Genomic DNA, 144,179 nt, shown 5'->3' on the forward strand with positions numbered 1-144,179 from the left:
GTTTGGATAAAGGTTTGTCTGCAAGTTCCTTGAAGGGACAAATGTCTGCTCTTTCTGTTTTATTTCACAGATAGAATGCTAAGCTTCCTGATATTCACTGTTTTGTGCAGGCTTTGGTCCGTATCAAGCCTGTCATTAAATCAATCTCTCCTCCTTGGAGTCTTAATTTGGTTTTGAAGGCTTTACAGGCTCCTCCTTTTGAGCCTATGCATTCTTTGGATTTTAAACTACTTTCTTGGAAAGTGTTGTTCCTTTTTTCTATCCCTTCTGCTAGAAGAGTTTCCGAATTATCTGCTCTTTCTTGTGAGTCTCCTTTTCTGATTTTCCATCAGGATAAGGCAGTTTTGCGGACTTCATTTACATTTTTACCTAAAGTTGTGAATTCTAACAACATTTATAGGGGAATTGTTGTTCCCTCTTTGTGTCCTAATCCTAAGAATTCGGAAGCAGTTTTTGGTAGAAAGGTTCTTCAGGCAGCTGTTTCAGTTTGATTCCTCTGCTTATGTTTTCATTTTTTTCTTTTCAATTATGAGAAAAACTTATTTTTTTGGATGTGAATTTAATTTTTTCAGCGGAAAATGGCTGTTTTTATTTTTAGCCCTCCCTCTTTATTAACTCTTCTGTGGAGTTCCACAACTTGGGTATTAATATCCCATACGTCACTAGCTCATGGACTCATGGATTGCCAATTACATGAAAGAAAATATAATTTATGTAAGAACTTACCTGATAAATTAATTTATTTCATATTGGCAAGAGTCCATGAGACCCAACGTTTTTATGGTGGTTATGTTTTTTTGTATAAAGCACAATTATATTTCCAATTCCTTTTTTTGATGCTCTTTACTCCTTTTTCTATCACCCCACTACTTGGATATTCATTAAACTGAATTGTGGGTGTGGTGAGGGGTGTATTTATAGGCATTTTGAGGTTTGGGAAACTTTGACCCTCCTGGTAGGATTGTATATCCCATACACCACTAGCTCATGGACTCTTGCCAATATGAAAGAAATTAATTTATCAGGCAAGTTCTTTTGGGCAAATGAGAGTAACAAAATTATTATAGAAATAACACAACTGCCAAGTACACAAAAACCCAAGTAATTGAAAAATGTTGTGCTGTCATACTTTGAAAGAGAGAGTCAATGTGAGTGAGGTTTCTTTTCTTTGAACCATATTAGAAATTGCACCTGCAAAAGATTACATTGGTCAAAAGTCTATCAGACATTTGTGCACAATGGTTGCCATAGTATGATGCCTCCATGGCTGAAAACACGCTCCACCGGAGCACTAGAAGCAGGCACTTTCAAGACCCTGATGGCCACTTTAAATAGTTCTGGAAGAGTCTTCATGTTCATAGCCCAGAACAAGAGATCATTCTGACCTTCAGATATGTCAAGGTAGGGACTTAGCTGAAGTGCTGGAGTGGTCCTAACATCCTTTCTTGCTTTCTTTTTTTTTTTTTTAATTTCTTTTTATTGAGAGACAACATGTGGAGACATCAGTCAACATTTCCAGGCAGTACCATGAAAGTTATATTCAGAAATACAGTAGAGATTCAATCTATACAGAGGTATCACTGTTCATGACATAACAGGAGTCCAGGAAATCATTATATAACAAATATCCAAGGCACATGTATCATTTTACATCCTACAAATGCAGCTTACGATTATATTGTCCACATATACTCAGCTCTCTCGTTTTAAATTTGAACAGTATCCCCAACTAACCCCCAACCCACCCCCCAACTGTCTAAACATTAACCAAATTAGAACATCACTACATTCTCATGTAGGAATATGTGTCGCGCTATAAGATTAATAAGGAGGGCCTTGGGGGCGTTAGCTATTATGAGTTTTGATGGGGCTTACAAAGTAGGGTCGGTATAAGGTTGCCAATTAGAAAGTAACTGATATTCTGGGTGATCAATCTTTGGGATATCCTATGCTGGTTGCTACAGGAGCCCTACTGTTAATAGACTTTCGATAGATCCAATAGATTGTTACCTGGGTCCACTGTCCTCCTGAGTTAAGTAAAAAGGTGTGTAAATAAATACCCATTTAATAGAAAAAGAGGGTCTCACGGTATGAGTAGAACAGAGATTCCTAGTCTGGAGGCTATGCAGGTTGAAGTGTAGCGCTAGTAAAAGCTGCTGATTTTAATGTAGTAGCAACGTGGATTTCTAAACTTATGTCTCTTACCTCTTCACAAAGTGAGTTTGAAGGAAAATGTACGGGTATAATCCAAGCAACTAATACAGTAAATGGTATGATGAAAATTAATATGCACATGCTTTTCAAATTAAAGTGAGGATTTTGCAGCATAAAATAAGCAGGTATTCTAATCCCCTTCCAACTTGATCAAAAGGTATATTGATTATAGTGACTATTGTTATAAAAATGACAAATGACAAAAACCCCAGCTATAATGCTGCACCAGAACTTCCAGCAAGGATATGTTAGACTGATAAAATGTGATTCTATTTCCGATATGCTGAAAAAGTAAAACAATGCTCTACAGTGAACTAGTTACCAGGGTCAATGTAAGCTTTAAGAAGTAAACATAAAACAGCTGTGTAGCAATATCCACGTGGAGGGCTATAAAAAAAACTATCTTAAAAGCTTAGGTAAAAGCATATGATCCTATCACTCATAGCCTAGGCATCTAGGAGTTAGATCAGTACACAAAGAGAACATAAGCTGATCAATAAGGTATAGGCAAAAACAGCATCATTACATGCAGACATACATTATTTGTGCATATGGCTTTGTGTCAGTATAAGCAATGCAGCAACTTAAATGCACAACTTATACTGTAGATGGCGTTATCTCTTGACTTCAAAGCGACATTAAAGCTTTCCAACAAGGCATACCCCTCCATTCCAACAGACCAGCACGTTGTTAATATGGGGCTAGAAACAATAAAGGTAGTTCCCATCATTACCCTGCCCACACTATGGACTTACCCAAGACTAGAGTTGATGGGGGTCTACACAATTTAGATAGATGTTGAAACAGTAATCTATTTCAGGGTGCAATTGTGGAAAGGCAATACAGTGCGTGCCAAGTCAAGTTGAGCAGAAAAAAAAAAAAAAAAACGTTTGAAATAACATGCTACATAGACAGTTAATATGCTCAATACTAAGTGAATACTTGGCTACGTTGAGGAACCAGTGACTCTCCAGTGTATGTCCTTAACCTAATAAATAAACAAACTAAAACGATATAAACAAAACAATAATAGAAACAGAACAGTAGTAAACACAAAAAGAAATATGTACTCTTAGGAGACAACTTTACTAGTAAAAGTCATTACCCGCTAACAAAGTAAAATAAGCGTTACGATAACCTCCACAGAGTCTCAGCGTACAATGTAACCTGGAAAGCATTGTGCTGTTTAACAAACTCGGCACAGGTTTTGAGGATTATTCAAGGAGCGCATTAGTTCAGTTACCAGAAGAGCCGGCTTAAATATGGTCTTTCCGTTATTAGCCTATACCCTCTTTGGCCGACGCTTCTGTTTCGTAGTACAAGACCGGCAACCCCTTTATCTGATGTACAGGATAGCCTGAGGGGAGCAGATCGCATGGCAGAAGCAACTGTGAGCACTGAGGAAAACACAGAGTTGCGTCTCCAATATGTGCAGGGGGCTCAGCTACGCTTTCAATGGGGAACTGCCGTGTGGTGGGCACTAAATGTAGCAGCGCATTAAGACAGCAGGTAAGTCCCAAGGCTAGCTCCGGAACATGCATAGGGGCAAAATCCTATAGATCAACTGTAAGTAGCATCTTAGCGCCTGGCTTCTCAATACCCAGGATTAGCATCTGGTTTTCTCGATGAGTGCTAGGACTGCAATTGTGCACAGCAGACGTTGTTAGAGGAAGCAAATCATCTTTCGCGTGAGAAGACCAAGATCTCTCTGCTGGAACTGAGAGAGGAACCGCCGGGTCGTCAGCTGCAGTGGGCCCATGCAGGTCCGTGATGGTTGAATTTTGCAGGTCTAGTACTGGGGAATAGGTTTGCGTGGTTACACAGTCACTTTTAGGAAGGCCAAACCTCCCATTTGCTTGAACTTCCGTCTGTAATTTTTCAAAGCTTAGAAGTAAGCGATCAAATGTAGGCAGAAAGAGCTTGAGTATCTGCGCAGTAACCTCCTTTTCTGCTTCCATTGCTCTGAAAGTCAGTGGGAAGGAGTCCAATATATACAAAGTCCCTCGTGGGTTCTGATTTTGTCAAGTGCCTTCCGGGGAAGAAGAGAGTAGATTACTTCTATCTGCCTGAGGCTCCCGGACAGCTTATCTGTCAAGGGAAATGCAGATGGCATAGAATGATGGCTATATAACATAAATTAGAGAGTAGCTTCTTCAAAGCAACACAAGCTCACAGCCATCTTCTAGAACCGCCCACCGGAACCCCTTTCTTGCTTTCTTACGATATATTGCAAACAGCCCCACCTCATCTTCAGGCTGTTGAACATCTCTCTTTTCATCCTCAAAACAAGAAGAAGCATATACATCATCAACAGCATCTTGCAAGATCACTTCTAGTCTCTGCTTAGATGTGATAATCTAAATATTTCTCCAGTAATGCAAGATCTTTCACAAGATTCTACACAGGCAAATTTTGCTATACTTTTTTAAGGACTGTATTTTGCATTTTTTTATGTGAAGAAGTTACAAACCCAGTGAAACAAATACAGCATCATATGAAAATTTGGTTACATGTTTGTTTGTTGTACTTTTGTATTTTATATTACTTTAAACTTCAGACTGAGAGCAGTATCTTTGTTTATCCCAGTTGCACTTTCCATGGACTGATCTGACTAGCTGACCTTGTGTGTAGATTGAATTCCTGGTGAGAAACAGTCAGTCACAGCATGTGTGTAAAGTGTTCACATAAGGGCCAGACTTTAACAAATAACCTTATATAGAGGCCTATTTATCAAGCAGTCAACCGCAAATACGCTGGAATTCCGCAGCGTAATTGTGGAGAGCTTGATTCCCCTTAGTTATCAAAGCCTACAGACCGTCAAAAGTTGAATTTTGTGACGTAACAAACGATCCGCCGGTTTCAGTCCGACACAGAACGATGCTTACGTCACTACAGATGTTCCGAATGCAAATTCGGCACTATCTGACTACTTTTGCTAGTTAACAAATTCCTAGCAGGTACCCCTAAACCGCCAGCCTCCCACATCGGCATAAACTAAATTAACCTATTAACCCCTAAACCTAACAACCCGCTAACTTTATATTAAATATTAACTCATCCCTATCTTATAATCAATTTAAACTTACCTTTAGATTTAAATTAAACTATATTAAACTATTATTTAACCTACCCTAACTATTATAATAAAATTACATAAAACTATATCAAATTAATAATTAATATAACCTAACTATTATAATAAAATTACATTAAACTATATTAAATAAATAATTAATCTAACCTAACTATTATAATAAAATTACATTAAACTATATTAAATTAATAATTAATATAACCTAACTATTATAATAACATTACATTAAACTATATTAAATTAATAATTAATCTAACCTAACTATTATAATAAAATTACATTAAACTATAATAAATTAATAATTAATCTAACCTAACTTTTATACTAAAATTACATTAAACTACAAATTAAACTATATTATATATATATATATATATATATATATATATATATATATATTGCAATCAGCCAATAGGATTGAGATCGCATTCTATTGGCTGATTGGAATAGCCAATAGGATGAAAGCTCAATCCTATTGGCTGATTGCAACTGGCTGATTTTTTAACCTTAATTCTGATTGGCTGATAGAATTCTATCAGCCAATCGGAATCTAAGGGACGCCATCTTGGATGACGTCATTTAAAGGAACCTTCATTCGTCGGTAGTCATCGGAAAGAAGAGGATGCTCCACGTCGGATGTCTTGAAGATGGAGCCGCTCCGCGCCGGATGAATGAAGATAGAAGATGCTGTCTGGATAAAGACTTCTGCAGGCTTGGATGAAGACTTCGGCCGCTTCGTTGAGGACTTCTCCCAGCTTCTTGGAGGATGGATGTCGGATCTTCAAAACTGTGTATAAATCTTCTGAGGTTAGTGTTAGGCTTTTTCAAGGGTTTATTGGGTGGGTTTTAGTTTTAGATTAAGACTTGGGCTGCAATAGAGCTAAATGCCCTTTTAAGGGCAATGCCCATCCAAATGCCCTTTTCAGGGCAATGGGGAGCTTAGGTTTTTTTTAGATAAGGTTTTTATTTGGGGGGTTGGTTGTGTGGGTGGTGGGTTTTACTGTTGGGGGGTATTTGTATTTTTTATTTACAGGTAAAAGAGCTGATTTCTTTGGGGCAATGCCCCGCAAAAGGCCCTTTTAAGGGCTATTTGTAGTTTATTGTAGGTTAGGGGTTTTTGTATTTTGGGGGGCTTTTTTATTTTCATAGGGCCCTTAGATTAGGTGTAATTAGTTTAAATCTTTGATAATTTCTTTTTTCTTTTTTGTAATACTGTTTATTTTTTTGTGTAATTTAGTGTTTGTTATTTTTTGTAACTTAGTTGTTAGTTTTTGGTAACTTAGTAATTTTTAAGTGTAGATTTAAATTATTTGAGTAGGGTTAGGTGTTTAAATATATAATATAGTTTATTTAATTTGTAGTTTAATGTAATTTTAGTATAAAAGTTAGGTTAGATTAATTTTTATTTTAATAAAAATAGTTAGGGTAGGTTAAATTTATTATAAGATAGGAATGAGTTAATATTTAATATAAAGTTAGCGGGTTGTTAGGTTTAGGGGTTAATAGTTTAATTTAGTTTATGGTGATGTGGGGTTAATACATTTATTTAGTTGCGGTGGGCTCCGGGAGCGTCAGGATAGGGTTTAATAACTTTATGTAGGTGGCGGCGGTATAGGAGGTGGCAGATTAGGGGTTACAGCCAATAGGATGTTTTCAACCTTAATTCCGATTGGCTAATAGAATTCTATCAGCCAATCGAAATCTAAGGGACGCCATCTTGGATGATGTCATTTAAAGGAACCTTCATTCCGAAGAAGACGTCGTAAGAAGAGGATGCTCCGTGTCGGATGTCTGGAAGATGGAGCTGCTCTGCACCGGATAGATGAAGATAGAAGATGCCGTCTGGGTGAAGACTTCTGCGGCCTTGGATGAAGACTTTGGCCGCTTGGATGAAGACGTCTGCCGGCTTCTTGGAGGATGGATGTCGGATCTTCAAAACTGTAAGTCAATCTTCAGAGGTTAGTGGTAGGATTTTTTAAGGGTTTATTGGGTGGGTTTTAGTTTTAGATTAGGGTTTGTGCTGCAATAGAGCTAAATGACCTTTTAAGGGCAATGCCCATCCAAATGCCCTTTTCAGGGCAATGGGGAGCTTAGGTTTTTTAGTTAGTTTTTTATTTGGGGGGTTGGTTGTGTGGGTGGTGGGTTTTACTGTTGGGGGGTATTTGTATTTTTTTTACAGGTAAAAGAGCTGATTTCTTTGGGACAATGCCCTGTAAAAGGCAATTTTAAGGGCTATTTGTAGTTTATTGTAGGTTAGGGTTTTTTTTATTTTGGGGGGGCTTTTTTATTTTCATAGGGACCTTAGATTAGGTGTAATTAGTTTAAATCTTTGATAATTTATTTTTTATTTTTTGTAACTTAGTGTTTATTTTTTTGTGTAACTTAGTGTTTGTTATTTTTTGTAACTTAGTTGTTAGTTTTTGATAACTTAGTAATTTTTTAGTGTAGATTTAAATTATTTGAGTAGGGTTAGGTGTTTAAATATACAGGGAGTGCAGAATTATTAGGCAAGTTGTATTTTTGAGGATTAATTTTATTATTGAACAACAACCATGTTCTCAATGAACCCAAAAAACTCATTAATATCAAAGCTGAATAGTTTTGGAAGTAGTTTTTAGTTTGTTTTTAGTTATAGTTATTTTAGGGGGATATCTGTGTGTGCAGGTGACTATTACTGTGCATAATTATTAGGCAACTTAACAAGAAACAAATATATACCCATTTCAATTATTTATTTTTACCAGTGAAACCAATATAACATCTCAACATTCACAAATATACATTTCTGACATTCAAAAACAAAACAAAAACAAATCAGTGACTAATATAGCCACCTTTCTTTGCAAGGACACTCAAAAGCCTGCCATCCATGGATTCTGTCAGTGTTTTGATCTGTTCACCATCAACATTGCGTGCAGCAGCAACCACAGCCTCCCAGACACTGTTCAGAGAGGTGTACTGTTTTCCCTCCTTGTAAATCTCACATTTGATGATGGACCACAGGTTCTCAATGTGGTTCAGATCAGGTGAACAAGGAGGCCATGTCATTAGATTTTCTTCTTTTATACCCTTTCTTGCCAGCCACGCTGTGGAGTACTTGGACGCGTGTGATGGAGCATTGTCCTGCATGAAAATCATGTTTTTCTTTAAGGATGCAGACTTCTTCCTGTACCACTGCTTGAAGAAGGTGTCTTCCAGAAACTGGCAGTAGGACTGGGAGTTGAGCTTGACTCCATCCTCAATCCGAAAAGGCCCCACAAGCTCATCTTTGATGATACCAGCCCAAACCAGTACTCCACCTCCACCTTGCTGGCGTCTGAGTCGGATTGGAGCTCTCTGCCCTTTACCAATCCAGCCACGGGCCCATCCATCTGGCCCATCAAGACTCACTCTCATTTCATCAGTCCATAAAACCTTAGAAAAATCAGTCTTGAGATATTTCTTGGCCCAGTCTTGACGTTTCAGCTTGTGTGTCTTGTTCATTGGTGGTCGTCTTTCAGCCTTTCTTACCTTGGCCATGTCTCTGAGTATTGCACACCTTGTGCTTTTGGGCACTCCAGTGATGTTGCAGCTCTGAAATATAGCCAAACTGGTGGCAAGTGGCATCTTGGCAGCTGCACGCTTGACTTTTCTCAGTTCATGGGCAGTTATTTTGCGCCTTGGTTTTTCCACACGCTTCTTGCGACCCTGTTGACTATTTTGAATGAAACGCTTGATTGTTCGATGATCACGCTTCAGAAGCTTTGCAATTTTAAGAGTGCTGCATCCCTCTGCAAGATATCTCACTATTTTTTACTTTTCTGAGCCTGTCAAGTCCTTCTTTTGACCCATTTTGCCAAAGGAAAGGAAGTTGCCTAATAATTATGCACACCTGATATAGGGTGTTGATGTCATTAGACCACACCCCTTCTCATTACAGAGATGCACATCACCTAATATGCTTAATTGGTAGTAGGCTTTCGAACCTATACAGCTTGGAGTAAGACAACATGCATAAAGAGGATGATGTGGTCAAAATACTCATTTGCCTAATAATTCTGCACTCCCTGTATAATATAGTTAATTTTATTTGTAGTTTAATGTAATTTTAGTATAAAAGTTAGGTTAGATTAATTTTTATTTTAATATAGTTTAATGTAATTTTAGTATAAAAGTTTAATATAGTTTAATGTATTTTTATTATAATAGTTAGGGTAGGTTAATTAATAGTATAATATAGTTTAATTTAATTTTAAAGGTAAGTTTAAATTTATTATAAGATAGGGATGAGTTAATATTTAATATAAAGTTAGCGGGTTGTTAGGTTTAGGGGTTAATATGTTAATTTAGTTTATGGCGATGTGGGGGGCTGGCGGTTTAGGGGTTAATAACTTTATGTAGTTGCGGTGGGCTCCAGGAGCGGCAGGATAGGGGTTAATAACTTTATGTAGAAGGCGGCAGATTAGGGGTTAATAAGTATAATACTGCAACAATGTAGCATGAAACACAGCACTCACTGCACAGCCAGGAACAGGCTCACCAAACCCAGCATCGATACAAACAAACCAAATTGTTCCAGCTGGTGCAAAAAAAGACTTTTATTGTGCAAACATTGATCCCTGTTTGCACAATAAAAGTCTTTTTTTGCACCAGCTGGAACAATTTGGTTTGTTAATAAGTATAATGTAGGTGGCGGAGGTATAGGGGGTGGCAGATTAGGGGTTAATAACATAATGTAGGTGGCGGTGGGCTCCGAGAGCGGAGGAATAGGGGTTAATAACTTTATTAGAGTGGCAGTGGGCTCTGGGAGCGGCGGTATAGGGGTTACACAGTGTAGTATAGTGTGGGTGTTTAGTGACAGTATACAAATAAAGCTGGGAAAAAGCCGAAGAGCAGCGAGATTGATGACTGTTAGTTAACAACAGTCCGCTGCTCATCGCCCCGTACTTGGTGCGCGGCTTTTTAACAGCTTTTTTGTTAAATATGGAGAACGTATTCAGGTCCGTGGCAGCGATGTTAGGTGATGTCAGGCGAGCGTATTGGTGCCGGCGAATGCAGCACAGTTAACGGCTTAATAAGTTGGCCTCATGGTCTCCAAGGGTAGACTTTTAACTCTTCCTTCTCGGGGGAAATCTTATTTGGTTCTGGTCTGAATGCCACTTTTTCCACAGTTACTGGTGCAAAATGAGTTTTTATACCTAATGACACAAAGTCTAGAAAAAAAGATAAACTAAATAGCTGTGATAACATAGACTCAAGTTAAGAGAAAGGTACAAATGTATATTATGAACCACAGCAATGGCTTCAATTAAAAAAAAAAGTGGTTTAGCACAAGAATATTAGTATTTGTCCTTTGTCTGCAAAATCAGATTTTTGTCTCACTAAAGTATGGGATGCAATGTAGGTTTACTATAAACCAAATGTGACTTAGCAGAACCATTGGAATCCATCCCAGATGTATCAGCCGGTATATTCTTGAATTTGCAATGAATACTACTGACTGTACCCCTCCCCCAAATCTTATATCCTGTTTTGCTTTGACCTTACTAGTTTATAGTTCTGCAGCGGTCATTTATCAGAAAGTTTATTAACTCGTCTTTACAGTCAAACATTAAACCTTACCTTTGGAAAGCTTGTGTAATTTATTTTTCTGAGAAAGAAGTAAGAAAGAGTTTAGCAAGCTGAAGTCTTAAAGGGACATTAAACTGTTCTCCATAAGAGGTTTATTTATGCCTAGTAAACAAAACTAAAACGTATTTTATTTTTTTAATAGGCGGGAAAAAAAATGTAAAATTACATGTAAAATTACAGAAAAAAATTAGCAAAGCTTATCCAAAATAAAAAATGTAAACCTAAACTAATACCCCTATAAAAAATCCCCCAAAAATAAAAAAAAAAACTAAATCTAATACTAAACTACTAATAGCCCTGAAACAGCTTTAGTAGGGCAATGCCCTAAGTTAAACAGCTCTTTTACCTAAACAAATTACCAATTACCCAATAACAGTAAAACCCCCCGCCCACCAAACCCCCCAAAATAAAAAAACCTAAACCACCCATTCCCCCTAAAGGGGCATTTGTATGGGCATTGCCCTTAAAAGGGCATTTAGCTCTTTTACTACCCTTAAAAGGGCAATCATGTCCTTTCCAGTCCAAAAAACCCTAACCTAAGAAAAAAAAGTCTAAAACTAAGCCCCGAATAGGTGCTCACCGTTCCTGAAGTCCAGCGGAGAAGGTCTTCTTCCAGGCGGCTCCATCATCTTTTATCTTCATCCGGAACAAAGGTGGAGCGGAGGTGTGGAGCTGTCTTCCCCAATGCGTGGATCCTCAGCGGCGGTCCTCAATGGCGGCGTTCCTCTGTGGCGTGGAGGCTCCTCTTTATTCAATGTCTGTCGTACACTGAAGATTGAATGCAAGGAAACGCATTCAATTTGGGGTACCTTGCATTCCTATTGGATGAAAATTTTTAATCAGCCAATAAGATTCCAGTAGCTCTCATCCTATTGGTTGATTTCAAAATTTCAGCCAATAGGAAAGCAAGGTACCCCAATAAATATGGGGTACCTTGCATTTAATCTTCAGTGAGCGGCAGACGATTGCATGAAGAAAAGCTCCACGCCGATTTGGACCACCGTCGCTCAAGACCGCCGCTGAGGATTTATGCATTGGCGAAGCCAGCTCCGCACCGCGCCAACTTTGCTCCGGATGAAGATAGAAGATGATAAAGCCACCTAGAAGAAGACCTTCTCCACAGGACTTCAGGAACGGTGAGTATCTATTGTTTGGTTAGATTTGGGGGGGGGGTATTTTTAAGATTAGGGATTTAATGGGCTTTTAAAAGAGCTGAATGCCCTTTTAAGGGCAATGCCCATACAAATGCCCCTTTAGGGGCAATGGGTAGTTTAGTTTTTTTAGTGTTAGGTTTTTTATTTTGGGGGGTTTGATGGGTGGGAGGTTTTTACTGTTAGGGGAGACTTAGTATTTTTAAAACGTAAAAAAGCTGTTTAACTTAGGGCAATGCCATACAAAAGGCCCTTTGAAGGGCTATTGGTAGTTTAGTTTAGATTAGGGGGTGTTTTATTTTGGGGGGATTTTTTATTTTCATAGGGATTAGGTTTAATTTTTGATAATTTGTTTATTTTTTATAATGTTAGATAAATGTTTTGTAATTTAATGTTAGGATTTTTTATTTTAATTTAGGGGGCGTTAGGTTAGGGGGCTTAGTAATTAAATTAGTTATTTGCATTGTGGGGGGTTGGCGGTTTAGGAGTTAATAGGTTCATTAGGTTTATTGCGATGTGAGGGGTTGGCGGTTTAGGGGTTAATATTGTAATTTATTTAGTTGGCGTTGTGAGGGGTTTGGCGGTGTAAGAGTAAGTAAGAGTAAGGTAGTTTCTGTTGTGGGAGTTTAGTGATTTAAGGGTTAGTTTTTATTGTTAATACTTAGTGCGGGCTGTTATGTTTATTTTTTTCTTAATACTTCAAGTGGGTGGTTAGTTTTGTTTTTTTAATACTTTGTGCGGGTGGTTCAATTTTTTTATTTCTTGCGGGCAGTTATGTGGTTTTTTTTTATTTCATGCGGGGGGTTGCGTGTTTTTTTTTTAAGGCTTTGTTTGCCTACGCTGCATTCAGGTGGATTCCCGAAAATGGCAGGGTGGTGAAATCAGGTGGATTATTTTGGCTGCTCATGCAACTGGCGACGAACTATAGATTTTACACATTTTTTCTTCATATCTATATTATACTAAATAATAAATTCAGAGGCAGGAGATTAACATGTAGAATTCTGAACTCTAACCTAGACTGTTTGATCAATGCATGAGCTTTTCTATATCTGCCCCTGGCAAAGGATTAGATCTGTGTTCCTTTACTGAAAAATAATGCAATTTTTCTAACAAAAGGACGTTTTAAAATGTATTTTGAATTCAGATATTCTGCAGAGAATAATTGCTGATATATTATGTATGACTATAGTATGCATTTATATACAAATTATATCCCTTTGTGTATATTTTGTACAAAAGAAGTTTAGTCTGAATGAGTAGATGGGTTGTCTTCAAGGAACTGCAAAATAATTTTCCCCTTATTGGGGCAGATTACGAGTGGAGCATTAACAGTTACGCGTGAGCGATAAGGGGTTTATTGCTGGTGTTTGCACTCGTAGGGTTTACTGCTCGTATTACAAGTTGGAAGTAATTGCAATCACTTGAGCGCAATCGCTATTTATGCTAGAATGATTACTGTGTCGCTCTGGTTCACTGTTTCGTGAAACAAAAGAAAGGATCATAAACACATAAAAAAATACATTACAAAGTACGCACTCATAATAACACCATCTAATTAAAAGTATTAAAAAAAATATTGCACACTAAAGTTTAAGGGCTCAAAGTTATGAGGTCTCAGTCTAAGGGCATTAACATTGAGATACATACATATACATGACTAGAAATGTATATCTATGTATGTATATATATATATATATATACGTGTATATATATATATATACAGTATATATATATATGTCAGTATGTGTGTGCATATGTATTTACAGACATATAAACACCGTGACAAAGATACTCCTCTCCTTGGAAATGTCCCGGGAACAGCTTTGACACACAGTCTTCAAAGCAGAGAAATACTGCAAACACACTGGATTAGATGCAAAAGCCTCGTCCTGTTTATTCATAGACAATTTGCAGGAATACACTTTTAACATGAACAAAAGAACAAAATAAATCCTTGCACAATAGTGCTTACTAAACAGAATAAAGTATCTCTAACTAAAGTTCTGTGACTTTTCCACACAACTGCAAAATTACATTTCTCCAACATAGGTGTGTCCGGTCCACGGCGTCATCCTTACTTGTGGGATATTCTCTTCCCCAACAGGAAATGGCAAAGAGCCCAGCAAAGCTGGTCACATGATCCCCCCTAGGCTCCGCCTTCCCCAGTCATTCTCTTTGCCGTTGTACAGGCAACATCTCCACGGAGATGGCTTAGAGTTTTTTGGTGTTTAAATGTAGTTTTATTGCTTCAATCAAGAGTTTGTTATTTTAAAATAGTGCTGGTATGTACTATTTACTCTGAAACAGAAAGGAGATGAAGATTTCTGTTTGTAAGAGGAAGATGATTTTAGCAACCGTTACTAAAATCGATGGCTGTTTCCACACAGGACTGTTGAGATGAAGTAACTTCAGTTGGGGGGAACAGTGTGCAGACTTTTACTGCTTGAAGTATGACACATTTCTAACAAGACTTGGTAATGCTGGAAGCTGTCATTTTCCCTATGGGATCCGGTAAGCCATTTTAATAACAATTTATAAAGGGCTTCACAAGGGCTTTAAAGACTGGTAGACATATTTCTGGGCTAAAACGTTTGTTTTATAAGCATGTTTAATGGTTTGTTACTCTGAGGAGTTGTTTTTATCGGGACCAGAGAAATTATGTAAGATGGACAAGTTCCTAGAGGTCCCGGTGCCCCCCGAAGCTTTTCCTATACCCAAGCGGGTGGCGGATATTGTAAACAAAGAATGGGAAAGGCCCGGCATACCTTTTGTCCCTCCCCCTATATTTAAGAAATTGTTTCCTATAGTCGACCCCAGAAAAGGACTTATGGCAGACAGTCCCTAAGGTCGAGGGGGCGGTCTCTACTTTAAACAAACGCACTACTATCCCTATAGAAGATAGTTGTGCTTTCAAAGATCCTATGGATAAAAAGTTAGAAGGTTTGCTTAAAAAGATGTTTGTTCAGCAAGGTTACCTTCTACAGCCAATTTCATGCATTGTTCCTGTTACTACAGCAGCGTGTTTCTGGTTTGATGAACTAGAAAAGTCGCTAGATAAAGATACCTCTTATGAGGAAATTATGGACAGAATTCGTGCTCTTAAATTGGCTAACTCTTTTACTCTAGACGCTACCCTGCAACTAGCTAGATTAGCGGCGAAAAATTCAGGGTTTGCTATTGTGGCGCGCAGAGCGCTTTGGCTAAAGTCTTGGTCAGCGGATGCGTCATCCAAGAACAAATTGCTTAATATTCCTTTCAAGGGGAAAACGCTGTTTGGCCCTGATTTGAAAGAGATTATTTCAGATATCACTGGGGGAAAGGGCCATGCCCTTCCTCAGGATAGGTCTTTCAAGGCTAAAAATAAACCTAATTTTCGTCCCTTTCGTAGAAACGGACCAGCCTCAAGTTCTACACCCTCTAAGCAAGAGGGTAATACGTCTCAAGCCAAGCCTGCCTGGAGGCCAATGCAAGGCTGGAACAAAGGAAAGCAGGCCAAGAAGCCTGCTACTGCTACAAAGACAGCATGAGATGTTGGCCCCCGATCCGGGACCGGATCTGGTGGGGGGCAGACTTTCTCTCTTCGCTCAGGCATGGGCAAGAGATGTTCTGGATCCTTGGGCCCTAGAAATAGTCTCCCAAGGTTATCTTCTGGAATTCAAGGAGCTACCCCCAAGGGGAAGGTTCCACAGGTCTCAATTGTCTTCAGACCACATAAAAAAACAGGCATTCTTACATTGTGTAGAAGACCTGTTAAAAATGGGAGTGATTCATCCCGTTCCATTAAAGGAACAAGGGATGGGATTCTACTCCAATCTGTTCATAGTTCCCAAAAAAGAGGGAACATTCAGACCAATCTTGGATCTCAAGATCTTAAACAAATTTCTCAGGGTTCCATCGTTCAAAATGGAAACCATTCGAACAATTCTTCCTACCATCCAGGAAGGTCAATTCATGACCACGGTGGATTTAAAGGATGCGTATCTACATATTCCTATCCACAAGGAACATCATCAGTTCCTAAGGTTCGCCTTTCTGGACAAACATTACCAGTTTGTGGCACTTCCATTCGGATTAGCCACTGCCCCAAGAATTTTCACAAAGGTACTAGGGTCCCTTCTAGCGGTGCTAAGACCGAGGGGCATTGCAGTAGTACCTTACTTGGACGACATTCTGATTCAAGCGTCGTCCCTGTCACAAGCAAAGGCTCATACGGACATTGTCCTAGCCTTTCTCAGATCTCACGGGTGGAAAGTGAACGTAGAGAAAAGTTCTCTATCTCCGTCAACAAGAGTCCCCTTCTTGGGAACAATAATAGACTCCTTAGAAATGAGGATTTTTCTGACAGAAGCCAGAAAATCAAAACTTCTAAACTCTTGTCAAGTACTTCATTCTGTTCTTCTTCCTTCCATAGCGCAGTGCATGGAAGTAATAGGTTTGATGGTGGCGGCAATGGACATAGTTCCTTTTGCGCGAATTCATCTAAGACCATTACAACTGTGCATGCTCAGACAGTGGAATGGGGATTATACAGACTTGTCTCCAATGATACAAGTAGATCAGAGGACCAGAGATTCACTCCGTTGGTGGCTGACCCTGGACAACCTGTCACAAGGGATGAGCTTGATTGGGTCATTGTCACGACCGACGCCAGTCTGGTGGGCTGGGGCGCGGTCTGGGAACCCCTGAAAGCTCAGGGTCTTTGGTCTCGGGAAGAATCTCTGCTACCGATAAACATTCTGGAACTGAGAGCGATATTCAATGCTCTCAAGGCTTGGCCTCAGCTAGCAAAGGCCAAATTCATAAGGTTTCAATCAGACAACATGACGACGGTTGCGTATATCAACCATCAGGGGGGAACAAGGAGTTCCCTGGCGATGGAAGAAGTGACCAAAATAATTCAATGGGCGAAGACTCACTCCTGCCACTTGTCTGCAATCCACATCCCAGGAGTGGACAATTGGGAAGCGGATTTTCTGAGTCGTCAGACATTTCATCCGGGGGAGTGGGAACTCCATCCGGAAATCTTTGCCCACATAACTCAATTATGGGGCATCCCAGACATGGATCTGATGGCGTCTCGCCAGAACTTCAAGGTTCCTTCCTACGGGTCCAGATCCAGGGATCCCAAGGCGGCTCTAGTGGATGCACTAGTAGCACCTTGGACCTTCAACCTAGCTTATGTGTTCCCACCGTTTCCTCTCATTCCCAGGCTGGTAGCCAGGATCAAACAGGAGAGGGTATCGGTGATCTTGATAGCTCCTGCGTGGCCACGCAGGACTTGGTATGCAGACCTGGTGAATATGTCATCGGCTCCACCATGGAAGCTACCTCTGAGACAGGACCTTCTTGTTCAAGGTCCGTTCGAACATCCGAATCTGGCCTCACTCCAACTGACTGCTTGGAGATTGAACGCTTGATTTTATCAAAGCGAGGGTTCTCAGATTCTGTCATTGATACTCTTGTTCAGGCTAGAAAGCCTGTAACTAGAAGAATCTACCATAAAATATGGAAAAGATATATCTGTTGGTGTGAATCTAAAGGATTCCCATGGGACAAGATAAAAATTCCTAGGATTCTATCCTTTCTTCAAGAAGGTTTGGAGAAAGGATTATCTGCAAGTTCTTTGAAGGGACAGATTTCTGCTTTATCTGTTTTACTTCACAAAAAGCTGGCGGCTGTGCCAGACGTTCAAGCTTTTGTTCAGGCTCTGGTTAGAATCAAGCCTGTTTACAAAAATTTGACTCCTCCCTGGAGTCTCAATCTAGTTCTTTCAGTTCTTCAGGGGATTCCGTTTGAACCCCTACATTCCGTTGATATAAAGTTATTATCTTGGAAAGTTTTGTTTTTGGTTGCAATTTCTTCTGCAAGAAGAGTTTCAGAGTTATCTGCTCTGCAGTGTTCTCCTCCATATCTGGTGTTCCATGCAGATAAGGTGGTTTTGCGTACTAAACCTGGTTTTCTTCCGAAAGTTGTTTCTAACAAAAATATTAACCAGGAGATAGTCGTGCCTTCTTTGTGTCCTAATCCAATTTCAAAGAAAGGAACGTTTGTTGCACAACTTGGATGTAGTTCGTGCTCTCAAATTTTACTTAGCAGCCACTAAGGATTTCAGACAAACATCTTCTTTGTTTGTTGTTTATTCTGGTAAAAGGAGAGGTCAAAAAGCAACTTCTACCTCTCTCTCTTTCTGGCTTAAAAGCATTATCCGATTGGCTTATGAGACTGCCGGACGGCAGCCTCCTGAAAGAATCACAGCTCACTCCACTAGGGCTGTGGCTTCCACATGGGCCTTCAAGAACGAGGCTTCTGTTGATCAGATATGTAAGGCAGCGACTTGGTCTTCACTGCACACTTTTACCAAATTCTACAAATTTGATACTTTTGCTTCATCTGAGGCTATTTTTGGGAGAAAGGTTTTGCAAGCCGTGGTGCCTTCCATCTAGGCGACCTGATTTGTTCCCTCCCATCATCCGTGTCCTAAAGCTTTGGTATTGGTTCCCACAAGTAAGGATGACGCCGTGGACCGGACACACCTATGTTGGAGAAAACAGAATTTATGCTTACCTGATAAATTACTTTCTCCAACGGTGTGTCCGGTCCACGGCCCGCCCTGGTTTTTAATCAGGTCTGATGATTTATTTTCTCTAACTACAGTCACCACGGTATCATATGATTTCTCCTATGCATATTCCTCCTTTACGTCGGTCGAATGACTGGGGAAGGCGGAGCCTAGGGGGGATCATGTGACCAGCTTTGCTGGGCTCTTTGCCATTTCCTGTTGGGGAAGAGAATATCCCACAAGTAAGGATGACGCCGTGGACCGGACACACCGTTGGAGAAAGTAATTTATCAGGTAAGCATAAATTCTGTTTTTCAAACCTCACAGGCCTAAACCCTCTAGACCAGGGGTCGCCAACCTTTCGGACCTCAGGGACCACTAAACTTACAATTTTGAATCCCGTGGACCACTAACATGATTTTTTTAGAAAGGTACAAACCTCTATAAAGTGTGTGTATATACATACTATATATATATATATATATATATATATATATATATATATATATATATATAGAAAAAGCAACAAGAAAGAGGCGCCAATGGTGCAGGTCAATGCAGATTTTTGGTATAACAAACATGTGCGAACACTAGGTACTCACAATATGAGAAGGCACTCAGTTGTGCCAGTGGACACAGGCTGGGTTTTAACAGCAATCCAGCTGGCTGAACTGGGAGGCAGCTCTCTATCAGCATCCAGTGGAAGGAAATCTAAAAAGTAAGAGCAGGAATAGAGGCGCCAATGGTGCAGGTAAATGGTGGTACAGGTATCACTAATAGCCCAGTGTACACAGGGTACTCACATTTATGGAAGGCACTCACTTGTACCTATAGAGACAGGCTGGCTAGCTGGATTGCTGCTAAAATCCAGCCTGTCTCTATAGGTACAAGTGAGTGCCTTCCATAAATGTGAGTACCCTGTGTACACTGGGCTATTAGTGATACCTGTACCACCATTTACCTGCACCATTGGCGCCTCTATTCCTGCTCTTACTTTTTATATATATATATAGGTATCCAAAACACCAGAACTCGCCCATAAAGGAAAACTGCCTGGGTGCAAATTTGTAGAAGATATGCAGCCAAAAGAAAATGCACTCTCAGGACTTTCATAAACAAGTTACTTTTATTTCTGTAACGTTTTCGGAGGTCTTGCCTCCTTCATCAGCATCTGATGAAGCTGATGAAGGAGGCAAGACCTCCGAAAACGTTACAGAAATAAAAGTAACTTGTTTATGAAAGTCCTGAGAGTGCATTTTCTTTTGGCTGCATATATATATATATATATATATATATATATATATATATATACACACACACATACTGTACATAACTAGTATAACCATAGCTAAGTTTACATTAGGTATATATTTACACATTTTTAAGAATTATTATTTGGAATTAAATAATTGAATGACAGAACTGAGAGAATACTTCCAGATGAAGGGTGAGTGCCAACTTTTGAGCTGGAAACAGAGAGGCAGAAAGTTGGAAAAAAAAGAATTATGTTTAATAGGACCACAAGACTTCCAAGTTACCTCCCCAGTTAGGAATTATTCAAAGCTACTTATGATCATGGACAGACATTAGAGTAATAAATTAAGTTTATATCAGAAAGCTCTCAATAAGGATGTGAGCTAATAACGACTGATGTTACTGGCAATTACTATAATTCCGGTGGGATATGGCTGAACTGCTTGATGGTAATTACTGGAAAGTTATTAGAATTAAAAATAATTAATATTTAATAAAAAAAAGAACATAGAGGAGAGGAAGACAAACCATGATGTAAGTCCATCTGAAGGAAATAGGAAAACTACTACAAAGAGACAGGTAAAGGGAAGAAAATAAATGAAATATAAGAGAATTTTTTTTAAGATTTTATTTTTTTATATACTTACTACAACATCTGCTGGCTTTAGAATGGAAGCATCTTCCTCTGAGCTCTGTGTTAAAAATTCAATCTAGCTTTGCAAGTTGCGCAGTACTACGCAACGTGCATAGGGAGATTGTAATTTAACTCCTCTGTTTTCACTGATGTCCAGCCAAGCACTGTAGAGAGTTGCGGCACGACGAGGTGACACCATCAGAGGAGATTAAGTCCTGCTTGATGGTGTCAAGGACCACTAACATCTTCTCGTAGACCACTGGTTGGCGACCGCTGCTCTAGACAGCAGCACATCTCCATATCTTCTGTCTTTCACATACAGGTTCCAACTAACAGCTTCAGCACACACTATTTAAAGGAATGGTAAACACTATTCTAACATCTTTTACTAACCATTAGTTTTTCACTGAATCATTTTCCATTCCTAGTTTTGTTAAATGGAGTCTATGTTATTAAGACAATATATAACTTACCCCTATGTTCGCCGCGATCCCCCGCCAGCCCCCCTCACAGCAATAAATAACTAGCTCTGACACGTCCAATGAAAATGCGTGTCTACAGGCTTGTTTGCCCACATCAATATGGGAGGCAATAGCGTTGCTGTTACATATGTTCATGCGCAAACTAAATTCCTTAGCCGAAGGTTATAAATAACAAGATTTTATTTATACACAATGCGAGTCCACGGTTTTTTTTGTGCATGCGTATACCGCTTAATCTAAATTGTGGGGCTACGCCAAAGTAAACATTGAATAATTTCCTGCACATCGATTCATTGTTTACTTGTAGCAGATACAGTAAGTATTGCAGAATTTCCCGTTTTATTGATATCCCACCAATTTTGAACCTATATAATTTTTTATTATCGTTAATAAATAAAAAAGAAATTTTAGTGATTATTGAAATATATATATATATAATTATGTTAATTTGAAAATAAAAGTCATTACATTTGGAACATTCACAGAATTGTCATAATACTAATAATTAATTCAACAGCGTTCTTGTGCGCTATCCATGAACAAAGTAAACAATGAATCTCGTGATTCAATGTTTACTTTGTTCATTGACAAATAGGAATTTGCGCATGCGCTCTTTAATAGCCATATCGGGAGCGCTCAGAGGCAGTGACATATACAGAAGGGGGACTGCTGCACACGTCACTGAGATGAAAACTGAATCTAACATGGGGCGGAGTTGGCTATGATAACTGAGAAAGATTAGAAGAGGGGAATAAAAGATAACATATATATATATAAATTATTGCCGGTAGCCTAGCACTCCTTCCACTCTTGTGCAGCCATAGCCTGGGTGTAGTCCTCAAAATAATGAATAAGTTAGCTATATAGATGAAGGGCACTCACAGGACTTGTAGTACAGGTAAAAGAATATGATCTTTATTTTCCAAAAGCAGTAATATATCAAACAATGTCGACGTTTCGGCCCATTCAAAGGCCTTCTTCAAGACAGATTTTTATCATCTTCAGTGCACGTAGCACAATGAAATTCAATAGGCTCCCAATGCCTAAAACGGAGTGCATTAGATTCCCTTACTAAAAATTACCCCAATCGTATGAGGTAAGTTTGCCGCATTGGAGGGTGTATCTGGTGATGGATTAATCCTGGATGATATATTCTGTGTTTTCGTCTGCCTCTTGGAGTAGAAGGAAATGTAGATCCTTCTGTACTGGTCTCTTCTGGAAACTTCCTATGCTTGTTGCCTCTTGGAGCTGTGCTTTGTTGTCTTGGTATGAACTTTATTGTCCGTATGTGTACCCAGAAAGACACCTCTTACTATGAAAAATAACTATACCTAAGAAAACAGTACACAGTCACTAAGTGTCAAAACATCTAATATACCTGTTATGTCTTCATATTAAACTATGCTCTGAATATATAGAGCTAGTAAGATAAATTCTAATCTGAAGATAATACCAGTAATTAGACATACAAACACCAAATAGCAAGTATAGAATATGATATGTAAAGACATGTCTATACATTAATATAGGTGCGTCTATCTTTAGATTATCCTAGCACCATTCTTTTCCTAATACACATATATGTATTATTATATATACACATGTTTGCCAAACAAGCTCTAATAAACACTACTGTGAAATAAGAATATATAAATGATAGATCTTAAGGGACTATATATAGAGACTGACAGATCCCTAAGAAACAATTACGGTAGAAATATATGAGCATCTACCTAAACATATCTATCAGCAATAATGAATATATAGTGTATTTCTAGTAATTTGATGCTTATAGTGAACTACATTCCCCAGAAAGCATCAGCACTACGGAAACGTTAAGTCACGTGATGGCGTTCACTCAATACGTCACACGCGCTGAGGAAAATAACATCTTAATACAGATTTCGATACAATACATACAAACAGAAACTTAGCCGCACACAGCAGATATATTTACACGTTTAGCGCTCATACATTTGTACATTGATCATAACAATACACTACAGTTCAGCAGCCTGACAACGTAACGTCAGGTCACATGCTTCAATAGAGCCTATCCTACACCGAGGGCGTGCCGCCACCCATTAGGTTTAAAAAGAGACACCTATGAAGCATAATCAAAACCCCTCTGAAGAAGGATATAAGGAAACCTTTGAAACGCGTCAGGGTATCATACTAAGTTACTTCATTGTTTTTTAACCTTTTGCTTTTACTGCCTGCTTTATGTGCATGCATTGTTTTAACATTTATAACAATACTAACTGCTCTTACTGCCTCAACTGTTAGATCGATAAACTCTAACATACTGGATAACATATGATTGCACCGCTTATACAACCTCTCCTAACCACTTTTCCTGCTGGCTTGACAAGTACAAACATACTGGATCTATCTGCATCTCAAACAGACTATCCTATTGCTTAAGCTACTAGCAGGACAGGCAAAATATATTGGAGAAGCAGTTTTTTTAATATCTAATCATATTGCCTAAACTATTTTACTTGTTGGCCTGACAAATCTTACATACTGGATTTTGACTCACTATATACCTGTGACTGACCTGGGATACAACATCTTGTGAATCTAATAAGAGATCACCTTTAACCCTCTGTGCTGTAAACATAGCTCATAATATTGAGGGTATAAAATGTGAGTGTAACATTTGTCTATTTTAAAGTTTTATTGAATAAAAACGGTATTACACTATCCTTGCTTTTTTGTCTTTCTGGGTACACATACGGACAAGAAAGTTCATACCAAGACAACGAAGCACAGCTCCAAGAGGCAACAAGCATAGTAAGTTTCCAGAAGAGACCAGTACAGAAGGATCTACATTTCCTTCTACTCCAAGAGGCAGACGAAAACACAGAATATATCATCCAGGATTAATCCATCACCAGATACACCCTCCAATGCGGCAAACTTACCTCATACGATTGAGGTAATTTTTGGTAAGGGCATCTAATGCACTCCTATTACACTTGGATTCACACCTCTACATTATAATTTAAGGACTTTATATATATATCTATTGTACCTTCCAGAGACTCATATCCATCTATATATATATATATTTAGGAAGATTTGTAAGCGCTGTTAACCCTCTGTATCATATTTTCTAATAATTAACCTGGACTTAGACTTCAGTTAATTATTTGTCCCTAATAGCTGACTTACTTGGTCTTCATATATCTGACTAGCTATTTCAGGAGTAACGCTTGTCTCCACTCAGATCTCTGAGTGGATACATTCTACTCACCTTCGTATATATATATATATATTTAATTTTAAAAAAATAGCGTTTCAACTTGCATTTATATATATGTTGCATTGCTGCATCGCACATAGCATTGACTTTACCATTCCTTTAACAGGAGTTAATTTACCTTAATTAGCTGCAGGTGAGAAAACCTTAGCTTGCAGGGAAAACCTGAACTGGATTCCTTACCCACAGTTCTCTGTCACAGCCAAACTGTGGAGTGGATTACCGGCCCATGATACACAATCAATAGTACATTTTCAATTCCATCAAGAACATTGTATAACTTGTGGAAAAATAGATTCCATTATACACTAGATTTTTCTTTGCATAAATGTTTTGTAGATGATCCATTTATATAGCCCATACAGGTTTTATAGTTTTGCTTATATTTTAATAACATTACTCTGATTTTCAGACTCCTAACCAAGCCCCAAAGTTTTAGGAGAATACTGATGTATACCTACTCTAGCTTGCTTCTGTTTGTGTAAAGGGTCTTTTTATATGTGGGGGAGGGGGGAGTGTCTGCTATTTCCCACTTGCAGTGAGTGTTCCCAGCTACCTTTTTAACAGAGCTAAACTGTGAGCTTCTAAGTAAGTTTTTAAACTGGATTTTTAGATCAGTATCTGTGCATATTATTCTATATAGTAGTGTCTATTACATGCAGGTATATGAAAATAGGTGTATACTGTCCCTTTAAGTTACAGGAAAATAGGGCAAAATAAATAATGAAATTATATTATAAAGTGGACTGAACTTAAAGGGATTTAAAAGTGCAAAAAGACAATACTCTAGTATGTTAGAACATTTTACTATTGCTTATATATAACTGTGTGTTTAAAACCTGCAAAGGGGATTAAACACATACGGCTAGATTTAGAGTTTTGACGTTAATGACCCGCGTAGCTAACGCTGTTTTTTTTTCCCCCGCACCTTTTAAATACCGCTGGTATTTAGAGTTCACAGAATGGCTGCGTTAGGCTCCAAAAAAGGAGCGTAGAGCATAATTTACCGCCACTGCAACTCTCAATACCAGCGGTGCTTACGGACGCGGCCAGCTTCAAAAACGTGCTCGTGCACGATTCCCCCATAGGAAACAATGGGGCAGTTTGAGCTGGAAAAAAAACTAACACCTGCAAAAAAGCAGCGTTCAGCTCCTAACGCAGCCCCATTGTTTCCTATGGGAAAACACTTCCTAAGTCTGCACCTAACACCCTAACATGTACCCCGAGTCTAAACACCCCTAACCTTACACTTATTAACTCCTAATCTGCCGCCCCCGCTATCGCTGACACCTGCATATTTTTTTAACCCCTAATCTGCCGCTCCGTACACCGCCGCAACCTACATTATACCTATGTACCCCTAATCTGCTGCCCCTAACACCGCTGACCCCTATATTATATTTATTAACCCCTAATCTGCCCTCCACAACGTCGCCGCCAGCTACCTACAATAATGAACCCCTAATCTGCCGACCGGACCTCACCGCTACTATAGTAAATGTATTAACCCCTAAAGCTAACTCTAACCCGAACCCTAACACCCCCCTAAATTAAATATAATTTAAATCTAACGAAATAAATGAACTCTTATTAAATACATTATTCCTATTTAAAGCTAAATACTTACCTGTAAAATAAACCCTAATATAGCTACAATATAAATAATAATTATATTGTAGCTATTTTATGATTAATATTTATTTTACAGGCAACTTTGTATTTATTTTAATCAGGTACAATAGCTATTAAATAGTTAATAACTATTTAATAGCTACCTAGTTAAAATAATTACAAAATTACCTGTAAAATAAATCCTAACCTAAGTTACAATTAAACCTAACACTACACTATCAATAAATTAATTAAATAAAATACCTACAATTATCTACAATTAAAACTAACACTACACTATCAATAAATTAATTACATAAAATACCTACAAATAAATACAATTAAATAAACTAAGTAAAATACAAAAAATAAAAAAATAATTTACAAACATAATAAAAATATTACAACAATTTTAAACTAATTACACCTACTCTAAGCCCCCTAATAAAAGAACAAAGCCCCCCAAAATAAAAAAAATGCCCTACCCTATTCTAAAATTAAAATTGAAAAGCTCTTTTACCTTATCAGCCCTTAAAAGGGCCTTTTGCGGGGCATGCCCCAAATAAATCAGCTCTTTTGCCTGTAAAAAAAAACACAATACCAACCCCCAACATTACAACCCACCACCCACATACCCCTAATCTAACCCAAACCCCCCTTAAATGGACCAGAGGGTCCCGAAGTCTTCATCCTATCCGGCAAGAAGAAGTCCAGAAGAGGCTCCAAAATCTTCATCCTATCCGGGCAGAAGAGGAGATCCGGACCGGCAAACATCTTCATCCAAGCGACATCTTCTATCTTCATCCATCCGACGACGAGCGGCTCCATCTTCAAGACCTCCGGCGCGGATCCATCCTCTTCTTCCGACGTCCTAACACAGAATGAAGGCTCCTTTAAGGGACGTCATCCAAGATGGTGTTCCTCGAATTCCGATTGGCTGATAGGATTCTATCAGCCAATCGGAATTAAGGTAGGAAAAATCTGATTGGCTGATGGAATCAGCCAATTAGATTCAAGTTCAATCCGATTGGCTGATCCAATCAGCCAATCAGATTGAGCTCGCATTCTATTGGCTGATCGGAACGGTGATACCCGGTGTGGTGAAGACAAGGTAGGAAGATATTCAGGGGCTTAGTGTTAGGTTTATTTAAGGGGGGTTTGGGTTAGATTAGGGGTATGTGGGTGGTGGGTTGTAATGTTGGGGGGTGGTATTGTGGGTTTTTTTTTACAGGCAAAAGAGCTGATTTCTTTGGGGCATGGCCCGCAAAAGGCCCTTTTAAGGGCTGGTAAGGTAAAAGAGCTTTTCAATTTTAATTTTAGAATAGGGTAGGGCATTTTTTTATTTTGGGGGGCTTTGTTATTTTATTAGGGGGCTTAGAGTAGGTGTAATTAGTTTAAAATTGTAATATTTTTATTATGTTTGTAAATAATTTTTTTATTTTTTGTAACTTAGCTTTTTTTATTTTTTGCACTTTAGTTAGTTTATTTAATTGTATTTATTTGCAGCTATTTGTAGGTAATTTATTTAATTAATTTAATGATAGTGTAGTGTTAGGTTTAATTGTAGATAATTGTAGGTAATTTATTTAATTAATTTATTGATAGTGTAGTGTTAGGTTTAATTGTAACTTAGGTTAGGATTTATTTTACAGGTAATTTGGTAATTATTTTAAATAGGTAGCTATTAAATAGTTATTAACTATTTAATAGCTATTGTACCTGGTTAAAATAAATACAAAGTTGCCCGTAAAATAAATATAAATCCTAAAATAGCTACAATGTAATTATTATTTATATTGTAGCTATATTAGGGTTTATTTTACAGGTAAGTATTTAGCTTTAAATAGGAATAATTTATTTAATAAGATTTATTTTATTTCGTTAGATTTAAATTATATTTAACTTAGGGGGGTGTTAGGGTTAGGGTTAGACTTAGCTTTAGGGGTTAATAAATTTAATAGAGTAGCGGTGAGGTCCGGTCGGCAGATTAGGGGTTAATACTTGAAGTTAGGTGTCGGTGATGTTAGGGAGGGCAGATTAGGGGTTAATACTATTTATTATAGGGTTATTGAGGCGGGAGTGAGGCGGATTAAGGGTTAATAACTTTATTATAGTAGCGGTGAGGTTCGGTCGGCAGATTAGGGGTTAATAATTGTAGGTAGGTAGCAGCGACGTTGGGGGGGGGGGCAGATTAGGGGTTAATAAATATAATATAGGGGTCGGCGGTGTTAGGGGCAGCAGATTAGGGGTACATAGGGATAATGTAGGTTGCGGCGGTGTGCGGTCGGCAGATTAGGGGTTAAATTTTTTATTAGAGTGGCGGCGGTGTGGGGGGGCCTCAGTTTAGGGGTACATAGGTAGTTTATGGGTGTTAGTGTACTTTAGAGCACAGTAGTTAAGAGCTTTATGAACCAGCGTTAGCCCAGAGCTTAACTCCTGGCTTTTTGCTGCGGCTGGAGTTTTGTCGTTAGATTTCTAACGCTCACTTCAGCCAAGACTCTAAATACCAGCGTTAGAAAGATCCCATTGAAAAGATAGGATACGCAAATGGCGTAGGGGGATCTGCGGTATGGAAAAGTCGCAGCTGCAAAGTGAGCGTTAGACCCTTTCCTGACTGACTCTAAATACCAGCGGTAGCCCAAAACCAGCGTTAGGAGCCCCTAACGCTGGTTTTGACGGCTAACGCCAAACTCTAAATCTAGGCGTAAGTTATAGTCCTCTCCAGAGCACCAATGAACAAAAGACATGTGTGTGTAGCTACCAAACACCAGTTGTCTCCCAGCAGTGTAGGATAGTTACATATTTACCAAAGGATAGCAAGACATCAACGTCAATTTGAAAATAGATGTGAATTTAAAAGTGTGTTAAAATGACATGCTCTATCTGAATCATCTCAAAGTGTTTGCTGTCCCTTTAAGATATGCTCACACATCCTGAGCCTAGTTATGTTCTCCTGGGAGTTTTAATAAAAGGAGTAAGACATTTTTTCTTTTTAATATTGTACACTCTATTACCCTTATGATGCTCACTGTAGTTTCTTAATGAACTAAACAAGTAATAAGAAACCAGAAGTTATACAGTGACCTGTGGAGGGTGTGTGTCTGTTTCATTCTTATTGTCTGTATATAAGTATTTACCCCAGAGCGCTCAGTTACAGCATCTACGTCTTCATCCATGACCTCTCAAGCTGGTACAGGGGTACATTGTACTTGACTTATCTATTTATGTGTTTGTTATATAATACTTATACCTGATATAGCTGAATGTTTAACCTGTCTGAAGTAGCACAGAATGCAATGGAAGCAAATCACACATCTCTTCATTTAGTTACCTATTAACATGTTGTAGATTGTACACTGGAAAGCTATACAGAGTAATATTTCTTTTTTCTAAAATATGTGGTCCTCTTCAAGACAGTGGCTTAGTTACTGTTTTGTCCTCAGGCATGCACTCTAAATCTCTTCCTGCTGACTTTCATCCTGGGTACTGGTGGCACCTTCCAGTATGGGCTACACATCTCCCTAATCAACTCCCCTGCAGAGGTAAGTGGCCAATCATGGAGGTTCTATGGGAGGGCTTGGGGTGCTAACTCTCAAAGGTGCAACCATGAATTTGAAGGAAGGACAAGGCGAGAGTTAACTCAGGAAAATGAGTATTTAAATATAAAAAAAAAAAAAAACAGAAAAAGTTGTTGAAAGTTAATTCGGCTTCAGATAAATGCAAAAAAAAAAATAATAATTCTGCTGTATTCTTTGCATTCATTTGAAAAGGCCAAATGAGTGGCCCCTTTAATGAATAGTGCATGTGATACAAAAATGTAATTCATCCATTCATGTGGTTAACATTGTTACTCTATAGGTGGGAATGTCTTTTCTGTAGTATGGGGAAGGCTTCAAATTTACAGTTTTACACTATTTATTTGTGATGTCCTTGTCAGTTGATTGATTCATTAGTCAGCCAATAAGTATGTGAGCTTCACTTATGTTCTTGACCAGCCCTGACCAAATTGAAAAAAAATAATAATAGTGTGCTGCTAGCTTGTAGCAGTAGCACTAGCTACTACTTTAAAGGGACAGTAAAGTCAAAATGAAACTTTTATTATTCAGATAAAGCATGCAAGTTTCAACAACTTACCATTTTGCTTCTATTATGAAATGTGCTTTGTTCTCTTGGTATTCTTTCTTGAAGACTAAACCTAGATAGGCAGATAGAAGCTTAAGTGCATGCATGTGTCAATAGCAGCCTATGGCAGCAGTGTTTGTAACTATGTATAACATTGCTATAAATAATGTTGCAAACTAGTTGAAAGCTAAACCTAGGTGGGCTCATATGCTAATGCCTCTCTTCTGAATGCATTTTGACATTTGTTTACCACTAGAGGGTGTTAGTTCATGTGTGCCATATAGATAACATTGTGGTCACACATGTGGAGTTACCTAGGAGCTAGCACTGATTGGCTAAAATGCAAGTCTGTCAAAAGAACTGAAATAAGGGGTGCGGTCTGCAGAGGCTTAGATACAAGGTAATCACAAAGGTAAAAAGTATATTAATATAACAGTGTTAGCTATGCAAAACTGGGGAATGGGTAATAAAGGGATTATCTATCTTTTTAAACAATAACAATTCTGGTGTAGACTGTCCCTTTAAATACACAAGTCTTATATCAAATTTTACAAGTTTTTTTTTCTTTCCATATACTGCCCAGGTTTAATTGAATGCTCAGTAGGATCTTATTCCCCAAAAAGTGTCAATATAACAAGATTGTGCAAAATTTGATAATGGAAGTAAATTTGGAAGTGTCTTAAAACTGCTGCTGTATCTGAATAACAAAAGTTTATTTTGACTTGAGTGCCCCTTTCACTATTTTATTTAAGCTAGTGCATGATTTGTTATTAAAAATATTATCGGGGGAAAGCTAGTCCCTTTTGCTCATTTTACTGAACACCCTGTCAATCTGGCTCTGTTTTTCACCTTCCTTGCTTGATGAGTAAGGGAGAATATGCTCCTTTGTGCAATGTATAAGCATGCTGTGCACACAGCTCAGAATTAATTGGTAACAGGTTTTGATTGTATACTTGAAATTTGCTGATATTTATTACCTGGGTCATTTTAAAATGGATGTTTATGTACTCATTTTGCATGTATTTATTTGCTTAATTATGGATTGCCATTGGCTTAAATGAATCACTGTGCAGTAAGTATAAAATGACAAAGAGAGAAGGTTCCCATACTGTTGAACTAATGAACAAAAGCAGCAGCACCACTTGAAATAATCTCCAAATTTATTGGAAGTGCAACAAAATTAAAACAGCAACGTTTCGGACACAATAGTCCTTAATCATGCATTAATTGTTACAGTAGTGGCAGATTTAAATAGCACTCTAAACCCCACCACCTCTGACATCACAGAGCAACTCCACCTCTAATATAGAAAAAACAAATGCACATTTAAAGTGACAGTACATAATATAAACACATAGGTAAAATTACCTCAAATCTGTATATTTCACATATTGTTTTATATAACCTTAAATGGATAATATATACAATTTCACAGAAAAGGGATAAATTCCATTCTTTATTCATCCCCATAGGTATCCTACTTTCTAGATGATGGATCCAAAAGGCCTCTCTGTTTGAGCCTTTTGTCTCTATCCCCCCCTTGTCTATCTACAGGTATATGCTTTATTATTTGGAATCTTAATTGACTCACTGAGTGTCTTGCTTCCTTAGAATGACAGGCTACTGGCAATTTATCATATCCATTCCTAATGTTAGATTTAAGTTCAACAATGCGGTCTCTGACCCTTCTCGTCGTCTCACCAACATAGAGTTTTGAACATGGACATTTAAGTATATAAATGGCATACTCAGTGTTACAGGTGAAAACCCCATTAATAGTAAATTTTTTCCCAGTACGGGGATGGAAAAAGTAAGAACTCCTTATTAAACTGTTGCAGTTGATACACCCTAACAGGGAAAGTAACCATTATTCTTAATACCTAGCCTGGTCTGTCTTTGTATCCTACTGGGGCCTACATCCGACTTTGAGACAGTTTGCAGGCTGCCATAGGGTTTTTTTTTTTAATTCTGTTATAAGAGGATTGCTCTGTTGCAAAATGCCCCAATGTTTGTTGATAATTTAAAAAAAAAAAATGTGCTTTCTTTGACTATTAAACTGAGAGACAAAGGCTATTCTGTCCCTATTCTCAGATTTTTTCTTTTGCATATTTGTAGCCAAAAGTGTAGACCTGGGAAATTTTAGCATTTGTTCCCTCTCCTTCTCTATCAGCTCCTCTGGATAGCCTCATGCAGGCCCATTTATCAAAGGGCTTGCGGACCTGATCCGACACGGCGGATCAGGTCCGCAAGACCTCGCTAAATGCGGAGAGCAATACGCTCTCCGCATTTAACATTGCACCAGCAGCTCACAAGAGCTGCTGGTGCAACGCCGCCCCCTGCTGACTCGCGGCCAATCGGCCGCCAGCAGGGAGCTGTCAATCAACCCGATCGTATTCGATCGGGTTGATGTCTGGCGATTCCTGTCCGCCTGTTCAGAGCAGGCGGACAGGGTTATGGAGCAGCGGTCTTTAGACCGCTGCTTCATAAGTTGTGTTTCTGGCGAGTCTGAAGACTCGCCAGAAACACGGCCCTTCAAGCTCCATACGGAGCTTGATAAATGGGCCTGTATGTCTAAAAAGCATAGCCATTTCTTCAGTATTTGTGACTATTTTACGCACCCTGATAAATTGACTTTTATGTAAAGACTTCTTTAAAGCTAAAGGGTGTGAACTCTCAAAATGTAGAAGATTATTCCTATCGACCTTTTTTCTATACAAATCAATTTCAAGATCATTATGGTCATTGTATACCCTGGTGTCCAAAAAATGAATGGAGCATTCACTATACTCCAAAGTGAAACTGATGCATTTAGTTGCACCATTAAGGGAAGATACAAAATCCAACAGGGTTCCAACGTCGCCCATCTATATACCAAACATATTGTCAATATAGCGCCACCATGTGGCACCACATTGAATAAATAATACATTTTCATAAACAAAATGTTCTTCAAAAGCATTCATGTATAAATTGGCATATGTACTTTGGAACCCATAGCAGTTCCCTGTAACTGCAAATAGAATTGGTCTTGAAAGAGAAAAAAATTACAGTGTAAAACCATTTCCAGCAGTTCAATAATAAATTAAATTTTTTGTAGATTGTACATTTTTGCCTCAGCCAATATGGCTTTCACTACCCCAACACCGCTAGCATAGGGAATGGAGGTATATAGACTGGAAACGTCTAAACTATATAGAATATATTTACCAGTGGGTAAAGCCAAATTTTGCAATTTATTTAGAAAGTCCCTAGTGTCTCTTATAAGAGTTTGATTTTTCCACAAAAGGTCTGAGGAGCATATCCAAATAAATTGCAATATTGGAAAGAATGGAACCCACCCCTGAGACAATAGGCCTACCAGGGGGTCTGTTCAGGTTCTTATGCACCTTTGGTAAAGTGTAGAAAATAGGGATTCTGAGATCAACAATAGTTAAACATTTATCAGTATCCTTTGAGATAATATCATATTTAATTGCTCTAGAGATGCAAGCTTGTATTTCTCTTTGTACTTTAAACAGAGGACTATTATCCATAGGTAAATATACCTCTCTGTCAGACAACTGTTGCTTAATTTCTTCAATATAATAGTCCCTGTTTAAAATAACAATAGCACCCCCCTTGTCAGCCTCCTTTAACAAGATCTCTTTATTTTTAACCAAGGAATCCACAGCTTCTTTATTTTGCTTAATGAAGTTGTTTATTATCGTTTTATTATAGGCATGTAAATCATGTCTCAATTTTTCAATATCCTGGGATACCAATTTAATGTACACATCAATGCTAGGGTCATACCTGGTTTGCAAAAATACACTTTTGTTTCTCAGACCTAAATTATTCAAAGATAAATTAACACCTTTAGCATTATCTGACTGATTAGTGTCCAAACTAATGCGCAACACTTCCGGTTGGAATCAAAGGAAGAATCGACGTCCGGGTAAAGATACAGATGGGTCAGCGTCTACCTCAGATTTTACGATGGGAGACTCAGAAAACGAGTTCGCCTTAGGAGAGGTGACAAACGCTACAAAAAGCAACGGAGCAGGAACAGCGGATCAGAAAAAGGAGGGCCGGCCCAAACGCATACCGAGGAAATGCTAGTGCTAAATATATCACATTATATACCGTCACCTGTAGAGACTGCCACAATTGAAAAAGGATTGTCCCTTTGTCCGGTAACCAACTGTGACTTTTTTCTCTTACAAGAATTATTTCAGTTTTTCAAGACAATTAAATTGAAATCATTTTTTTCTGAGGGTCCACAATATCCATGTAATACTAGTTTGGACACTAATCAGTCAGATAATGCTAAAGGTGTTAATTTATCTTTGAATAATTTAGGTCTGAGAAACAAAAGTGTATTTTTGCCAACCAGGTATGACCCTAGCATTGATGTGTACATTAAATTGGTATCCCAGATATTGAAAAATTGAGGCATGATTTACATGCCTATAAAAAAACGATAATAAACAACTTTAACCCCTTAATGACCGCAGCACTTTTCCATTTTCTGTCCGTTTGGGACCAAGGCTATTTTTACATTTTTGCGGTGTTTGTGTTTAGCTGTAATTTTCCTCTTACTCATTTACTGTACCCACACATATTATATACCGTTTTTCTCGCCATTAAATGGACTTTCAAAAGATACCATTATTTTCATCATATCTTATAATTTACTATAAAAAAATTATAAAATATGAGGAAAAATTGAAAAAAAAAACACTTTTTCTAACTTTGACCCCCAAAATCTGTTACACATCTACAACCACCAAAAAACACCTATGCTAAATAGTTTCTAAATTTTGTCGTGAGTTTAGAAATACCCAATGTTTACATCTTCTTTGCTTTTTTTGTAAGTTATAGGGCCATAAATACAAGTAGCACTTTGCTATTTGCAAACCACTTTTTTTTCAAAATTAGCGCTAGTTACATTAGAACACTAATATCTTTCAGGAATCCCTGAATATCCATTGACATGTATATATTTTTTTTTAGTAGACAACCCAAAGTATTGATCTAGGCCAATTTTGGTATATTTCATGCCACCATTTCACCGCCAAATGCGATCAAATAAAAAAAATCGTTCACTTTTTCACAATTTTTTCCACAAACTTTAGGTTTCTCACTGAAATTATTTACAAATAGTTTGTGCAATTATGGCACAAATGGTTGTAAATTCTTCTCTGTGATCCCCTTTGTTCAGAAATAGCAGACTTATATGGCTTTGGTGTTGCTTTTTGGTAATTAGAATGCCACTAAATGCCACTGCGCACCACACGTGTATTATGCCCAGCAGTGAAGGGGTTAATTAGGGAGCATGTAGGGAGCTTGTAGGGTTAATTTTAGCTTTAGTGTAGTGTAGTAGACAACCCCAAGTATTGATCTAGGCCCATTTTGGTATATTTCATGCCACCATTTCACCGCCAAATGCGATCAAATTAAAAAAAACTTTAAATTTTTCACAATTTTAGGTTTCTCACTGAAATCATTTACAAACAGCTTGTGCAGTTATGGCACAAATGGTTGTAAATGCTTCTCTGGGATCCCCTTTGTTCAGAAATAGCAGACATATATGGCTTTGGCGTTGCTTTTTGGTATTTAGAAGGCCGCTAAATGCCGCTGCGCATCACACGTGTATTATGGCTAGCAGTGAAGGGGTTAATTAGGTAGCTTGTAGGGAGCTTGCAGGGTTAATATTAGATTTAGTGTAGAGCTCAGCCTCCCACCTGAAACATCAGACCCCCTGATCCCTCCCAAACAGCTCTCTTCCCTCCCCCACCCCACAATTGTCCCCGCCATCTTAAGTACTGGCAGAAAGTCTGCCAGTACTAAAATAAAAGCTATATATTTTTTTTTTTAATGATTTTTTTAAGCATATTTACATATGCTGCTGTGTACTATCCCCCCTTAGCCCCCAACCTCACTGATCCCCCCCCCCCCAAACAGCTCTATCCCCTCCCACTCTAACTTATGGGCGCCATCTTGGGTACTGGCAGCTGTCTGCCAGTACCCAGTTTAGAAGAAAAAATTGTTTGTTTTTTTAATTTGTTGAAAGTTTCTGTAGTGTAGCTTCCCCACACACAAACCAACCCCCCCACCCCTCCACGATCGCTTTTTGTGCTTTTGCACAAACAAGATTAGGCAGGTTTTATGAAAAGATTTTCCGTAGTGTAGCGGTTCCCACCCGCTCCCGCCCCGTGCACGCGCCCGCCCGCCACCCTTCGTGCATGCGCGCGCCCGTGCGCGCCCCCGATCCCGCCCCCCGTGACGTCACGCGGCACACCGATGGCCGCCCACCCGCCTCCCAATTCGGCTCCCACCCACCAACGATACCGGCCATCGATGTCCGGTGCAGAGAGGGCCACAGAGTGGCTCTCTCTGCATCGGATGGCCATGTGAGGTTATTGCAGGATGCCTCCATATCGAGGCATCACTGCAATAACCGGAAAGCAGCTGGAAGCGAGCAGGATCGCTTCCAGCTGCTTTCCACACCGAGGACGTGCAGGGTGCGTCCTCAGGCGTTAACTGCCTTTTTTTTGAGGACGTACCCTGCACGTCCTTGGTCATTAAGGGGTTAATAAGCAAAATAAAGAAGCTGTGGATTCCTTGGTTAAAAATATAGAGATCTTGTTAAAGGAGGCTGACAAGGGGGGTGCTATTGTTATTTTAAACAGGGACTATTATATTGAAGAAATTAAGCAACAGTTGTCTGACAGAGAGGTATATTTACCTATAGATAGTAGTCCTCTGTTTAAAGTACAAAGAGAAATACAAGCTTGCATCTCTAGAGCAGTTACGTATGGTATTATCTCAAAGGATACTGCTATTTTTAACTATTGCTGATTCCAGAATCCCTATTTTCTACACTTTACCAAAAGTGCATAAGAACCTGAACAGACCCCCTGGTATTGTCTCAGGGGTGGGCTCCATTCTTTCCAGTATTGCATTTTATTTGGATAGGCTCCTCAGACCTTTTGTGGAAAAATCAAACTTATATTATAGACACTGGGGATTTTCTGAATAAATTGCAAAATTTGGTTTTACCCACTGGCAAAAATGTACAATCTACAAGAAATTGAATTTGTTATTGAACTGCTGGAAATTGTTTTACACTGTAATTTTTTTGTCTTTCAAAACTAATTCTATTTGCAGTTACAGGGAACTGCTATGGGTTCCAACATTGCCCCTACATATGCCAATTTATACATGAATGCTTTTGAAGAACATTTTGTTTATGAAAATGTATTATTTATTCAATGTGGTGCCACATGGTGGAGCTATATTGACAATATTTTGGTATATGGCTGGGCGACGTTGGAACCCTGTTGGATTTTGCATCTTCCCTTAATGGTGCAACTAAATGCATTAGTTTCACTTTGGAGCATAGTGAATGATCCATTAATTTCTTGGACACCAGGGTATACAAGGGTCATAATGATCTTGAAATTGATTTGTATAGAAAAAAGGTGGATAGGAATAATCTTCTACATTATGAGAGTTCACACCCTTTAGCTTTAAAGAAGTCTTTACATAAAAGTCAATTTATCAGGGTGCATAAAATAGTCACAAATACTGAAGAAATGGCTATGCTTTTTAGACATAGAGGCTATCCAGATGAGCTGATAGAGAAGGAGAGGGAACAAGTGCTAAAACTTCCCAGGTCTACACTTTTGGCTACAAATATGCAAAAGAAAAAATCTGAGAATAGGGACAGAATAGCCTTTGTCTCTCAGTTTAATAATCAAAGCCTAAAATGTTTGAAAATTATCAACAAACATTGGGGCATTTTGCAACAGAGCAATCCTCTTATAACATAATTTAAAAAAAAAAACCTATGGCAGCCTACAAAGTCTGAGGGATAAAATGACCAGGTCGGATGTAGGCCCCAGTGGGATACAAAGACAGACCAGTCTGGGTATTAAGACTTAAGGTTGCTTTCCCTGTTTAGGGTGTATCAACTGCAACAGTTTAATAAGGAGTTCTTACTTTTTCCATCCCCGTACTGGGGGAAAATGTACTGTTAATGGTTTTTTCACCTGTAACACTGAGTATGCCATTTATATCCTTAAATGTCCATGTTCAAAACTCTATGTTGGTGAGACAACGAGAAGGGTCAGAGACCGCATTGTTGAACATAAATCTAACATTAGGAATGGATATGAAAAATCACTAGTAGCTTGTCATGTTAAAGGGACATTAAACCCCAAAAAATTATTTAATGATTCTGGTAGAGAATACAATTTTAAACAACATTTCAATTTACTTCTATGATCTAAGTTGCTTCATTCTTTAGATAGCATTTGTTGAAGAAATAGCAATGCACATGGGTGAGCCAATCACATGAGGCATCTCTGTGCAGCCACCAATCAGTAGCTACTGAGCCTATCTAGATATGCTTTTCAGCAAAGTATCTCAAGAGAATGAAGTAAATAAGATAATAGAAGTAAATTAGAAAGTTGTTTAATATTGCATGCTCTTTCCAAATTGTGAAAGAAAAAAAATTGGGTTTCATTTCCCTTTAAAGAAGCAAGACACTCAGTGAGTCAATTAAGATTCCAAATAATAGAATAAAAATAATAAACAATCTGGATTTCGTTCCCATCACTCTACAGAGACAGCAATTGTCAAGGTTACCAATGACCTACTTACAGCAAAATCCAAAGGCCACTTCTCTCTGCTTATCCTCCTTGACCTGTCTGCAGCCTTTGACACTGTTGACCACCCTCTTCTGCTCCAAACCCTCCAATCCTTCGGCATCTGGGACACAGCTCTCCCGTGGTTCATTTAGTGTAGCCTTCTCTGGAGCATCCTCTGCCCCGTTACCACTTTCTGCTGGGGTACCTCAAGGCTCTGTCCTTGGTCATATGGAATTCTTAATGGTGCGCAAATTGCCCCTTGCACTATCACCTATCTGCTCCCAAAGACAGATATATAATGGAAAGATACAAGAAATATATAAATTGGTGAGAGTGCGCTAGCAGCAGCAGGGGATGTGTCACTGGTATAGGCAAATATATAAAATCAATAAAGCAAATAAGTGATAAAATACAAACACATTTATATCAATAAACACATAGGTAAAATCCTGAATTGGTTCGATTGTGCTAAACAGCAGCAGGGAATGTGTCACTGATATAGGCAAATGTTGTTTGAATATATTATGAAATCAATAAAGCAAATTTGTTATAAAATACAAACACATTTATTTCAATAAACACATAGGTAAAATCCTAATTTTATGACCGGTCTTAAATATTTAAGAACTTAAAGAGTAAAGGCAAGTATTTCAATAATTTAAAATGCTATTGCATAGAGTTAAAAGAAAATTGGGGATTTACATATACAACTTGTTTGCAAGTTTAGAAATATAGTGGTGCACCACTCTTTATGTTGCGGTAGTAGCTGAATAGCTGATATATCACCAATCCACCTTATTATTTTAATTACTTATATCTAGGATATTACATTACATCAAATATTGCCATTATATGAACAATTTATTACACTAGGAATATTTTTATTCAAATTTTACTTTAATATAATTTTCTGGCGCCTCTTATTGATATTTGCCTGCATCTAGGTTGCCAGCAGTTTATCTGTTATATCATAGAAAGTAGGATACCTATGGGGATGAATAAAGAATGGGATTTATCCCTATTTCTGTAAAATTGTATATACACTGTGTGCAGAATTATTAGGCAAATGAGTATTTTGACCACATCATCCTCTTTATGCATGTTGTCTTACTCCAAGCTGTATAGGCTCGAAAGCATACTACCAATTAAGCATATTAGGTGATGTGCATCTCTGTAATGAGAAGGGGTGTGGTCTAATGACATCAACACCCTATATCAGGTGTGCATAATTATTAGGCAACTTCCTTTCCTTTGGCAAAATGGGTCAAAAGAAGGACTTGACAGGCTCAGAAAAGTCAAAAATAGTGAGATATCTTGCAGAGGGATGCAGCACTCTTAAAATTGCAAAGCTTCTGAAGCGTGATCATCGAACAATCAAGCGTTTCATTCAAAATAGTCAACAGGGTCGCAAGAAGCGTGTGGAAAAACCAAGGCGCAAAATAACTGCCCATGAACTGAGAAAAGTCAAGCGTGCAGCTGCAAAGATGCCACTTGCCACCAGTTTGGCCATATTTCAGAGCTGCAACATCACTGGAGTGCTCAAAAGCACAAGGTGTGCAATACTCAGAGACATGGCCAAGGTAAGAAAGTCTGAAAGACGACCACCACTGAACAAAACACACAAGCTGAAACGTCAAGACTGGGCCAAGAAATATCTCAAGACTGATTTTTCTAAGGTTTTATGGACTGATGAAATGAGAGTGAGTCTTGATGGGCCAGATGGATGGGCCCGTGGCTGGATTGGTAAAGGGCAGAGAGCTCCAGTCCGACTCCCGCCAGCAAGGTGGAGGTGGAGTACTGGTTTGGGCTGGTATCATCAAAGATGAGCTTGTGGGGCCTTTTCGGGTTGAGGATGGAGTCAAGCTCAACTCCCAGTCCTACTGCCAGTTTCTGGAAGACACCTTCTTCAAGCAGTGGTACAGGAAGAAGCCTGCATCCTTCAAGAAAAACATGATTTTCATGCAGGACAATGCTCCATCACACGCGTCCAAGTACTCCACAGCGTGGCTGGCAAGAAAGGGTATAAAAGAAGAAAATCTAATTACATGGCCTCCTTGTTCACCTGATCTGAACCCCATTGAGAACCTGTGGTCCATCATCAAATGTGAGATTTACAAGGAGGGAAAACAGTACACCTCTCTGAACAGTGTCTGGGAGGCTGTGGTTGCTGCTGCACGCAATGTTGATGGTGAACAGATCAAAACACTGACAGAATCCATGGATGGCAGGCTTTTGAGTGTCCTTGCAAAGAAAGGTGGCTATATTGGTCACTGATTTGTTTTTGTTTTGTTTTTGAATGTCAGAGATGTATATTTGTGAATGTTGAGATGTTATATTGGTTTCACTAGTAAAAATAAATAATTGAAATAGGTATATATTTGTTTTTTGTTAAGTTGCCTAATACTTATGCACAGTAATAGTCACCTGCACACACAGATATCCCCCTAAAATAGCTATAACTAAAAACAAACTAAAAACTACTTCCAAAACTATTCAGCTTTGATATTAATGATTTTTTTGGGTTCATTGAGAACATGGTTGTTGTTCAATAATAAAATTAATCCTCAAAAAAACAACTTGCCTAATAATTCTGCACTCCCTGTATTATCCATTTAAGGTTATATAAAACAATATGTGAAATATACAAATTTGAGGTAATTTTACCTATGTGTTTATATTATGTACTGTCACTTTGAATGTGCATTTGTTTTTTCTATATTAGAGGTGGAGTTGCTCTGTGATGTCAGAAGGGGTGGGGTTTAGAGTGCTATTTAAGTCTGCCACAACTGTAACAATTTATGCATGATTAAGGACTATTGTGTCCGAAACGTTGCTGTTTTAATTTTGTTGCACTTCCAATAAATGTGGAGATTATTTCAAGTGGTGCTGCTGCTTGTGTTTTTCTATATATGTTATGGGTCTTTGGTATGAAGCCTGGCAGTAAGCACACTACACTGGTGCTGAATTATCTTGGATACTTGCAACTAATGAACAAATCAATTTATTTTTCTCACAGTATATTCAAAGGTTCATCAATACAACTTGGCACCATCGGTATGGTTCTTCCCTCCAGCCACACAGCATCAAGTTGTTCTGGTCCTTCATTGTATCTGTCTACAGCATTGGGGGCTTGCTGGGGTCCTTCATGGTTGGGTACCTATCTGTAAAGTTTGGAAGGTACAAATGCCCTGGCTGTGCAGTTATCATATTGTATGTTAATTCCATATCATGAGTGTACACCTGTGTTAGACCGTGTTTATATGTGCTATGTCTTATACTGTGTATATGTGTGATATGTCCTATACCATGTGTATATGTGTTATATGTCCTAAACTATGTGTATATGTTCTGTGTCTCACACCGTGTATATGTGTGGTATGTCCTATACCTTGTATATATGTGCTGTGTCTCATACCATGTATATATGTGCTATGTCTTATACTGTGTATATGTGTGATATGTCCTATACCATGTATATATGTGCTGTGTATCATACCATGTATATATGTGCTATGTCTTATACTGTGTATATGTGTGATATGTCCTATACCATGTATATATGTGCTGTGTATCATACCATGTATATATGTGCTATGTCTTATACTGTGTATATGTGTGATATTTCCTATACCATGTATACATGTGCTGTGTCTCATACCATGTATATATGTGCTATGTCTTATACCGTGTATATGTGTGATATGTCCTATACCATGTGTATATGTGCTTTGTCTCATACTGTGTATATGTTCTATGTCTGACTCTTCTTCCTTCTTGCAGGAAACGAACCCAGCTATATAATAATTTAGCCTCAATTCTGGGTGCTTCTTTGATAGGTCTCAGTTTGACTGCTGGATCATTTGAGATGATTATACTGGGGAGATTCCTCTATGGTTTTAATGCAGGTATGAGAGGCCTCAGATACTGGGGTATGGCTGCGTTAAACTACTTATGCAGAACAGGCCTTGTAATGAAATTTACAATTTACTTCTGTAAAACTGCCCATTGTACTGTTAGTCTTTGCTGCATGACAACAGTCACTTATAAATGCCTTGCCTTTTAGGGGTGAGTCTAAACCTCCACACTATGTATATTGGAGAGTGCGCCCCCCAGAGGCTACGTGGGATGATTACAGTAACAGTCTCCCTTTTTATTGCCCTTGGAAAGCTGATGGGATTTGTGGTTGGACTCAGGTATGTAATAATAATGGCTAGACAGACAATATCCTCCAAGTTTCTGCTTTTGATCATTTGTTATTGTGGTTTTTGTAGGTTGGGTTAGAGTGTCATTGGTAGCAAAATCCTTTTAATAGATAGGGCTAGATTACAAATGGCGCAATATTTAATGTATTTGCTCGCTTACAAACACCAGTGGAAATAATATTTAAACATGGGCAGGTTAGCGTGTGTATTACGAGTTGAAAGTAAAATGTTTGCGTGCAAGCGAAACCCAATGCGTGCTTACTTAAAAACCTCGGATATCGAGACCGCTTTAACTTCTCCCGCTATACTTTAATGAAGCCTCTCTTAAAAAATAAAAACTAACACTTAGTGCTTGCGTGCTAGCCCGACACAGCATAGGACCTACAGCACTAAACCCAACAGTAGTTATACATATTTTACATTCCAATATTCACATAAAAGAAAATGTTCTTTTTATTTTTAAATATATATTTCTATTTATATGAATTTTCTTGTGTAAAATATATATTTATATATCCATATGAATATATACAGGTATAGATATATACATACATATAAAAATACATAAATACACATATGTATATCCATACACACACATATATATATACTCACCGGCCACTTTATTAGGTACAATACCATAGATACATTTAAAAATAGTCTGGATAAATTTCTGTATATAAACAAAATTCATGGATATGATTGCTAGTATTAAATGGGTCACATTTTAATGGGGTTATTTAAGCTTAACTGGAGCTTTTTGTAAGTATTTTAGATTTGTATAGGTTGAACTCGATGGACTTCAGTCTTTTTTCAACCTTATCTACTATGTTACCTTGCTAGTACCGGGTTGGACCCCCTTTTGCTTTCAGAACTGCCTTAATTCTGTTCATGGCATAGTTTCAACTTAGCTGACAGGAGTGGCACCCGGTGTGGTCTTCTGCTGCTGTAGCCCACCTGAATCAAGGTTCGACGTGTTGTACATTCAGAGATAGTATTCTGCATACCTTGGTTGTAACAAGTGGTTTTTTGAATTACTGTTGCCTTTCTATCATCTCGAACCAGTTTGGCCATTCTCCTCTGACCTCTGACATCAACAAGGCATTTTCGTCCACACAACTGCAGCTCACTGGATACTTTCTCTTTTTTGGACCATACTCTGTAAACCCTAGAGATGGTTGTGCGTGAAAATCTCAGTAGATCAGCAGTTTTTTTAAATACTCAGACCAGCCCGTCTGGCACCAACAACCATGACACATTCAGGGTCACTTAAATCCCCTTTCTTCTATAGACAGAGCATACAATTTTAAGCAACTTTCCAATTTACTTAATATTTAGGAGACAATGGTTTAATAATGAAAAGCAGATGTTGTGGCAGATTTTAAAGGATATATGACAAGGGGCGAGGACTGAGAAGGGGTTAAAGACATGTATGTGTGTACATATGTATCTGTGAAGTGTTTTATGATAATGTTTCGTTTAAATAGTATAGCACAGATCTAATTGAAGAACTTCAGTACTTGAGCAATGCATCAGTTTAGCGCTTTAGCATTAGCCAAAATGAATTATACTACTCAACCCCATATAAGTATATTATGCGAGGGATTTAAGGTTTGTCATTTATGGCAATCCATTGTTTGTAAACAATGACTTGTCTTGATCCCTCCTCTTCTCTCCCTGGGCCTCATATTCAAAACTTTGCCAAACAAGCGAGATATTGTAAGAAGTCTAGTCGGGTACAAGGTCTAAAAAAAGTTTACAGATTTAAGTAACCTTACTCACATTAATGAGAGCTATGACTGAGGTATTAAGCAGTTGTTATTAATTAGATGTTTCTCCTGGCCTCAACCCTGATGGAACTTTGTTCACCTCAGATGTAAGCAGAGTATATATAGTGAAGTATTGTTTACATTTTAAAACCAGCACACGATGGTGAATGTTACTCACGTGCATGAGAGCTAATAACTGAGCTCTCAGGATAGAAGGTGTGTAAATATCATGCACTCCTTGGTAAGTGAAAGAACTCACAGATATATAAAGTTAGTGATGAATTTATTAAAACATTAAAAAATGTAAAAGTGCATAATGGATCAAACACAGGAATACATCACAGGACTGAGTACATTACTATTATCAAATCTACAGTGGAGTAGTTGACACCAACTCTCACTAGGCTTCCATCTACCAATATTGGATTCGATCAGCTGTGTACAAAAAAAGTCCTGCCTCCAGTGACGTCACCAATGCGTGCATCGTAAAGTCTCCGACGTACGTTTCACCAATACTTCAGCTTTTTCATCATCACTACTCCACCGTAGGTTTGATCATAGTAATGTTCTCAGTCCTGTGATGTACTCCTGTGTTTGATCTGTTATGTGCTTTTACATTTTTTTATGTTTTAATAAATTCCTCACTTACTTTATTCATCCGTGAGTCCTTTCACTTACTAGGGAGTGAATAATATTTACACACCTTCTATCCTGAGAGCTCAGTTATAGCTCTCATGCATGTGAGTAAAATGTCACCATTGTGTGCTGGTTTTAAAATTTAAACAATACTTCACTATATATACTCTGCTTACATTTGAGGTGAACAAAGTTCCATCAGTGCTGATGCCGGGAGTAACATCTAATTAACAACTGCTTAATACCTGAGAGCTCAGTCATAGCTTTCATTAATGTGAGTTTGGTGATTTTAAATTTCAGTAAAGCCATTATTTTACAGAAACATGCTATATTTTCCTTTTTTCTTTGAGGTCACATTGCACAGATTATACGTGTCAACATTTGCTACAATTTGGACTATATCCTTTCTTTTATATACACAGTTATACATTGTTGCACCTTTTATACTTTGTACTTTTTTGTTTTTTTTGTATCAATTATCACTGCAGGGTGAATATAACACTGTTTTATTCTGTATTTTTAAATATTGTAGGGTGTCTAGTTTCTACAAATTTATACTTTAGTGCAGCAGTTTTGGATTCGGTGAGGCTATTAAGCTTACAGTACCTGGAAACCTAGGCATATGAGCATACTGTATTTTTAATCTTATGACAGAAATGGTTATACTGATTTGTTATAATCAGAAATGATTGTTAATAAAACTACAATTTTTATTAAATTGCCCTCCATTTTCAGTACTAAATTCCAATTTATTGTTATTCTTGGTACCTTTATGAGGTATCACAAGGCCTGTTCTGTATGTTAAAAAGCAGTATATAATGTGTATGATTGCACTTAACACGAGAGAGGATAATTATATGAAACCAATACAGAGCAAAAATGACTAAATTGCCTCTGTCATATAAGCACGAAAATTGGGGAAAATTTTGCTCTTAAGGGGTTAATGTTACAGTGCTAATTCAGGTGTTTTTATTTAAATCAAATGTTACATATATTCATCTTTCAACAAGTCTAGGAGGGATTAAATGAAGTTAATAATGGATTTGTCATACACTTGCACGTTAATGTCAAGATTTTGTGAAACATTTAAATGTCTTAAAACATGAATATGATCAACATTCTAAGCTTTTAATTAATATTAATTAATTAATTAATTAATATTTCAGATCACTCTATCATAGGGCACCACTGATCTTGGTTGTCTAACTCCATGTTCTCATTACAAAACTCAACTGGAAAGTTGTTCTATTGTAAAATGGTTTATGTTTTGCCTACTTTGCTTATTGGCCTACCCCCTATTTTATACTTATTATTCTATAAAGACACCGTTTATATGCAAATTGATGATAAATAATACTACTAATATTGTATATCTGTTTTCCATTGTTGTTTTCTTAGATTATGAGGAACATACATTTGTTGTCTGCATTTCCACAGCTATAGAATTTATTGATGTTTGTGCTTCACATTACAGGGAGCTTTTGGGCTCAGAAGTCCTTTGGCCCTATCTTATGTCAGTCAGTTGTATTCCCGCTTTGATCCAATTGCTGGTGCTGCCCTTTTTCCCAGAATCTCCACGGTACCTCCTCATTGACAAGGGTGATAAAGATGGATGCCTGAAGGGTGAGAGGTGATGTCTTCAAAATAGTCACTGGGTAATGATAGCGCGGGTTGTGATGAGCAATAACGCTGGACCGCGCTAACATTAGTGCACATCTCTTTAGAAAAACCTACACTTTCAATGGAGATCTTGATCATGCTAAATAGCACTGGTAATACAAACTGAAAATTATAGTTTGCACTTGGACGAAACTCCGCTAGAATATTTGGCACGACTTGAGACCTGAAGTAAAGTTTAAGGGTTAAAACAATTTTTTTACAAAACACATCCACAACATATTAATATGAAGTATAACACTCATATTTACACTTTTTAATTAAAAATATTTTCAAATTGATAAAAAGGTTTTAAAAGGGTTAAAAGGCATATGGTATAGGGAAGGTGTTTGACTGGAAAGGGCTCCAATGTATATGTCTAAATATGTGTATATGTGTATGTATACATGTCTATATATATATGTGTTTATGTGCTTATATGTGTAAATATGTATGTGCACACACACATACATATACTGTTATATAGACATATATATATATATATATATATATATATATATATATATATATATATATATATATACATACTCTTTTGAGCCTTTCCCATTCAAATACATTGAAACATGCAAAATAATTTTTAATATGTTTTAAAGTGTTTTTATAGAAATACTTGAAACTCTTATGATCTTCACTTAGAAAAAAAAAATGTTTTTTTTCTTTCATACATGGAGAGTCCACGATCCATTACTCCTGGTAATTGCTCTTCCTGACCATTAGAAGGAGGCAAAGATTCCCAAACTCCAATATCCCTATAAAACCCCTCCCACCTCTATGGTAACTAGTCTTGAATTTGCCTCCGCTGGAGGTAGGTGAAGAATGATGGTGCTCCAGATATTTTGCTATGAGAAGGGTTATAAGACTGAGTGGAGGTCCATTTTACCCTCAGTGTGCTGCTGAGTGACAGAGGGATGTATTGGGAGTATTGGGTAGTGGCACAATTACACCTTATAAGATTTAGTCACAAGCCTGCCAAAGGTGTCGCAGGGACCTGTCCTTTGCCTCCTCCTGTTGGGTAATCAGTATACTCCTATTTCATATCCTCTGCTGATATGTTTTAGCACTGGTTAGGCTTTCTACTGGATCTCTGCTTATTTCCAATAGCTGGATGCCTATGGGTAAGTCCTTTTTTTTATATAAGCCTATTAGGCTATATTTTATTTATTATACAGTTATAGCCTGGGAACAGTTTACTTAACTTTTATTTGTAAATGTGGCTCCTTAAATTTGTTATATTTATCCCTTTAAATTTTTACGCGTCTTTTCCTTTTGTTTGTAGAATGCGTTGGAATTTTTCTGGTGTTTCTATTCACTGAGCATTAATGCATTATATAAGGTGATTGATATAGGGATTAGTCCCCACAAAACATGATAAAGCATATCACAAGAGTTATTATTATCACTTAATATTTGGGACAAAGTCCCTCACTGGGTAAAATTTGATTAATTAGTGTTTAAGTTTGAGCGCCCTCTACATTACACACACTTTTTTGATTTCTATTAGGAATTCTGAGGAGGTTCCTATAGAGAAGTTTACACTCCCCTAGTGCACCCCTATCCCAACCTTTTTCTAATCGGAATTACACACGTCAGGTTTGCGCGCTTTGGCTTTTGAGTCAACGCCTGTCGGCCTGATCGGGATAGCACATGTTGGCTGCTTGGGATAATGCACATCTGCTGTTTGGGATAGCACATGCCGATTTTTTGGCGCAATATTGTTCTTTTTTCCCTCGGCTTTTCGCCTACGTTTCATTTTGTAGAAACAATCATTAATATTAACACGCTGTGTAACTTCTACGCCTTCTAAATGCACATTATGTCTCTATACTATGTATCTATGTAATATGCTTTTCGATTGTACAAGCTGTATAACACCAATAAAATACAGTGTCTGAAATTTTGCTTAGGCAAATTCTTTCTCTGACCAGAATGTTGGTTAAATATATATTTATATACAACATGATACCCTAATAGGATGTTTTAGATATCATACATCTTTGAAGTATGATCTGACAGTTTCTTTTTGAAAAATATTTATGATCCCCTATAGTCTATGTATAACAATAATTGTTAATATTCCTCCTTAATTATGTTCCGTTTTCTTAATACGTCAGAATTGGCGTCTACTACAATTTAGGTAAGACAATGGAGTTGTATGTAAAAAACATATATTTTAATCTAAGGTCATTGGAGCTGTATAGTAGTGTGGTTCCAATTGGTTGAAATGTTATTGACACCTTGCTATCAGAACACTGATTTGTTGTGACTGCCTTAAACCTGATAAAGGGCCATTGACCTTGAAACGCGTAGTGTGTTCGAAAAAAGGCAGACGACTTTCTGTTCACAGAGTTCGTGTCACAGCCATGCCTGGATTTGAACCTGGGACTCCTGGTTCCCAGCCAGTTTTTCTTTTCCTGTGACACTAGAGGTATCTGTTTATGTTTGCAGCATTTTCGAGACCTGTTACCTGCAGTGGATTACTCTCTGGCTCCACCTGCTTGCCAGCTGCAGGTAGTTTTTTAATCAGCTCTGCTATAAAGGGCTGCTTCACTAACCATTTGGTGCCTTGACATTGTGATTGAATTCCTTTGTTGTTGCCTCTGTTCTGTTTCCTGAATTCCTGTTTTGTTGTTGGATCCTAGGCATCTGAACTCGGCTTGCTTATTGACCATTCTTCTGGATTCCCCTTTTTGATTTATGAAAGATTGGACTGCTTTCCTGGCTACTGACCCTTGGCTTGTATTCTGACAATTCTTTTGTATCCTGTATGCTTACTTGGCTACTGTGTCTATCACCATGCTGTGAGAACTGTAAACTTAACTGGCTGCTGAGTCTAAGCAACTGTACTGTGACATATGTTTATCCTGAAGGCAAGTACCTCTGCTGTGAGTACCTGTATACTTCCTTGGCTGTTGGTACTAAACTCCACTGCTGTAAGAACTGTATGTACATCTGCTTGCTGAGTCTAAGCAACTGTACTGGGACATTTGTATTCCTGAAACCAAGTTGCCTTACCGAGATATTGCCGTATGCTCGGCCCGTTCCTGAAACCAAGTTACCTTACCGAGATACTGGCATATGCTCGGCCCGTTCCTGAAACCAAGTTACCTTACCGAGATACTGGCGTATGCTCGGCCCGTTCCTGAAACCAAGTTACCTTACCGAGATACTGGCGTATGCTCGGCCCCTTCCTGAACCCAAGTTGCCTTCCCGAGATACTGGCGTATGCTCGGCCCCTTCCTGAACCCAAGTTGCCTTCCCGAGATACTGGCATATGCTCGGCCCCTTCCTGAACCCAAGTTGCCTTCCCGAGATACTGGCATATGCTCGGCCCCTTCCTGAACCCAAGTTGCCTTCCCGAGATACTGGCGTATGCTCGGCCCCTTCCTGAACCCAAGTTGCCTTCCCGAGATACTGGCGTATGCTCGGCCCCTTCCTGAACCCAAGTTGCCTTCCCGAGATACTGTCGTATGCTCGGCCCGTTCCTGAAACCAAGTTGCCTTACCGAGATACTGGTGTATGCTCGGCCCCTTCCTGAACCCAAGTTGCCTTCCCGAGATACTGGTGTATGCTCGGCCCGTTCCTGAAACCAAGTTGCCTTACCGAGATACTGTTGTATGCTCGGCCCGTTCCTGAAACCAAGTTGCCTTACCGAGATACTGGTGTATGCTCGGCCCGTTCCTGAAACCAAGTTGCCTAACCAAAGACTTTCGTTTGTTTATTATCAGTTTGGAATATAACCTTGATGTGCTTTACCTCTTGTTTTCCCCTTGCATTACCTTAGTAAAGTTTCTTTAAGTAAAGATCTTCTTTGTTCTGTGTTTCTATTCTGGTATACTGAGTCCTACTCGCCTCTTCACATCCTCTCAGCTAAACTCAGCCATCACCTTGCACATGCTCCAGACCCCTGAACCTACTCAGCCGAGCATGACAGTTCGCAGCAGAGTTTTTACAGAGGTACTTCATTACGGATGTTAGCAGCATTTTTAAGTGCAAGTATTATTTTGAACATGTTCTTATGACATTGTCTACTATTATGATTGATTTTATTTGAATTAAAAATTAATTTTAATACTTTTTACTAGGATTTGTGCTGCTGTCCTTTTTAAAATATAATGACTTTTTGTTGTTTTATTTAGGAAAGTAGCCACTCTCAAAGAGCCTCATTTTTAGTCTTATGTTTTTAGATATATTGAGAAATATTATATTTCTGTATTCTAACTAAAATAATTTAACCTAAAATTGTATTTACATTGTTATTTTTGGGGGTGCTCTTGTTAGATTATTCTTTGTTATTTCTACCTTGGCTAGATCTTCTATCATTCCTTTGTATAAAAGTCCTCCTATGGAAAGACTCCAGACAGGTTTTCTTTTTAAGCCAGCAGTGTCTGCTGATTTATCCATTTAGTTTGATTAGTCTTTCTGAGCAGTTTTCAGATGATTCTGCTATAAAGGATTTTCAAAATCTTCTGGTTTTGCTTAAATCTGAAAATGCTTTAATTTGTAATGCTATTATTATCATTATTAAAGGGACATAAAACACAATTATTTTTTTTTCATGACTCAGATAGAGCATACAATTTTAAACAACTTTCCAATTTATGTCTATCAAATTGTATTCGTTCTCTTGTTATCCTTTGTTGAAAAGCTGTGATGTAAGCTCACGTGTCCACAACACTATAAGGCAGCAGTTTTGCAACAATGTTATACATTAGCAGGAGCACTAGATGGCAGCACTTTAACCCCTTATCGACCAAGGACGTGTCGGGCACGTCCTCATTTAAGTGTCAGTTAATAACCAAGGATGTGCCTGACACGTCCTCTGGGGTTTTCAGACGCTTTCAGGGTATTGCAGTGACACCTCTATATTGAGGCATCACTGCAATACCCTTTTTTACCCACCGATGCAGAGAGGGCCACTCTGTGGCCCTCTGTGCATCGGCCATTGATGATGCCGATCGTTCGTGGTAGCAGCAGCAGGGAAGCGGGTGGGCGGCCCATCAGTGGTTTAGTTCCTATTAATGTCTGCTCCGAGTGCGCGCAATGCGTGGGGGTGCGGAGGATGCATGCTCGCGCGTTGCATTTACTTAGATGCACTTGACGGCATGAGAAGGAGTGAGTGGGAGGGGGGAATCCAATGTTGGGCAAGGTATCTGGGAGGGGGGTAGGGTATTGAAGGGGGGGCAGCTACACTACAGAAAGTTGGGGATTTTATTTATTTTAGAAAGGCATATTTTTTAACAAATTGGGTACTGGTAGACAGCTGCCAGTACCCAATATGGCGGCAACTAGGTAGAGGGGGGAGGGTTAGAGAGCTGTTTGGGGTGGGAATCAGGGAGGTTGGGGGCTAAGGGGGATCCAACACTGCAGTGTGTGTGTGTATGTATATATATATATATATATATATATATATATATATATATATATATATATATATATACACACACACATAAAATCTCTTATTTTAGTACTGGCAGACTTTCTGCCAGTACTTAAGATGGCGGTGACAATTGTGAGGTAGGGGAGGCTAGAGATCTGTTTGAGTGGGGTCAAGAAGGTTGGATCCCCAATATAATAGAGAGACGTCTCTAAATAATTATTTTATAGAAGTGTTTATATGGGAAATTTTAACCTTTATTAAAAACTTTTTAAAAATTTATACAGTGTGTTTAGAGAAAATAATTTCCTACACTTAATGCACCACTAATATTGATGCAATTATAGCAGATTAACACAAAACACCACCCCCTATGATCTTTAGCTTTTAGCGCCCTTACTATCCACACTTTTCTAAGTGAGCAGGGGGTAAGATGTGTCAGGTGGGAAGCTGATCTCTACACTAAAGCTAAAATTAACCCTACAAGCTACCTAATTAACCCCTTAACTGCTGGGCATAATAAAAGTGTGGAGCGCATCGCAATTTAGCGGCCTTCTAATTGCCAAAAACCAATGCCAAAGCCATATATGTCTACTATTTCTGAACAAAGGGGATCCCAGAGAAGCATTTACAACCATTTGTGTCATAATTGCACAAGCTGTTTGTAAAATTTTAATGAGAAAACTAAAGTTTGTGAAAAAGTGAACGATTTTTTTTTATTTGATTGCATTTGGTGGTGAAATGGTGGCATGAAATATACCAAAATGGGCCTAGATCAGTACTTTGGGTTGTCTACTACACTAAAGATAAAATTAACCCTATGAGATCCCTGATTAACCCCTTCACTGCTGGGCATAATACACGTTGTGATTAATGCACAGCAGCATTTAGCAGCCTTCTAATTACCAAAATGTAATGCCAAAGCCACATAAGTCTATTTCTGAACAAAGGGGATCCCAGAGAAGCATTTACAACCATTTGTACCATAATTGCAAAAGCTGTTTGTTAATAATTTCAGTGAGAAACCTAAAATTGTTAAAAAGTGAACCATTTTTTTAATTTGATTGCATTTGGCGGTCCAATTTAACTATCACTAATTTTGAAAAAAAAAAGTTTCAAATTAGCAAAGTGCTACTTGTACTTATTGCCCTATAACTTGCAAAGAGCATGTAAAAATTGGGTATTTATAAACTTAGGACAAAATTTAGAAACTATTTAGCATGGGTGTTTTATGTAACAGATTTTGGGGGTCAATGTTAGAAAATGTGTGTTTTCCATTTTTTCATCATATTTTATAAAAAAATGTTATAGTAAATTATAAGATATGATGAAAATAATGGTATCTTTAGAAAGTCCATTTAATGGCAAGGAAAAATGGTATATAATATGTGTGGGTACAGTAAATGAGTAAGAGGAAAATTACAGCTAAACACAGCAGAAATGTAAAAATAGCCCTGGTCCCAAACGGTCAACAAATGGAAAAGTGCTCTGGTCTCTAAGTGTCACTCTGCTCTCTGCTCTGCTGTGGCCATTGCCACTGAAATAGGCACTCCTCCTGTTGCTAGGGATACAGCAGTGTAATTGCAGCACGGTGATGACATAATCATCGCCCGCCCTGTCTTCGTTATGTAAAGGCCTCAGTCCCTCTCACCTGTGCCCAAGTATAGGTGCTTCTTCTTGTGCTCCTGGGTGCTGTATGCTGGATTGATTCACTGTTCCTGGACTCTTCCTGTTTGACTACTCTGCTTGCCTTAACCCCTGAATTGCTGGACTGTTTAACTGTTGATGAACTCTGCCTGTTTAATTACTCTGCTTGCCTTAACCCTAAAATAATGGATTGCCATTCTGTTGCCAAACTCTGCCTGCCTGACCATTCTATTTACCCTTGAACCGCCTTACCGCTGGATTCCCTACCTATTACCATCAGAGACTATCCTGTCTGTTTCAGTCCTTCAAGTGGTTTACCCTTGAACTGCCTAACCGCTGATTCCTACCTGCTGCCGCCAAAGACTACCCTGCATAGTGTGAGTACTGTTTACCTCATTTTGTGAACTTTCTCTGCTCTGGGATATTCCCTATCATTCCAGCTTGACACCGGGATAACAAGACTACTGATAGTGGAATATCCCACGAGCATTACACTAAGGGGTTAAAGTCCTGGTTTAGATTCTGTGACTGGAATGTATGTTTTTCTCCTTCAATTCAAGAAGTCTATGTATTTAAGGCTTCTAATTTTTGTTTCTTTCGTTTGAATAATGAATATAAATTTGCATCCTCCTCTCGGTAACAATGATCTTCTATCCCTGCATGGAAGTCAGGTTGAATTGGAACAGATCAAAGCAGTCCAATAATTATTTTCCTTCTTTCAAATCAGCATGAAGGTGTTGCCCCCAATTCAGTTATTCTGGTAGAGGGCAAGTAGTGCCTTTTTTCTAAGGAGGCTTGGTTTCAGTCTGTTCAATATGCCTGGTTACTGAATATAGTCTCTCAGGGTTACAGAATATGTTTCAAGACAAGGCCTCCCAGAGGTAGGGTTCTTTGTTCCAGGAATTCTGTCAAGGCAAGGGCCTTTTTTCTAAACTTCAAAAACACCTTAAATTTTGTAAATCTAAGCGTGCAGAAACAATCATTAATATTAACACACTGTGTAACTTCTACGCCTTCTAAATGCACATTATGTCTCTATACTATGTATCTATGTAATATGCTTTTTGATTGTACAAGCTGTATAACACCAATAAAATACAGTGTCTGAAATTTTGCTTAGGCAAATTCTTTCTCTGACCAGAATGTTGGTTAAATATATTTATATACAACATGATACCCTAATAGGATGTTTTAGATATCATACATCTTTGAAGTATGATCTGACAGGTTCTTTTTGAAAAATATTTATGATCCCATATAGTCTATGTATAACAATAATTGTTAATATTCCTCCGTAATTATGTTCCGTTTTCTTAATACGTCAGAATTGGCATCTACTACAATTTAGGTAAGACAATGGAGTTGTATGTAAAAAACATATATTTTAATCTAAGGTCATTGGAGCTGTATAGTAGTGTGGTTCCAATTGGTTGAAATGTTATTGACACCTTGCTATCAGAACACTGATTTGTTGTGACCGCCTTAAACCTGATAAAGGGCCATTGACCTTGAAACGCCGTGTGTTCGAAAAAAGGCAGACTATTTTCTGTTCACAGAGTTCGTGTCACAGCCATGCCTGGATTTGAACCTGGGACTCCTGGTTCCCAGCCAGTTTTTCTTTTCCTGTGCCACTAAAGGTATCTGTTTATGTTTGCAGCATTTTCGAGACCTGTTACCTGCAGTGGATTATTCTCTGGCTCCACCTGCTTGCCAGCTGCAGGTAGTTTTTTAATCGGCTCTGCTTTAAAGGGCTGCTTCACTAACCATTTGGTGCCTTGACATTGTGATTGAATTCCTTTGTTGTTGCCTCTGTTCTGTTTCCTGAATTCCTGTTTTGTTGTTGGATCCTAGGCTTCTGAACTCGGCTTGCTTATTGACCATTCTTCTGGATTCCCCTTTTTGCTTTATGAAAGATTGGACTGCTTTGCTGGCTACTGACCCTTGGCTTGTATTCTGACAATTCTTTTGTATCCTGTATGCTTACTTGGCTACTGTGTCTATCACCATGTTGTGAGAACTGTAAGCTTAACTGGCTGCTGAGTCTAAATAACTATACTGTGACATCTGTTTATCCTGAAGCCAAGTACCTCTGCTGTGAGTACCTGCATACTTCCTTGGCTGTTGGTACTAAACTCCACTGCTGTAAGAACTGTATGTACATCTGCTTGCTGAGTCTAAGCAACTATACTGGGACATTTGTATTCCTGAAACCAAGTTGCCTTACCAAGATATTGGCGTATGCTCGGCCCGTTCCTGAAACCAAGTTACCTTACCGAGATACTGGCATATGCTCGGCCCCTTCCTGAACACAAGTTGCCTTCCCGAGATACTGGCGTATGCTCGGCCCCTTCCTGAACCCAAGTTGCCTTCCCAAGATCCTGGCGTATGCTCGGCCCCTTCCTGAACCCAAGTTGCCTTCCCGAGATACTGGCGTATGCTCGGCCCCTTCCTGAACCCAAGTTGCCTTCCCGAGATACTGGCGTATGCTCGGCCCCTTCCTGAACCCAAGTTGCCTTCCCGAGATACTAGCGTATGCTCGGCCCCTTCCTGAACCCAAGTTGCCTTCCCGAGATACTGGCGTATGCTCGGCCCCTTCCTGAACCCAAGTTGCCTTCCCGAGATACTGGCGTATGCTCGGCCCATTCCTGAAACCAAGTTGCCTTCCCGAGATACTGTTGTATGCTCGGCCCGTTCCTGAAACCAAGTTGCCTAACCAAAGACTTTCGTTTGTTTATTATCAGTTTGGAATATAACCTTGATGTGCTTTACCTCTTGTTTTCACCTTGCATTACCTTAGTAAAGTTTCTTTAAGTAAAGATCTTCTTTGTTCTGTGTTTCTATTCTGCTATACTGAGTCCTACTCACCTCTTCACATCCTCTCAGCTAAACTCAGCCATCACCTTGCACATGCTCCAGACCCCTGAACCTACTCAGCCGAGCATGACAGTTCGCAGCAGAGTTTTTACAGAGGTACTTCATTACGGATGTTAGCAGCATTTTTAAGTGCAAGTATTATTTTGAACATGTTCTTATGACATTGTCTACTATTATGATTGATTTTATTTGAATTAAAAATTAATTTTAATACTTTTTACTAGGATTTGTGCTGCTGTCCTTTTTAAAATATAATGACTTTTTGTTGTTTTATTTAGGAAAGTAGCCACTCTCAAAGAGCCTCATTTTTAGTCTTATGTTTTTAGATATATTGAGAAATATTATATTTCTGTATTCTAACTAAAATAATTTAACCTAAAATTGTATTTACATTGTTTGTTTTTGGGGGTGCTCTTGTTAGATTATTCTTTGTTATTTCTACCTTGGCTAGATCTTCTATCATTCCTTTGTATAAAAGTCCTCCTATGGAAAGACTCCAGACAGGTTTTCTTTTTAAGCCAGCAGTGTCTGCTGATTTATCCATTTAGTTTGATTAGTCTTTCTGAGCAGTTTTCAGATGATTCTGCTATAAAGGATTTTCAAAATCTTCTGGTTTTGCTTAAATCTGAAAATGCTTTAATTTGTAATGCTATTTTTATCATTATTAAAGGGACATAAAACACAAATTTTTTTTTTCATGATTCAGATAGAGCATACAATTTTAAACAACTTTCCAATTTATGTCTATCAAATTGTATTCGTTCTCTTGTTATCCTTTGTTGAAAAGCTGTGATGTAAGCTCATGAGTGTGCACGTGTCCACAAAACTATAAGGCAGCAGTTTTGCAACAATGTTATACATTAGCAGGAGCACTAGATGGCAGCACTTTAACCCCTTATCGACCAAGGACGTGTCGGGCACGTCCTCATTTAAGTGTCGGTTAATAACCAAGGATGTGCCTGACACGTCCTCTGGGGGTTTCAGACGCTTTCAGGGTATTGCAGTGACACCTCGATATTGAGGCATCACTGCAATACCCTTTTTTACCCACCGATGCAGAGAGGGCCACTCTGTGGCCCTCTGTGCATCGGCCATTGATGATGCCGATTGTTGGTGGTAGCAGCAGCAGGGAAGCGGGTGGGCGGCCCATCAGTGGTTTAGTTCCTATTAATGTCTGCTCCGAGTGCGCGCGATGCGTGGGGGTGCGGAGGATGCATGCTCGCGCGTTGCATTTACTTAGATGCACTTGACGGCATGAGAAGGAGTGAGTGGGAGGGGGGAATCCAATGTTGGGCAAGGTATCTGGGAGGGGGGTAGAGTATTGAAGGGGGGGCAGCTACACTACAGAAAGTTGGGGATTTTATTTATTTATTTTAGAAAGGCATATTTTTTAACAAATTGGGTACTGGTAGACAGCTGCCAGTACCCAATATGGCGGCAACTAGGTAGAGGGGGGAGGGTTAGAGAGCTGTTTGGGGGGGGATCAGGGAGGTTGGGGGCTAAGGGGGATCCAACACTGCAGTGTGTATGTGTGTGTGTATATATACACACACATAAAATCTCTTATTTTAGTACTATCAGACTTTCTGCCAGTACTTAAGATGGCGGTGACAATTGTGAGGTAGGGGAGGCTAGAGATCTGTTTGAGTGGGGTCAAGAAGGTTGGATCCCCAATATAATAGAGAGACGTCTCTAAATAATTATTTTATAGAAGTGTCTATATGGGAAATTTTAACCTTTATTAAAAACTTTTTAAAAATGTATACAGTGTATTTAGAGAAAATAATTTCCTACACTTAATGCACCACTAATATTGATGCAATTATAGCAGATTAACACAAAACACCACCCCCTATGATCTTTAGCTTTTAGCGCCCTTACTATCCACACTTTTCTAAGGGAGCAGGGGGTAAGATGTGTCAGGTGGGAAGCTGATCTCTACACTAAAGCTAAAATTAACCCTACAAGCTACCTAATTAACCCCTTAACTGCTGGGCATAATACAAGTGTGGAGCGCATCGCAATTTAGCGGCCTTCTAATTGCCAAAAACCAATGCCAAAGCCATATATGTCTACTATTTCTGAACAAAGGGGATCCCAGAGAAGCATTTACAACCATTTGTGTCATAATTGCACAAGCTGTTTGTAAAATAATTTTAATGAGAAAACTAAAGTTTGTGAAAAAGTGAACAATTTTTTTTTATTTGATTGCATTTGGTGGTGAAATGGTGGCATGAAATATACCAAAATGGGCCTAGATCAGTACTTTGGGTTGTCTACTACACTAAAGATAAAATTAACCCTATGAGCTCCCTGATTAACCCCTTCACTGCTGGGCATAGTACATGTTTGGTGCACAGCAGCATTTAGCAGCCTTCTAATTACCAAAAAGTAATGCCAAAGCCACATAAGTCTATTTCTGAACAAAGGGGATCCCAGAGAAGCATTTACAACCATTTGTACCATAATTGCAAAAGCTGTTTGTTAATAATTTCAGTGAGAAACCTAAAATTGTTAAAAAGTGAACCATTTTTTTAATTTGATTGCATTTGGCGGTCCAATTTAACTATCACTAATTTTGAGAAAAAAAAAGTTTTGAATTAGCAAAGTGCTACTTGTACTTATTGCCCTATAACTTGCAAAGAGCATGTAAAAATTGGGTATTTATAAACTTAGGACAAAATTTAGAAACTATTTAGCATGGGTGTTTTATGTAATAGATTTTGGGGGTCAACATTAGAAAATGTGTTTTTTCCATTTTTTCATCATATTTTATAAAAAAATGTTATAGTAAATTATAAGATATGATGAAAATAATGGTATCTTTAGAAAGTCCATTTAATGGCAAGGAAAAATGGTATATAATATGTGTGGGTACAGTAAATGAGTAAGAGGAAAATTACAGCTAAACACAGCAGAAATGTAAAAATAGCCCTGGTCCCAAACGGTCAACAAATGGAAAAGTGCTCTGGTCTCTAAGTGTCACTCTGCTCTCTGCTCTGCTGTGGCCATTGCCACTGAAATAGGCACTCCTCCTGTTGCTAGGGATACAGCAGTGTAATTGCAGCACGGTGATGACATAATCATCGCCTGCCCTGTCTTCCCTATGTAAAGGCCTCAGTCCCTCTCACCTGTGCCCAAGTATAGGTGCTTCTTCTTGTGCTCCTGGGTGCTGTATGCTGGATTGATTCACTGTTCCTGGACTCTTCCTGTTTGACTACTCTGCTTGCCTTAACCCCTGAATTGCTGGACTGTTTAACTGTTGATGAACTCTGCCTGTTTAATTACTCTGCTTGCCTTAACCCTAAAATAATGGATTGCCATTCTGTTGCCGAACTCTGCCTGCCTGACCATTCTATTTATTTACCCTTGAACCGCCTTACCGCTGGATTCCCTACCTATTACCATCAGAGACTATCCTGTCTGTTTCAGTCCTTCAAGTGGTTTACCCTTGAACTGCCTAACCGCTGATTCCTACCTGCTGCCGCCAAAGACTACCCTGCATAGTGTGAGTACTGTTTACCTCATTTTGTGAACTTTCTCTGCTCTGGGATATTCCCTATCATTCCAGGTTGACACCGGGATAACAAGACTACTGATAGTCTGATAGTGGAATATCCCACGAGCATTACACTAAGGGGTTAAAGTCCTGGTCTGCTGATTTGGTTCTGGTTTAGATTCTGTAATTGTTTTCTGTGACTGGAATGTATGTTTTTCTCCTTCAATTCAAGAAGTCTATGTATTTAAGGCTTCTAATTTTTGTTCCTTTCGTTTGAATAATGAATATAAATTTGCATCCTCTCGGTAACAATGATCTTCTATCCCTGCATGGAAGTCAGGTTGAATTGGAACAGATCAAAGCAGTCCAATAATTTTCCTTCTTTCAAATCAGCATGAAGGTGTTGCCCCCAATTCAGTTATTCTGGTAGAGGGCAAGTAGTGCCTTTTTTCTAAGGAGGCTTGGTTTCAGTCTGTTCAATATGCCTGGTTACTGAATATAGTCTCTCAGGGTTACAGAATATGTTTCAAGACAAGGCCTCCCAGAGGTAGGGTTCTTTGTTCCAGGAATTCTGTCAAGGCAAGGGCCTTTTTTCTAAACTGGTATCCATGGGAGTGAGCGTTCCAGTTCCAATTTTGGAACAGGAGTTTAGGTTGCATTCAAACCTCTTCATTATTCCAAAAAGAAAGGGTTTTTCAGGCCAATTTTGGATCTTAGGGGTTCAATTTATTAGATGCCTGGCGGACATGATTCGCTGTAGCAATGCTTCCCCCTTGTGCAATGCTGCCCCCTGGTCACCGGCAGCCAATCGTCCGCTAGCAGGGGGTGTCAATCATCCAGATCAGATTGGATCGGGATGATTGCAGTCTGCCACCTAAAAGGTGGTGGAGAATTTAAGGAGCAGTGGTCTTACAACCACTGCTTCTTAACTTCTGTTTCTGGTGAGCTGGAAACTACAGGGGTAGATAGCAGCATCCGCTGCTTAGGAAATCTACCCCTAGGGCTCTGAACAAATTTCTCATAGTTTAGAAACTATTCAGACTATTCTGCCTCTTGTTCAACAAGATCAATTTATGTCTACAATAGATTTAAAGGATGCTTACCTTCATGTTCCTATTTTCAAGTATAATTTTGAGTTTCTAAAGTTTGCTTTCCTCAACAAATATTTTCAGTTTATTGCTCTTCTATTTGGTCTGGCTGCTGCTCTCAGAATGTTTTAACAGGTTATGGGTACCCTTTTGTCTGTGATCAGATTTCAGGGTATTGCATTGTTTTCTTACATAGACAATATCCTGGTTCAGGCCCCTGCTTTGCATTTAGCAGTATTTTTCTCTAACAGACTTTTGTTGTTTCTGCAAAAGCATGGTTGGAAAATCAATTTTCCTAAGAGTTCCCTTATTCCTCAGACCAGAGTTATTTTTCTAAATGTTCAGATAGATTCTGTCTCCATGAGATTTTCTCTGAGAGTCCAAAGAAGGTTGAAGCTGCTTGCTTAGAGGTTTTGTCTAAATTCCAAAACAAGACATTCACTGTTTTGGTGGCTGAATTCTCAACCTATATTTCAGGGAGTTTCCTTTGTTTTTCCTGTTTGGACTGTGATCTCAACAGATGGAAGTCTTGCAGGTTTGAGGGCAGTCTTGGGACACAGACAGCACAGAGGGTTTGATTTCTTCAGAAGGCAAGGTTACCAATAAATATTTTTGAACTTCTTTAGGGCTCTTCAGAGTTGGCCCCTGTTGAAAAGGGAATCCCATCTTCATTTTTAGACAGACAATGTAACAGCAGTGGCTTATATAATTTATCAGAAGGGAACTTGCAGTACATTAGCTATAAGAGTAGTATCCTGGATACTTTCTGGGGCAGAGAACAATTGTTGTCAGATCTCTGCAGTTCTTTTTCCAGGGGTGAGGAATTGCGAGTGTTCTCTTCATCAGGATAATTTTAACCAAATTGTGGATCTGTGGGGTATCCCAGAGATAAATCTGATGGCTTCTCAATTAAACAACAAGCTTCCCAGATTATTTGCAATGTCCAGGGATTATCAGGCAGGAGTTTGCTAATGCTCTGGCAGTTCCTTGGTCTTTTCAGCTTGCATATCTGTTTCCTCTTTCTGGTTCTTCTTCCAAGAGTGATTTCCAAGAAAAGCCTAGAGAAGTTGTCATTGACGTGTAAGTCAACAAAATGCAAAAGGCAACAAAGTATAATGTCTAAAAATACAATGTATACAGATACAGAGGATATAGGGAGACCAGTACAAAAAAGGTCAGTTCAATAAAGTGTACACTTATAGAAGAATGGAAAAAGACATGTCAAAATGGTGGTAATATAAAATAAAAATCCAGATAAAATATATATGTAAATAAGAGTCCAGAATATTTTATATATATATATATATATATATATATATGTGTGTGTGTGTCCAGAAAAAAATATATATAAATAATAATCCAGAAAAAATAAAATGTATCAGAGAGAGAGCTGGAAATAGATCTTAAATCCAAAGGCAAAAAGTGCAGTGTATGAAGGATCCTTGGAGATGTCCGTGAAGTACCTGTGGAAAGAACAAAGGTGCACAAAATCTGAGGGTCTGGCTGGCCTAAAATGGCAATAGGCTTACCGGATGGGCATTCAGGAAACTCGGGTTGCCAAGTCAAAGGAGTCAACGCGGTTTGGCCTTCAGTAAGGCCTTTATCAAGACAATACCAGTATATAAGAGTGTGGACATATTTAAAGGATATTTGAGCCTATCAGATGTGAGAGGTGTAATTGTTAAAACCGTCAAATTAGATTTCAAACCGCCAGAGATTACTTACTGCGTATGTCACTTCCGGTTCTGGGATTTCCAGTTTTTGCGTGTCACTATATAGCCCGAGTTTCCTGAGGTTATCTTCACAAATAGCATATCAGGGAAATGAGAATATACAGTCCTATATCTAAAAACAATATAGGGGAAACAATACAAAGTCAAGTATCATAATATGCTGCAAGCACAAGAGAGGCGCACTCTCTTGTGCTTGCAGTTTTCTCAGATCCATTACCATACAGTGGAGGAAAGGAGAGAGCAGCCGGATTATTGATTGCTCTCTGCATCAGCTGACTTAAAGTATACTTACAACAAGTCTTTAAGAACATTCACAGACCCACATTTACAGCTGACACTGCTCTCTGCATCAGGTAGTTAAAGGAAGATAGTCATCTTATTATATTTCATCCCAGCTTTCTAATAATGTGTATGTTGTAATATGTATTGGCTATTATTTGTATTCTGTATTTTAAATGCATACTGGAGCACATTGATGGACCATATATCTTGCTTGTTAAATGGTTTTATTTTCCTCAATGGATACCTCTCTTATCTTTTTAATTTGTGATCTTTCCCTGTGCTTTTTTGCCTGTATGACCCCTAGCACCCTCAAACTTTTTTTGCAGGCCAATCTAACACTAATTTATCTTTCCCCCCAGCTAACTTAAAGTATACTTACAACAAGTCTTTAAGAACATTCACAGACCCACATTTACAGCTGACACTGCTCTCTGCATCAGGTAGTTAAAGGAAGATAGTTACCCACCCCAGGTTCATTCCCCCATTTATAGATAGTCTCCCACACACCTTTCATTCTCCTAAACTGACAGCTGCAAACACTAATCAGCACATCCTTCCATTCACTTAACCCTTTAGAATACATACCCTCTCTCCCTAAAAATAGCTATATATCCCACATCAATAGTGTGTGAATATATATATATATATATATATATATATATATATATATATATATATATATATATATAATGTGTGTATGTATATATACATATATATTTCTTTTTTATATTGTACTATTTTTGATTTATTTTCACCTACACACCTCATAGCACTAACATGTATCAAAATATGACCATACTGATATTCGTGACAACCGTTTTCTCACTCCAAATTTGTTCACTTCATTGCCGCCATAATCACCCACCTCAAACTGGAAAACAAATTATCATACACCATGGCCTGCTCTGTTGCTGTAACTTATCTGCTGAGTGCTGGTGGAGAGTTATAAAAAATAGCCCTCCTACCCCCACCTCACAAAATTATAAAGTATGCCATTCACTATATAGCCAAACAAAAACTATGTCCAAATTCCTATTCCTATTCCTTATGCTACTTGCCCTTGCAAATGATGTAGAGTCTAACCCTGGTCCCCCAGAAAATTCCATTCCTAGCCTTCCAGCTAAAAAAGGCCTCTGTAATATACGCAGCTTATTTCCAAAAATCGATGCACTGCAAGCTTGGTGTTTACAATACAAGCCAAAAATCATTGTTATCTCTGAATCATGGCTAACTGCAAAAATACCTGACTCTGCCATTGCAATACATGGGTATACATGCCATAGAATTGACAGAGCAAAGAGAGGAGGCGGCATTGTAATTTATGTTGACAACTCCACAAAGTTCACCCCCATACAAAAATCTAGCTCTCCTGCCACCTTTGATTTCCTTTCTGGCAAAATTGAGATCCCGTGCAGTAAATCAATCATTGTTGCAGGAATCTACCGCCCACCAAGCTCCCCTGTGCATTCCATTTCGGACATAGCACAGCTCCTTAGTGAATCCATAACTCAAAACCCAAAAAGTGAAATTATGGTTTTGGGAGATTTTAACATCGATTGGCTGAATCCAAAAAATAACAGTTGTCGCTCGCTGTTTAAATCTTTGCAGCTAACGCAATTAATCTCCTCCCCAACTCGCATAAACATCAAAAGCCATAATCATACCCTGCTCGACTGGATTCTCTCCACTTCTCCCAACCGAATCCAGGAGGCAGGTGTTCTCCCTAACAATTTCAGTGACCACTGCTTAGTGTACTGTGTGCGCAAAATAAAGGCTACTAAATCCTCTCCCAAGGTTAAAATCACCAGGTCCTTCAAAAAATTTAATCTTCAATCATTTCTAAATGACATCAAGAACCTCCCCTGGCACAGATTAAACCTAATCCCAGATCTAGACTGCAGTTGAATTCTTTCAGTCTGAACTCCTACAAGTTTGGAATTTACATGCACCGCTGCGTAAGGTGAGAGTAAAAGGAGCACACTTAAATTGGATCACAGCTGACCTCATTCAAATGTACCAATTTCGAGACTCATTGTGGTCAAAGTTCAAGCATACTGGCTCTATGAATGATCACTGTGTATATAGACAATGGCGAAATATATGTACTAAACAAACAAAATTGGCTAAGGCGCAATATTTCTGTGAAAATCTGAACAATAATATATGTAACCCTAGAAAGTTTTGGAAACTCATAAATAACCTACAAAATCCACCAATCCACTCCCAACCCTCCACTGTCAATGTGGATAACCAAAACCTGCAACTCCCCTTAGAAGTAGCAAATGCCTTTAACAATTATTTTGTAGGATGCTCCACCACCCTGATTGACAAACTAATAAATGGCACACATCCTGAAGCTACAAATGTAGATCAGGCCCCACTAAAACAGCAAAGACCTAATATAGAAAAGTTCAATTTTAGACCTGTACCCTTCAATGTCATTAAGAAACACCTCGATAATCTAAAAATGAAAAACCAGTCAGGACCTGATCAAATCCCAGCAATGCTGTTGAAGCTCAGTGCGCCGGCAATTGCTAAGCCTGTCTCAACCCTAATTAATGAATCCTTGGTGTCTGGATACATACCCAAACTCTGGAAAACTGCAAGAGTAGTGCCTATTCATAAAAGTGGGGAGTTAACCTTGGTTTCTAACTATCGTCCTATATCATTGCTCCCTGTATTGTCAAAAATCTTAGAAAAATGCGTCCATACGCAATTATGCAAGTATTATCAACTTTCTAACTATCTGACCCCTGATCAATCAGGTTTTAGACCAAATCACTCCACTACAACTGCCCTCCTAAAAGTTTGCAACGACATCCAAACTGGCATGGAACAAGGAGACCTAACTGGAGCTATTTTCCTTGATTTTGCAAAGGCTTTTGACACAGTGGACCATGACCTACTACTTCTCAAACTAAAAAATTCTGGTATTGCTGATCGCCCGTTAACCTGGTTTAAATCATATGTATCGGATCGATCACAATATGTCTCTGTCTCTAACAGTGACTCCCTCCCTCTCCCAGTCACGTGTGGTGTTCCCCAAGGTTCCATTCTCAGCCCCCTACTATTCACAGTATTTATAAATGATTTGCCTAATGTCTGCAAATCCTCAACTGTACACATGTATGCAGACGACACGGTAATCTATGCAAACAAATCTGATCTGCTGCAGCTTGAAGCAGTGCTCCAAGACCAGTTCACAGAAGTAGAGAAGTGGATCTCGAAAAACAAACTCTTCCTAAACACTGACAAAACCTTCACAATGATCTTTGGAACGGGACCTAAAATACAAAAATTACAAAATTCCCATCTTCGCATCAAAACAAAATCCAATTGCACGCTGACCGCAGTCCACTCTTTTAAATACTTAGGTATGTTGTTAGACCCCAATCTATCTTTTGGACTCCACATAGAAAAACTTGCCTCTAAACTGTATCCAAAACTAGGTGCCCAGTACAGAAACAAATCTTGCCTCAGCCCTACAGTAAAGGAAAAGATTGTACAGCAAATGCTGATGCCTATCTTGGATTATTGGGACATAGTATATGCACCTGCTCCGCAAACTCACCTTAATAAACTAAATAAGTTATATAACTCGTTCTGCTGCTTTGTGCTACAATGCAACTACAGGACCCACCATTGTGACATGCTAAAAGAACTAAACTGGCTGTCGCTGGAATCCAGACGCACCCTCCATCTTTCTTGCCTTGTCTTTAAGAGCCTTTCTGGGAAGCTCCCACCCTACCTGAGCAGAATGCTCTCCCCTGATATTCCCACCTCCTATAACCTCCGATCCAATAACAGCACATTATTTAACTTGCCTCAATACAAAAAGAAAGCAGCTCGATCCTCCTTTTCCTACAGAGCGCCACAATTATGGAATGACCTCCCTCACACTTTAAAAACTTCCCCAAGCCTAAAATCCTTTAAGAGATCCCTCTATACATATCTTAAAACAGAATGCTCCTGTCATGGTTGATTAAATATTTCGTACCTGCTCTGTTAAATGTTTGCATATATTGTGTATTATTATTATTGTTTTTGTATTTTATTGTACCCTATTGTATCAATGCAATGTTTTGTGATCCCAGGACATACTTGAAAACGAGAGAAATCTCAATGTATCCTTCCTGGTAAAATATTTTATAAATAAATAAATAAATATGGGGACATCGTCTTTATTCCCTTCTATTTGTAGAAGATGCTCTCTTATACAGTCTTTTAATTGTCTACATGTTTGGCCCACATATTGGAGTCCACATCCACATTCGATTAAATAGATTATACCTTCATCTGTACAGAGTATCAGCTGATTGACTTTAAATGTTTCTTTTGAAATGAAATATTCAAAGGTATTTTTTTTAAGGTCGTGTTTGCACGACTTACATTTATGTCATGGGAAGAAGCCTTTGAGTGTATCACCTTGCACATTTCTTATTGTACCCATAGGGGTCTTCCTTATTGAACTGGGAGCCAGAATCATTTTAAAATTTTTGTTTTTCTATAAATGAAATGTGGTGTGGCACTCAAGTTTTCACCAATGATCTTATCTTCCTTTAAGATACTCCCAATGCTTCCTAATAATCCTTTCTATTTTATACTTATTTTGGCTGTATTCTGTGATGAAAGGTACACCTAGAACATCTTTAGTTATACTTTTATCTTTAGTTTTGTAAGTGAGTAAAGAGGTTCTATCCATTTTGTCTACTTCTGTGATGGTCTTCTCAATAGCAACCATATCGTATTTTGGAGGCGATCTTTAAGGATACGTGACTGTGCTAACCATTCATCATTATTAGAGTATTTTTTTCTAACTCTCATTAGCTGTGCTTTAGGAATGTTTTTAATCCAGTTGGCATGGTGACTGCTAGTTTGGTGAATGTAATTGTTACAGTCAACCTGTTTGAAGTAGGTAGATGTACTATTGTTTCCGTGTTTGGTATTTATATTCAGATCAAGGAAATTGATATCATTATAGCTGTTAAAATATGTACATTTTAGATTGACTGTGTTGTTATTCCTAACATTAAGGGTGTGTTCAAAATCTTCAACACTACCCTTCCATATCATCAAGATATCATCAATGTATCTGGTATAGAGGACCAAGTCCGCACTACCAGGGCATGAGTCCCAGAAGATAGACTCCTATGCCCATATATAAGTTGGCATAGTTTGGTGCGAACTTGGTCCCCATTGCAGTTCCACACAGTTGGTTGTAGAATTTACCTTCGAAGTTGAAATAATTATGTTTAAATATGTATTCTATCCCGCTGAGTATAAAGTCTTTTTGAGTTGGTGGCATATTAGGATCTTTATCTAAAAAATGATCCACTGCTGCTATACCTTCTGTATGAGGTATACAAGTATATAGCGATGTGACATCACAGGTGACCCATATGTGTCCTTTTTCCCATACAGTGTTATTCAAAATGTTTAATACTTCAGTGGAGTCTCTAAACATATTTCTGTTTGATTTTTTTGCCTGTTTGATTCATTTTAAGTAATTTTTATTAGGGTTGTGAATTTAATTTCCCAGTGGACTCGCTCCCCCTGTATGAAAGAAAACATAATTTATACTAACCTGATAAATTAAGTTATTTCATGGTGGTGAGAATCCATGAGAAGTCCATGAGAACCCACCATTATGTTTTTTAGGGTTAATTTTTTTCTTAGCACATCTTTTTTCCCTGCTCCTTTTATGGCTCTTATTACTTTTTCTTACCTCACTTTGCATGGCTATATGTTAGATTGAGGTATGTGTGAGGAGGAAGGCTTGTATAGGAATCTTTTGGTAATCTTTGTCTCCTCCTAGTGGTAGAGAAGAGTAATTCCCAGGAGTAATGGATCGTGTACTCTCACCACCATGAAAGAAATTAATTTATCAGGTAAGCATAAATTATGTTTTTATTCTATGGGAAGAACATAGGAATTTAAAGAATTCCTAGCAAAACTTTGACTTAAGAGCAGTTGATCTAGCACAGTGTCATGTTAGTGCGTAAGCAACAACTAATCATTTTTTTTGTAGCATGTCCCATAACAATCTATGGGGAGAGGGATTTATCGTGGTTGCTATATCGAAAGTCCTGAAGTTAGTGCGCCTGAGTCTTTTGCTTGTGCGACAACTTTTTTACTTTCAACTTGTAATACCTGCACTAATGCGGACATGCACATTTTTTACTTTAAGCGCAAGTTAGCTTGTGAGTGGAAAGAATTTTTGTGCGCCACTTGTAATCTGTCCCTATATCATTTGTATTCAGCTATGCAGAAACTATGGGGTCCGGGGGAGCACAAATATGAGCTGGACGGCATGCTAGCAGAGAAGAAGGTGATAGAAGGAGAACAGTCAAAAAGTGTGAAGGATCTTCTGAAGGATCGCTCTGTGCGCTGGCAGATGTTTACATTGGTGTTGGTCTGCGGGTTCATTCAACTCATCGGAATCAATGCAGTAAATCACCCTTCATTTTATTACACAAAGTCTCTGCTTTCAGAAACAGCAAATGTGTGATGAATTATTAGGGTATATAGTATCATACTTTCCGACAATTCTAATTTACACTTATTAAGTGCTGGTGCTTTAAATCTTGTATTTTGTCGCTCAGGTTCAACGTCTTCTTTGAATCTCTAACTGCTCCTTGCACAATTCTGTGTAAATGATTTAATCAAACCTGTAAAACTGTAACACTAGGAATTGTAGGTAAACTAGATTTTCTCCATTTTATATGAGAAAGTTCTGATACGCATGAGTAACTGTATTTTTCTTTCGTTAACAGGTGTACTTCTATGCATATGAGGTTTTCAAGAAAGCTGGAATTCCAACTGATCAAATCCCGTATATTTCACTGGGAATTGGTATCACTGAAATTCTCACAACCATGTTATGTGTGAGTAATTTGCACTTTACATTCATATTCTGTACCAAAGAAGCAACAGTTTGGGTGCAGAACAGTTATATGGCCTTTATTGTGCAATTAGGGAATGAAAAATGCAGCTATGTAGTTTTTGGAACTTTCATCAAATTAATTTAAATGTTTGATCTCACTGAAATCTACAAATGGATTTGACGCACCAGGCAAGTGAACCAGACATTTTTAGAATAGCCTGGATGTTATCATGTTAGATAAATAATCATTGTTTATGCCAGAGTTTACATTCTCATTGAAACAAGAAAAAGCAGGATTATTCTTGGATTTTTTTTTATAGAATAGCCTTTTTTATTTTTAATGGGCAGCAAAAGAGCTGAATGCCCTTTTAAGAGCAATGCCCATACAAATGCCCTTTTGAGGGCAATGGGTAGATTAGGTTTTCCTTTATTTTTATTTTGTGTGTTTGGGGGATGGAGGTTGTGTACTGTTAGGGGGTGATTGTTTTTCTTTTGTAGGAAAAGAGCTGATTTCTTTAGGGCAGTGCCCTACAAAAGGCCGTTTTAAGGGCCCTTGGTAGTTTATTATAGATTAGGGTTTTTTATTTTGGGGTGTTTTTTTTGTTGTTTTTTTAAACAGGGTATTAGAATAGGAATATTTTTTATTATTTTGGATAATTTCATTTTGTTATTTTTGTAATGGTAGTTTTTTATTTTTTGTAATTTTAGTGTTTTTTTTATTTTTTGTAATGTTAGGTTTTAGTGTAAGGCAGCTTAGGTTTTATTTCACAGGTAAGTTTGTATTTATTTTAACTAGGTAGTTAGTAAATAGTTAATAACTATTTAGTAACTAGTCTATCTAGTTAAATTAAATACAAACTTACCTGTGAAATAAAAATAAAACCTAAGCTAGCTACAATATAACTATTAGTTATATTGTAGCTAGCTTATGTTTTATTTCACAGGTAAGTATGTATTTAATTTTAAATAGGTATTATTTAGTTAATAATTGTAACTTTAATTTAGCTCTATTTTAATTATGTTAAAGTTAGGGGGTGTTAGGTTTAGGGTTAGGTTTAGGGGTTAATAATTTCATTTAGTTTTTTGGCTATGTGGGGGCTGGCGGTTTAGGGGTTAATAGGTTTATTTAGTGGTAGTGATGTGGGAGGCTAGAGGTTTAGGGGTTAATAACTTTATTTAGTGGTGGCGAAGTCGGGGAGCGCGGAATAGGGGTTAATATATTTATTATAGTGTGGGCGATGTTGGGGTGCGGAGGAATAGGGGTTAATAACTTTAGCATAGTGGCGACGATGTCGGGGAGCGGCGGAATAGGGGTTAATAAATGTTATTAGTGGCGGCGATGTCCGGAGTGGCAGATTAGGGGTTAATACGTTTAATATAGTGTTTGCGATGCAGGAGGGCCTCGGTTTAGGGGTCAATAGGTAGTTTATGGGTGTTAGTGTACTTTGTAACACTTTAGTTATGAGTTTTATGTAACAGTTTTGTTGCATAACACTCATATCTACTGCTCTCAGATGGCAGTACGGATCATGTCGTTATAGGGTGTAATGCAAGCTTTTTAGCCTCACCGCAAAACTCGTAATGGCAGCGCTATGAAAGTCCCTTGAAAAAATGTCATTTTTTCGAGTAGCGGGATTGACATTGCATTACAGGCTAAAAAGCTTGCGGTACAAATATACCGACAAGACTTGTAATGGCTGCGTTGCTGTTTTAATGCTGAAATTACCATGAAACATGAACGCACATCTCATAATCTATCTGATAATAAATAAGAATTTCTTCCTTAATACACTCTCACACCTTGGTGTTATAGCATAGGACTTTATATTATAGGCAGTAAGTTAGATGGGTCCTTTTAACACATGGGGTTCTATTTAGAAACACCCTAAACACTTCATTCAGGGTGATTGACAGGTACTGCCCTTGCACAACTGGTGGGACTATATTCCACTGTACATCTACAATACAAATAAATAGCTGTCATTAATTGTATTTGAAGCAATGATGAAATAGCTGACAGAGACTGCACTTTCCAAAAGTCAAAGTGATTAAACATGGTTGAGCTTCCCCTAGTCTCCCACCTCCTTATGCTAGGTTAAAAGTGGAGTGGACCAGCCTATATGGCATTTGAAGCCTGACTGCTGCTAACATCGATCATTAGTAATACTAGCAAGGGAGCGTGCATCTGGCATGTGCAGGCACAGTCACTTTTTTGTCACCTCTATCTATATAACTATAAAATTGAGCAAGATCAGGATATTATGGTGAAATCCCACAGGATCACATTAAAGAAAATTGTGGACTCAACACTAATGATGCAGATTGACTCACATATCAGCCAAGTCTAAACACTTTCTAAAACAAATTAACATCCTTTTTACTGCCTAACTCCACCCACTATTTGCCTTATTTTGAGGAGCCAATCTGGACTTTAGTCTACTAAGAACAAGGCTAGCCACAGTTATATTGTTAGCATAAAGTACATTATTTTGCTGTTATCAGGTAAAGCTAATCAGTGAGAGATATGAGGCAGGGTTAGCATTGATAAGTCAGCAGGGTGCATTTCATGTTCAGAGAATTAGAAATCCCTCAATTTTAAGAGCGAAATTACATAAAAAGGGGCAGCATAAATAATGAAAGTATATTGCAATGTTGTTCTTTACACAAATATTTTGTATAAAAATTTAAATGTTCAAAGAGCAGTTACTCTGGTGAGGTTTACATCATAAAACAGTTGTATCAAGGATAATTGATTAAAAGAGATCAGTCAACATACAGGCCCTTCAACCTTTCATGTAATCGCTAGACCCTAAAATTACGGCCAGAATACAAGTAGCGCACTATTTTTTTTTTCACTTGAGCGCTAACTGCCCTCAAAGAAAAAAATTAGCGCGCCCACACTATTACGTTTTATAAGTTGAAAGCAAAATTGTAGTGAAAGACTTGCTAACTTCAGGACTTTGGATATCACAACTGCGTTAATGCCTTTTCCCCATAGACTTCTATGGGGTGGGATGAAGAAATGTCTATTAGTTATCACTGCGCTACATCAACTGCGCTAAAGCCAAAGGGGTGTTAGGAATACTTTACATTCCTATGTTCTTCACATAGAAGAAAATGTTCTTTTCATTTTTAAACAGCTATATATTTATATATACAGTATATATATAGTACATATGAAAATATACAGATATATATTGGAGCCCTTTCCAATCAAATACTTTGCCATATACCATATCTTTTTTTTTTAACCCTTTCAAAACCTTTTTATCAATATTAAATTATTTTTTTTATTAAAAGGTGTGTATATATATGAGTTTACTATTTTATATTAATATTTGTTATGTGTTTTGTGAAAAAATATTATTGAACTCAAGTCACGCTAAATATTCTATAAAATATAAATTTTCGTCTTTCGGCCAAGCGCAATCAATAACTTTTAACTTGTAATATGAGTGTTCGCGATCCCCATTCTGACAGTGTGTCTTCTCTGTATAGGGGTCTCTTATTGATCGTGTGGGCAGGAAGATTCTTTTGTGGGTGAACTATGGACTAATTGCACTTACCCTGACACTGCTTACTGTCACCCTCTCTCTGCAGGTATGAGACCTTATAACCAACATATTGCTTGTACAGTACACACATTTCCATCTAATGGTTTTCACTTATGTTTTTAATACTCTGACTTTCCAAAGATATATATATATATATATATATATATATATATATATATATATATATTTCATGATAAAGCATACAATTTTAAATAAAGGTTTCCAATTTTCTTCTATGATCAAATTTGCTTAATTCTCGTGGTATTCTTTGTTGACGAGATAAGTAAAGAATAAAGGTTTAGGGTTTAATGAGCACTCTTTCCTAGTCTAAGTAGTAAGGAATTAAAAAATAACTTAATAATTAAATGTAAAAATGAGGAAACATCCTCTATATAATAGTGTAAACAATCACTGTGTACAGTGTGTAATTACAATAGCAAGTTACATGTGTGATATGAGGGTTCTCTGTCAGTAACAGAATGTTCTATACTGCAATATCACTGTGTTCAGCAAGGGTCAGTGTAAACAATCACTGTGTAATGACAATAATAAGTTACTTGTGTGATATGAGGGTACTCAGTCAGTAACAGAATGTTCTATACTGCAGTATTTCTGTGTGCAGCGAGGGTTAGTGTAAACAATCACTGTGTACAGTGTGTAATGAGAATTACAAGTTACATGTGTGATATGAGGGTACTCAGTCAGTAACAGAATGTTCTATACTGCAGTATTTCTGTGTGCAGCGAGGGTTAATGTAAACAATCGCTGTTTATACTGTGTAATGACAATAACAAGTTAAATGTGTGATATGGGGGTTCCCTGTCAGTAACAGAATGTTCTATACTGCAGTATTTCTGTGTACAGCGAGGGTTAGTGTAAACAATCACTGTGTACAGTGTGTAATGACAATAAGTTACATGTGTGATATGAGGGTTCTCTGTCAGCAACAGAATGTTCTATACTGCAGTTTTACTGTGTGCACTGCAATTGATTTCCTCCAATTGCAATGAAGTCCCAATACAGTACAGTACTACTAACCCGGATCTTACTGTTTCACTAGTGTTATACACTAATCCTGGCTGTCAGAGTCTGTTTACACACTATCGGTTAGATTTAGAGTTTTGTCGGTAACGACCCGCGTATCTAACGCTGGCTTTTTTCCCCCCGCACCTTTTAAATACAGCTGGTATTTAGAGTTCACAGAAGGGCTGCGTTAGGCTCCAAAAAGGGAGCGTATAGCATATTTACCGCCACTGCAACTCTCAATACCAGCGGTGCTTACAGACGCGGCCAGCTTCAAAAACGTGCTCGTGCACGATTCCCCCATAGGAAACAATGGGGCCATTTGAGCTGAAAAAAAACCTAACACCTGCAAAAAAGCAGCGTTCAGCTCCTAACGCAGCCCCATTGTTTTCTATGGGGAAACACTTCCTATGTCTGCACCTAACACCCTAACATGTACCCTGAGTCTAAACACCCCTAACCTTACACTTATTAACCCCTAATATGCCGCCCCCGCTATCGCTGACCCCTGCATATATTTTTTAACCCCTAATCTGCCGCTCCGTACACCGCCGCAATCTACATTATCCCTATGTACCCCTAATCTGCTGCCCCTAACACCGCCGACCCCTATATTATATTTATTAACTCCTAATCTGCCGCCTCCAACGTCGCCTCCACCTACCTACACTTATTAACCCCTAATCTGCCGACCGGACCTCACCGCTACTATAATAAAGTTATTAACCCCTAATCCGCCTCACTCCCGCCTCAATAACCCTATAATAAATAGTATTAACCCCTAATCTGCCCTCCCTAACATCGCCGACACCTAACTTCAAGTATTAACCCCTAATATGCCAACCGGACCTCACCGCTACTCTAATAAATTTATTAACCCCTAAAGCTAAGTCTAACCTTAACACTAACACCCCCCTAAGTTAAATATAATTTAAATCTAACGAAATAAATTAACTCTTATTAAATAAATTATTCCTATTTAAAGCTAAATACTTACCTGTAAAATAAACCCTAATATAGCTACAATATAAATTATAATTATATTGTAGCTATTTTAGGATTAATATTTATTTTACAGGCAACTTTGTATTTATTTTAACCAGGTACAATAGCTATTAAATAGTTCATAACTATTTAATAGTTACCTAGTTAAAATAATTACAAAATTACCTGTAAAATAAATCCTAACCTAAGTTACAATTAAACCTAACACTACACTATCAATAAATTAATTAAATAAAATACCTACAATTATCTACAATTAATCCTAACACTACACTATCAATAAATTAAATAAATACAAATACCTACAAATAAATACAATTAAATAAACTAACTAAAGTACAAAAAATAAAAAAGAACTAAGTTACAAAAAAATATTTACAAACATTAGAAAAATATTACAACAATTTTAAACTAATTACACCTACTCTAAGCCCCCTAATAAAATAAAGCCCCCCAAAATAAAAAAAATGCCCTACCCTATTCTAAAATAAATATTTTACAGCTCTTTTACCTTACCAGCCCTTAAAAGGGCCTTTTGCGGGGCATGCTCCAAAGAATTCTGCTCTTTTGCCTGTAAAAAAAAACATACAATACCCCCCCCAACATTACAACCCACCACCCACATACCCCTAATCTAACCCAAACCCCCCTTAAATAAACCTATCACTAACCCCCTGAAGATCTCCCTACCTTGTCTTCACCACACCGGGTTCACCGATCGGTCCACCGAAGTCTTGATCCAAGCCTCCGAAGTCTTGATCCAAGCCCAAGCGGGGGCTGAAGAGTTATTGTACCTGGTTAAAATAAATACAAAGTTGCCTGTAAAATAAATATTAATCCTAAAATAGCTACAATATAATTATAATTTATATTGTAGCTATATTAGGGTTTATTTTACAGGTAAGTATTTAGCTTTAAATAGGAATAATTTATTTAATAAGAGTTAATTTATTTCATTAGATTTAAATTATATTTAACTTAGGGGGGTGTTAGTGTTAAGGTTAGACTTAGCTTTAGGGGTTAATAAATTTATTAGAGTAGCGGTGAGGTCCGGTTGGCATATTAGGGGTTAATACTTGAAGTTAGGTGTCGGCGATGTTAGGGAGGGCAGATTAGGGGTTAATACTATTTATTATAGGGTTATTGAGGCGGGAGTGAGGCGGATTAGGGGTTAATACATTTATTATAGTGACGGTGAGGTCGGCAGATTAGGGATCAATAATTGTAGGTAGGTGGAGGCGACTTTGGGGGCGGCAGATTAGGGGTTAATAAATATAATATAAGGGTCGGCGGTGTTAGGGGCAGCAGATTAGGGGTTCATAGGGATAACGTAGGTTGCGGCGGTGTGCGGTCGGCAGATTAGAGGTTAAAAATTTTTAATAGAGTGGCGGGGATGTGGGGGGGTCCTCGGTTTAGGGGTACATAGGTAGTTTATGGGTGTTAGTGTACTTTAGAGCACAGTAGTTAAGAGCTTTATGAACCGGCGTTAGCCCAGAAAGCTCTTAACTCCTGACTTTTTTCTGCGGCTGGAGTCTTGTCGTTAGATTTCTAACGCTCACTTCAGCCAAGACTCTAAATACCAGCGTTAGAAAGATCCCATTGAAAAGATAGGATACGCAATTGGCGTAGGGGGATCTGCGGTATGGAAAAGTTGCGGCTGGAAAGTGAGCGTTAGACCCTTACCTACAAGACTCTAAATACCAGCGGTAGCCCAAAACCAACGTTAGGAGCCTCTAACGCTGGTTTTGACGGCTAACGCCAAACTCTAAATCTAGGCGTATGTCTTCTGTTATGTGATGACACAATCTGGCCACCAATCGTGATGCACAGAATCAGCACACGCCCACACCACAGCCACACACAGCGTAGATAGGCTGTATGCCGCATCATGATTGGTGAATAGCAGGCAATATGCCTGTACAGTATTTAAAAGGGTGGCATTTGGGGTTTCTACTTATTACTATTCACATTGAAAAAGGCCAAAACTAGTTTGTGTATTCTATTAGTGATATTGCATGTTTTTTCACCCCTGGCACCTGATGCCAACAACTGCAGCTATCGGCGAGGAAACAGGGGGGTGAATGCATGCGCTTTTTATCTCACTTGATTATTACTTTGGTTGGTGGGGTTTTATTTATTATATAGAGGTTGTTTCGTCATTTTTTACATTTAATTATTAAAAGTTATTTTTTAATTCCTTACTACTTAGACTAGGAAAGAGTGCTCATTAAACCCTAAACCTTTATTCTTTACTTATATTGTTAAATCCTTTATTTAGGGGTAGCACCGGACTGTTACGTTTAGCTCAGTCTTTTTTCCAGCTCCACTGGGTCCTAGTGCTAGTACCATTTTCATATTATTATGCTTTGTTGACGAGCATATCTAGGTAGGTAGAGCTCTATATGGCATATGGCACATATGCTGCCCTTTATTGCTCCTGACACATGCACACTCCAAGAGAACAATGTAAATTTGATAATGTAAAGTTTTCAAATTATAAATAAAAATGCACACAGTATTTGAAGCGTGACGTTTTGGTGTCCTTTTAATCTTTAGTTGCTACCTTCAAATCACCCATCTTCAACAATGTTAGCTCATATTTGCCTAATTTTTTACTACCTGAGCCAGGGATGCATGGAGTAGAGAGTTGCATCGCACTAGACAGACAGGGTTCATTTGCTTGTAATACAATTAATAATGGAGAGCATAGGAGTGGTAAGGTATTGTGCCACAGAACAACCCCTACAAATGTGCTATCCTCTAAATGCCGTTGGTTTAAAGCTAAATATGCCACTGCATCAGTTATACACAGCAAATTATTTATACAGTAAACCAGTATTTAGATTATTAGAGCTATTTTAAGAACTTGCTAAGAGCTTTCAGAAAAGCATCCAAATGGCTGCTGGTGTAAGTCCATTTGATTATTATTTTTATGTGAAGAGGATAATTTGGGGTCTGGAGAAGATTTTGATCTTCTTGGGAGTTGCTGGGTGTCATCAGTATCTTCAGAGAGCACAAAGGATTCTATGTCTGAGTTGGTTTGGGGCACATTGCTATAAATATTTACATTTCACTGTAATTAACTCAACATGTAGATAATGTAACAATAAACAAACATTCCACATATTATACCTAATAAGATTTGTATGTGAAGAACTCATGATTAACGTTTGTGTTTTGCAGGACTTGTACTCCTGGTTCCCATATGTCTCCTCGATGCTTATTTTCATCTTTACACTAAGTTTCGGTTTGGGACCTGGTTAGTATCACATAAAGCCAACTGTAAGTAAAAATATTACTGACAGCACTAAAGCCACAAGATGTTCCACGCCTTCTGGCAAAGGCTCAGACTAGAGGAATTATATGTCCCTCCTTAGACACCAGGGGTAATCATAAGGACTTGCAGAAGTCTGGTGATGTTTGATTGGAGCTAAGAATTTGCCTTTTTATGCTACTGTTGCACAACCCTTAGATATACCTCTGCTGGAGGGAGGTCTTTCAATTATTTGTTCAATATGATTGAATTTTACATTCTATAACAAATGTAACATTTTTAATAGGGTTCGTTTTAGATACTAAGGGCTAAATTACAAGTGGAGCGCTAAGTATCGGATGCACTCAAAGCGATATTAGTGTTCCACTTTTTAATACCAGCGCTCGCTAATGTGCGCTGGTATTACAAGTTAAGCGCAATGAGAATGCAACATCACGTTCGCATTGCTAGGATGCATTGTGCTCAAGAGAGCGTGCTTCCATAGGCTCGTGAGCATAGAGAAGCCATTTAGAACCTAAGCGCAGGGAAGGGGGTAAGTCGTGCAGCGATTGCAGCATTTTTTAATATATATGTTTATGCTTATATACATATATATTTATGTGTTAATATGTGTTTATACACATAGTAACACATAAATATATATGTATATAAGCATATACATATATATTTACTGGGAACACACAGTTCCCATAGACAGAAAACAGCACTGAGGAAGGGGTGGTGTACCCCGAAACATCACTTCTATAAAGTCCAGTGAGTGTGGATATTTTTGTTACATTATATAAATAAATAAATAAATAAATAGAGATAGAGGGATAAAGAGAGATACGCACACATAAAATGGTAAGAAATCATCACTATTCTGAAAGGAGTGATGGTGGTTGAGGGGGGCACACAGAGGGGTCACTCATTATACAGCTAGGGCAGGTGTCTCCCCTGATCTCCCGTAGAAGAGTATCAATACCATATTCATTTACTAAGCACAATCTATGTATGTAGCAGTCATTAACTACTACTTATAATAATAAAGTATATGAATGTGGAACCACGTCACTTCCAGATACGTGGTTCCTCAACTTCCTCTCAATCCGACGGGTTGAGCTTGCGCAACTCCCACAGCTCAAACATACTAGGAATTCCTAGCACGAATACCGTGCAGGCGCACATTGCACGTCAGATTTTGCAACTAGGTAACCCGTTGTAATGTGGAACTGCAGGGTGCACATGTTAAAGCTAACAGCTGATCTGACCTTCCATCACTGTTCACTATGGGACGTAGCCACTACAGAGAAAGCTTGCTGATTTAATTGAAGATGAGACACTTTACTTTACCTGTCTACCCCCTCTTTATCCTACTGACCTTAACCCCCTTTTTTCATTACCCTGCTTTCCTGAACTCATTTCTTCCTTACCCTGAACCCTTCTCTTTCTTACCCTGCCTGACAGGTAAAGTAAAGTGTCTCAACTTCAATTAAATCTGCAAGCCTTTTTTCTGTAGTGGCTGTGTCCCATAGAGAACAGTGATGGAAGGTCAGATCAGCTGTTAGCTTTAACATGCGCACTCAGCGGTTCCACATTCTGACGGCGGACCTAGTAGTAAAATCTGAAGGGCAATGTGTGCAACACTATATATACATACAGTATATTTATATACGCACATGTTGCTCGTGGAGGCTGCCATGTTTACAATAATGTAAAGGTTTATTGTGGACATAATCTCTAGTATTCCATGTGCCAGTCAGTCAGTGTATTCATTTTTGAATAGTGTTAATAAAATATAGTTTTATGTTGATAAATGTAGAATATCATATTTTCAGTTGGCACAGTTGTGCATTGCTATACATAAAACTATTAAAACGGCGTATGTAGTATTATGCATTATTTATTATCACGATTTGTGAAAGTGCTATTAAATTTACAACACTTCTTTATTTATTTATTTAAGTGTTGTAAATTTAATAATACTTTCACAAGTAAGGGAGCAAATAATAAACGTTCACATGTGCAAAGGGATCTACTGCACAATAATGGATTACACATATATAATTCATATTTGAGACGTTTCTATTTGCATGCAATATTTCTAATGCTTAAAAGGTATTAGAAATATTGCATGCAATTAGAAGTGTCTCTACTATGCAGATCCCTTTGCGCATGCCTACTATAGTCAATGCGTGGTGACGTGGGACGTTGCGATGGGAGCATTTTGTCAAAGCTCCCTAACTGGTGACTTATTTACAGTGCCACGTCATCACCACTGCCTAGGTGCCGGTGTTCTAAAGTTAGTTGTCTACCGCATAGGAATGTGACTACCGCGTCACTTCCGGTGACTTTAATCAGCTGCTGGAGGTTTGTGGCACTCACTGCTCATGCGCTAGAGGCCAAACCTCCTACAAACAGCTGTTTAAGGCAGAATAGCTGACAACTTACTTGAGAACATCGGTGTTGTAAAGTAAGTTGTGTACCGCGTAGGAATTGGCGCCTGATCGCTCTCTGTCCTCTCCATAACATAGATATTATTTTGCAATACTTTTGAAATAGTTTTTACTTGCTGTATTTATTTATTTTTTTGCCGTTCTATACCTTTATAGCAATATCGCAAATTAGTCAACGCTGTACTGTGCTGTATTTTTGTGTTTTCTGAATGATCATTTCCTAAAGCCTCCAATATAATCCTCAGTCGTTTTTACCTTGTTATGAATTATCTTCTTGCTTCCACCAATGTGTAATGGAGGCTTTAGGAAATGATCATTCAGAAAACACAAAAATACAGCACGGTACAGCATTTACTAATTTGAGATATGCTATAAAGGTATAGAACGGCGAAAAAGGAACTAAATACAGCAAGTAAAAACTATTTCAAAATGATTGCAAAATAAAATCTGTGTTATGGAGAGGACAGAGAGCGATCGGGCGGTAATTCTTACGCGGTAGACAACTTACTTTAAAACACCAGTGTTCTAAAGTAAGTTGTCAGCTATTCTGCCTTAAACAGCTGTTTGTAGGAGGTTGGGCCTCCAGTGAGCGCTGTTTATTGTGCCTTAAACATGCGCAGATAGCGCTACAACCCTCCAGCAGCTGACTACACGTCACCGGAAGTGACGCGGTAGTGAAATTCCAATGGTAGACATATTAATTTAAGACACCGGCGCTGGGGGTAAGCGCTGCTCAAACGCGGCCATCGTATGTTTGAGCTGCGGGAGTTACGCATGCGCAACCCGTCGTATCGAGAGGAACCACGTCTCCGGAAGTGACATGGTTCCAGATTCCGATGGGTTTGATGTTTCGACAGAACACCAGCCTCAGACTCTCACAGGACTGAAACAAAGATTCTGTAGGTGTACAATAGTGGCGCTTCTCCTTTCCAGGGCTTTTATACAGGAATCTTCGATTATATACATTCTTAGATGGAGTCATTCTCATTAATAAATGTTGATTATATGGAACTTTTAGCATTTGTGGTGCTTGAAGGTATGTCACTATTGTCAGGTCTTTTCTTTTCGAGATTGCACATATTGGAAGATCCCTGTATAGAAGCCGAGGGGAGCAGAAGCGCTGCCACTGTACATTTATAGAATAAAGATTTTAAACCTGGGACTGATTACTTGTATAAGACTATAATCATCATTGTATCACTATATTATTTTGTTGAACAGCTGGAGTTTCCTGTGTCCTCCCGACTGAGATGTTCGTTCAGTCATACAGACCAGCCGCATATGTTTTAATTGGAACCCTCAATTGGCTTGGATTGTTTATTCTGGCCTTGGCTTTCCCCTTTATTGAGGTGAGATTAGGAACATTAAATGCTATTGCTTAAGGAAAAAAGGAAAGTAAAATACAAGAATATGTAGTGATGCTGCTAACACACATACTCAATTTGATTTACTTATTTTAAAGGTTACTATTTTTTTTTTTCAGTAGTGGGTTCTAGATAATTCTGACACTGCATTGTAGAAGCTTCATCTCTGTCTAGATGTTCCAGGGGATTAATCTCTGCATGTGGGTTTCAGGAAAATCATTTCTGCCTGATGATTGTAAAGGATTAGCCAACTGGTAACAAGAAATGCAAAATAATGTTCCATAAATCAATAGGGTTTAAAATTTCAAGTCCTAAGCTACTAGCCAGGCCAAAATGTTACTCGCCACTTTTGATCCTACCCACACCCACTACTCCACCCCTTCTTTGCAAACATTTAGCCATTGTGAAACACATTATTGTGCAGTCATTTTTAATACTTTTTATTTTAAACTATAACACATTAAATAATGCTACATCCTATAATATAAAAGACCAACTGTGTTTGTCCGAAGCTGTCATGCGGAGTAGAGGCAGCGCGAGGACAAACACACCTGGCCTTAGAGTGTACCTGATCTTCTCTTCTGTACGCGCCAGAATGGTGTGTGGGACCGGGCATGGTGGGGATGGGACCGGGCGTGTCAGGGGGTGTGGTCATGCGGGATGGGCGTGGTCACAGTCACGATCAAAAGAGATATTAATAGAAAGGTGGGAGAGAGAGCAAAAGAGAGGTGGGAGAGAGAGAGAGCAAAAGAGAAGTGAGAGAGAGAGCAAAAGAGAGGGGGCAGAGAGCGAGCAAAAGAGAGGGGAGAGAGAGAGCAAAAGAGAGGGGTAGAGAGAGAGCAAAAGAGAGGGAGAGAGAGAGAGCAAAAGAGAGGAGAGAGAGCAAGAGAGAGCAAAAGAGAGGGGGAGAGAGAGAGCAAAAGAGAGAGGAAGAGAGAGAGAAAGCAAAAGAGAGGGGGAGAGAGAGCGCAAAAAAGAGGGAGAGAGCAAAAAAGAAGGGGAGAGAGAGCAAAAGAGAGGGGGAGAGAGAGAGACTGCAAAGGAGAGGGGGGAGAGAGAGCAAAAGAGAGGTGGAGAGAGAGAGAGAAAAAGAGAGGGCGAGAGAGAGAGAGCAAAAGAGAGGGTGAGAGAGAGAGAGCGCAAAAGAGAGGGGGAGAGAGAGCGCTAAAGAGAGAAAGAGAGAGAGAGAGCAAAAGAGAAGGGAGGAGAGAGCTAAAGAGAGGGGGAGAGAGAGAAAAATAGAGGGGGAAGAGAGAGCAAAACAGAGGGGGAGAGAGCAAGCAAAAGAGAGGGGAGAGAGCAAGCAAGAGAGAGGGGAGAGAGCAAGCAAAATAGAGGGGGAGAGAGCAAGCAAAATAGAGGGGGAGAGAGCAAGCAAAATAGAGGGGGAGAGAGCAAGCAAAATAGAGGGGGAGAGAGCAAGCAAAAGAGAGGGGGAGAGAGAAAGCAAAAGAGAGGGGGAGAGAGAAAGCAAAAGAGAGGGGGAGAGAGAAAGCAAAAGAAAGGGGGGATAGAGAGCAAAAGAGGGTGGAGATAGAAAGCAAAAGAGAGGGGGAGAGAGAAAGCAAAAGAGAGGGGGAGAGAGAAAGCAAAAGAGAGGGGAGAGAGAGACAAAGAGAGGGAAAATTGAGCAAAAGAGAGGGGGAGATAGAGCAAAAGAGAGGGGGGGAGAGAAGGAACAAAAGAGAGGGGAGAGAGAGCCAAAGAGAGGGAAAAGAGAGAAAAAGAGAGGGGGGAGAGAGAGCAAAAGAGAAGGGGGAGAGAAAGCAAAAGAGAGGGGGGGAGAGAGCAAAAGAGAGGGGGGGAGAGAGAGCAAAAGAGAGGGGGGGGGAGAGAGCAAAAGAGAGGGGGGAGAGAGCGCAAAAGAGAGGGAAAGAGAGCAAGAGAGAGGGGGGTAAAAGAGCAAAAGAGAAGGGGGAGAGAGAGCAAAAGAGAAGGGGGAGAGAGAGCAAAAGAGAAGGGGGAGAGAGAGCAAAAGAGAGGGGGCAGAAAGAGCAAAAGAGAGGGGGGAGAGAGAGAGCAAAAGAGAGGGCGGAAAGAGAGCAAAGAGAGAAGGGAGAGAGAGCAAAAGAAAGGGGAAGAGAGAGCAAAAGAGGGGGGAGAGAGAGCACAAAAGAGAGGGGGAAGAGAGAGCACAAAAGAGAGGGGGAAGAGAGAGCACAAAAGAGAGGGGGAAGAGAGAGCACAAAAGAGAGGGGGAAGAGAGAGCACAAAAGAGAGGGGGATAGAGAGCAAAAGAGAGGGGGGAGAGAGAGCAAAAGAGAGGGGGGAGAGAGAGCAAAAGAGAGGGGGGAGAGAGAGCAAAAGAGAGGGAGAGAGAGAGCATAAAAGAGGGGGAAGAGAGAGAGCAAGAGAGGGGGATAGAGAGCAAAAGAGAGGGGGGAGAGAGTGAGCACAAAAGAGAGGGGGAGAGAGAGAGCACAAAAGAGTGGGGGGGGAGAGAGCAAGAGTGGGGGAGAAAGAGCAAAAGAGAGTGGGGGAGAAAGAGCAAAAGAGAGGGGGGAGAGAGAGAGCAAAAGAGAGGGGGGAGAGAGAGAGCAAAAGAGAAGGGGGAGAGAAAGCAAAAGAGAGGGGGGAGAGAAAGCAAAAGAGGGTGGAGAGAGAAAACGAAAGAGAGGGAGGAGAGAGACCAAAAGAGAGGGGAGAGAGAGCAAAAGAGAGGGGGAGGGAGAGCAAAAGAGAGGGGGCAGAAAGAGCAAAAGAGAGGGGGGAGAGAAAGAGCAAAAGAGAGGGGGGAAAGAGAGCAAAGAGAGAAGGGAGAGAGAGCAAAAGAAAGGGGGAGAGAGAGCAAAAGAGGGGGGAGAGAGAGCACAAAAGAGAGGGGGAAGAGAGAGCACAAAAGAGAGGGGGAAGAGAGAGCACAAAAGAGAGGGGGAAGAGAGAGCACAAAAGAGAGGGGGAGAGAGAGCAAGAGAGGGGGATAGAGAGCAAAAGAGAGGGGGGAGAGAGAGCAAAAGAGAGGGGGGAGAGAGAGCAAAAGAGAGGGGGGGAGAGAGAGCAAAAGAGAGGGAGAGAGAGAGCAAAAGAGAGGGGAGAGAGAGAGCATAAAAGAGGGGGAAGAGAGAGAGCAAGAGAGGGGGATAGAGAGCAAAAGAGAGGGGGGAGAGAGTGAGCACAAAAGAGAGGGGGAGAGAGAGAGCACAAAAGAGTGGGGGGGGGAGAGAGCAAGAGTGGGGGAGAAAGAGCAAAAGAGAGTGGGGGAGAGAGAGCAAAAGAGAGTGGGGGAGAGAGAGCAAAAGAGAGTGGGGGAGAGAGAGCAAAAGAGAGGGGGGAGAGAGAGAGCAAAAGAGAGGGGGGAGAGAGAGAGCAAAATAGAGGGGGGAAAGAGATCAAAAGAGAGGGGCTGAGAGTGAGAGCAAAAGAGAGGGAGTGAGAGCAAAAGAGAGGGGGGAAGAGAGAGCAAGAGAGGGGGGGAGAGAGATCAAAAGGGGGGGTGAGAGTGAGAGCAAAATAGAGGGGGTTAGAGTGAGAGCAAAAAAAGGGGGGAGAGAGAGAGCAAAAAAAGGGGGGAGAGAGAGAGCAAAAAAAGGGGGGAGAGAGAGAGCAAAAGAGAGGGGGGAGAGAGAGCAAAAATGAGGGGGGGAGAGAGAGCAAAAGAGGGGGAAGAGAGAGATAGCAAAAGAGAAGAGGGGAGAGAGTGAGCACAAAAAAGAGGGGGGAGAGAGAGCACAAAAGAGAGGGGAAGAGAGAGCAAAAGAGAGGGGGAGAGTGAGCAAAAGAGAGGGGCTGAGAGTGAGCAAAAGAGAGGGGGTGAGAGTGAGAGCAAAAGAGAGGGGTGAGAGTGAGAGCAAAAGAGAGAGGGGAGAGAGAGAGCAAAAGAGGGGGAAGAGAGAGATAGCAATAGAGAGGGGAGAGAGTAAGCACAAAAGAGAGGGGAGGAGACAGAGAGCACAAAAGAGAGGGGGAGAGAGAGCAAGAGAGGGGGGGAGAGAGCAAAAGAGAGGGGGGAGAGAGAGATCAACAGAGAGGGGGGAGAGAGAGAGCAAAAGAGAGGGGGGAGAGAGAGCGAGCAAAAGAGAGGGGGAGAGAGAGCAAAACAGAGGGGGCAGAGAGAGCAAAAGAGAGGGGGTGTGAGATCAAAATAGAGGGAGTAGAGAGTGAGCAAAAGAGAGGGGGGGTGAGATCAAAATAGAGGGGGTAGAGAGTGAGTAAAAGAGAGGGAGGAGAGAGAGCAAAAGAGAGGGTGGAGAGAGAAAGCAAAAGAGCGGGGGGAGAGAGAAAGCAAAAGAGAGGGGGAAAGAGAGAGCAAAAGAGAGGGGGGAGAGAGAGAGCAAAAGAGAGGGGGGAGAGAGTGTAAACGGACTTTAGGACTAGTAAACGTTGGATATCAGAAAAGCCCATAGGAATTTATCACGGCTTTCAAGGGCATCAGGTCTACTACTAGAACTGCTGAACTAAATTACATTTAATTTTACTAGACTGTAAGGAGAGATTCCCGCCTCTGCGTTCTCCCTTGAGTCATCTTTTTCAGATCTTCATTTCACATGAGATTATATTCTAGAACATCTGCTTGCTGGAGGTAAATGATTTATAAAATAAAATGTTACAAATATGAGTGTGTGAGTGAATGAGAGAGAGAGAGGGAGGGAGAGAAATAAGTATTTTCTTTCCTTATTATCCATGAAGCAGGTGTCCTAAAATATTACCTAATGTGAAATGAAGATCTGAAAAAGATAACTGAAGGGGAAGGCTAGCTCACAACAAGTGAGAAGGCAGAGGCCGGAATCTCTCCTTACAGTCTAGTAGTAGACGCGATCCCTTGTTATATCTCACCATTATGAGGTACATTAAAAGCCTGAAGGCTCTCCTATGGGCTCCAAAAAAATATTAATAAAAACATCAGTGCACCATAAAAAGGAGAAAAAAGCAAAAAAAAATAAAAAATGTGAATCTAAATAACTAGATCTTGACCGATATCAAGTGAAATACAACATCAAAATATAATAACATTAATAAAATATGTGTAAAACATCAAACACACTTGTATATAATGATGCAAGGAAGTCCCAAATGAGGTCTGGAACCCCCCAAAAAAACAAACACTTATCTATAGTGATGTGATAAGAGTCCAAGATGAGGTCTGGAACCCCAGCAAACAGATGATTCCTTAGTGTTAAGGTGGTGGTAGGCAGCTCCTTCAAAACGCTTGTTGGTGTCCCAAGGTGAAGAAATCTACAGAAGTGAATGAAACAAAAAAGAAGGTGCCAAGAAGGTGCCACCATAGTGCACAATCAATAGCATAAACACGCCGTCAGCGCAAGTAATTGCTGTACTTACAGGATCCAGGACACTTGAGAAGTGTCACAAATGCCTCCTGGACTCTTAGGAGTCGTCCAGATAACTCTCGCAATTTCAGATCAACTGGTTCTGAGTGGAATGTCCGTGCCGTGCTGGTGCTTCTCTTGGCTTACACACACCGTCTTCTGTATTCTACCTGTGTGCCGCAGTATTAGACTTCACCAGTCCGAATGCAACACACTCGGTGTTACACACAAGATTTGCACTGACCGCAAGCTGAACAATACACCAAAGTGTATGTAAATAAATTTGTGGAAAAAAGTCTTGTAAAATATGTAATGACTTTATTTGTAACACAACGTTTCTCGGTCTCACACGACAGTTTCATCAGGTGCATATTAACAAATGAATTTCAACAAACTTATAACACCGAGATCGGCGTCTACTACTACACAGCGCATGCGTGAAGGTGTGCCCGATTATTAGCGTTTCAATGGTGCTTAACTTACAAATCACATTACGCTATTTTGTATGTGCCTCTCCGTATGATATTATGAATGAGATTACAATGTGGTCTACAGCAATCGCGTGTAATGCGTGGAAAACCATCTACCACAATTTAGAAACTTATACGTAATCATACTTGTTATTAATTTATTGAGTACGTATAAATATATAAAATAGCACAAATGAAAGTGTGCATGATAAAGGGGAAAACAAATATAAAATGTAATCGAGTCGTGCTTATAACAGGAAAGGTTAAATATTTGAAAAATAAAAGTCCAGATGGAGCATATAATGGGATTAGAGGAAACTAAGAATGGGCACAACCTCATTCATCACAGTGGCCTAATTGACAATCAACGATGGTAACAACCAAAAATTATAAATAATAAATTATAAATAGAACGTTAAAATGGAAACGTTAAAATTTGATCATGTACAATTAAAAATAATTATAAAAATAAACCTAAATAATCATGAGATCTAGGTATATAATATTCCATGCTACAACTGCAAAATATACATACTCGAATATCTCCTAGAAAGCAAGGATGTAATGCCAGCATGATACAGTTTATGAAATCCTCTAAAATATAGCCCAGTGCAATCTAAGATACACAGCCAGTTCCTATCACATCATAGGTGTAGGGCAAATGGAATCAATGCCCAAATTCTTCTAACTAAATCTTCACATGACATGAAAATAAAATGGTCCACACAGTACAAGCAGATAGATCCTATGAAAAATATGTATATATTGACACCAATATGCAAAGTGCTTATTTTGACATAGTCTTGACAAACATATTATTTGTGTGCATATATATATGCAATAACCATTGTGTCAATCTGAAATAGAAAAAGATACTTTTTTTTAAAAAACTGATGTGTCAGGGATAGTCTATCCGACCATAAGTGTAATCACTAAGTATATGCTAAAAGTTTTACGGATCTAGTGGCAACTGATGTCTGGGTGGGACCTTGGTGATGGTCAATACTATGAATGACCTCAGTATCTAACATAGCATAACCAATTGGGAAGTGGGATATATGACCATTGATTATGATGGATTAAAAATATAATGGGCAAAGAAGGAGATAGGTACTGTGAAAAACCTCCATATCTATCTCATATAAACCTCGTCACTCCTAGGCTTGGTGGGGTATATGTAATATACCCAGGGAATCTAAAATTAGTTCAACCTAGGGGCAAAACTGAAGTTCTAAACTTAATATTGCCCCTAAAGAAACACAGATAGACAAGTATATAAATATGTGTAAATATATACATAGAGACAGCCATCCAAATAAAGCAGGAAATTAATTAAATGCTGCCATATCAATATGTGCATTTAGACCAAAGGGGGACAAGGATCGGAGTTTCCAAATCCAAAAGGTCTCCCTCTGTCTCAAATGCAAATATCTATTTCTGCCCCATTTGGGGGTAACCAATTCTAAAGGGAAAATACCAAAAGTGTCTGTAAGTCCCGAATGGCATTGTGTTGCATGTCTGGGAACACTGTGTTTTTTTATGTTTTTGACTATGTTTCTTTTGTGTTCACCCCACCTTTTCTTGAGGGGTCTAGACGTCCTCCCCACATATTGGACCCCACAACTACATTCAAGCAAATATACTACAAATGAAGAATCACATGTGAAATGTGATTTAATACAGAACTTTTCCTTACTGACAAATGATATAAATTCCGTCCTCTTATCATTAGTGTATGCACAAAGGCCACAATTCTGACGGTTACACTTATAAAACCCAGGTTTCCCCAAAAATTTCCTCTCAGTATTATGGGTCTTAAATTGTTGGGTTTTAACTTTTTGATGATAAGTTTTTATTAAGACCTTGCTAGGAACCAATTTCCTTTTTACAGTTGGTGCTCTTCTAAAAGTACAAATTGGGTTTTTACCTATACTTTCTTTTAATAAAGGATCTCCTGCCAGTATATACCAGTATTTTTTCAGAATGTTTTTAATTTTATTATGATTATTATTGTATTGAGTGATAAACCTGACTCCCTTATTCGTTGTCTCATCTCGCTTTATATCAACAATCTCAGGTGTATGTGTTGCCGGATCTTTATTGGTATAGTTCACACAAAAAATTATCCCTACATTTATTTCTCGCTTTCATATAGCTCTCTTCTATAAGGTCACTAGGGTATTGTTTCTCAAGAAACCTATTTTTCAATAGCAATGCTTGACTGTCAAATGTATCTAAATTTGTGCAGTTTCTGCGTATCCTACAAAATCGATTGTAAGGGATATTCTTTTTCCAAGGCAGATGATGGTTGCTTTTGTAATTCAGGTAGCTGTTTGTATCAACTGACTTGAAAAAAGTTTTGGTAATGACCTTACCCAAATTATCTCACTCCAATACCAAATCCAAAAATTCAATACTGGTTTCCTCAATCTTGGATGTGAAGCTGATGCCCATTTCATTGTCATTCAAACTGTCCAAAAAGTCTTGGGCGTCTGTTTTATTACTTTGCCAGACAAACAAGAGGTCATCAATGAACCGGCCATAGAAAACCAGGCTCGCCCCAAATTTAGAGGAATAGATGTATATCTCCCCAAATAGGCCCATGAACAAATTGGCAAAACTTGGGGGGCAAACCTGGTTCCCATGGCCGTACCCTTTATTTGCAGGTAGAATTTTTCCTGCTAGACAAAATAGTTGTTTTTAAGTACAAATGTTATACATTCCAACAAAAATTCTCTCTGTCTGTCTGGTAAATAGATATCTCTTTTGAGAAAATGTTCAATAGCATCTACCCCCAGACTATGGGCTATATTTGAATAAAGGGCGGAGACATCCCATGTAAGCCATAAGAGCTCTCTATCTGCTTTTTGAATTTTGGATATTTTAGAAATAAGATCCGGGGTGTCTTTACTATAGGATGATAACATCAATACCGATTTTTTTCAGGAACTGGTCAACATATTCAGATAGATTGCATGTCAAATTGCTAATTCCTGAAATTATCGGTCTCCCTGGTGGATCCACAGTACTCTTGTGGATCTTAGGGAGATTGTAGTACAATGCTAAATTGGGTGTGTGGGGAATAAAATAATCCCTCTCTTTTTTGGTCAATATTCCTTCCAACCAACCTATATCTACCATTTTGACCAGGTTCGCAAGAAACTTCTTAGTGGGATTAAATGTTAGCACTTTATAATATTCAGCATCTAAAAGTATCCTGTTCGCTTCCTTTATATAATCATTCATATTTTGCAGCACTATCCCTGCTTGTCTGATTACTAAGTCTCCTATGGGCTCTCCTTTTTCTTACAATTTTAAACGTCTTTCCAATATACTACTATTGGTTTTGTTCTTTTGGTATCCTTTGTTGAAGAGCATACCTATATAGGCTTAGGAGCTGGCAGATAGCTGCTGAACGTTGGCTACGTGTATGTGCCTCTTGTCATTGGTTTACTGATGTGTTCAGCTAGCTACCAGTAGTACCAAGAGAATAAAGCTAAATTATTAAAGGGACACTAAACCCAGCATTTTTCTTTTATGATTCAGATAAAGAATAAAATTTTAAACAACATTCCAATTTACTTCTGTTATCTAATTTGCTTCATTTTTTAGATATCCTTTGCTGAAGAAATAGAAATGCACATGGGTGAGCCAATCACATGAGACATCTATGTGCAGCCCCCAATAAGTAGCTACTGAGCCTATCTAGATATGCTTTTTAGCAAAGAATATCAAGAAAATGAAGCAAAATAGATAATAGAAGTAAATTAGAAAGTTGCTTAAAATCGCTTGCTCTATCTGAATGATGAGAGAGAAAAAATTGGGTTTAGTATCCCTTTAACAAATTAAGAGCTAGATTATAAGTGGAGTGCAAAATATTGCTTCCGCAAAAAGCAATATTTGCGCTTCACTTAGTAATACGAAAAGTTAGGTGCAATGCGAACTCACGAGAGCGCACTTTCTTAGGCTCCAATGGGAGCCTCGTTCTCATGCCATTAGGCACGGCATCAGAACCTAGTGTAGCAAAGGGGCTAAGTCGCACAGCGATGGGCAGAAGATTGTAAATATATATGTATATGAATATATATATATATATATATGTGTTAATATGTGTATATACTCATAGTAAACTCATATATACATATATATATAAATATATATGTATATGTATATATTCATATACATATATATTTACAGGGAACACACAGTTCCCATAAACTGCTATGTAAAGCCAACTTTAACCTCTCATACTGCTTTTTGCATGTTTTTGTTTATTTACAAAAAAAGCTAAAAAAAATAATTAATTAATTAAAAGAATATTTTTTATTTTGGGGCCAATTGGCGGCTATTTTGATAATTAACCGAGCTCGCGGTAGCTATAACCAGCCACTTGTAATGGCTGGTTATATATCGTGTGCCCGTAAACAGTTGAATTTGCCTGTTTACAGGCACGCTATAAATTAGCGCTCCACTTGTAAATTGGAAAGTTGTTTAAAAATGTATGATCTGTCTGAATCATGAAAGACAATTTGAGTTTCATGTCCCTTTAAATATGTACAGATTGATGAAACTATCCATGCTTAGAAACCCATTGGAAAAAACAAACTGAGGTTTGTAGTTCTGTATTTCAACCATGATGTGTTGTTTTCATTCTCCAATGCAATCAGGTAGATTACAAGTTATTCCCGCTATAGGGAAATTAACAAATGCAACAAAAGTTGCGTTATATAAACCCCCTATAGTGCAGCCATTACAAGTTTTAAAATAGCCGGCTTGTGCGTACAATATGGTGGTTTTAAGATCCATACCGCACAAAATACAAGCGCTGTTTTGATGTTTAACCCTAACATAAACCCCACGTCTAAACACCCCTAATCTGCTGCCCCCGACATCGTCACCACCTACATAATGTTATTAACCCCTAATCTGCCGCCACCGAAATAAATCTATTAACCTCTAATCTGCTGCTCCCGATATCACCGCCACTATACTAAAGTTATTAACCCATATTCCCCTGCACCCCAACATTGCCCACATTATAATAAATCTATTAACCCCTATTCCCCTCTCTCCGACTTCGCCGCAACTAAATAAAGCTATTAACCCCTAAACCTCTGGCCTCCCACATCACTTGGAAGAAGAAAAGTGGTCCGACACTCCAATAGGTTAAACGAAATCCTTTATTATTGCATACGTTAAAAAAACACTCAGGAACACAGCAAGTACTGGATAGGTGTCACGGGTGCAGCACTGACAGGCTTACGTGTTTCGGATGTGTATCCGTAGTCACAGCCTGCAGTGCAGTACCCCTCACCTGTTTAAAATTACCTTAAACGAATGTGATAGGTTAAAAACAAATAAAACCCGCCCGTAATTCAAACCAATCAAGTGATAGAAAAGAAATCCACCCCCATAGGTAAGTACTAATAACACATCATATAGCTTGTCATAAACAGAAAGAGGTCAAAAAGGCTTACGTATGTACAGTTATAGAAATATACAAACCATATAAATAAATAAATGAATTGCAAACAGACCTAAACAGCCTATGTGTAAGAGGAGATATAAAATGAGATATAAAGATCCTGGAAACATACATGATTCAATTAAAATAAAGAACACAATATGCAATACACAGATATAGTATTAAGATGGAACAAACATAATGAATGCAAATTATAAATAGTAAAACATAGATTCTGATACAAAACACACAGATATAGCCAAAATTCAACAAAATTAGGAATATATTATTATTAATAATGAAATAACTTTTATTATTATTTATTTTTATTATTATATTATTTATATCCTAAGCACAGAGCAAAAATGGTCTATGTTAAACACATAGATAGAGTGACGCAAGACACAATTGTCAAAAATGTTTATCATATGTCACACACAAACGAATGTTAATGCTCAATGCATAAGGATAAGGGTGTAACACCATGTTAACAAATAATAAATCCGATACAATACTAGTACATAGTATGCATATATATATATATATTAAGGCTATGAAATAAGGTTGAATAATAGACTAGACAATTCTCAGTTCTGTGTATGGCAACAAACCTAACTTTAGAGAACAAATAAACTGTCAACATCTGAAAAAATTATTATTCGAAATATGGAAAGACAATCCATATTACTATGTGTTAAATCAGAACTATGGTAGATATTCATTATGATACATATAAAATACATATAAATAGTAATTGATACAATAAGTATAACCTATTACTGTAACATGTATACTAGACAGATTTAATAATGTACTATGTACAATACATCCAGTAAATGCCTGTTATCTAATCTTATAACTATGGAACAATAGAGAATCATTCCCATAGGTTCATAATATCATATCATATTATGTATTGTACATAGTACATTATTAAATCTATCTAGTATACACAGACAGTATTTTGTTACAGTAATATGTTATACTTATTGTATCAATTACTTTATTTATATGTATTTTATATGTATCATAATGAATATCTACCATAGTTCTGATTTAACACATAGTAATATGGATTGTCTTTCCATATTTCGATTGCAGTGGGAAAAGGAGGGAGTTTAATGTAAGGAAATGGGATAGTCAGGTATAAACTAGCTTTTCAAGAAGCTTTGAGGCAAGAGGTAGTAGGGAAATAGGGCGGTAGTTGGATGGGGAGGTTGGATCAAGAGAAGGTTTTTTGAGGATAGGTGTGACTAATGCATGTTTAAGAGATGTGGGAACTATACCAGTGCTGAGGGAGAGGTTGAAGATGTGTGTGAGTATAGGGTTAAGGGTAGAAGAGAGGGAGGGGAGTAGTTGTGAGGGGATGGGGTCGACGAGGGGACAGGTAGTGAGGTGAGAGGATAGTATAAGGGCAGAAACTTCATCCTCTGTAACAGGGGCAAAAGAGCTAAATTTATGGCTATGTGGGTTTTGGATGATTGTGAGCTTTTGAGGGGGTGGGAAACCGGTAGTATGTTGAGAGCTGATCTCAGTTCTAATGGAGTCGATTTTGTTGTTGAAGTAGCTGGCAAAATCTTGGGCTGAGAGAGAAATTGTGGTGGGAGGTGGGGGTGGGCGGAGAAGAGTATTGAATGTGGAGAACAGACGTTTTGGGTTTGAACAAAGAGTAGAGATAAGAGTAGAGAAGTAGTGTTGCTTATATAGATTAAGGGCAGAATAGTAAGAGTTCAAGATGAACTTATAGTGAAGAAAGTCAGCAGAACTCAGTGTCGCTCAGCAGTACGGGAGCATCTGCGTAGGTACCGTGTCAGAGGAGTATGCCAGGGCTGAGGATGTGTGTATGTTTTCCGAGCTATGAAGGTGGTGCCAGGTTATCAAGGACCGATGAAAGGGTGGCGTTAAAGTGGAAGATGGATTTATCAAAAGGAAAAGGAGAGGATGGAAGAGAGAAGAGGTTCAAGAGAGCTAGCGAGCTGTTGCTGATCTAATGACTTGATTCTTCTGTGAAGTTTAGTGTGGGGGTAGAAGGAGGGAGAATTGTAGGGAGGGAGGTGATGGTACAAGTGAGGTGGTGGTCAGAAAGAGGAAAAGGTGAGTTTGTGAAGTTTGAGATAGTGCATCAATAACTGAAAATCAGATCAAGGGAGTGACCATCTTTGTGAGTGGGAGAGTCAGTCCATTGTGACAGGTCGAAAGAGGAAGTGAGTTGCAGAAGTTGTTTTGCAGAGGAGGCAGTGGGATTATCAACAGGGAGGTTGAAGTCACCGAGAATGAGGGCAGGGGTATCTGAGGAAAGAAAGTAAGGTAGCCAGGCGGCAAAGTGATCTAGAAATAGAGTTGCGGAGCCAGTGGGGCAGTATATGACTGTAACGCGTATAGAGAAGGGAGAGAATAAGCGAATCATGTGAGTTTCGAATGAAGAAAATGTGAGGGAAGAGAAGGGATGTATTTGTTGAAAGGTGCAACGAGGGGAAAGTAAAATACCAACACCACCTCCTTGTCTATTGTCAGACCTAGGAGTGTGGCTGAAGCGGAGACCCCCATGTGACAGTGCAGCAGAGGAAGCAGTGTCTGAAGGAGAGAGCAAGGTTTCTGTGAGAGCCAAAAGATTGAGAGAGTGGGAGATAAAGAGGTCATGGATAGAAGTGAGCTTGTTGCAAACAGAGCGAGAGTTCCAAAGTGCACAAGTGAAGGGGTGGTGGCTTTAGATGCAAGAGGAATGACATTAGGGTTACCAGAGTTTTGTTTTTGAAGTCTATTGAAGGGTACACATGGGTGTGCAGGGCAAGGAAAATATGGGGTACCAGGATTAGGGGAGATGTCCCCAGCAGCTAGTGTGAGAAAGAGGGAGAGTGACATGAGATGAGATGCGGATTTGCAGTAGTGAGACTGTTTTTGTGATGCGTTGCAAGTGAGAGAGTCTTTAGGAATTTGTTAAGTTCATGAATATAGAAGTAAGGTGAGGTTAAGAGAGATGGGCTAATGAGCATCTAATCTAAAATAAACTACCAAGGACCCTTAACAGGGCCTTTTTGTGGGCTCTTAAAAGGGCCTTTTGTAGCTTAGGTTTTTGTTAGAGTTTTTATTTTGGGGGGTTGGTTGGGTGGTGGGTTTTTACTGTTGGGGGGGTCTTTGTATTTTTTTACAGATAAAAGAGCTGTTTAACTTAGGGCAATGCCCTACAAAAGGCCCTTTTAAGGGCTATTGGTAGTTTATTGTAGGCTAGGGTTTTATTATTTTGGGGGGGCTTTTTTATTTTGATAGGGCTATCAGATTAGGTGTAATTCTTTTTTATTTTTGATAATTTTGTTTGTTATTTTTTGTAATTTAGTGTTTGTTATTTTTTGTAATTTAGTATTTTTTATTTTTTTAATTAGATAGTTTGTAATTTTTATAGTAGTGTTAGGATTTTTTAATGTGTATTTTAGTTTTATTTACTTGGCAATTCGTTTAATATTTGTTAAATAGTTATATTAGTTTAATTGTTAGTTTAAAATTATTTTCTTTAATTTGACAGGTAAATTTTAATGTAATTTAAGATAGGTAAATTGTAATTTGAATATAAGGTTAGGGGGGCGTTAGGTTTAGGGGTTACTAGTTTAAATTAGTTTATTGCGATGTTTGGGGCTTGCGGTTTAGGGGTTAATAGTTTAATTTAGTATATTTCATTGTGGGGGGCTTGCAGGTTTAGGGGTTAATAGGTTTATTATAGAGGCGGCGGTGTAGGGCTTAATACTTTTAGTATAGTGGGGGCGATGTGCAGATTAGGGGTTAATTATATTTAAATAGTGTTTGCGATGCAGGAGGGCGGCGGTTTAGGGGTTAATAACTTTATTATAGTGGTGACGATGTCGGGGAGTGGCAGAATACAGGTTAATACATTTTATTAGTGGCGGAATGTTGTGAGTGGCAGATTAGGGGTTAATAAGTTTAATATAGTGTTTGCGATGCGGGAGTGCCTCGGTTTAGGGGTTAATAGATAGTTTATTGGTGTTATTGTACTTTGTAACACTTAAGTTATGAGTTTTATGTAACAGTTTTGTTGCTTATAACTCATAACTACAGCTCTCAGATGGAGGTACGGATCTTGTCGTTATAGGATGTAACGCAAGCTTTTTAGCCTCACCGCAAAACTCTTAATGGCTGCGCTATGGAAGTCCCATAACAAAAACATCATTTTTACGAGTGCGGGACTGATGTTGCATTACAGGATTAAAGGCTTGCGGTACAGCTATACCGAGAAGACTTGTAATGGCTGCAATGCTGTTTTAACGCTGAAATTACCATTTTTTATTATTATTATTATCATCGGTTATTTGTAGAGCGCCAACAGATTCCGCAGCGCTATAAACAAAAGGGGAGTACAACAAAACAATTATAGGGTAGAGGGCCCTGCCAAGAGTTGCACTGTTGTAGTCAGCTCTTAAGAAGGTGAACTACAAACAGCTGGATTTTTAGGCTTACATGCTAAGAGGGTTCAGGGGATTGCAGTGGAGGAGAGGAACTGGTATTAGGAAAGGTTAGCGTAGGTTGTATGCGTCCCTGAACAGTAGAGTCTTTAGGGAGCACTTGAAGCTTTTAAAACTAGAAGAGAGGCAGAGAGTTCCATAAGATGGGAGCCAGTCTGGAGAAGTCCTGTAAACGGGAGTGTGATGAGGTGACAAGAGAGGAGGAGAGTAGGAGGTCATGAGCAGAGCGAAGGGGACGGGAGGGAGAGTATCTGGAGACAAGGTCTGAGATGTAGGGGGGAGCAGTGCAGTTGAGGGCTTTGTATGTAAGAGTGAGAGTTTTGTGTTTGATCCTAGAGGCAAGAGGAAGCCAGTGAAGGGATTGGCAGAGATGCGCAGCAGATGAAGAGCGACGTGTAAGGAAGATGAGTCTGGCAGAGGCATTTATTATGGATTGTAAAGGAGCTAGGCGACAGGTGGGGAGACCAGAGAGGACAGAGTTGCAGTAATCAAGGCGGGAAAGAATGAGAGAGTGGATTAAAATCTTAGTTGTGTCTTGTGTAAGGAAGTGTCTAATTTTAGATATGTTTTTAAGGTGGAAGCGGCAGGCTGTAGCCAAGGACTGAATGTGAGGAGTGAAGGAAAGATCTGAGTCAAATGTGACCCCGAGACATCGGGCATGCGGGGTAGGGGTAATGATGGAGTTGTCGACAGTTATAGAGATATTGGGGGTGGAGATTTTGGAAGAAGGGGGGAAAATGAGGAGCTCAGTTTTGGAGAGATTTAGCTTGAGGTAGTGAGAGGACATCCAGGAAGAGATGTGAGAAAGACAGTTAGTGACACGGGTTAGCAAGGAAGGAGATAGTTCTGGTGCAGAGAAGTAGATTTGGGTGTCATCGGCATACAAATGATATTGGAAACCGTGGGACTTAATAAGGGAACCTAGTGATGACGTATAGATTGAGAAGAGAAGGGGACCGAGGACAGAGCCTTGTGGTACTCCGACAGAAAGGGGTGACGGGGCAGAGGAGGCCCCAGAGAAGGCTACACTGAAGGTACGGTTTGACAGGTAGGAAGAGAGCCACGAAAGGGCTGTGTCACAGATGCCGAAGGATTGGAGGGTTTGGAGCAAAAGAGGGTGGTCGACAGTGTCAAAGGCTGCTGACAGATCAAGGAGGATAAGCAGAGAGAAGTGGCCTTTTGATTTAGCTCTAAGTAGGTCGTTGGTGACCTTAACAATAGCTGTCTCTGTGGAGTGATAGGGACGAAATCCAGATTGCAGCGGGTCAAGAAGGGAGTTTAACGTAAGGAAATGGGATAGGCGTGCATATACTAGTTTTTCGAGAAGCTTTGAAGCAAGAAGGAGGAGGGAAATTGGGCGGTAGTTGGATGGGGAGGTAGGATCAAGGGAAGGTTTTTTGAGGATAGGTGTGACCAGTGCATGTTTCAATGATGAGGGAAATGTACCAGTGCTGAGGGAGAGGTTGAAAATGTGTGTTAGTATAGGGGTAAGGGTAGCAGAGAGAGAGGGGAGCAGCTGTGAGGGGATAGGGTCAAGGGGACAGGTAGTGAGGTGAGAGCGCAGTATAAGTGCTGAAACTTCGTCCTCAGTAACAGGGGAGAATGAACTAAGTTTCAGGTTATGAGGGTTGTGGTTGAGTGAGAGTATTTGAGGGGGGGAGAGAATGGAATTGTGTTGAGAGCTGATTTCATGTCTGATGGAATCAATTTTGTTAATGAAGTGACTTGCAAAGTCTTGAGCTGACAGAGAAGTTGTATTAGGAAGTGGGAGAGGGCGGAGGAGAGTATTGAAAGTGGAGAACAGACGTTTTGGGTTTGAAGAAAGATTAGAGATAAGAGTAGAGAAGTAGTGTTGCTTGTGGAGATTAAGGGCAGAGTAGTAGGAGTTCAAGATGAATTTGTAATGAAGAAAATCAGCTGAACTCCGTGATTTTCTCCAATGCCGTTCAGCAGTACGGGAACATCTGCATAGGTACCGTGTCAGAGGAGTATGCCAGGGCTGGGGATGAGTGTGTGATTTCCTAGCAGTGGTAAGAGGGGCGAGATTGTCAAGGACGGATATAAGGGTGGAATTATAGTGGCAGATGGATTGTTCAGGGCAGGAAAAGGAGGAGAAGGATGAGAGGAGCGGTTGAAGGGAATTAGCAAGTTGTTGCTGATCTAAAGACCTAATGCTTCTGTGAAGTTTGGTGTGAGGAGTAGAAGGTGGGAGAGTTGTAGGAAGGGATGATATGTTGCAGGTAAGGGGATGGTGGTCAGAAAGAGGAAAAGGGGAGTTTGAGAAGTTTGAGAGAGTGCATCGATAGCTAAAGATCAGGTCAAGGGAGTGACCGTCTTTGTGAGTGGTCAGGGAGTGACCGTCTTTGTGAGTGTCCATTGTGACAGACCGAAAGAGGAAGTGAGTTGCAGAAGTTGTTTAGCAGATGAGGCAGTGGGATTGTTAAGGGGGATGTTGAAGTCGCCAAGAATGAGGGCAGGGGTGTCTGAGGAAAGGAAATAAGGAAGCCAGGCAGCAAAGTGATCTAAAAATTGAGTTGGGGAGCCAGGGGGGCGGTATATGACTGCAACACGTATAGAGAGGGGAGAGAATAACCGAATCGTGTGCTTCAAATGAAGAAAATGTGAGTGAAGAGAAGGGCTGTATTTGTTGGAAAGTGCAACGAGAGGAAAGTAAAATACCGACACCACCTCCTTGTCTATTGCCAGACCTAGGAGTGTGGCTGAAATGGAGACCCCCATGTGACAGTGCAGCAGTGGATGCTGTGTCTGAAGTAGAGAGCCAGGTTTCTGTAAGAGCCAGAAGGTTAAGAGAGTGGGAGATAAAGAGATCATGGATAGAAGTTAGCTTGTTGCAAACAGAGCGAGAGTTCCAGAGTGCACAAGTGAAGGGGGAGGGGTTTTTAGATGTAAGAGGAATGCGATTAAGGTTACCAGAGTTTAGTTTATGAAGTCTATTGAAAGGCACACAAGGATGTGAAAGGTTAGGAGGTTGTGAGGGACCAGGATTAGGGGAGATGTTGCCAGCAGCTAGTATGAGCAAGAGGGAGAGTGACATGAGATGAGAAGCAGATTTGCAGTAATGAGACTGTTGTTTAACTGAAGTGCAGGGGGGAGAGAGAGTATTTAGGAATAAGTAGAGTTCATGAGTACAAAAGTAAGGTGAGTATAAGAGAGATGGGCTAATGAACAGTGCAGGTGGAGAGGGAGAAGGAGTAACTGAGTAATGTAGTTTGTTGTAGAGACAAGAGGTAGCAAAAAGGAATATGAAGATATTGAGCATTATTCTGAAAGTGGGAACCAAGTAAACACATAAGACACAGTGTTACAGCAGCACTTGCAAAAGGATACAATGATATACATAAAACATAGTAATACAAGAGTACTTGCCTTGTGTCTTGCAGTGTTAAAACACGAACACACAATTTGTAATCTAGGTGAATGTTATATACTGTCCATTATATGTAGCATAACTCAGACAAGAATGATATTTGTGGTTCTAATAATGCTTCTATCCACAGGAGGCACTTGGGAGTTTCTGCTTCTTGATCTTCATGGTTTACTGTCTGTCTATGTCTGTGTTCTCCTTCCTCATGGTGCCAGAAACCAAGGACAGAAGCATTCTGGAGATTCTGGATTCCTTTAAACAGCTCAACTTTAAAAAACAGGGAAACAAAAAAATCTGTGCTACCCGGCTATAGAACCACTGTGTGCCATTAAATTGGTCTATAAATGAAAAACTGTCTTGATTCAGACTGAGCATGAAGTTAAAAAAAATCCTTTTATTTTGAAGTACTTCTTTATATCTTGTTGAAATGTAGCTCCTTTTTCATCAGGGCATATCTAGATGAGGAGCGTGCACATTACTTAAGCACATACATATATATATAGTGCTGCAATATAGTGCTCTATACACGTGCACACTCCTGAACCTACCTCAGTATGCTGTATTGAAAGAGCACAAAGATAAAAAAGGTAAATTTCACAATAACAGATATTTTTGTGTGTGTGTCTTGTGTGTTCTATGTGGAATTTAATTTTGACTTTCCCATGACCTTTTCATTGTTTCTACAGTACTGACTCCTTTGCAAAAGTGTAAACAAAAAAAGGTTCCTCTGCCAAGTGTCACAATTGTAAATATATAAATATATGTGATTGTTTCTATTTTTTGAATAATACAAACATGAAAAATAAAAATGAAAGTTGGAAACGCCAATGACAAAAACTTTATTGATTATAGTTGTAAAGTTGCATAAACTGCATCATAAATCAGTACAGTGTTTAACATATTTATGTGTAGAAGACTAATATTCCCTCAGTGCGTTGCCGTTAAAAAAGTTAGAATCATGCTCACAACTTGTGTTTTAGTAACCCAGAAAATGATGTCCAGCACTGTTGTTCCCTTAAAATAACACACAATAAAGTTTCCACTTGTTTAGCTCAGTTGGATGGAAGATTAGTGCGTTTACTCTTCCCATGTACAGTGAGGAGAAAAGAAAAGGGGAAACAAAGAACAGAACCCACCAGATCTTTTGGTCACATCATGTCTGCTATCTAAGAAACATTGAATTATGGGTTTTGGATTCAGATAAGAACAAAAAGCTCCAATGAGACCGCCCATATTTCCTAATTAATTATCAGGATATCAGATGCATATTCCAAGCATTTTTGAATTCCAGTATAATTTATGTCCTTAGCATGTTTCAAAATGTAAAAATAAAAAAGTATTACAAAGCTTCGTTGTTGGGTTTTTTTACGTTTATTTATTTATTTTATATATTTTTTTTTTAAATAATATTTTTATTGGATGAAAAGAAAAACAGTACATAATAATGTATTTCAGATCACAAAGGATACATGTCAATAAAAGCTATATCAGTTTTTATACAATGCGAAAGTTTAACATCCAGCATTTAATTTACATTTAGTGAATTATAAAACAATTTATACAACTTAGTAAAATAACTGAACCTTAGTTGGTCATTTTATTTACTCAAAACTGAGGTCACTTTGCCCATCTTCATAGAAACTGATTGATCTAATTCATCTTCTACACAATTTACGTGGTGGGGGTCCCTCTCCTATCCAACAGTATTACACTGTATATTGTTATAGAGTAATCAGTGTATATGCATTCGTGTTTCCCAATAAAATTTTATATTATGGAACATTTCCATATCTTTCTTTACAAAGTATCCATATTCCTCTAGTTGGATTGTTTGTTCCATTAGTGACTCCCATGCTTGGTATGTAGGGATTGTTTGGGATTTCCAATTAATAGCTATCAAGGATTTTGCAGTGTTTAGAGCCAGTTGTACTAATTTCCTACGTATTTTACATGTGCATTGTGGGAGCAGATTTAATAGTGCTGTAGTGGGTTGGAGTTGGTACTCGGGGTTTTGGTTACTAATAGATTTAATGTATTCCCCTATTTTTAGCCAGAAAGGTTGTAGTTTATTGCAAGACCACCATATGTGGATCATATTGCCTCTACTGCCGCAGCCCCTCCAACATGTGTCAGAGGCAGTTGGGTATATCGTCTTAATCCTTACCGGTGTGAGATACCATCTCGTTAAGATCTTAAAATTTAATTCTAATGCTTTAGCAGATACTGATGATGTTCTGGTGTTATGTATAATGTGTTTCCAATCTTTTTCTGTTAATTCTAACCCTAGTTCCCTATGCCATCTATCTACATAGTTAGGGATTTCTTTTAGTTCTCTAAGTGATAATGCTTTTTTTGCCCATGTTAAAGTGTGGCATAATGGCTGTGTACTAAGGCACAGTTGTTCAAACAGGGAGGGTTGTCTGGTCATCGCTTCTGTATCCGGCGAAGTGGCAAGGAAGTGTTTAAGTTGGTAATATTTCAACCATTTCGAAAATGCTCCCCCCAGTATACTATTTAATTCATTTGTCGGCTTGAGCTTACCACCGTACAAAAATTTGCATATGGGTACCGTATATCCCATCTCCCAATTATGTTGTGTGTTCAGTTTTTGCTCTAACCCCCCATGGAGTTCTGCGTTGGCCGATACTGGGGACATGGGGGATCTCAGAGAAGATATCTTCTCATTATTGACTAAAATATTATCCCAGATTTCGAACACATGCTGATATAGAGGGTATGTTTTGACCCATGGCGGGCGGCTCTTTTTATCTACCCAACACAATGCACCAGGAGACGGGGATTTTAAGATATGGGAATCTAGCGCTATCCAGGCCTTACTTTCTGCATTGCGGTGCCAATCCAATATTTTTTGTAGACATTTTGCCTTATAATACAACTCTAAATTGGGAAGTCCAAATCCACCTTCTCGGGTAGGCCAATACATTGTCTTCTTAATGATTCTAGGTTTGATTTTACCCCAAATGTATTTATTTATCAATGTTTGTAGTGCATTGCGGAATGAGGTAGTCAATGCGATGGGCACCGTTTGGAATATATAAAGAATTCTGGGCAATACAGTCATTTTTACCACCTGAATGCGTCCCCACCATGAAATTGATTTATCCCCCCATCTATTTAGCTCCCTCTCCAATTCTCTGTAAAGGGTCTGATAATTCCATTCAAACAGGATAGAGGGCCTAGGGGATAGGTAGATCCCCAGATATTTAATGGCTTTTTTGGGGGGGCTAAATGGACACTTCTTTAATATTTCTAAATATTCCGCAGCTGGCATAGTGATATTTAAAATCTCCGACTTTTGATCATTTATTAAAAAATTAAACTCTCTGAACTCCCTCAACACTTCCGATATTGATTCTGCAGGGTTGGTCAGGGTAAGTAACACGTCATCCGCATAAAGAGATAACTTATAATTATCTTGCCCTATCTTAATTCCCGAAATCTGTTTATTTTGTCTGATTTTGTGGGCCAGTATTTCCATGCTCAACACAAATAGCAGGGGGGACAGGGGACATCCCTGCCGGGTGCCATTTTGTATAGAAAACGCGTCCGATAGTATATTATTAGCTTTTACTTTAGCTGATGGACCTTGGTATAAACTGAAAATTCTCTTTAAAATAGTTTCTCCGAATCCCATCTTGCCTAAGACCGCTTGCAGGAATCTCCAGTCCAGGCGGTCAAAAGCTTTTTCAGCGTCTGCAGAGACAATCACCATACCTATCTTATGAGTTTTAGCATAATCAATTAATTGTAGTGTTCTAATGGTATTGTCCCTTGCTTCTCTGCCTGGAACAAATCCGGCTTGATCTAAATGCACTATTTGGGGTAAGATTTTGTTAATGCGCTCTGCTAGGACTTTCGCATATATTTTGAGATCCGTGTTGAGCAGGGAAATGGGCCTATAGCTACCCGGTAAATTAACTGGTTTATTTGGTTTAGGTAGCACAGATATGTGGGCTTCTAAGCACTCTGTCGGGAATCGGCCTAATTTATCTACATGTTGGAATGCTTTTAGTAATTGTGGGGCTATTAGTGTCTTATACATCTTATAATATTCATTTGAGTATCCGTCTGGCCCAGGGCTTTTATTATTAGGTAAAGCCTCGATAGCTGCTATGATCTCTTTCAGCGTAAAGGGAGAGTCTATGCTATCTGCCTCTTGTGCTGAGATTTTGGGGGTATCTACAGTATCTAAGTATTGCAAAAGCGCCTTAGAATTTTTTGCATCATGTGGTTTTGCAATGTTATATAACTTGGCGTAATAGTCTCCGAACACATTTGCTATTTTTTTTGGGTCCGTTTCCCCCTGCCCTTTATCATTGTCGATTTTAAAAATATGGGATTGGAATGTTTTTTTTGCTAGGGCTTTTGCTAACCATGTACCTGCTTTATTACTGTTGTGGAAATACATTTTTTTAAGATAAAATGCTTTTTTAATTGTATTTTGTTGCAGACGCTTTCTAAAGGCTTCTCTAGCACTAGTTACTAACTGGGTAAGATTATCATTCGTAGGGTTAAGTTTATGTTGTTGTTCCAATGATTTTAACTTAGAGAATAGATTTTCGTATTCCATATTATACTGCTTGCGTAGAGTTGCTTTTTGCTTAATGATTTCTCCTCTAATGGTTGCCTTATGGGCCAACCAATTGTTAATCCCGTTCGTATCTGCTGATGTGTTAAGTTGGAAGAATTCTTGTATAGTCTCGCCTATGTGGTTTTTAATATTTGGGTTGTGTAGTATAGTAGAGTCTAGGCGCCACATGGGTTGGCGTTTTGGCATCGAAGGCCACAGGAGTTCCAGGGTGATGGAGGCATGGTCTGACCATGAGATTGGCAGGATCTCAGCTTCTGTAGCTAAAGCTATGTTATTATGAGTCACCAGACAATAATCTATCCTAGAATAGGAGTGTCCTGGGTGTGAGTAAAAAGTAAAGCTCCGCGCTCTAGGGTGTTTCAGCCTCCAAACGTCTATTAATAACAGGGTGTCGAGTTGTTGTGTGATACGTGATCTATTTTTATGGGTTATTTTGCTTTTACCTGAACAACTATCTATGTGAGAATTCATTGTGATATTCAAGTCTCCCCCTACTATTACCATACCTTTCTTTACTTCCCCTAGTTTGGTTAGTGCTTTATTATAGAAAGGTTGTTGACCCATATTGGGCGCATAAATGTTCATTAACGTTAGCTGGCTATTATATAATGTCCCTATTAATATCAAGAACCTACCTTCCTCATCAGCATATTGTTCTGAGACCTGAAATGGTATATCTCTGCTAATTAGTATACCCACCCCATTTTTTTTTTTTCATTGGAATTAAAGAATTGTTGGGTATATATTTTTGAATATAGGGTAGGCTCCTTATGTTTGGGAAAATGGGTTTCTTGGAGGAATATTATCGAACCCTGTGATTTTTTAAACCAGGCCAAGGCCATGGACCTCTTATTTGGAGAGTTTAAACCCTTACAATTCTGTGATAACAATTTTATATTATAAGACATTGCATAGATATGTGTTTGGCTCTCTCATTAGCTTTATATGTACTATAATCAGACGGGCAGCATGACATTCTATCTTATAAATTAGCGACCAGCAATAAGAATAAAACTTTAAGAACAATAAAACAGAAAAAAACAGAAACAACATCGTAATCGCAAAAACAAATAACATGTTCTCACTCTCAAATGTGAGATGCAAATGGTAGGATAGGGGAATCCAAAGACCTAATTAGGTCAAGACACAATTGGGGTTAAGTAGCTTACAAAATGTATTTATTTATTAGAGCAGCTAAATTTTTTTTTTTTTTTTATATATTATTATTATAATATTTATAATAGATGGCAAGTCTGTAATGTTCCAGTGTCTCTAATACTTAGGTATTGAGGTTGAGTCTTTCTAAGTTAAGTGGGCTTCAAGAGGAAAAGAGAAAGTCACAAATCCTCCTCTGTGTCCCATGCCATTAGTATTCAAACAAAAGCAATAGTAAATCTTATTACCTGCATGTAGAAAGTTCTTTTAGATCCAGGAACAGTTCGTAAACTACTTTCAAATCTCCCAGATGTCTCTGTGGCATGTGTTGATCTGGAGGGCCCTGTATCAGTCTTCATCTGGTTCTTGAGCAAGTGTTGAGTCACTTGTGGCAGGATCTCTTGTTCTCTTTCGTTGAACCGTTTGCCATCGTGGTCTCTGTTGTAGTGGGTTAATTTCCTTTGGAGCTTTTGTCTCATGCAGAGACGGCAAGGAAGGCTGTGGTATTCCAATTTGGGTGCAGAAGGTTTCCAAGTCCTCCAGGGATTTATATATATACATTCGGTTATTTTTCATCACTTTAATGCTGAATGGAAAGCCCCATCTGTAAGGGATCCCATTGTCCTGAAGGTGCTGTGTCAAGAATCTTGTCTCCTTTCTATTTTGCAACGTGAGTGGGCTTAAGTCGGAGTAGAGCTGCAGTTGATGTCCTTTATAGGTCAATGAGTGTAGCTGCCTTGCTGCTTTCATTATCTTTTCTTTATCTAGATATTTGTGGAACTTTATAATTACATCCCTTGGAGGGTCTGTGTCTTTGGGTTGTGGGCGCAATGCCCTATGGGCTCTATCCAAGGGGATTTCTGTGTATTCTGGGTCCTTTAGTATGGTTTTGAACAAATCCTGGAGGGAGGAGTGCAGATTTTCGGAGACAACTTTTTCTGATAGACCTCTAATCCTTATATTCTGTCTCCTCCCTCTATTGTCCAAGTCCTCCAATTTTTCTTGAAGGAAGGATATTTGCGATTCCTGGGCCAGAAGTTTTCTATTCACCAGATCCATGTCTGTGGTTTGAGTCTCAGATTGCTCCTCTAGGTATTCCACTCTATTCCCCAACTCATTGACCTCTTTCCTTACCTCCGCCAGCCCATCTTTAATCATACGGCCCACTTGTTGTATAAAGGATGTAAAGTCTCCCTTTGTAGGAAGGTCTTTCAAATCGGCCCTTGTGAGTGGTGTATCGTTTGTCACCTCCTGTTGGTTTTCAGCCTCATCTGGAATCTGAGATGAATCCTCTCCCTCCATTGTTAGAGCATGTGATGTTTTAAAGAACATATTCATCTTATTAGGAGTGTTTTTCTGAGTCTTGTCATTTTTATGTGTTCTTTTTGACGCCATATTTGATATTTCAGAAGGTTTCTAGTGAGCTATATTCCTTCCTGAAACCAGTGATTGTGCGATTCTTATACAGGGAGTGCAGAATTATTAGGCAAGTTGTATTTTTGAGGATTAATTTTATTATTGAACAACAACCATGTTCTCAATGAACCCAAAAAACTCATTAATATCAAAGCTGAATATTTTTGGAAGTAGTTTTTAGTTTTAGCTATTTTAGGGGGATATCTGTGTGTGCAGGTGACTATTACTGTGCATAATTATTAGGCAACTTAACAAAAAATAAATATATACCGATTTCAATTATTTATTTTTACCAGTGAAACCAATATAACATCTCAACATTCACAAATATACATTTCTGACATTCAAAAACAAAACAAAAACAAATCAGTGACCAATATAGCCACCTTTCTTTGCAAGGACATTCAAAAGCCTGCCATCCATGGATTCTGTCAGTGTTTTGATCTGTTCACCATCAACATTGCGTGCAGCAGCAACCACAGCCTCCCAGACACTGTTCAGAGAGGTGTACTGTTTTCCCTCCTTGTAAATCTCACATTTGATGATGGACCACAGGTTCTCAATGGGGTTCAGATCAGGTGAACAAGGAGGCCATGTCATTAGATTTTCTTCTTTTATACCCTTTCTTGCCAGCCACGCTGGGGAGTACTTGGACGCGTGTGATGGAGCATTGTCCTGCATGAAAATCATGTTTTTCTTGAAGGATGCAGACTTCTTCCTGTACCACTGCTTGAAGAAGGTGTCTTCCAGAAACTGGCAGTAGGACTGGGAGTTGAGCTTGACTCCATCCTCAACCCGAAAAGGCCCCACAAGCTCATCTTTGATGATACCAGCCCAAACCAGTACTCCACCTCCACCTTGCTGGCGTCTGAGTCGGACTGGAGCTCTCTGCCCTTTACCAATCCAGCCACGGGCCCATCCATCTGGCCCATCAAGACTCACTCTCATTTCATCAGTCCATAAAACCTTAGAAAAATCAGTCTTGAGATATTTCTTGGCCCAGTCTTGAAGTTTCAGCTTGTGTGTCTTGTTCAGTGGTGGTCGTCTTTCAGCCTTTCTTACCTTGGCCATGTCTCTGAGTATTGAACACCTTGTGCTTTTGGGCACTCCAGTGATGTTGCAGCTCTGAAATATGGCCAAACTGGTGGCAAGTGGCATCTTGGCAGCTGCACGCTTGACTTTTCTCAGTTCATGGGCAGTTATTTTGCGCCTTGGTTTTTCCACACGCTTCTTGCAACCCTGTTGACTATTTTGAATGAAACGCTTGATTGTTCGATGATCACGCTTCAGAAGCTTTGCAATTTTAAGAGTGCTGCATCCCTCTGCAAGATATCTCACTATTTTTGACTTTTCTGAGCCTGTCAAGTCCTTCTTTTGACCCATTTTGCCAAAGGAAAGGAAGTTGCCTAATAATTATGCACACTTGATATAGGGTGTTGATGTCATTAGACCACACCCCTTCTCATTACAGAGATGCACATCACCTAATATGCTTAATTGGTAGTAGGCTTTTGAGCCTATACAGCTTGGAGTAAGACAACATGCATAAAGAGGATGATGTGGTCAAAATTCTCATTTGCCTAATAATTCTGCACTCCCTGTATACAGAATTTGTGGTTAATGTCAGGGATCTCTTAACTCCTTATTATATCTGAGACTTGGAGCTCTGCAGGCTGTAGACTTCCTAGAAATATCCTTAGCGAGTGTGTCAGACAATTTTGAAGAAGTTATAGAATGGGTACAACACAACCCACTAGCTACCTTTCCACTCTAAATGCAATCATAAACAGCAGATTTTTCCTTTTTTATCCCTATTTAGAGTTGCATGTGGGTTTAAGGTTAATATTCTTCTCTTAGTAAGTGTGCATTAAAGACAGCTCTCAGTATCTTGTGTCCTGTTGATGGCACTTTTAGCTTTATGGTGATTAAAGAGTGTAAAGGCCTAACATCAAGCCTTTAGCTGCGTCACAGTGCTGCCTCTGTCAAACCCCACATAGCCCTTCAGTGCTGCAACGTGGAGCTCAGTGGAAACACAGCCAGTATAAAGCAAAATTATGTCTATTCCAGTAGATCCTATGTGTGGCCGTATATTTAATGTTCCGGTAAGTGGCAATATAAGTTTGCACAGTCCCTTGTTATATTATGTTATGCTGAGACGCTCACCTTACAGTGCGGGTTAGTGCTGTAATGGCCGCTCCTTAAAGTGCCGTTTTCACGTTCACTCCATTTTAGCGCCTGCACAATCTCCCGGTCATTGCTGTCATCTCCAACAGAGCATTGTCAGAACCGGGTGTCAAAGCTGAATCCTTGTGTAAGGTCTTGGTGTTTTGAGAAGTTTTACTTCTGTGCGGCCATGATCCCCCACTGTGTTTGGCGGTATTATCTTTGTGCGCGGTATAGATGAGACACTCACTTTCTCTCTGACTTCTTATTTTAAACACTGTAGTTTAGATTGCTGCTCCGATATGTTTATGCAGATCTAACTTGAAGATATAAGGTTTTAACCCCCATTTGTGTCTTTATGATTGCAGAGCTTCACTTATCTGCGGCCATTTCAGTCCATGGTCGGCTCCGCCCCCCTGCTTCCTATTTATTTTATATTTTAAGGAATTTTAGTGACAATACAATGTCCATAATAAAGAGCAGGAAAAGTCAGTGTTGTACAACAGTAAATAGGTAGCTATAACAAAGATATAAGACAGGCAATGATATTAAAGGGACATTAAACACTTAGAGATGGTAATATAAAATAATAAATCGTATACCAATTCTGTAATTCTATTCTGTTTGAAATGGTAGTGCAGAAAACTGTTATATTCCACACAAACATTGGCTGCCTACTCTAGTGACCTATTTGTAACTGTCCCTAATTGGCCACAGCAGAGAAGGTAACCTAAGTTACAACATGGCAGCTCCCATTGTTTAATAGACACCGAAACCTTACACTTATTTTGTCAATATTTAAACAACTAATGAAACTTAAATACATTTACATGTTATTTTCAGACTAATATTTTCTTTGAATGCATCATTCTATCTAGCATTTATTTAGGGCAAGATTACAAGTTGCTCGTTATGACTTTTCCACGTGCGATATGGTCTTTTCGCAAACAATTTCAATTGCCCAGCCATTACAAGTTTTAAAAAATTCCGATAGCGTGCACATTCGCCATTTATGCAACAATGCTTTCCGTGCTCGAAAAACTCTAGTTAACAGTTTTACGCAACATAAAAGTTTCACAAAACACTCATTGCAAAGCACAGTTACACTCATTAACACTGAATAATAAAAAATATTTTAAAAAAATATTGCACACAAAAGTTATAAGAACTCAAAGATCTCGGGTGTTAGAAAAAAAAAGCAGACGCAGGGATTTTACATAGACATACATACACATACATTGAGAAACATGGATTTATATGTATAGAGATATGTTTAACAAGGGAGATATTGAAAATATTTTACATTATTTTCTTATGCACATTAAACAATATCTCAAAGAGATTTTCAAAGAAATATTAGCATATAGATCTCAAGATATCTAGAGATATATATAATAATATACATAGCTCGCAAATAAATATATATATCAGTCCAAAAATCATCACATATATAGAGAAATATTTATTTACAAATAAAAAGAATATATTCAGTTAGAAAAACACTGAAATAGTCATATTTTCATGTACACTTTTCAAGGCGAATACGTTTTTTGTGTTGTTTTATTTCAATTTGTCTTCTACATTGATTCTATGGGGACTACGTAAACCTGCACTCAATTTCGCTGTTTGCATTACACGGCTTAACGTGCGCACTAAATAAGTTATTTTGCAACTTATAATAGCTGCGCAACTCCAAATGTGAAAAAGCCATAATGCACGCAGTGTTTTCACAACTGATTTGCCGCGCTTAATGTCCCTTTAATAATTTATTTTTAACAATTAACAAAATGCAGCGAGTGAACAGAAGAAAAATCTAAATCAAATCAATATTTGGTGTAACCATCCTTTGCCTTCAAAACAGCAATAATTCTTCTAGCTACACTTAAAGGGACAGTCAACCTAAAAATTCTGTTAAGATATATATATATATATATATATAAAGTGTAAATCAATCATTATGTACAAATGTAGCCCAGTTTTGTGACATTTATCGTTTGCAAGTAAAAGCACTTACTGTTCGCGCCTCTGCCGTTTGAAAATGTCCGTTTGGCCCCTCCCCTATTTCATCATCGCCTACATCATCATCTTCATGGAATAGCAGTCACTTTTTGATCCTCCTCGTAACCTTCTTTAGTGCATGCGCAATGTGCCTATCATGAACAACACTAGCTCATCCTCTGCTAGCAACACCAGTGGTGACATTTGCTTATCCCTGAACATCTTCTATACCGCCGCAGAAATAGTAATTGCTGCAGCTGCTACTCTGGGGAACAGCTTGGTGTGTGCGGCAGTCTTCTATGAGGGAAAACTCTGGACAGTTACCAACTACTACTTGGTCTCTCTGGCAATTGCAGATGTGTGTGTTGGTACATTTGCTATCCCTGGTGCCATCCTGACAAACATGGGCATCCCATATCAGAACCTGAATCTCTGCTTGTTGATGACCCTGTGCTCCACGTTTAGTCTTGGGCCAATCGCCGTGGACCCTTACATTGCTATTTTAAACCCCCTTCGTTATAACAGTATTATTACACCTAGAAATACTCTGATTATTATCATTATGACATGGGTCACTGCATTTGTCATTGGGCTGGTGCCAATGATGGGCTGGCACAGACCCCCTTCCTTAACAGGCCAGTGTCTCTTTACATATGTGGTAGACATGGCATACATGGTGTACTTCATCTTGCCAGAGAGACCAAGTAGTAGTTGGTAACTGTCCAGAGCTTTCGCTCATGGAAGACTGCCGCACACACCAAGCAGTTCCCCAAAGTAGCAGCTGCAGCAATTACTATTTCTGCGGCGGTATAGGAGATGTTCAGGGATAAGTAAATGTCACCACTGGTGTTGGTAGCAGAGGGTGAGCTAGTGTTGTTCATGATAGGCGCATTGCGCATGCGCTAAAGAAGGTTACGTGGAGGATCGAAAAGTGACTGCTATTCCATGAAGATGATGATGTAGGTGATGACGAAATAGGGGAATGGCCAAACGGACATTTTCAAATGGCAGCAGGGAGAACAGTAAGTGCTTTTACTTGCAAACAACAAAGATTATTATAAGACATTTGTACATTATGATCGATTTACACTTTATATATATGTCATGAGATGCAGGACATATGCAGGACACAGCAATGATGGTACAACTCTATTTTATTACAGAGCATAGCAATACACATCCAGACAGGTTGATTGTACTAAACTAACTGCGACACAGACACCGGACCTAAGCCCCGCCCACATGCTAGTGACATCACATCCTGCTCTCATCACATCTTCCCCTTTTTCAAAGGCAAAGCATACATTCGCATATATTAAATAACAAGGTACACCAACAGGGTATACAACAACATTTTGTTTTAGAACATTATAAAAACAGATAGATTAGAAAACATGAACAAATAAATTACATCCTGACTTGGACATCGGGGTAGACTACCCTAGTCCACAGTGACCATGGGATTATTCTGCCCATACTTCCGGTCACTGTTCTAGCTAAAGTCAGTCCCTGTATCGGGCCGGAAGCCTCACCACTCTTCCGCTTGATGTAACTTTGCATGAACTGTCCTCTGATACAGAAGATGGTGAACAAGAGTCTGCTGGAGGCAAAGATATATCCCCGCTATGATCTTGCTGAGGGGAAGGCACCTCCCTTAGAACAGGGGATCCCACCGGCGGTGGTACTGAGGTACCCGGTTCCAGACTCTCAGGTACAGGCTGAAGATGTCTTCGGTTACGGCGTGTAACCGTCCCTCCCTCTGTAAGGACTGTGTAAGACCTTGGTTCTGGAGAGCGGCCCACTACCGTAGCAGGCGTCTTCCATTTCTTCTCATCATCCAGTTTAATTCTGACACTTTGGCCCGCTTTCAGTTCCTGTAAAGGCCTGACAGAATGTCTCCTGTCGTAGAAGAAACGATAACCCTTTTTGGCCTCTTCATCCCTCCTAAGGACTTCGTCCCGAGGAACAGGGCCAGGCGGCTTGAAGACACCCACTGAGGGTAAAGTGGTGCGAATCTGGCGTCCTAGCATCAGCTGTGCCGGGCTAAACCCGGTGACTTGAATGGGCGTCGCCCTGTATGACAAGAGGGCTAGGTACGGTTCAGATTGCTTTAGAATGAATTTTGTTGTTTGAACTGCCCTTTCAGCCATTCCGTTGGCCTGCGGATAATGTGGACTTGACGTGGAATGTACAAAATCATATTCCCTGCTGAAAGCACTGAACTCTGTAGAAGCGAACTGCATGCCATTATCACTCACCAGCTCCATTGGAATGCCCCAGCGGGCGAACAAGCTCTTCAGGCGAATGATAACGGCCTGACTTGTGATATCATTCAGGGGTGCTATTTCCAAATACCTGGAATAGTAGTCGATAACAACAAGAAACTTTTTCCCGTGCAGTTCGCACAAATCAGCAGCTATTTTCTGCCACGGCCCCGCAGGCAGCGGAGTAGACATTAAGGGCTCCCTTCTCTGAGTAGGCCGGCGTTCCCGGCAAAAGGCACATTTAGACACGTGATTTGCAATGTCGGAGCTGATCCCAGGCCACCACACAGCTGTAGCTGCTCTTTCTCTGCACTTTGTAATGCCTAAGTGCCCATCGTGTATCCTGTTCAACATCTCCTTCCTCATGCTGACAGGAATTACAATACGGTCTTGGAACAGCACCAACCCCTCCAGCTCCGTGAGCTTCGACCTCTCTGGCTGGTAAGCATTTAAAGAAATCCAGGCTGCCCGGCTCTCGGGCCAGCCATCTCTTATGTACCTTATAACTTCTTGCAGATCTGTGTCCAAATATGTCTCTTTCTTTATCTATTCCAGTTTCCTTGAAGAAATGGACTTAGAGGCCAGAACTGAATCAACATACACTTTTACATCCGACTCTGTGGAGGATTCTTCAGCAGCAGCCAGCGGGAGCCTGGACAGTGTATCTGCCACAACCAGCTGCTTCCCCGGCACATGCACTGCCTGAACATTGAACCTGAGTAGTCTCATTAAAAGTCTCTGGCATCTCAAGGGTGTTTTGTCGATGTCATAAGAATTGATAAGAGGGACTAGCGGTTTGTGGTCAGTTTCCAGACTAAATTTCTCCAAACCCACTAGATAACGCTGAAAGCGCTCACAGGCCCAAACTGCAGCCAGGCACTCTTTCTCAATTTGAGCGTATTTTGACTCTGCAGCCGTCAGTGTGCGGGAACAGTAGGCGATGGGCTGTAGTTTGTTGTCATTCAGCTGCAGAAGTGCAGCCCCCAACCCATAACTGCTTGCATCAGCACTAACCACAGTCTTTTTTGAAGGGTCGTAGAACCCCAGCACTGGGGTAGACCCCAGCAGGGACTTAGCATGCAGGAACGCTTTTTCTTGTGAGGGTCCCCAAACCCAGGCAACATCTTTCTTAAGCAACTCTGTGATAGGGTGCAAAACTGTAGATAAATCTGGAAGAAACTTGCCCACGTAATTTACAAGGCCCAATATCTGTCTCAGCTCATGTACATCAGAAGGGCTTTTCATCTGTTCGATAGCCCGAATTTTCTCGGGGTCCGGCTTGATGCCATCCCCGTTGATGATGTGCCCAAAGTAGCATAATTCAGTTTTCCTAAAATGACATTTTTCTTTATTCAGCTTCAGCCCAGACTCTTTGATAGCCTGCAGCACACAACTCAAACGCTGATCATGCTCTTCCACTGTAGACCCATACACTAGAATGTCGTCCATGACGACTGCTGTGCCCACGTGGCCACTCAGGAGAGAACTCATTTCCCTCTGAAAGATCTCAGGAGCGGAGGATATCCCAAAGGGAAGTCTGCAGAAGCAGAACCGACCTACCGGAGTGATAAAGGTAGTCAGTTTGCGGCACTTTGGATCCAGGGGGATCTGCCAAAAGCCGCTAGAAGTGTCTAATGTGGAAAAGAACTTCGCCCCAGCCAACTTCGGGGCTATATCTTCCAATGTCGGCAGCACAAATCTCTCCCTCTTCACTGCCTCATTCAACCTTTTCAGGTCCACACAGATGCGCACCTTTCCGTTTTTATTTGCAACTGGAACAATGGGGGCACACCAATCAGTTGCTTCAACAACCTCTTCAATAACCCCCATAGACTTCATTTTTTCATGAGCTCTTTCTCCACTTGAGGCATGAGCGGGAACGGAATTCTACGAGGAGTAGAAATACTGTACGGGACTGCGTCACTTTTAAGTGCTATACGGACAGGTTTGCAGCTCAGTAGGCCCAACTCGCCAAACATATCTTCAGAGATCTCATTCACTCTGGCCACGAGGCCCAAGTCACAGGCTGCTTTTCTGCTCAATAAACTGTTAACACACTGACCTCGGATCACATGCACCCACATGGTGAAATTCCTTTGTTTGTACTCACAGCTGGCAAGAAATTTCCCCACACAATCAATGCGGCCACCAGGACTATGAACATTTGTAGTAACCTTCGCCAGCTGGGGCTGTCGAGGCAGTTTCATAAATTCAGCAAAAGACATTACAGTGATATCTGCTCCTGTGTCAATCTTAAAATCAACTTTGGCTCCCATTACAGTAAAAGTAACTTTCCAATCTTCCTCTGAGCTTGTCCGTTCCACAACAGACCCCACAAAAGACACTTCCTGACCCTCCTGGTCACTGTCCACCTGCATCTCCTTAATGTATTCAGTTTTACACACCACTTCAAAATGGCCTATTCTGTTACATTTTCTGCATCTTTTATCTCTGGCCGGGCATATAGCACTCTGATCATGAGCCCGGTAGCACCGTGTGCATCGGCCATGTTGCGCCCATCCACTTCTAGGCCTTTCCAGTACTTTAGATCTACCGCTCACACTGTGCCTTTCACTAGTAATTTTCCTAGACTGTTGCACTTCATCCACAATACTCTCAGACCTCAGATCAGCACTTTGCTTTTTCACCAGTTCACTCTGGCGGGCCATCCTAATAGCCCCGTCTAACGTTAAATCAGGCTCTAACTGCAGCTTCAGGGAGACTTCAGCATCTGCAATTCCAATAACTATTATGTCTCTGATTTGCTCTTCTTTAGCAACACCAAACTCACAGAATTCAGCTAATTCATACAGGCTGCGCACAAATGACTCCACAGATTCTCCCACACGCTGATTACGTTTGTGAAAACAAGCTCTCTCATGAATCACATTTCTTTTGGGCACAAAGTGGGCACTGAGTTTATCCATAACTATATCAAAGTTAACTTCGTCCCCTTCTTGGAAAGTAAAAGCATTGAACACTGGCTCTACATCTTTCCCCATAGAATATAAAAGAGAATTAACTTGTACTTCACCACTCTCCTTGTTCAGTTTGGATGCAATCCTGAAGCGCTGAAACCGCTGACGCCATGTGGGCCAAGCTGCAGGCTGAGAAAAGTCAAAAGGCTCAGGTGGGGTAAACTTTGACATCGTCATCATCAGAAACAGAAGCGTAGTCCAGAACTTCTGACACCATGTCATGAGATGCAGGACATATGCAGGACACAGCAATGATGGTACAACTCTATTTTATTACAGAGCATAGCAATACACATCCAGACAGGTTGATTGTACTAAACTAACTGCGACACAGACACCGGACCTAAGCCCCGCCCACATGCTAGTGACATCACATCCTGCTCTCATCACAATATATATATCACATTTGTACATTATGATCGATTTACACTTTATATATATATTACTTAACCAAATTTTTAGGTTGACTGTCCCTATAAGTACATTTTTTTAAAGGACTCTGCAGGTAGGTGGTTCCAAACATCTTGGAGAACTAACCAAAGTCCTTTTGTAGATTTAAGCAGCCTCAGTTGCTTTTGTCTCTTTATGTAATTCCAGACAGACTCGATGATGTTGAGATCAGGTCTCTATGGGGGCCATACCATCACTTCCAATACTCCTTGTTCTTCTTTACGCTGAAGATAGTTCTTAATGACTTTGGCTGTATGTTTGGGGTCATTGCCATGCTAAACAATACATTTGGGGCCAAGCAGGTGCTTCCTTGAGCGTATTGCATTATGAATAAGTGTCTGCCTGTTCTTCTCAGCAATGAGACCACCATTAACTCTGACCAACCCCATCTCCATTTGCAGAAATGCAGCCCCAAACTTGCAACGAATCTCAAACATGCTTCACTGCTGCCTGCAGACACTTGTTTTTGTTTTGTTTTTTGCTTGGGGAAAATTATCTTGTGGGTTTCTCTCTCTGATGTTATTGTATTTTGAAGCTACCATAGCCCTTTTTTCTTTCTTCATTTGTTATTACCCTTTCTTCATATAACGCAAGGAGATTCGACTGTGCTAGGCAATACAGGTAAAATTCCCCAAATCCAGAATTCCAAAATCCAAGCTTATTCGGAAATCCAAACTTTAAAAAAAAAAAAATCATCAAAAATAACTATTTTTCCTTTCTGTAATCACAGTCTTCTCTGCCTGTGTGTTTTTGTCATCTAAAATCCAAATAATAGTATATAGTTATATAAAACAAGAAATATTGCCTTTCTGATTACAGTACTGCACTATCTTTCTGAGGGTACTATGTATAGAAACGTAATCTTTTAAAATAACAATACAAATTTTGGAGTAGAATGTCCCTTTAAATTAGAAAATCTTTACAATATTGGATTCTATGTGGTAATTTATTTACTGTAGGATGATTACAGCAAAGTGTGAAGTGCTGGTTTTCTACTGCCACCCAATGTTAATAAAAAGATATTTAAAAAGAAAGAAATTAAGCCAGCACTGTGGATTTCATGCCCAAACTGCTATGCTACACATTAGAGCAGTATCATAGATGCATTTAGCTAAATGAGCAGTATCTGTCAGTTACTGGGTTCTTCCCTGTAGTGTTGTCACTCAGATGGTATATTAAAGGCACGTGTATAGTTCAAAGTTTAGATCAATGTAGATTGTAAGTCAACTTCTAAAGTCATTCTTGGGGGCTAATTTATCAAGGGCCAAATGCCCCTTGATGCCCATGTTTCCGCACAAGCCTGAAGGCTCGCCAGAAACAGCAGTTATGAAGCAACGGTCTTAAGACCGCTGCTCCTTAAAGTGAAGGTAAACTTTGATGAATGAAAGCACGTTTTTTAAAAATACTATTAAAAACAGGGGCACTTTCATTCATCAAAGTTTACAAAGCAGCCGTTTTGATTAAAAACTTACCTTTGTTTTTTTTTCACAACCAGAGCAGCTTCCCCCTCCTGGAAATCCTCTCTTCACACATCAGCAATGACTAATCCGGTTCCTCCAATCACAGCATGGCTTCAGGCAATGACTACCCTGGGGGGAAAGCAGTTATTGGAGGAAGCCGGATTAGTCATTTATGAACTGCTTTGTAAACTTTGATGAATGAAAGTGCCCCTGTTTTTAATAGTATTTTTTAAAAAAACGGGCTTTCATTCACTTTAACTGTTCCACCTGCTCTGAGGTTGCGGACATCAATCTGCCCGATCCTATACGATCGGGTTGATTGACATCCCCTGCTAGCGGATCTGCCGGGGGCTGCGAATCTGCAGGGGGCGGCATTGCACAAGCAGTTCACCAGAACTGCTTGTGCAATGTTAAATGCCATCAGCATATGCTGTCGACATTCAGCGATGTCTGTCGGACATGATACGCTACAGCGTATCATGTCGGACAGACATTGATAATTCGACCCCTTGTTCTCGAGTTATGCTGCACAATTATTTATACTAATTACCATGGTGCATATATATAAATAAGCACCTCAAAAGCAGTATGTCTATTCTGATTTAAAGTCAGGGGTATTACTGTATAATAAAATACCAGCAGTTCAGTTAATCCTATTCGAGGTTACACAGTTATCCACCATGTATAATAAGGATTTTACCCTCATTCACTGCCAGCAAAACACATGCTGCCTGCAATGACAGCCGTTGGTTCCATTTTAACACAGACAAATCAGTGATTACCCTTCCCTTGGATGCTCATAACAAACATTAATGATTATTTAATCCATCTGCCAGTGCTGCTGTGATTTTACCCCATGACTGACAATAGCACACACCAGGGCCGACTCAAGATATTGTGCTGCCTGGGTCAGAGAATGCAATGTCGCCCCTCCCCAGTAGTAACATTACTGATTAGCATATTAACCTACTAGCCTGGCCTCTGACCTTACTTAGCCTGCCTACCTGCATGCAACCAATGCTTATGCACAATAAGTGGTCAGGAAGTTAGGTAAGAGAAGCACTTGTCCAACTTTGAATGTCGCCCTTAACCAGTACTGTGTCTTTGTGCATGATGAGGTAAAGCTGCTGGGAGCCTGTGTCTTCCCCTATGGAGACAAAGGAGAGGAGTGGTCTGGGTCTGACAGTAGCTCAGTCACTGATGTGCTGCTCCTTATCTAGTGTTGCCTGGGTTCATTGGACCCACTTGGTCCCATGGTTGAGCTGGCCCTGGCACACCCAGAGAGCGATGATTTAACCACTTTGTATAACACATGCAGATCAGTGATTAAACCTACCTACGCTGCAAGAAAGAGCATGTTATAATCAATTTTTTCCGTAACATATTAAGGTTAATGATGTGTTCCCTTTGGTTGCCAATAACACACAAGCAGAGGTGTAAAAAAAAGAGACTGGGCACACAACTCTAGGTGGTCAATCTGGGCCCTGCAAAAAGTAGTGGCATCACTCCGCCTGCATCATATATGGCCCCTCTGTGTGTACTCTGCAAAACAGGGCTCACAGTGTAAGGAAAGTGTCTGTATTTTCCTTTCCAATATGGTGGCAGGGTTTCCAAGATGGCCACCAGAGTGTTGCTGTACAGAAATTCTGCCACCATATTTGTAAGGAAATGCTGTGTTTATCCTCTGGCTCAGGCTAACATTCACAAAGAAGTGTGCTGTTAAAATGGGGGGCCCAGGGAGGTCTAGTTACCCCCCTGCACACAAGATTATTATTTACACATTGTGTCCATATAACATACATCTCATATTTTCCCCCTGCTAGTACTACACACAGCCCAGTAATGTGATCCCTTCAAGTGGTGGTACTTACAAATGTAAATAGTTACCTAAACAAATGGAGGAGTTATTACCATATTTGGCTGAAGCATGCAAGCTCACCTGCCAGCACCAAGGCAATCTGCACATCTGCACTTGTAGCAGCCAATTAAGAATTTGTGTGCAAGTTTTTAGTTTATTTTTATGGCTCTGAATAAACAAATTGTGTGAGGTTTCAATGAGCCTACACTGTTCTCTTTAGAGATGTTCTATATACTGTAGGTTGAAGAGACAACTGTATGGGTGCACAGTCTAACTAATTTTAAGTGCATCAAAATATTGAAATGTATTAGAGAAGACCTCACCAATAGGGCTTGACTTAAAGGGGCACAAAGGGACAATTTTGCTGTGCAACTGTCACTGCTGTTTTTTTGCTGTGCAACTGGCACAGTTTCCAGTCTGGACCGGCAGTGCTCTGTGGATCAGATCCTGAGAGGTACTTTAACTAACTGTTTAACCTCTTTGCAGCAAATATTTTTTTACTATACTGGCCCTTTAAGGAGTATAAACATGAATAAAGTCTACAATTGTTTAATCAGGTTAACCAATCAAGATTACAAATGGGCAAACTCATTCTAAAAATCAGTCTTCTGATGGTAAATGTAATTAAGTTGCATGGGGGAATTCATTGGGTGCAGTGATAAAGTAATAACTTTGAAGGAAATTACGAATATAACACCCATACTCGCTCGCTAACCCGCATCGCAATAAGTTCCCTACTCTAATCATGCTTAAATCGCCACATGGCCCACTCCAAAACACCCACAACACTTTTAACCCCTAATCTGCCACACCCCCAATCGCAGACTACCCTGCTACATTATTAACCCCCAAACGCAACAACCACCAAATCGCTAAATACCCTGCTACGCTATTAACCCCTAATCCACCACACACCCACATCGCAAAGTACCCCCTAACAGCCAACCCCCCCCCCCAATTTTTGTTGTTTAAAAATATAAATAATCCTTTTATTACCCATTCCCCAGTTTTACATAACCAACACAGTTAGAATAATACACGTTCTACCTCTGTCATTACCTTGTATCTATGCCTCTGCAAAATGACTTCTTATTTCAGTTCTTTTTACAGACTTGCATTTTAGCCAATCAGTGCTGACTCCTGGTAACTTCACGTAAGTGAGCTCAATGTTATCTATAAGACACACATGAACTAACGCCCTCTAGTGGTGAAAAACTGTCAAAATGCATTCAGATTAGAGGCAGTCTTCAAGGTCCAAGAAATTAGCATATGAGCCTACCTAGGTTTAGCTTTCAACTAAGAATACCAAGAGAACAAAGCTAAATTGGTGATGAAAGTAAATTGGAAAGTTGTTTAAAATTACATGCCCTGGGAGACTTCAGGTGGGCGGGCTAAGAAGCAACAGCACTTGGAGAGAGCTCCGCTCTAAGCATATAAGTTAAATTTATAATGTTATATTAGACACTGACATAAAGCTGTTGTTAGCTGCCCAGCTAGTATCTTGGCAAAACTGCTGCCAGATAGTGGTGATTCAGGCTTAGATCACTGCTTTTAAAATTGGAAACCTTCCATCAAGTTTACCCCACTGAAGGCAATGATGCACAGAGACTCAGCCTGACTGGCGAAAAGTACAAGCACTCGTACTACCGGTTATCTATCTCAAAATAATACTGCGGTAAGCCTCCTGAGATCGGTTACTATCATTATATTACACCGGAGTGGAGAGAACCGGCGCGAACCTACCCGCATGGCGGCGGCCATCTTGGCTGACAGAGGTGTCGCACTTTGGATTAACTACAGTCTACACAGAGACAAGAATCGGACCACTGACCCCAAACCCCAAAGAGAGACTTACCGGCAGGAACTGCATAGCAAAGGATCAGACCTCTAACATGACACCCATGTGTGCTAATTGCTCCAACTTTCTTCTGCCACCAGCTGTAAGAGAGATACAATGGAAGGGGTGAGAGGCTTCATAATACACTCCGATTGCTAGCCACTTACACAGCACGTCACTGCAAGGGAGACAAGGGACGAAGCTGCTCAGGCTGCAGAACTTTAGTGGACAGCACTTACCACTTACCAAAAATAATATACCTCTGGGATGCTTAAACAATTGCCCTTATCAAATATCCCTGGTTGGTAAGCATGGTATGCCCATTTGTAATGGGACAGACGTTCTAAGCACTCTTGTAATTGAAAATCCTAATATCTCATATACTTTATTGTGCACTGTGTGTGAATTGTTTTGTTACTCAAGTGGTAATTGCATACTTTCAGCTCTGCTTCGCAGATTTTGGTAATACATATGCGGCGTAGCATACAAGTTACGCGCGTATATTTCACCCTTCGGACGTATTTTTTTTACCCATAGACTAACATAGAACAGCTGCGCAATTTGGTATCCAATATACAGCGTTTATATTCAGAGAATCTACTTCATTCTTATCTTGCCACAAATTGCAGGCGCAGTAACCCTTGCACTAACTAAAAAAGCAACGTAACTCCCTGAAGGCCTAACAAACGCATGCGTAATCACATACATATCAGCCGCAAATCTCAAACAGTTAAACCTCTTCTAAGCATTTATTATTCCTGCCCCTGCAAGTGTGTCAAACCAATCACAAACAACACAACCTCTCACCTGCAGCCTTAAAACACCTGGCAATGCACACCCTCATTAGCCACCATGTTTCCCCTGCTTTACCTACAATACGTAGAGAGACAGCATCATGGGGCACAAGGGGTGCTGGAAGCCCTACAAGCCTCTGTTGTTCAGGATATACCTGCTGATGCTATAGTTGCTGCTGAGGTCCCTGGTCATGGTGCTGTAGCCGTCCCTGCTCCTGCTGCTGCTGTCCCTGCTCCTCACGCTGCTGTCCCTGTTCCTGGTGATGCCCTTGCTGCTGTTGTTGCTGCAGCTGGTCATAGGCCAGCAGGGCCTAGAAGACATCGGCATCAGCAGAGGGGAAGAGCAAGGGCACCAAGGATACACAGGGTTAGGGTCACCCTGTTTGGAATGACAGAAGGGGAGGTCAGGGAAAGTATTGCTTGACTTCTGCAAGCCTCATTGACCTATATGAGGTCTTGAAGGATGATATTGACCCTCAAGCAAATAGGAACCGAGCTCTGACTGGTATGCAGAAGTTGTGTGTTGTACACTTCCTGGCATCTGGCTCATTCCAGTCACCAGAGGGCCTTGTGTCTGGCCTAGCACAGTCCACCTTCTCCAGGCTCCTAGGGGAGGTTTTGACTGCTCTAGATAACCAGACACAGCAATACATTCATTTCCCCCGTACCCCCCAGGAATGGAACAGTCTTAAACAAGGCTTCTATCGACTGGGGGGTATTCCCAATGTCATGGGGGCAATTGATTGCACACATCTGCGTATCGTGGCCCCACATGAGGAGCCATTCCTCTATATTAACAGGAAAGGGTTTTACTCCTTGAATTGCCAGATGGTCTGCGATACCACTCTGAAATTCACACATGTGTATGCAGGCTTTCCAGGGAGTGCCCATGATTCCTACATCCTGCGCCAGACCTCCTTATTCCAGCTTTTTGAATCTGGAACACTCTCGGGAGGTAGGTCCAATAAAGATGGCTAACATTATCAAGAACGAATGGGCTCGATTATGTTCTTCCTTTCCCCTTCTTTGTCCTTTAAGAAACTTTTCACCATTCCGGAGACTCAGATGGAGTTGTGGGGGACCATTCCTAGGGTGGATGGGGCCATCTCCACGCTCGCTAAGCGAACGACTATTCCCCTAGAGGATAGCTTGTCGTTCAAGGAGCCTATTGATAAAAAGTTGGAAAACATGCTAAGAAAGATGCACACAGGGTTTGTTTTTCAGCCTGCAGCAGCTGTAGCCACGGTTGCTGGAGCTGCGTCATATCGGTGTGATTCCCTGATTGAACTAATTGAGTGTGAACCCTCTTTCGAAAAGGTGCAGGAAAAGATTAAGGCTTTGAAGGTAGCCAATTCTTTAATTTGCGACGCCAATATGCAGGGCTAAAATCTCAGTCGGCGGACATGACCTCTAAATTGAGGTTGCTGTCCCTGCCTTTTCAAGGAAAGATTCTGTTCGGTCCAGGCCTGGACTCGATCATTTCCACGGTTACGGGAGGCAAGGGTGCCTTCCTGCCCCAAGATAAGAAAGCTAAACTGAAAAGACCTACTTTTCGTCCCTTTCGTGCAGATAAGGTCCAATGCCAGCAGCCAACCACAAAGGCGGACCAGTCCAAGGGAACTTGGAAGCCTGCTCAGTCTTGGAACAAGTCCAAACAGAACAAGATGCCCGCAGAGACCAAGTCGGCATGAAGGGGCGGCCCCCGACAGGTCTACAGACTGAGTAGGGGACAGGTTATCTCTATTCTCCGAAGCCTGGTTGCAGGTTGTTTATGATCCCTGGGTTTTGGAGGTTATCTCACAGGGTTACAGGATAGGATTAAAATCCTTTCCTCCCAGGGGCAGATTCCTCGTGTCAAACCTGTCATCGAGATCTGGAGAAGAAAAAGGCTTTTTTAGGATGTGTGAGGGATCTTTCCTCTCTAGGTGTTATCGTACCAGTACCCCTGGAGAAGAAAGAGGCTTTTTTAGGATGTGTGAGGGATCTTTCTTCTCCAGGTGTTATCGTACCAGTACCCCTTGCAGAAAGGGGTCTAGGATATTATTCAAATCTGTTCGTAGTTCCAAAAAAAGGAAGGCACGCTCCGCCCGATTTTGGATCTGAAGTGTTTAAACAAGTTTTTGTCCGTTCCATCGTTCAAAATGGAAATGATCAGTTCAAGAGGGGCAGTTCATGACCACGATAGACTTGAAGGATGCCTACCTTCATGTTAAAATTCACAGGGACCACTTCAAGTTCCTAAGATTTGCATTTATGAACCAGCACTTCCAGTTTGTGGCCCTTCCTTTTGGTCTATCGACGGCCCCGGTTCTCGGGGCCCTGCTTGCTGTAGCCAGATCCAGGGGTGGCGCCCTATCTAGACAACATCCTGGTTCAGACTCCGTCCTTCAGTTAGGCAGTGGACCATTCAAGATCCCTGATCCTGTTACTTCAATCTCCTGGTTGGAAGATAAACTCTGGAAAGAGCTCCCTGGTACCCAGCACCAGGGTGGAGTTTCTGGGCATGATCATAGACTCGGTGTCCATGAAGATTTTTCTCATGGATTAGAGACGCAGGAAGCTTGCGTCCTCTTGTCTGGCCCTTCGATCCTCAGAGAGGCCCTCGGTGGCCCAATGTATGGAGGTGATCAGGCTTATGGTCTCCAGCATAGATGTCATTCCATTTGCCAGGTTTCATCTCAGGCCTCTTCCGTTATGCATGTTGAGGCAGTGGAACAGTGATCATTCCGATCTCTCACAGCTGATATCCGTGGATGTACAGGCTCGGACTTCCCTCTCTTGGTGGATCCGCCCGGAACAACTGTCCATGGGGACATCCTTCTTGAGATCGTCCTGGGAGATTGTGACCACGGACGTGAGTCTGGCAGGATGGGGAGCTGTTTGGGGTGACAGAATGGCACAGGGAAAATGGTCTCGGCTGGAGTCCCTTTTACTGATAAATATCCTGGAACTTTGAGTGATCTACAATGGTCTGATGGTGTGGCCCCCACTTGGGGGCGTTTAACTTCATAAGGTTTCAGACGCACAACATTACTTTGGTGGCTTACATCAACCATCAGGGGGGTACAAGGAGCTCCCTCGCAATGAATGGGTGGAGGCCCACAACTGCTCACTTTTGGCAAACAACAACCTGGGTGGGAACAACTGGGAAGCAGACTTTCTCAGCAGGCAAACATTCCATCCGGGGGAATGGTCTCTTCACCCCGAGGTGTTTGCGGGGAGATTTGTCTCAGATGGTGACGCTGGAAATAGATCTCATGGAGTCCAGACTCAATTGCAAACTTCCCAGTTATGGGTTGAGGTCGAGGGACACCCAGGCATACTTGATAGATGCATTGGCGGTGACTTGGGGGTTCGATCTAGCGTACATTTTTCCTCCCTTACCACTTCTACCTCGTATTGTGATGTGCATAAAGTAGCAGAGAGTGTTAACCATTCTGATTGCTCCTTCATGGCCGTGGATGACGTGGTTTGCGGATCTGGTGGGGATGTCATCCTCTCCACCGTGGAGGTTACCCTGGCGCAGGGATCTGTTGGAACAGGGTACTTTCCAACATCAGAATCTAGATCCTCTGAGGCTGACTGCGTGGAGATTGAATGCTTAGTCCTATCCAAAATAGTTTTTTCTGAAAAAGTGAGGACTTAAGAAGCCAGTCACTCAAGGAAGACAAGGAAGACAGTCACTTGGCGCATCTACCATAAGGTGTGGAGGACTTACTTGTCCTGGTGTGAGAAAAATGGATACCCTTGGCACAAGGTGAGGGTTTCCAGAATTCTGTCCTTTCTTCAAGAAGGTCTAGAGAAGGGACTTGCTGTTAGTTCCTTAAAGGGACAGATTTTGGCATTATCTGTTTTGTTACACAGGAGACTCGCTGAGCTCCCCGACATCCAATCCTTTGTTCAGGCTTTGTCTCGAATCAGACCTGTCTTTAGGCAGTCTGCTCCTCCATGGAGCTTGAACTTGGCCCTTAGGGTTTTGCAACAGGTCCCGTTTGAGCCTATGCATTCCCTTGACATTTAGATTCTGTCCTGGAAGGTTCTTTTCCTGTTGGCCATTGCATCGGCTCGCAGAGTATCTGAACTGGCGGCCTTGCAACATGGGCCACCTTATCTGGTTTTTCATTCGGATAAGGCCGTTCTTCACACTGGCTTGGAATTTCTTCCCAAGGTGGTGTCCAATCATAACATCAATCAGGAAATAGTTGTTCCCTTTCTGTGCCCTAATCCTTCTTCTTCAAAGGAGCGGTTACTTCATAATCTAGATGTGGTCCGTGCCCTGAAGTTCTATCTTCAGGCTACAAATGACTTTAGACAATCTATATCTCTTTTTGTTGTGTATTCAGGGAAGCGCAGGGGTCAGAGGGCTTCTGCTACTTCTCTGTCTTTTTGGCTGAGGAGCTTGATCCGTTTGGCTTACAAGACAGTGGGACATATGCCTCCTCAGAGGATCACGGCTCATTCCACTAGAGCGGTGGCTTCATCTTGGGCCTTCAAGAATGAGGCCTCTATGGAGCAGATTTGTAAGGCGGCTACCTGGTCCTCCTTACACACTTTTACAAATTTGACGTTTTTGCTTCTGCGGAAGCGGCTTTTGGGAGAAAGGTTCTACAGGCTGTGGTGCCCTCAGATTAGGGTCCGCCTTTTACCCTCCCAGTTTCATTCAGTGTCCTCTAGAGCTTGGGTATATGTTCCCAATAGTAATTAATGAAGCCGTGGACTCTCCTCCCCTTTAGATGGAAAACATAAATTATGCTTACCTGATAATTTAATTTCCATCGTGAGGAGGAGAGTCCACGGCTCCTGCCCATATCTCCGGACCTAAATTTAATTTCTGGCACCATTTATACCCTGATCAGAGAGAGGTATTTAAGCCTTTGGCTGAGGTGTCTTTGCCTCCTCCTCGTGGCCAGGTTCTTAATTCCCAATAGTAATAAATGAAGCCGTGGACTCTCCTCCCCACGATGGAAATGAAATGATCAGGTAAGCATAATTCATATTTCTAAACAACTTTCCAAATTACTTCTATTATCTAATTTGCTTCATTTTTCAGATATCCTTTGTTGAAGAAATAGCAATGCACATGAGTGAGCCAATCACATGAGGCATCTATGTGCAGCCATCAATCAGCATCTACTGAGCCTATCTAGATATGATTTTCAGTAAAGGATATCAAGAGAATGAAGTATATTACATAATAGAAGTAAATTAGAAAGTTGTTTACAATTGCATGCTCTTTCTATATCATGAAAGAAAAAATATGGGTTTAATGCCCCTTTAAGTTATGCATAGTCTATGGGTTAAAGAGATGGAACCTGATGCAGGAGAGAGTTTTCAGTTCCGTTAGCAACTATCACTGACTGGTGGGGAGAAAGAGAAAAAAAATATATTTTTTTTCCTGTGACCTCACATATAATATTATAAGTCCAGCTAATATCTTGGAATGTGGGGGGAATTAATTCCCCCATGAAGCGTAGGGTCATACTCACGCATTTGTGGAGAAAGGGGGCTGACATTGCATTTTTGCAGGAGACACACCTCATAGACACAGAACATATAAAATTAAAATCAGATTGTGTAGGATAGCTTGAATTTCTGTCATATAACAGCTCCAGTAGAGGGGTTGCTATATTATTTGGCAAACGATTGCAAGCCAACCTTATAAAAGTCATACAAGACCCAGAAGCAAGATACCTTATAGTTTAGACTAACATAGAAGGTCAGGACTACACACTATGTAACATATATGGTCCAAACAAAAAAAAGACAGGGAATTTTGGGACACGCTTCTGATGGCCCTCTTGCCCTTTCTAGACACCCCTATTATTTTTGGAGGGGACTATAACCTAACGCCAAACACAGTGCTTGACAGACTTAAAGATCAGAACTTACTTTCCCAGTCATGACCCATGAAGTGCCCTAAAGATGATGGCAAATTTGAATCGACAATTTTTAAAAAATTACACTCTTCACTCAGTGTAGTAGATATCTGGAGGTGCACTTACACCCAGATGGAAAAGATTATACCTGTATGGCGAAAGTAACTACGACCCTTTTGCGTATTGACTTATTTCTTATCTCGGATTCAGTTATACTACAGGTGAGGAAGAATAAAGTCTGTGACATTGCAGTGTCGGATCACGCTCCAATCACCTTAGTTCTGGAAGTTACCCCCCCGAGCAGTAATAGACGCACACTGAGATTTCCAAAATACCTTCACTCCTCCCCAGTTTTTCGAGATCACCTACTTGCTAGTTGGAATGATTATTATAACAATAATGAAGTACATCTACATAACCCAGAATTATTCAGGAACATAGCCAAGGCGGTATTGTCAGGTGATATCTCCAACATGCCAAAATTAAAGCACAATATGACCCGAAAGATAGACTCCCTACAGGCTAGACTGTCCCAAACAAAAAGAGACTACTGTAACTTCCCAAATAGTACACATCATAAAAAATACTTAGAAAGGCATCATATTCTTTCTTACACTCTAACATAAAGAACGTCCAAAAACGTGTGGAATGTTTTATCGCTATGGCTGGGGACAAATCTGGTAGATTACTGGCACATTTAATCAAACCCAGAGCATTGGGGATGAATATTGCAGCAATCAAGGATCAGGGTAAATTGCATAAGGAAGCACACACTATAGCCCAAGCCTTGGCATCTTATTATACAAAACTATATTCTAAGCTCCCAGCCCCTCCTGTGGATATACTGGTCGGTCCAATTACCCACCTTAGACAGTGAACAATTAGAGAAACTTAAAGGGACAGTCAACACCATAATTTATGTTGTTTTAAAAGATAGATAATCCCTTAATTACCCATTCCCCAGTTTTGCATAACCAACACAGTTATATTAATACACTTTTTACTTCTGTAATTACCTTTTATCTAAACCTATGCAAACTGCCCCCTTATTTCAGTTATTTTGACAGACTTGAATTTTAGCCAATCAGTGCTCACTCTTCGGTAAATTCACGTGCATGAGCTCATGAATTAACGCCCTGTAGTGGTGAAAAACTGTCAAAATGCATTTAGATTAGAGGCAGCCTTTAAGGTCTAAGAAATTAGCATATGAACATCCTAGGTTTAGCTTTCAACTAAGAATATCAAAAGAACAAAGCAAAATTGGTGATAAAAGTAAATTGGAAAGTTGTTTAAAATGACGCCTTATTTGAATTATGAAAGTTTTTTTGGACTTGACTGTCCCTTTTATGCCCCTATCACAGTGGAGGAAGTATCTAAAATCATATTGGTAAAGCCGCGGGTCCTGATGGTCTCCCCATCGAGTTTTACAGACTTTTAAAATGTCAGGTAGCACCATTTCTAAAAGAGCTATTCAATCAGTATTATCAAGGTGACAATAATCCGTCTTCATCGTTTTCTGCTGCTTATATTACACTTATTCCTAAGCCCGGAAAGAATCCTGAATTCCATAAATCCTATCGTCCGATTTCCCTGTTGAATTCATATTATAAGATCATGACAAAACTCCTGGCATAGAGACTTCAAGGACCATTATACACTAATTCATACAGACTGTATGTATACATTGCATGTTGTTTATTTAATGTGTCCCAATGCAGCGTAAAAACGTAATTTCAAATTTTATAATATTACTCACATTTTCAAAGTTTGGCAGTCGCCATAATGCTCCGACTTCATGGAATGGGAGAGCTAAGTAGGAGGATTCAAACGCTGACGCATCAGTCACTAACCAATCAGGAGGTTTATTGTAATTTATTACTTGAAGTTTCCCCTTGCAATTGCGCATGCTCTATATCGTACGTGCATGGCTCGATTGTGCACGGCATCCTTTCACGCATTCGCATTGACTCATACCAGCTGACATGTGTGCGCATGGCACTGATTAATAGCAGATCGATTGACACGCTGTGACTGAAACTGTGGGTGTAATGCATGTGAATGAAGTGCAGCGTTTTCACATGTACACACCGTATATAAGAAAAGTAATTGTACATATGAAACCGCTGCACTTGATTCACATGCATTACACCCACAGCTTCTGTCACAGCGTGTCACTCGATCTGCAATTCGTGTGACAGCTAACTCGTGAATGAAGTGGAATTGGGAGGGGAGTTACTCTTTGAAAAAGTCAATGACATTGCTGCAATTTGTTATGGAAGTTTACAAAACAGCCTACAAACTACATGGCTTACATTTGTTAAATGTTTTAAAAAAAAGTATTTAAGGGTTTGATGTCCTAAAGGTGTGGGGGGTATTTTTCTATTATTTTTGTTTATTTTAGTAATAGTTCGTCACTGGACATATATGGCAGTGATTTTGCATTTGTATCTTCTTGAGTCTCAATAAATGTATTAATTTAGAGTTCCATCTTGTAGAGACAGTAAAAGCAACATTCACCTGCAATGTGTTTAAATTATTGCAGTGAACTGTACATACTGATTTACAGTATGTGCAAGCAAAACTCACAGGCAGTATGGCATCTGATTGGCTGCAGCAGGACAGTGGCGGCTTGATTTTAAACATCACACCAGTAAGAACTGTTCACTAAAATAATTTCAATACATTACTGTTGAACTTTATGTTTATTGTCCCTTTAATTGTCTGTAATATTTGAGATATTGCATCATAACTTAAATAAGATTCATACTGACGTTCGCACTATATGAGACTCTTAAACACATCGATCACATTGATCCATTTGTGCAATGTACAGTAATCTTTTTTAGGACACAACACATATTGATCACAATGCAAAACAGAAGTTATTAGTAAAAATATGTCATCATGGTGCTGTTAGAGTATGCTTATATCTATAAAGTAAGTCCAAGAGTGAATATGTGATTTAGATATCAATATTGTTTCATCAAAACAATGTAAGGATGAATGAATATATTGATTATTAAAGGGACACTGACCACAATTTTTTTATTCATTGATTCAAATAGAACATTCAATTTTAAGCAAATTTTACATTTACTCCTATTATAAATTTGTCTGTGTTCTCTTTTATTTTTTTTTATTTTTTTTTAAAGGCAGCTAAGCAATTTTTTTCTTCATAAAATATTGGTCGTTGAAGGTATCCACCAATCAGCAAGAACAACCCAGGTTGGTCACAAAAAATGGACCTGCATCTAAACTTACATTCTTGCTTTTCAAATAAATATACCAAGAGAATAACAAAAATCTGATTATAGGAGTAAATTATAAAGTTTATTAATATTGCATGCTATATCTGAATGACAACAGACATAATTTGTGGTCAGTGTCCCTTTAATATTTAAATATCTTGATTTGACAATGTCACTGTTAATGAATTGTTGAGTCCATATGTTGATGTAATGAATGGGATGGAGCATGCAATTACAATCAAATATGTAATTTAAGGATATCATCAAGAATCTTTAATTATCCTCTCTTAAAGAGACATGAAGCTCAAAATGTGTAATTGTATTAATTTTAAAATAAAATCCAGCCTGTGATTTTAAAAATATTTCAAATAGCCTTTTTTTTTTGTCTTTTTTGCTTCATTGTGTTATACTCTTTTTTTAAAGGAGCAACTATGTACTACTGTTATCTGAACACATGAGCTGAACCAATGAAAAAAGGCAATTTTCTGCATCAAACAATCAGCCGGTTACTCCCAGTAATGCATTGCTGATCCTGAGCCGACCTAGATATGATTTTAGAATAAGGATAACAATAGACTAAAGCAATTTAGCTAATCAAATAAATGTTAAAATTATTTTGAAATGACGTGTCTAAATCCGAAAAGTGAAATGTTTGTTTTCATGTCCCTTTAATGATAAGAACCCAAAAACGTATGTAATGTATATTTTTTGAATCAGCAGATATGCAAAAATGTGTTATTGTTGTCAAAATGTATCCAAAAAATGTAAATACTGTGACAAACCCTGGCTTGAAGTTCCAGCACCAACATCCAGATCTGTAAAATATTCAATGAGGATTGGATATCATTAATACAAATCAGGCCATGGAGACAAACAATTTTAAAAAATGTTTACATTGACAAACTAATAATCTATTTTTATTCACATGAGTTCATTGTTTCCTCAATTAATGTCTTCAAAAATATATCCTGTATTTTCAATCTTTTATGTTGTTGACTGTAGCTTTAATTCATTTGTTGTCTTCTTGCATTCTCATCAATTGATAGAGATAGTTCATTGTTTATTTTGATCTTGCTAGTATAGTTTTTATAATGTAGAAGATTGTAAATAAGGATACTGTATTCTTCCCATATATACTAATTAACGTAAACATTTGACCAACATGTGTAAAGCAATGCCAGTTACAGCAAACACATCTTCACGTGTGTGCGCAATTCTATTTTTCGTGATCATTGCGCAATGATTCCAAGCGGAATTGCGTATCCATGAATCAGAATTGATTTGGATATAGTAGTGTGATGAGTTTCATTTCATAAAGACTTCAAATATATTTGCAATTGGGTGTATTACGAGATTGAAATCGTATATTTGTTAATATTGAACAATAACAATTAATATTTATAACTGGGTTATGATTCGATAGTCAATGTATGAAATGGCGGATGAAAAGGTTTTCACGGATGCGCAATTTCCTTTTTGCTCTGTGATGCATATTCTGGAGAGCGCCAGAAACATCACTCCTATTTCATGTGTGACAAATCTAAATTCAGATATCTAAACATCATATGTAGCGTATGTTGTGAGATCTATATAGGTTGAATATATGATTATATACACATTTCTTAAAAGTCTAATCAAATATTAATATATTATATAAAGTTGGATATTTACCTTGTTCAGATTCTCTGTCCTCCTCTCCCAGGCCACCGGACGGAGAAGCACCTGCACTGGCCCCCGGGTCAGGACTTTCAGATTCAGCAGCTGGGAGGGAAGAAGAGGAGGCCAAGGATCGAGAGGATCGAAATCTTTTGGGGATCCGGAGATTGAGGAGCTCGCATAAAGTCACCTCATAAGGGAGTAGGTAGAGTTTCCGTTTGGGCTTAGTTTTTTTGCCATCTCTCTTACGGGCTTGTACCCACTCCCTTATGAGTTCGACTTTTTTTTTAATTAATTTTTTTATTGAGGTAACACATAACATTGGTACATTTACAGTGTATGGACATGTTACATCACATCATACATATAGGCAGTATTGCGTATTATAACAATTAATGTTGACATGACCATAAATGATTACTTTAACCTCCCTTTTTTTTTTTTTTTTTTTTTTTAAATAGAGAAAGAAGAAGAAAAGAAGTAGAGATAGAAAAGGTTTATGACTATTCGCCAAAGCGCAGAACCTGTATGAAATAGCTTGTGCACATTTTCATCCAAGATTTGTGTCCCATGTTATACATCATATAGTTTACTTGCTATGTATGTACTCTTCCCAAATAAAAAGCATCTCATGAAAGAAATCTTGTTTCATTATTTTCATATAATGGTATTCTTCCAATTGCAAGGTCTTATGTATAGTGTCTACCCATAGAGCTATAGAGGGGATTTGGTCTTGCTTCCAATGTTGTGCAATTAATATTTTAGCACTGTTGGATATGATTTGGAATAAGGCTAGGTATGCTGCAGGTAATTTTTTGGGAGGTTTATTTAAGAGCCACAATAAAGGGTCCAATGGAATGTTTGTTCCCAATATCTTCTCTGTTTGGATTACTACATCTTCCCAGAAGGGGGTAATTTTGCTGCAACTCCACCAAATATGTCCCATGTTCCCTACCTCTTTTTTGCAGCGCCAGCATAGGTCAGATCTTTGTGGATATAAGGTCTTTAAACGTGCAGGGGTATAATACCAGCGATGTAAAATCTTGAAATTAATTTCTAAAATCTTGGCTGATGTAGAAGCTTTCATTGTTCTTTTAAATATTTTACATAAATCTCCAGGGGGTACATTGATTTTAAGTTCTTTTTCCCACCGTTTCATATATTGATATTCTGTGCCTATTGGGACCTGTTGTAGCATATTGTATATTATAGATAAGGTATGTCTAATAGGGGATTGTGAGATGCATAATTTTTCAAAATTTGTTGGAGGGCGTATCAAGTTATTTTTCCCTTTGTGACATTGGAGAAATGAATGAGCTTGCAAGTAAAAGTACCAGTTACGAAAAACATGTAGATTGTTTTCTATGAGCTTCGACCTAGGGTACATTGACCCAGCTTCAGTAAGGATATAGAAAGGTAGATTACTTTGCCTATCTAGAGGGTTTAGTTTAACTATTTCTAGACCCGGAAGGAACTCTGGGTTTCCTAGGAGCGGTGTTAGGGGTGAGGGTTTGGATGAAAGTAATGGGTACACGACCATCAATCTATCCCACATTTTAAATGTTTATGTAATTATATAGTTATCTATTAACTTTGTCATTCTTTCAGAGTACTCTAGCCAACACAAAGAGCCTAGATGTTGATGGCAGCTTATTTGATGTTCTATCTTAACCCATATCTTTTCCTGATAATTAGTGTGCCAGTCTTCTATTCTTTGAAGGAATATCGCCTGTCTATACTTTTTCAGGTCTGGAACACCCAGTCCCCCTGATGCTTTGGGAAGGCACATTAATGTTTTATTAATTCGGGGATGCTTTCTATCCCAGATATAATCATTAATAATTTTTTGTAGGGAGGGTATATAAGATGGAGGGAGAGATATTGGTACAGTTTGAAAGAGATACAAAAGTCTAGGTAGAATGTTCATGGTTATGGTCCCCATTCTCCCCAGCCAATTAAGGCGTTTGGATCTCCAAGAGCTTAGGTCTGCTATTATATTCTTCTTGAGGGTATCATAATTAAGAGCAATTAAGTCTGATTGATGTCGCGTCAGCAATATCCCTAAATATTTAATAGCTGTGGATTGCAATTTAAATGGACAAATTTTTTGTGTTAGTTGCATTTCTGTCTAACTTAAGTTAAGATTCATGATTTCTGACTTCGAAAAATTAATTAAGAAGTTAGATATATTTCTAAAATCATCAAACTCTCTCATTAATTCTGGGATTGATGTGCTAGGGTTAGTGAGTGTGAGAAGTATGTCATCCGCGAAAAGAGATAATTTGTATATATCAGTTTGGAGAGGTATTCCTCTAATAGCATTATTTTCCCGGATTTTTATGGCTAAAATTTCGATAGCGCAGGCAAACAGTAGGGGTGACAGGGGGCACCCCTGTCTTGTACCATTTTTAATATAGAAAGAATCGGAAAGAGTACCATTTACTAGAATACGTGCGCTTGGATCACTGTACAGGGCAAATATCTTTCCTAAAATACCTTCTCCAAAACCAAAACGCTCTAAGGAGTGATATAAAAACGTCCAATCTACGTGATCAAACGCTTTTTCTGCGTCTGTGGAGATCAAAACCGATTGAGTGTTGGTAGTTAAAGCATGTTGTATAAGGTGTAAGGTACGGACCGTGTTATCTTTTGCTTCTCTATTCATAATAAAGCCAACTTGGTCTCCATGTATAAGATGGGGCAAAAGCGGGCATATTCTATTTGCCAATATTTTGGCAAATATTTTCGAGTCTGTATTTAAAAGGGAGATTGGTCTGTAGTTCATAACCTGATCAGATGGTTTCCCTGGTTTGGGAAGTAAAACTATTGTGGCCTCCAGTGAGTGTTTTAAGAAGGGTTTATTTTTATCTATTCCATTATAAAGGTTACATAAATGGGGGGTCAACAGTGGATGATATTTTTTATAATAGAGATTAGTAAAGCCATCTGGGCCTGGAGCTTTACCATTAGGTAATTGTTTGATAACATTAATAATTTCCTCCATTTGGATTGGTCGGTCCAAGTGTTCTTGTTGCTCTTTTGATAAAGAAGGGATCCTAATGCCATCTAAATATTTTGCAATATTATGTTTAAGAGATGTATCGTGTGTTGATGCTATGGGGTCAGATTCATTTAAGTTGTACAGTCCTGCAAAGTAATCCCGAAACGCTTTTGCTATAGCTGAAGTACTTAGACAGGGGGTGCCCTTTGTATTTTTAATAGACATGATAAAAGTTTTATTAGTCCGTCTACGTAACTTCCTTGCCAAAAACCTTCCACTCTTATTGTCACTATCAAAATAAAAATTTTTAAGTTGAAGAGCTTTACGTTTATAGATATGTAACAATTGTGCGTTCATATCTTGTCTCTTAGACTGTAGCTCAGTTTGAATGAGATTATCCTCTGGAGTTTGTTTATGACGGGATTCTAGGATGGTTATTTGGTTTAATGTTTCTTCTAATCTAGCTCTTTTTTGTTTATTTAGCATGTTTTGGAGGCTAATACACTCACCCCTTATTACACTCTTATGAGCTTCCCAGATTATTCCATTGTCTATATGTGGGGAGATATTAATTTCAAAGTATTCCTTAATAGATTTCCCCAGCTTCTCAGTTATCAGAGAATCGTCTAGAAGTGATGGGTCAAATTTCCAATTGAAGTGTTTGTCAGGAATGTCAGGCCATTTTAAGTCACAGCTCATGAAAGAGTGGTCTGACCACGTACAGGGTAGAATTTTACTCTGCCTGACATATGAAAAACAGGTGACATCCATAAGTATGTAATCTATCCTGGAGAACAGTTTATGTGGGGCCGAGTAGAAAGTGTAATCTTTTATTAAAGGATTAAGAATCCTCCACACGTCATGTACAGCTAAGTCTCGTAAGCATTGTTTAATTGTAGTTATCCTTTTTAAGGAAATAGAAGTTGACTGAGTGGAGCAGTCTATGGAGGGATCAAGTGGAACGTTAAGGTCACCCCCAATTATTAAAGAGCCTTTCATAATATCAAGGAGTGTATTAGATATGTTTTTGAAATAACGGTGCTGGTTAGAGTTTGGGGCATATACACTTACCAATGTCACAATCTTTCCATATAGTGTGCCTATCACTGCTAAAAATCTACCTTCTTTTTCTTTGTGAATTGCAATCTCCTGAAAGGGGACATTGTGTTTTATCAGTATCCCTACTCCGTTTGTTTTAGATAAATTGGACGAGTAAAAACTTTGGCCGAATTTAAATTTAAAGGTTTGAGGTTCCCTACCCCTTTTGAAATGTGTTTCTTGTAACATCACAATGTCACTTTTTGTCTGTTTAAAGTCGTGGAGGGCAGAGTTTCTCTTCAGAGGAGAATTGAGACCTTTACAATTGATAGATATTATCTTGATCTGCTTACTTTGTTTGTTTGTCATGAGTAGATATGGGTAAGTGGGTATATGTTATTTTGTAGATATAGAGTTATGTACAGGGAGTGCAGAATTATTAGGCAAGTTGTATTTTTGAGGATTAATTTTATTATTGAACAACAACCATGTTCTCAATGAACCCAAAAAACTCATTAATATCAAAGCTGAATAATTTTGGAAGTAGTTTTTAGTTTGTTTTTAGTTATAGCTATTTTAGGGGGATATCTGTGTGTGCAGGTGACTATTACTGTGCATAATTATTAGGCAACTTAACAAAAAACAAATATATACCCATTTCAATTATTTATTTTTACCAGTGAAACCAATATAACATCTCAACATTCACAAATATACATTTCTGACATTCAAAAACAAAACAAAAACAAATCAGTGACCAATATAGCCACCTTTCTTTGCAAGGACACTCAAAAGCCTGCCATCCACGGATTTTGTCAGTGTTTTGATCTGTTCACCATCAACATTGCGTGCAGCAGCAAACACAGCCTCCCAGACACTGTTCAGAGAGGTGTACTGTTTTCCCTCCTTGTAAATCTCACATTTGATGATGGACCACAGGTTCTCAATGGGGTTCAGATCAGGTGAACAAGGAGGCCATGTCATTAGATTTTCTTCTTTTATACCCTTTCTTGCCAGCCACGCTGTGCAGTACTTGGACGCGTGTGATGGAGCATTGTCCTGCATGAAAATCATGTTTTTCTTGAAGGATGCAGACTTCTTCCTGTACTACTGCTTGAAGAAGGTGTCTTCCAGAAACTGGCAGTAGGACTGGGAGTTGAGCTTGACTCCCTCCTCAACCCGAAAAGGCCCCACAAGCTCATCTTTGATGATACCAGCCCAAACCAGTACTCCACCTCCACCTTGCTGGTGTCTGAGTCGGACTGGAGCTCTCTGCCCTTTACCAATCCAGCCACGGGCCCATCCATCTGGCCCATCAAGACTCACTCTCATTTCATCAGTCCATAAAACCTTAGAAAAATCAGTCTTGAGATATTTCTTGGCCCAGTCTTGACGTTTCAGCTTGTGTGTCTTGTTCAGTGGTGGTCGTCTTTCAGCCTTTCTTACCTTGGCCATGTCTCTGAGTATTGCACACCTTGTGCTTTTGGGCACTCCAGTGATGTTGCAGCTCTGAAATATGGCCAAACTGGTGGCAAGTGGCATCTTGGCAGCTGCACGCTTGACTTTTCTCAGTTCATGGGCAGTTATTTTGCGCCTTGGTTTTTCCACACGCTTCTTGCGACCCTGTTGACTATTTTGAATGAAACGCTTGATTGTTCGATGATCACGCTTCAGAAGCTTTGTAATTTTAAGAGTGCTGCATCCCTCTGCAAGATATCTCACTATTTTTTACTTTTCTGAGCCTGTCAAGTCCTTCTTTTGACCCATTTTGCCAAAGGAAAGGAAGTTGCCTAATAATTATGCACACCTGATATAGGGTGTTGATGTCATTAGACCACACCCCTTCTCATTACAGAGATGCACATCACCTAATATGCTTAATTGGTAGTAGGCTTTCAAGCCTATACAGCTTGGAGTAAGACAACATGCATAAAGAGGATGATGTGGTCAAAATACTCATTTGCCTAATAATTCTGCACTCCCTGTAGAGTGGATGAATGTGATCGTTTATATTAGCTTCTGCACTCTGTCGAACAGCCATTATCAGAGGTAGGATGAGAGGAAAGTAAAAAGAAATCAGTGATGGAAGGAAAGGGAACATAGGTAAATGGAATTGAGAAGGGGTAGTGTACCGGAGACTTCCATTTAAGAGGTAATAAGAGGACCGAAAATATATCTCAAGTAAATATTTTTGTAAACTTCCTAATTATTAGAGACAGTAGCAAGGAGGAAGACAATAACATTGGATCAACATTTCACTCAACAAAAGAACAACCTAGAATCTCCTTTTTTTTTTTTTTTTTTTTTAGGTTAAAGACCAGGCATTATCCAGGATCTTGGAGATGTTCGACAGTCTGGACAAAAGTTACTTATTTGGCAGGAAAGCAGTGTCTTCACAACTTAAACAAAGAAACCTCATACACTTGAGATCTGTCTTAGACCCCCACCACCAACAGCTTAGATCACAGTTAACATAAGCCTTAAGTCAAAGTATATAACTTTTCTAACAATAGATAACACCTATAGTACATATATAGTGCAACACAGCTGAGATAGGCTTGAAGAGTCCAGGCTGCCCTCTCATGAAGCTATTAAATGGTAACAACACTATCTCCAGTCTTTCTAGAGCTTCCTATAACCTCATATATTTTTGTCTGTCTAGACCTTCACCTCAAACAACGTAAAGCTCTATTGACATAAACCTGCAATAAAGATGTTTAACAATCCTAACAATAAATAACATATATAGTAGATATATAATACAGCACAACGAAAATAAACTTAAAGGATACAAGCTGCCCTTTCGGGAAGCTACTAATTGGGATCTGCGCCATCTCTAGGCTCTCCAGAGTTTCATGTAACGGATTCAGAGTTCAGATCTGGTTGGATTATCTTCTGTTTGGAGTTTCTCCTCCGACAATGAACTGTAGCCCACTCTGGGCGCCTTTCTTTAAGACGAGAAGATCCTCCTTGTATCTCCATTGAGTTGTTTTGGTCTGAAGGGAGAGGGAAAGTCAGATTGAGACCTTTAGAAAAAGAGTCCAAATCGTTCAGACTTCTATATATCCAGGTTTTGCCATCCAGGAACACAATTAGACCAAATGGATATCCCCAACGGTATTCTATGTTGTTTCTCTGCAACACAGATGTGATAAATTTAGTGTCTTTCCTTTTCTGTAATGTGAGGGGGCTCAAATCCAAATATGCTTGTAGCTCATGATCCTGGTATTTGTAATTGGGATTGTCCCTGAAGTGTTGCCAAATAGTATCTTTATCTTTGAAATTTACGAACTTCATGATGACATCACGAGGCGGTGCTTGACTTGGGGGTTTCGCTCTGAGAGCTCGATGAGCCATCTCTAGTGGGCACGTTATTGCAGGTTCTGATGATCCTGAAAGAGTTTGAAACAGTAGTTGCAGATAGTTTTCTAAGTCATCTGGGCCTATAGTTTCGGGTATCCCTCTAATTCTTAAATTATTTCTGCGACCTCTATTGTCCAGATCTTCAATCTTGTCATTCAAATCCTGTATCAGGGTAGATTGCTGTTCTTGGTGTTCAGATATGTCTTTGATATCTTTTATTGTTTCATCTTGTATAGTTTCTAGAGCATCGACTCTATTACCAATATCTGTTATGTCTTTTCGAAGTTCAGAGATCTCCGTTTTAATCAGGTCCTTCAAAGAGTCTATATCTGTTTTAGATGGGAGTTCGCACATTTTAGATAGAATTTGTGATAACTGGTCCTGCTGTGGTCCCGACATAGGATTCTCTGGTGTTTTATCAGATTGTTTTGGATTTGAGGACTCTTGTCCCGGGCTCTCCCTTTCTTGGGATTGAAAAAATGTAGAAACTGATACAGGAGTGATATTATGAGATTTAAGAGACTTTTCTGGCTTTGTTTGTCTTCTGGAAGTCATACCTGTGTTTATAAGAGTTTAAAACAATTGGAGAATGTAATTCTCTTTTTGAGTCACTAGATGGAGCTCTTGTTATAAGAATGAGGCTTTACAAGCAGGAATTAGACTGCACAGTAGAAAGAACAATATTATTTATTCATAACATTGTGCTGCCTCTAATTTTTCTCCTTTTTATTGCTGTATTAAATCTTCCTTCAGAATGCCATATAAAAATGAATTCAAATGTGACAGTGTCATTTATTTCAGAATACAATGTTAACAGTGCTGATTACATTATCATCTCTGGGTTTATTCCACAGTATAAGTAGCATTATTAGAAAGTCCCCAGTGAATGTTGAAATTGTTGAAAAACTGTTTTCTCCACGTTGCTGATGCCTAGATTAAACATTCATATCATGCTGTTGGTTGATATAGGGAGATAGTGAAGTAGAGCCTTATTTAAACATGTTGTCCC

At 39.3% G+C, this 144,179-nt stretch overlaps 1 protein-coding gene across 1 annotated transcript; it reads left to right on the forward strand.

Annotated features, from left to right (window-relative positions):
• Positions 1-29,051: 29,051 nt before the first annotated feature.
• LOC128646978 (solute carrier family 2, facilitated glucose transporter member 11-like) lies at positions 29,052-102,316 on the forward strand. The gene is made up of 12 exons (XM_053699789.1): positions 29,052-29,075; positions 29,321-29,419; positions 41,649-41,809; positions 42,413-42,537; positions 42,696-42,825; positions 46,711-46,859; positions 69,671-69,858; positions 70,184-70,294; positions 73,792-73,893; positions 79,059-79,134; positions 82,806-82,933; positions 102,137-102,316. Exons 1-12 carry the CDS (start codon positions 29,052-29,054, stop codon positions 102,314-102,316), a joined length of 1,473 nt encoding a protein of 490 aa, XP_053555764.1.
• Positions 102,317-144,179: the final 41,863 nt, after the last annotated feature.

Source organism: Bombina bombina, chromosome 2 (genome assembly GCF_027579735.1).
Source record: "Bombina bombina isolate aBomBom1 chromosome 2, aBomBom1.pri, whole genome shotgun sequence".
Taxonomy (NCBI): Eukaryota; Metazoa; Chordata; class Amphibia; order Anura; family Bombinatoridae; genus Bombina; species Bombina bombina.

Coding starts and splice junctions, on each gene's coding strand:
- LOC128646978 (XM_053699789.1), top strand. CDS start 29,052: ATGACCTCTCAAGCTGGTACAGGG. Junction 42,826..46,710: donor GGATTTGTGGTTGGACTCAG/GTATGTAATAAT, acceptor TTCACATTACAG/GGAGCTTTTGGGCTCAGAAG. Junction 70,295..73,791: donor TTCTCACAACCATGTTATGT/GTGAGTAATTTG, acceptor TTCTCTGTATAG/GGGTCTCTTATTGATCGTGT.